This window comes from Oncorhynchus mykiss, chromosome 8 (genome assembly GCF_057628025.1).
Source record: "Oncorhynchus mykiss isolate SJ-2025 chromosome 8, ASM5762802v1, whole genome shotgun sequence".
Lineage (NCBI taxonomy): Eukaryota > Metazoa > Chordata > Actinopteri > Salmoniformes > Salmonidae > Oncorhynchus > Oncorhynchus mykiss.
The window spans coordinates 54,822,751-54,966,929 of NC_143029.1; the positions used below are offsets into that span (position 1 = coordinate 54,822,751).

General features: G+C 42.8%; 3 protein-coding genes across 12 annotated transcripts; 2 read left to right on the top strand and 1 right to left on the bottom strand.

Moving 5' to 3' along the window:
• Nucleotides 1–1,228: 1,228 nt before the first annotated feature.
• On the top strand, nucleotides 1,229–31,650 carry wls (Wnt ligand secretion mediator). Of its 4 annotated transcripts, none has more exons than XM_021612922.3 (12): nucleotides 1,229–1,727; nucleotides 4,737–5,009; nucleotides 10,204–10,328; nucleotides 10,613–10,774; nucleotides 11,004–11,140; nucleotides 15,654–15,822; nucleotides 22,125–22,222; nucleotides 22,347–22,410; nucleotides 23,528–23,671; nucleotides 25,887–25,970; nucleotides 26,190–26,343; nucleotides 27,718–28,938. In XM_021612922.3, exons 1-12 carry the CDS (start codon nucleotides 1,622–1,624, stop codon nucleotides 27,813–27,815), a joined length of 1,614 nt encoding a protein of 537 aa, XP_021468597.1. In that variant the 5' UTR covers nucleotides 1,229–1,621; the 3' UTR covers nucleotides 27,816–28,938. The 4 variants fall into 4 exon arrangements, with proteins under 4 accessions (XP_021468597.1, XP_090038110.1, XP_090038112.1 ...); XM_090181984.1 differs by lacking the exon at nucleotides 27,718–28,938 and adding an exon at nucleotides 31,128–31,650 and having other exon boundaries at nucleotides 1,275–1,727; XM_090181986.1 differs by lacking the exons at nucleotides 1,229–1,727; nucleotides 4,737–5,009 and adding an exon at nucleotides 6,642–7,592.
• Nucleotides 31,651–38,562: 6,912 nt separating this feature from the next.
• Nucleotides 38,563–99,302, top strand: gng12a (G protein subunit gamma 12a). Of its 6 annotated transcripts, none has more exons than XM_021611250.3 (4): nucleotides 38,563–38,887; nucleotides 95,876–95,923; nucleotides 96,001–96,137; nucleotides 96,367–99,302. In XM_021611250.3, the coding sequence occupies exons 3-4, from the start codon at nucleotides 96,045–96,047 to the stop codon at nucleotides 96,490–96,492; spliced, it is 219 nt and encodes a 72-aa protein (XP_021466925.1). In that variant the 5' UTR covers nucleotides 38,563–38,887; nucleotides 95,876–95,923; nucleotides 96,001–96,044; the 3' UTR covers nucleotides 96,493–99,302.
• A 3,351-nt stretch (nucleotides 99,303–102,653) lies between these two features.
• Nucleotides 102,654–106,000, bottom strand: LOC110530106 (growth arrest and DNA damage-inducible protein GADD45 alpha). 2 transcript variants are annotated; one of them, XM_036985654.2, is made up of 4 exons: nucleotides 105,881–106,000; nucleotides 104,264–104,365; nucleotides 103,908–104,121; nucleotides 102,654–103,542 (listed from the first exon to the last, which is right to left on the bottom strand). In XM_036985654.2, the coding sequence occupies exons 2-4, from the start codon at nucleotides 104,362–104,364 to the stop codon at nucleotides 103,429–103,431; spliced, it is 429 nt and encodes a 142-aa protein (XP_036841549.1). In that variant the 5' UTR covers nucleotide 104,365; nucleotides 105,881–106,000; the 3' UTR covers nucleotides 102,654–103,428. The 2 variants fall into 2 exon arrangements, with proteins under 2 accessions (XP_036841549.1, XP_021468598.1); XM_021612923.3 differs by lacking the exon at nucleotides 105,881–106,000 and adding an exon at nucleotides 105,075–105,303.
• Between the last annotated feature and the right edge of the window lie 38,179 nt (nucleotides 106,001–144,179).

A 144,179-nucleotide genomic window follows, 5' to 3' on the forward strand; every position in this document is an offset into this window, starting at 1 on the left:
CTCGCGGGAGCCTGGGCGGACAGCTCTTTCCCGCCACTCTTCGGGAAAGTGAAAATGGTTTGCTGTTTGCCATGGCTCGAAGAAATGACATGAAAGCTTCTTATACATTCGCTTTCACAGCTGTACAGGCCTACGGGGACTTCATGAGAAACTGAGAAAGGTTCATAGAGAAACAAAGAGCTGAAAGCTTTCTGTTTTTCTGCAAGAGAGGAATAAGCCTATAGGGTAGGCCTATATATATATGAGTGAGTGACCCACATGGCAGGCCTGTGTAGGTAAGGCATTCTGGTAAAATAAATATGCTGAGTGCCTTTTAATAGGTTGAAAGCTTGAAAGTATTTGATATTGTAGCTTTTAATCTTCAGTAGGATACATCAAGTTCATTAATTGGGACTTTCCCATTCCAGAACGAGTGTGCAGATGAAGTGGCTAAATTGAGCATAAAAGTGCTAATTTTAAGTAGTCTGGCTCCCGCAGCGGTCTACGGCACTGCATCTCAATGCAAGAGGTGTCGCTACATACCCCGGTTCGATCCTGGGCTGTATCACTATTGGCCCAGCATCGTCCGGGTTAGGGGAGGGTTTGGCCGGGGTAGGCTATCATTGTAAAATCAGAATTGGTTCTTAACTGGCTTGCCTAGTTAAATAAAAATACTGTCTCCTACCACAGATGTAGGCTTCTGTAGCTAGGCCTTGGACTCCTTATTAAAGTTTAGACCTCCCAAAATCCACATGCTAAAGTGAGGTGGGAAAAGCATAGATTATCCTTGCACCCATGTCACTGTGAACATGGCGGTCACTATATATAATAATTTGACCTGTTTCTTAGACTAGGCTTCCTTCTCTTGTCACCAAGGAAAGTGACATTTGTCCTGTAACCGCTTGCGCGCTTGACAAATACGCCCACTCCTTGCAGCTCGCCTCCCTCCAACACTATCTAAAAAAAAAATGATAAGTGGCTTATAGGTAGGTGGTTTTAGCCTCTCAATAATAGGCTATCTTGGGCACCGAAGACAGAGATGTGATCACACAACAAAACAGTAAGCTAAAGTGTGCATAAGCTTTAATATTTGCATAAGGAGTTAATAACTTTCCATTCAATAATTTGTATGAAATCTTTACACATTAATTTCTCTAAATAAAGAAACGTGATATGATACTTTTTTTTGTATAGGCTGATCCATAAATATCACACATATCCAGACTTAGGACATTTATGGACTGATAGAGTTTTTAACATTGGCAATGAGGGGAAAATCACGTCAAGATCAAAACACATCAAGCTTCACTGAAAACGTTCCTTTGCATAGCCCTTGGCTGGCATAATAGAGGCTGTTATTATTCGGACAAAAGCAACCTGGCATTACGAACCACTATTGCTATGCTGCGGCGCTCCACAGATATTCCTGCAGTGTAGTGTTCGAGAAGGGATAGGCAGGCGTGCTATTCCGTCATGTGATTCTCCTTTTTTCTTCCTACAGTCCTCCGAAGTTGATTTTCAAGCGAGCCAGTGCTGGTGCCTCCTCAATCTCGGCATCTGGAGTGCTAACTAGATGCGGTGACTTTCGTCCCGACTCACCTTATTTTTCCTCACCCGGCGTAGTTTTCAACAACTTTTTAAGATGGCCGGGGCAATTATTGAAAACATGAGCACCAAAAAGTTGGTGATCGTGGGAGTGATTCTGCTTTTGTTCCAAGCGTTTTCTTTTATGGTCGGTGGCTTGATTGGTAAGCATGGTTTTCCCAATTGTGTTCTCTTCTGTTGCAACCTTTGGCTTTGTTATTCGACATCGGCGGTTGAATATCCACTATTTGTCGAGCACATTGAATATTCTATGTAGGCCTATCAAATAATGAAAACAATGTCATTATTTAGTCTATCACTGTTGTGATTTGTCATGTGAAAGTGTTGTCTATGTAACTATTAACAATGTAGCCTTTAGCCTTTTAACGAAGATACATTGTATCAAACGTATCAACTTTTGATAAGTTGCAAGAAAAATAACTTACTGGTGGTATTCGTCTGCCTCCAACTCAATATTTCCCTCTGTATTTGCATTTACTAATACAAAGCACCTTTCCTATATTTAATAATACCGTTATTGTAAAGTATTGAGTGAATTCATTTTTAAATTGCATAGTTTTGTTTTCTCTTGAAGAATGACATATTTTACTGTAAAACACCATAGGAATTGGTGTGGATAACTTCACTCCGATCCAGCACAGAACGTTGTCTGCCCCACTTCTCTCCACCTTCCTCTCATTATGTATGTCTGCTCCGTAGCCCCAGGCAGGCACCATCTCTTTATTTCCCCCTTGCATCTCCCTCTCTCCCTAAATCACAAACCCCTCTCAGCATTGCATATTTTTTACTTCTGCTGGTGCCATTTGCATGACTCTGCTCCCCACTGACACACACACACTCACGCACATACATACTCATACAAACTGCCACAAACTCAATGCCTCAGTAGTTGAGTCCTATGAAGCCTGTTGTTACAGATCCCAATCTCTGGTTAGTTTTGGCAAAACACTCCAGTCAGTCAGTCTGTCTCCTCTCTTCCCCAGAGCTGGGTGGCTGCTGATAAATGAGCTTGTTTGGGCTACTCCTGCCCAAGATAGTTTTAATGAAGCCGGATGCCTTTTGTATTTGCCCGGTGGCCGGGGCCAGCCAGGGTAATTGAGTAGAAAGGCGTTCGTCTTCCCCTGTTATTGGACAACTCCAACACAGCGTGAGGTCACTGGGCCGAGAGGCGGCCATTATTGCAGACACACTGGGGTGGAGACTGGAGGAGCTGCGTGCTCCCAGATTCTCAGGGTGCCAGGATAATTGAACTCTGGGGGGTTCCGTGGAGCTGGTTTAATTCAATTTGGCATGTCTGTGCTTGTTCCCGAGTAGGCCCAAGTCCATTGTGAGGCGACATTGGCGCACCTAGCTAAGAAGACACACTCGCAGAGAGAGAGATAGTTGATACTCTTCTCAAGATGGCCTTGGATTACTTCTGAGGGGGGATGGGGGGTGCCAAAGGCCTAGCCTCAAGGGTTATTTTATGCTGTGTTATGTTTTTGTCTGTTACGCTATTGAGAGTAAATGGGCTCAACGTCGGCTAGTAATCGAGACCGGTCACATTTGATTTGGATAGTCCATCTGTAGATGCTCTACAAGGGCAAACTATCTGTTGCTAAGGTTACGCTTAGGGTTAGCATTAGGTTTAGAATAAGGGTTAGGATTGGTAGATGGTAAGTTGAAATGTCACTCAGTCTGTAGAGCAACTAAAAATGGACTATCCAAAGTGTTAAGTAGGGGTGATCAGCACAGACCATGGCATCGTAATCAGATGCGTTTCCTTGTTTTAGCAGGATAAGTTATCAAGAGTGTATGAGATTTTAGAACTGAAGTAACTCCTGTCAGGCGATGCATTGCAGGTGTCTCATATTCCTTCACTTTGAGCAGGTTTTAAAGTGAATTATAGTGGCACTGATGTATACATACTAGAGTTTTGAAGTTATTTTGTTCATGGCTGATGTCTGTATCTGGCCCTGAGGGCATGGTCTGGCTCTTGTTGATACCTATTATCAATACACCCTGGTCCTTTTTATGGACCTACGGTCCCCTTAGTGACCAAGAGAGTCTTAACCACTGCTTAATCACATAACCCCTCCGAAAACCTTTTCTTACCCTGTCGATACCCTTTTCTAGTCCTCAAACCTATTCCGTCTTTCATCCCTCAAGCCTCCTTTCTCTATCTACACGGCACCATATACTCAGCTTTCTAATGCTAATGTTTAGTACCTTTCCCAACGACTAGTGAAATCCTATGAGAGAGTGGCCAACCTCATCTGGCTCATGAATCTCTATACGGATACAGTATTATGACTTGAGTACTGGGGGCTTTCCCGGGAGCCACCTTTTTTTAAAGGGATTGGGCCTTTACTACAGGGTGTTCTGTCAACATGGTTAGAATGAATTGTCACTTTGTTTAACCAGGATTTGGCTCGGTTTGATCTTAAACTCAACTTCTTTGCGTGTGCGTACTTTGTTGAGCTTGGTAGCCGTCTGACACAAGTTAAACTCCGGAAACAACGCTTTGGTTATGAGTTTGGAAATGTATTCATGTTTAAAACCTCACCATTAGCCTAACTGTGGATGAATTATTTGTAGTGCATTCTGTAATTGAAGAATATAATAGGCTTTTACATTTTTTTTTCCCCCCGATGATTGCACATGGTCTTTATATTTCAGCACAATAATAAAAAGTTACACAATACACATACAGCATATATATATTTTTAAACCTTTATTTAACTAGGCAAGTCAGTTAAGAACAAATTCTTATTTACAATGACGGCCATACCCGCTGGGCCAATTGTGCGCTGCCCTATGGGACTTCCAATCACGGCCGGTTGTGATACAGCCTGGAATTGAACCAGGGTCTGTAGTGACGCTTCTAGCACTGAGATACAGTGCCTTAGACTGCTGCCCCACTCGGGAGCCAAGCATTGAAATGAGAACCTCAACAAAATTGCCAGTGTGGGCCGCAAAGAAAAATTCCCCCAAAACGCTTATTCCGTTATTCTATAGCTTATACCATCAAACATAGTATTAGATGAGAATTACAATTTGTATTTCTCCACAAAAGGTCTCATCCTCAGGACGGATGACTAGGACATCTTATGGATCTAGGTCAACTACCATAGTGATCGGGCATTAACTTAGCAACTCCCCTCTCCCTGTAGCTCCCAGCCCCACCACGGCAGTCCACTACCTGGCTACCAAATGTGTGGACGCGGTCAAAGGTCACCAGAGTGGCAGGTGGTTCATGCCCTGGGGCCCTAACCAGTGCGACAAGATCCAGGACTTTGATGAGGCTATGTCCAAGAAGATCGAGGCCAACGACATCGTGTTTGCCGTCCACATCCCCCTGCCCAACAAGGAGATGAGCCCCTGGTTCCAGTTCATGCTGGTCATCTTGCAGTTTGACATCGCCTTCAAAATGTACAACCAGATAGGTAAGGGGAAACTGCAGACTCAATGTGATTTTTGTTGATTTTCTTTCCTTTTTTTGACTGTGTGTTATTTTATTGTCAAGACATTCTTATCTTTGATCGTTGTCTCTTTTTGTGTTATGTTTTGTCTGGGGTGGGGGGGGAATATGTTGTCTGTGTTTTGTGTTTTTTTTTAGGATGTTAATTGACTGTCTCTCTGTCTGGTATGTCTTTGTTGTGTCAGTGATTCATGACGATTCACGCGTACAAGCATCTGTATTACCGCTAAAATATTTGGGTGCTTTGCCCTTACGCTCCTTGTGGATCCAATTTATAAAGTATTCAGATGTGTGTGTGTGTGTGTGTTTGTAGATGCTGTTAATATTAGTGTCCCTCTGTCACCTCAGGGTATTGCCTGCTTTTGTCCTGTTTATTGTGGCGAATGCATGAGCACCCAGAGGAATGTGCCTTTTCTCTCCTCTCAGTAGATTGGATTTCTCTCGCACTGAGAGAAAGGCCTAACAATGATGGATATGCTGCTGGTTCTCCACAGTGATACAAGCCTCAGGGCTCCATGTCAGTGGCTTATAGTCTCTATAGAACAGGTAGCTGGGGGCTGCTCGAACTGTGGTGGGCTGTCTCAAATTGGACACTGATAGCTTTGCAATTTCTTAATATGGAGTGGAATAACACTTTTCTGGGCACATTTTTCACCCCTTCTCTTTGCTTATCCCTACGATGAATTGTAACATGGTATATGGTACATCACTTGGAGTGTTGGGAAGGAGTTTCTCACTTTCCATTGCAGGGTAGTGTATCCTTGAGGTCAGTGTAAAATGAGAAAATAAAAGCCCTTGAAATATTGAGTCATTTTCGGCAGCCGATGTTTGCTCAATTAACTGTCACCTGATCTGATAAAACCTACAACCCCCCCCCCCCCCCCCCCCCCTGTATCTCTTAACATTCCTTTATGTTCAGACCAGGAAGGGTTTGCCATGGTCCTTATCTGAACATGGTACCCTTCAGATCTGTGCCCAATTTCAATCTGAACCCAATGTACTTCCTGTACACCCATTACAATATGGCAATAGACATAGGAAAATGTCACCATCTTTCTTACACCAATTCCAGTCCTTTTCTCCCAGAAGAGCCCAGGTGTAGGGATGAGGGTTTGTTTTGGAAGTGTGCACAGTTATTACATTCAGACATGGCAACCGTCTTCTGATCTAGCATTAAGGGTAATATGGAAGCTTGAGCTTGCTTCTCCCTTCCTTGACTTCCTTGACGGCAAGTGGAATATCTCTGTGTGCGTTGTTGTTAAGGAGAGGCCACAGACAGGGCGGGATCGGAGCTGCGCCAGGTCTGGGGCTGTGAAAGAAGGGATTAGAGGGATAACGGAGGACTAACGAAGGGGGATTGGCGTGCCGGCCTGGGAAAGTGACGGGGGCAGAGATGGGGACCAACTTCTTCTGTTGTTACAGATGTCTTGCTAACCTAGCGCAGGGTGCACGGCATGTACAGTAGGGCACGAGGCACTCTGTAACATCCTCCTCTTACCGAAGATACGTTGCAAAGTATAGTTTAGAGCAGTGATGCGCTGCATTTTTACCACAATGGAAAAGCTAAAAGTAAAGTTTGATCTTGTTTGACTCTGGATTAAACTGTATACTCCAATTTGAACTATAGCTGTGTTTCAGTATGTAACGTTACTCCTCAAGATGTCGAGTCATTAAAAACAAAAAAACCTCCAGTCCCAAGCAGGACGTGGGCTTGTTTACAGCTTGTGCTGCCAGACTAGTCATCGATTCACTACCCCGTCCAAGAATTCCACCCACCCAGATATGGGACGGTTGTCCACCCTACTCTAATCCGCTGGGGCCAGGCAGACTGCCTCTGATCACCTGCCAGAGGTTTTACTGTTTGGGGCCCTGAGGATCACCCTGATGTCAACAGCTGTCTATGACCGAGCCACAGAGGAGAAATGGACAGATTGCCTGTGCTTTTCATTTTTTTTTTTTTTAAGAGTCGCCATGCACAGAAATAGCATGCGGCTGCATATAAAACGATGCATTCAGCTTCAGTGCTGAAACGTGTAGCTGTAATCCAGGTTGTCCTTGCCACTCTAGACCACATTAGCTTGCTGAGCTCTTAGGTCTCATTTTGGTCTCAACAGAGGTCAGATGGTCTCAGGCAGGAATGTTCTTCATTTGTGGCTCGCTCTGCAAACTACCTCTGTAACATTAACAAGGAGCGGAGTTGCAGTTTGTTCAAAGAAGAGAAGTTCCAGCAAGCTATTGACATTGAGCTCTTCATGATTTACTTTCTCACGGCATCCAAATGTCTCTGTCTGAGAGGTAAGCAAATGAAAACCAGAACCCTCCGTGTGACAAAATGGCGTCGGCCTGTCTATAACTCAACCAGAACCACTTTCTTTAGACATTTACCATGCCGAAGGTTGGTCCCTGAGATTAATTGTCCCCTTTTCTTTCTCCCCCACCCCACTCCACCCAGGCAACAGCCACCCCTGGCAGGGGTCCAGCAATAACACAGCTGTTGAGAAGGCTTAGTGGCGATGGGCACTGCACTAGGGTGGAATGTTTGTGTGCGGTAAGCTGACATTCAGGATATTTGGCGGTGTTCACTTGAGGGGTGGGAAAGAGGGGTATATGGAGACAGTAGAGGAGAGAGGACTGCCAATAACTCCCCCTCCCTCCTTTTCCTCTCTTCCCCCTCTCCCGGTCAGGGCACCGGGTTTCTTTCAGGGCTCTCCAACTTATTTCATAATCACATGAGTCTCTTTGGAAGGGTGAAGCACAGATCTAAAGCCTGTGTTGGCATTCTGACGGCCATTTTGTTTCTCTAGGCACTTAAAACCAGGTTCAGCTCAACGTTTTGCACCTTCAAGTCAGTAATATTGTATCATTACCAACTGTATAGGAGACTGAATTGAAGGCCTTACATACATGCACGTAAACTATCTTTAAGCCCCTCAACAGGGAAATGTTTCGGATCATTAATCATCCTTGGACTATTTTGGGATCAACATGGCCACTGCGCCACCCGGGAGGCCTATTGAATGTTCTTATAGGCACTTTAGTATTGCCAGTGTATAGCTTCCGTTCCTCTCCTCGCTCGAACCAGGAATACATTGCCAACAGCCTCCCTCGAAGCAGCGTTACCCATGCAGAGCAAGGGGGACAACTACTCCAAGTCTCAGAGGGAGTGACGTTTGAAACGCTATTAGTGCGCACCCCGCTAACTAGCTAGCCATTACAGCCGTTACACCAGCCTAATCTCGGGAGTTGATAGGCTTGAAGTCATAAACGCACAAACCGCACAAAAGTGCTGTTTGAAATGAATGCTTAAGAGCCTGCTGGTGCCTACCATCGCTCAGTCAGACTGCTCTATCAAATCATAGACTTAATTATAACATAATAACACACAAAAATACAAGCCTTTGGTCATTAAAATGGTCAAATCCGGAAACTATAATTTCTAAATCAAAACGTTTATTCTTTCAGTGAAATACGGAACCGTTCTGTATTTTATCTAATGGATGGCATCCATAAATCTTAATATTCCTGTTACATTGCACAAACTTGAATGTTATGTCATAATTATGTACATTTCTGGCAAATTAATTACGGCCTTTGTTAGGAATAAATGGACTTCACACAGTTCGCAATGAGCCATGCGGCCCAAACTGCTGCATACTGACTGCTTGCACGGAACGCAAGAGAAGTGACAATTTCCCTAGTTATAAGAAATTCATGTTAGCAGGCAATGGTAACTAAATATTCAGGTTTAAAAATCTATACTTGTGCATTGATTTTAAAGAAAGGCGTTGATGTTTATGGTTAGGTACATTGGCGCAACAGTGCTTTTTTCGCAAATGTGCTTGTTAAATCATCACCCGTTTGTTGAAGTAGGCTGTGATTCATTGAGAAATGAACAGGCACCGCATCGATTATATGCAACGCAGGATAAACTAGTAATATCAACAACCATGTGTAGTTAGCTAGTGATTTATGTTAAGACTGATTTGTTTTTTATAAGATAAGTTTAATGCTAGCTAGCAACTTGGCTCATTGCTGTCCTCGCGTAACAGGTAGTCAGCCTGCCACGCAGGCTCATCGTGGAGTGCAATGTAAGGCAGGTGGTTAGTGTTGGACTAGTAACTGAAAGCTTGCAAAAACGAATCCCTGAGCTGACAAGGTAAAAATCTGTCGTTCTGCCCCTGAACAAGGCAGTTAACCCACCGTTCCACGGCCTTCATTGAAAATAAGTATGTGTTCTTCTTAACTGACTTGCCTAGTTAAATAAAGGTGTAAACATTTTTTTTTTTTTTTTAACGGTGTCCAAAATTACAGATTGTTATGAAAACTTGAAATCAGCCCTAATTAATCGGCCATTCCGATTAATCGGTCGACCTCTAATCTGTTCTGTCTTGATAGTATTTTTCATGACATGCATTCTTTCCTGCATACTTTGAAAGTTAAAGGGATAGATCACCCCTTGACAGTTTCTCCAACGTTTTCATATCTCAAACAGTCTCAAACTCCAGATGACACATTTTCAAGATATTAACTGATATCTAACTGACAAACTTTTTGTGGGCCGAACTATCCCTTTTAATAAGCCCTGTACCACATTTTGTAGCCTTTGGAATAGTTTAAAGTTGCACTCGTCGTCTATAGTGGATGCATTGTCTAGGAAATGAATAGCATTTCATGCTAAGTGAAAGCAAATGAAGTGTCTGCTAATTTGACGGCATGAAAATGACCCAGTGTTGCTCTTAGCACAGATCTTATGTGTAGCAGTCCAGATTGTGGATTTACAGCGTTGAATGCATTATTTTCATAGCTCTAGACGTTGCGTCCTCTGTTCTTTTCCCGAAAGGCCGTGACTGTCTGTCTGTCATCCGAGACTTATTTCACCCCAGTCACCGCTGGTTTACACCAAAGTATTGTTGTCATAGCTATAAATTGAGTTACGCAATAGGGAATTGCAGGCGGAGAATTTGATTTCATTGCAAATCCACACTTCAATGCTGACCTGCTTGTTAAGACACGCGTAGAGCAAAAACAGGATATATATGCCATTATAATGAAGTCTCCCCATCTGTTATTTGGCATCTATATACAATTTGGTAGTCGGTAAACCTTTAAAAAAACTTCTGGGATCTAAAGTGTGATGTATTGACATCTTCCTCCTACAGAGGATGGAGCAGTGGCCACCATTGATGTAGGTGTGGCCTACAGGGATGACATGCTCGGTGAATGGACAGAGATGGCCCACTCCATAGAGCGAAGGAAGCTTAGCTGCAACTTCACCACCACCAAGGTAAACACAGGACACTGGAGTGTTCCAACCGTTCCCTTCCCTCTGGGGTTAAACACTTCCAGTCCTAAAGGGTTTTTTGTGCTACTGGTTTTAATCACTTGATTGCTCTGTTTTTTATTATAGTATTGGTTGGTTAGTCCACACATGATCATTCAGGTTTTAAATTAGTCTCCCAAAGTTCTGTGGTTACAGCTGATTTAAATTGAATTTTGTGTTTTAAAGAAATTCCTTATAGTTGGTGTCCCGTCAGACGTGTCTAAGTCATCTCTCGCTGTGCCCTGTAGACGTATGAGAACGAGGGTCGCTACTACGAGTGTGACCTGCTGCCCTTCATGGAACTGGGCAATGTGGCCCACAAGTACTACCTGCTCAACATCCGCCTGCCCGTCAGCGAACGCAATAAGATCAACGTGGGCATTGGGGAGATCAAGGACATCCGTCTGGTGGTTAGTAGTGTGTGTGTGTGGGTGCTGGAAGAGCGACTCAATGAAGTCAAATCTACTCATAAAATATCTGCGATCATTGAATATCCTTTACTTTTGTCTTGGAAACGTGTGGAGATACTTTAAAAAAAAGTTTTTCACATCCTAACTGATTACCAAAATGGCCAAACGAGATGTTGAGGTGAACTGTGTGAAAGACTGGCTGACGTTTTTTCATTTCCTATCCTATCAGGGTATCCATCAGAACGGCGGTTTCACCAAGGTGTGGTTTGCCATGAAGACCTTCCTCACGCCCAGCATCCTCATCATCTTGGTGTGGTACTGGAGACGCATCACCCTCATGACACGACCCCCTGTGCTGTTGGAAAAGTAAAAGGCCGCCATATTTTTTTATTGGACTGTGAACGGGATGGTTCTTTGTTGTGTATTTCGGCGTTCAGTCATCCATTGGCGTTGGTTGCTTCGTGAGCTGGTGCACCGTGTAGGTGTGCATTGAGAATTGATCTCCAATCCAAAATGCATGGATATCCTTGTCCTAGCTTCATACACACAAGTAAGGCCTTCAGCCAGGGTAAAACTCAGTAACCCCCAGTGGATACCAGTTAGGCCTTGGGCTTATGGCAACGTTAGCAAGTACAGGAGGAGACCTGCCGGTCGATTAACTATGGATGGACTGTGCATCTAGGTCAGATGTTCTCAGTGCACTGTCCTGGGCCCCGTATTCATAAAGTGTCTCAGGGCAGGAGTGCTGATCTAGGATCAGGTCCCACTTGTTTGTCATGTAATCTTAATCATAATGATCTAAAAAGACAAAACTGATCCTAGAGCAGCAGTTGGGCAGCTACACTGTTAAATAAAAATGAGAACCAGGTGTAGCTTTTTCAAGACCTGTAGTGGTGACAACTTTATTCCAAACGATAACTAACACCAGATTGAAATGATGTACCAATGTAATGTAGACTGATACCCTGTGCCGAGAGCTATGTGTTCAGTTTGGTTTGTCCCTTGCGGCGCTGGGAGAGTATATCAGTACGTCGCTGCGTTCACCACCACAGGAACGTTCGTCCAAGCGCGACACGCGCTCCACAATCTTGTAGCACTCCACTAACACTTCTACCCCTAACCTCTCCTCCCGCTCTCCGTCTTCCCCGTCGTCTCTACGGCTCAGAGCCCTCGTTCCCAAGTGACCGCGCAGCTCTCAGGAAATGGCACTCGAACTCTGTTTGTGGAAAGTACATGAAGGTCATTTATCAGTAATTGGCCTTGTTAAAGCACTGGAAGAAATGGCAGTAGTCCACACTGAAATAATAAACGAGTCTACACAGAGTACAAAACATTAGGAACACCTTCCTAATATTGAGTTGCACCCCATTTTGGGCGGCGGACCATTCTTGACACACGCACAGGAAACTGTTGAGCATGAAAAACCCAGCAGCGTTGCGCTTCGTGACCGGCAAACCGGTGCGCCTGGCACACACCACCATACCCCGTTCAAAGGCACTTAAATATTTTGTCTTGCCCATTCACCTTCTGAATGGCATACATGTACAGTCCTTGTATAGCTTTCACCTGGTCAGTCTGTCGTGGAAAGAGCAGGCGTTCCTAATGTTTTGTACACGAAGTGTATGTCAAGTCTGTTTCCACCAAAGCTATTCCTTAATATACGGTAGTTAGTGCTCTTATTTCCCCAGGTTGTAGGTTGAGTCCTCTTGCTGCTTATGTCTCTCTTACAAGTTATGGAGCTAGCTCTGCAGCTTGTTTAGTTTAAGTGCTCTTTATACAAACACACACACACCTCTATCTCTCCCATCTGTATATTCGCAGAGCGCAGGACATTCCATTCATACTAGCCCAATGGAACGTATCTCGCTGCCGGCTCTTCTGAAATGTGATTAATGTTTTTAGAGTCAATTGCACCCCCCCCCCCCCAATCCCCTCCCCCATCCACACACCACCATTTCCCCCACCCTCAGCCCGTGTTCCACCCACCTTCCCCCTCCCTGCAATACACCCCCCCCCTTTTCTATCCCTCAACTGCACCCCTCCCTCCTTTTCTCCCCTCTATGCGATTATCCTTTCATCTTGTCCTGGCATGCGGGGACTTGCAGCGGTTGAACAGAGAAGCCTTGTTCTGTGTCTGTAATAGGTTGGTTTGATTTATTTATTTTAGCCAGTGTGATTTATCATAGCAGCGTGGTCCAGTGACTGGAGAGATGGAGTATGGAGTCTCCCGGAGGTCCTACCCCACGGCTCCCTGAGGGGTCTACGGAGAAACGTCCAGGTATAAGTTCTCCTGCTACACACTGGGGTTCTGTGTCCCAAGTATTTCTGATGGCGCCAATGCCCTCTCAGCGGAAGTCGTCTATTACCGAATGAATGGCCGCGCACAACTCCCAACACCATTATTCAGTTAGCTGACGACGGCACGGTGGTAGGCCTGATCACCGACGACAATGAGACCCCGCCTATAGGGAGGAGGTGAGAGAACTGGTAATGTGGTACCAGGACGGCAGCCTCTCCCTCCCAACATCAGCAAAACAAACGAGCTGATCGTGGACTACAGGAAATGGAGGGCCAGGCCAACTTCCATTCACATCGACGGGGCTGTGGTGGAGATTTGGCATGGGCCCTCAGATCCTCAAAAGTTCTACAGCTGCACCATTGAGAGCATCTTGACTTGCTGCATCACCGCTTGGTATGGAAACTGTCCGACCGCAAAGCGCTACACAGAGGGTAGTGTGTACGGCCCAGTACATCACTGGGTTCAAGCTCCCTGCCATCCAGGATCTCTATACCAGGCGGTGTAAGACTCCAGCCATCCGTCATAGACTGTTCTCTCTGCTACCACACGGCAAGCGGTAGCGATGCACCAAGTCTGGAACTAACAGGTCCCTGAAAAGCTTCTACCCCCAAGCCTTAAGACAGATAAATAGTTAGTCCGGGTAGCTATTTGGTTAACAATTTAACTATCTGCGTTGATCCTTTTTGCACAAACCTTTTTCACTCATCACATACGCTGCTGGTACTGTTTCTTTATCCTCTTGCCTAGTCACTTTATTCCTAGTTACAGTGCCTTGCGAAAGTATTCGGCCCCCTTAAGTTAATACTTTGTAGCGCCACCTTTTGCTGCGATTACAGCTGTAAGTCGCTTGGGGTATGTCTCTATCAGTTTTGCACATCGAGAGACTGAATTTTTTTCCCATTCCTCCTTGCAAAACAGCTCGAGCTCAGTGAGTTTGGATGGAGAGCATTTGTGAACAGCAGTTTTCAGTTCTTTCCACAGATTCTCGATTGGATTCAGGTCTGGACTTTGACTTGGCCATTCTAACACCTGGATATGTTTATTTTTGAACCATTCCATTGTAGATTTTGCTTTATGTTTTGGATCATTGTCTTGTTGGAAGACAAATTTCCGTCCCAGTCTCAGGTCTTTTGCAGACTACATCAGGTTTTCTTCCAGAATGGTCCTGTATTTGGCTCCATCCATCTTTCCATCAATTTTAACCATCTTCCCTGTCCCTGCTGAAGAAAAGCAGGCCCAAACAATGATGCTGCCACCACCATGTTTGACAGTGGGGATGGTGTGTTCAGTGTGATGAGCTGTGTTGCTTTTACGCCAAACATAACGTTTTGCATTGTTGACAAAAATTTCAATTTTGGTTTCATCTGACCAGAGCACCTTCTTCCACATGTTTGGTGTGTCTCCCAGGTGGCTTGTGGCAAACTTTAAACAACACTTTTTATGGATATCTTTAAGAAATGGCTTTCTTCTTGCCACTCTTCCATAAAGGCCAGATTTGTGCAATATACGACTGATTGTTGTCCTATGGACAGAGTCTCCCACCTCAGCTGTAGATCTCTGCAGTTCATCCAGAGTGATCATGGGCCTCTTGGCTGCATCTCTGATCAGTCTTCTCCTTGTATGAGCTGAAAGTTTAGAGGGATGGCCAGGTCTTGGTAGATTTGCAGTGGTCTGATACTCCTTCCATTTCAATATTATCGCTTGCACAGTGCTCCTTGGGATGTTTAAAGCTTGGGAAATCTTTTTGTATCCAAATCCGGCTTTAAACTTCTTCACAACAGTATCTCGGACCTGCCTGGTGTGTTCCTTGTTCTTCATGATGCTCTCTGCGCTTTTAACGGACCTCAGACTATCACAGTGCAGGTGCATTTATACGGAGACTTGATTACACACAGGTGGATTGTATTTATCATCATTAGTCATTTAGGTCAACATTGGATCATTCAGAGATCCTCACTGAACTTCTGGAGAGAGTTTGCTGCACTGAAAGTAAAGGGGCTGAATAATTCTGCACGCCCAATTTTTCAGTTTTTGATTTGTTAAAAAAGTTTGAAATATCCAATAAATGTCGTTCCACTTCATGATTGTGTCCCACTTGTTGATTCTTCACAAAAAAATACAGTTTTATATCTTTATGTTTGAAGCCTGAAATGTGGCAAAAGGTCGCAAAGTTCAAGGGGGCCGAATACTTTCGCAAGGCACTGTATGTACAGATCTACCTCCATTACCTGGACTCGGTTCTGCTACCCCGTGTATACAGCCAAGTTATCGTTACTCGTTGTGTATTTATTATTACTTTTCTATCGTCTCTCTTTTCTTTCTCTGCGTTGTTGGGAAGGGCCTGTAAGTAAGCATTTCACTGTAAGCATGTGACAAATAACATTTTGATTCGAATGACAAAGGAGATAGTTTTATATAATGGTCAAAATTGTAAAAAAAACAAACGGACATAATGATGATGATGATATTGATTATGATCATTATGTTAACACAGTGCGTTATGGTGAATACTGGTATTTTAATTTAACCTGTTAATGGCGGTGGTACTGCTGCTGCTTATGATGCTGCTGTGTCCTCCAGGGTGATCTTTGCCCTGGGCTTGTGCATGACGTTCATCAACATCCCGGTGGAGTGGTTCTCTGTGGGGTTCAACTGGACCTGGATGCTGCTGTTCGGGGATATCCGGCAGGGCATCTTCTACGCCATGCTGCTCTCCTTCTGGATCATCTTCTGTGGAGAACACCTCATGGTTTGTCGCCGGTCTTTTCACCTCTCCCAAGTATTCTTCTGATGTCATAGTATCTATCCATTTGAGTTAATAAGGCTCAGTGTGACTTAAGAAGAATATAAATTTAGCCAACTCGGAAGGGTTAAGTACCGTGAATACAAATTTGGAGCATGACGTGAGTGTGTTGGAGGGCGTTGGCTGACATTCTCCCGGAAAATCTGATGAGGTCGTCAGTTTGATACTAGCAAATCAGGAGCCAATCACTACAGAACAGGGGGTGTTCCCAAAGCAATGTCATTGGTCCCACGTGGGGGAACACGGTGCATCTTGATATGGAGTGCAGTTCACAATGGATGTATCTCACCAGTTGGTAACTTTTTTGTTGTTGTATTGTCTTGTGACAGGTAAATTTGCTGCAGCATAGCCTATAGTAATATCATTGCTTTAAATCAGTCCATTCAAATTGCATTTCTGTACCTTGTAAACTGTCAAGAGTAGACTTCTCCAAGTGGTTGCCTAACTTGGCCTAGGCTAGATGCAGTTAATTCGGAATGAAACGTGTATTCAAAACGTAGAGCTTTTGAGTGTTTTTATTTAAAATACATATTCGCTGCAGTTTACAGCTGAGACTAGAGTTTTGTACTCCCTTTCAAACAATAATACAATTCTTCTTTGTTTTTGGAACCTAAGTAGGATAATTTTATTCGAAGAGAGATGCAAGCTTGACGACATACTGTATTAGGTTCTCAGTCAACTTACCTTGTAAAATAAAAATAAATAAGCTTGCTCTTGTTTGCTGAATGTAAAAGACAGCTGCCAAAATAAATGTTGAAAGGAGAGAATGTGTGATAGTCTGAATGGATATAGCAGTTATTTAGCAGTTATTTATTAACTATTCAATCTTTGTCAAGACACAAAAGCCGCTGGATCCTATTCTAGTCCTATATTATTCAAGCATGTCGCTACAATAATAAAGAGAAGGAGGTACAGTGCATTCGGAAAGTATTCAGACCGCTGGACTTTTTCCACATTTTGTGATGTTACAGCCTTATTCTAAAATTGATTAAATTGTTTTTTCCCGCTCAATCTATACAAAATGCCCCATAATGGCAATGAAAACAGATTTTTTAGAAATCTTTGCAAATGTATTAAAAATAGAAGTCGGAAGTTTACATACACCTTTGCCAAATATATTTAAACTCAGTTTTTCACAATTCCTGACATTTAATCCTAGTAAAAAATCCCTGTATTAGGTCAGTTAGGATCACCACTTTATTTTAAGAATATGAAATGTCAGTATAATAGTAGAGAGAATTATTTATTTCAGCTTTTATTTCTTTCATCACATTCCCAGTGGGTCAGAAGTTTACATACTCAATTAGTATTTGGTAGCATTGCCTTTAAATTGTTTAACTTTGGTCAAATGTTTCGGGTAGCCTTCTACAAGCTTCCCACAATAAGTTGGGTGAATTTTGGCCCATTCCTCCTGACAGAGCTGATGTAACTGAGTCAGGTTTGTAGGCCTCCTTGCTCGAACATGCTTTTTCAGTTCTGCCCACACATTTTCTATAGGATTAAGGACAGGGCTTTGTGATGGCCACTCCAATACCTTGACTTTGTTGTCCTTAAGCCATTTTGCCACAACTTTGGAAGAATGCTTGGGGTCATTGTCCATTTGGAAGACCAATTTGCGACCAAGCTTTAACTTCCTGACTGATGTCTTGAGATGTTGCTTCAGTATATCCACATATCCACACATTCGTCCCTCCTGCAGCAAAGCACCCCCACAACATGATGCTGCCACCACCGTGCTTCACGGTTGGGATGGTGTTCTTCGGCTTGCAAGACTCCCCCTTTTTCCTCCAAACATAACAATGGTCATTATGGCCAAACAGTTCTATGTTTTTTCCATCAGACCAGAGGACATTTCTCCAAAAAGTACAATCTTTGTCCCCATATGCAGTTGCAAACCGTAGTCTGGCTTTTTTATGGTGGGTTTGCACTTTTCGCACCAAAGTACGTTCATCTCTAGGAGACAGAACGCGTCTCCTTCCTGAGCGGTATGACGACTGGTGTTTATACTTGCGTAACATTGTTTGTACAGACGAACGTGGTACCTTCAGGCGTTTTGGAAATTGCTCCCAAGGATGAACGACTTGTGGAGGTCTACAATTTTTTTTCTGAGGTCTTGGCTGATTTCTTTTGATTTTCCCATGATGTCAAGCAAAGAGGTACTGAGTTTGAAGGTAGGCCATGAAATATATCCACAGGTACACCTCCAATTGATTCAAATTATGTCAATTAGCCTATCAGAAGCTTCTAAAGCCATGACATTTTCTGGAATTTTCCAAGCTAATCTGTCTATCAATTGTTGGAAAAATTACTTGTCATGCACAAAGTAGATGTCCTAACCGACTTGCCATAACTGTAGTTTGTTAACAAAAAATTTGTGGAGTGGTTGAAAAACAAGTTTTAATGACTCCAACCTAAGTGTATGTAAACTTCCAACTTCAACTGTAAGTATTCAGACCCTTTACTCAGTACTTGTTAAAGCACCATTGGCAGTGAATACAGCCTTGAGTCTTCTTTGGTATGCCACTACGAGCTTGGTACACCTATAGTTGGGGAGTTTCTCCCATTCTTCTCTGAAGATCCTCTCAAGCTCTGTCAGGTTGAATGGGGAGCGTTGCTGTACAGCTATTTTCAGGTCTCTCCAGAGATGTTCGAATGGGTTCATGTCCGGGCTCTGGCTGGGCCACTCAAGGACATTCAGAGACTTGTCCCGAAGCCACTCCTGTGTTTTCTTGGCTGTGTGCTTAGGGTGGTTGTCCTGTTGGAAGGTGAACCTACGCCACAGTCTGAGGTACTGAGCACTCTGGAGCAGGTTTTTGTCAAGGATCTCTCTGTACTTTGCGGCGTTCATCTTGCCCTTGATCCTGACTAGTTTCCAAGTCTCTGCCGCTAAAAGACATCCCCACAGCATGATGCTGCCATGCTTTACTGTAGGGATGGTGCCAGGTTTCCTCCAGACGTGATGCTTGGTATTCAGACCAAAGAGTTCAATCTGGTTTCATCAGACCAGAGAATCTTGTTTCTCAGGGTCTGGGAGTCTTATGTGCCTTTTGGCAAACTCCGAGCGGCTGTCATGTGCCTTTTTCTGACGAGTGGCTTCCGTCTGGCCACTCTACCATAAAGGCCTGATTTGGTGGAGTGCTCCAAAGATGCTTGGTCGTCCTTCTGGAAGGTTCTCCCATCTCCATGAAGGAACTCTGGAGCTCTGTCAGAGTGACCATCGGGTTCTTGGTCACCTCCCTGTCCAAGCCCCCCCCCCCTCTGTGGACAATTCCTTCGACATCATGGCTTGGTTTTTGCTCTGGCATGCACTGTCAACTGTGGGACCTTGTATAGGCAGGTGTGTGTGCTTTTCCAAATCATGTCCAATCAATTGCATTTACTACAGGTGGACTCCAAGTTGTAGAAACATCTCAAGGATGATCCATGGAAACAGGATCAACAGTATGAGCTCCATTTCGACTCTCATTGCAAAGGGTCTGAATAATTAAGGTGTTTCTGTTTTTTATTTTGAATAAATGTGCTAACATACCCATAATGAATTAGGGAAAATATGTTGTGTAGATGGATTTAAAAAATATATATTTTATCCATTTTAGAATAAGGCTGTAACGTAACAATCTGGACAAACTGAAGGGGTCTTAATGCTTTCCTACTGCACTGTACGTGTTAAATAGGCCCTGTGATTATAAACAAATTGACTAACCTATCATTTTAACTTTGTAGGCTGCATGTCCTGCACAAATCAATGAACCATCAGCATTGCATGCTTTATCCCAGCTTCATTATTTGAAAGAGGTGTGTAATTCCAGTACATATAATGCAGTCCACATGCAATGAATAAGATGACTAGATGTTCCCAAGACAGCATACATCTATGGGGTTTTAAGATTTGATGTCTTGTGTAATGTAGCCTATCAAACACTATATATACAAAAGTATGTGGCAACCCCTTCAAATTAGTGGATTCGGCTATTTCAAACTCACCCGTTGCTGACAGGTGTATAACATCGAGCACACAGCCATGCAATCTCCACAGACCAACATGAGCAGTAGAATGGCCTTACTGAAGAGCTGTGACTTTCAACGTGGCACCATCATAGGATGCCACCTTTCCAAAAAGTCAATTCGTAAAATTTCTGCCCTGCTAGAGCTGCCCTGGACAACTGTAAGTGCTGTTATTGTGAAGTGGAAATGTCGAGGAGCAACAGTGGCTCAGCTGCGAAATGGTAGGCCCCACAAGCTCACAGATTGGCACCGCCGAGTGCTGAAGTGGGTAGCGTGTAAGAATTGTCTGTCCTCGGTTGCAACACTCACTACCGAGTTCCAAACTGCCTCTGGAAGCAACGTCAACACAACAACTGTTCCTTGGCCGAGCAGCCGCACAAAAGCTTAAGATCACCATGCACAATGCCATGTGTTGACTGGAGTGGTGTAAAGCTTGCCACCATTGGACTCTGGAGCAATGGAAATACTTTTTCTATAGTGCTGAATCACACTTCACCATCTGGCAGTCCAACAGATGAATCTGGGTTTGGTGGATGCCAGGAGAACTCTATCTGTAGTGTTTGGGGGAGGAATACATTTCTGGGGCTGTTTTTCATAGTTCAGGCCCCTTAGTTCCAGTGAATGGAAATCTTAACTCTACAGTATACAATTGACATTCTAGACGATTCTGTGCTTCCAACTTTTTGGCAACAGTTTGGATAAGGCCCTTTCCTGTTTCAGCATGACAATGCCCTCTTGCACAAAGAGTGGTCCATAAAGAAATGGTTTGTCGAGATCGGTGTGGAAGAACTTGGCTGGCCTGCACAGAGCCTGTAGGGTGTGGGTCCCAAAGACCCTCCCCATTTATTGATTATAGGGAGCTTAAGATACCTATGTTTTTCTGCAGGCCTTATAATAAGATACTGTTGCTATGTGTCTAAAAACTCTGCCACTATACGTTGCACAAGCCCTCTATATTAGTCTTTGTGGTTAAGCTCTGGCTGTTGCGAGAGTGTGCTTGCAGGCTGGGTGTGAGTCAGACTGAAATTAGGTAAAGAGAAGTAACCACGGTCAGGTTTTGATATTTTGATCTTGTGAAAGAGTGGTCAAGTCTAATAAATTCAGAGAAGCTACTGGAATAGGTTGCCTAATAAGGTAACCTCAGCTTATTGATACACACATACATTGACGTAGCTGATCATACCACTAGGGAGTGATCACATGTATAAAATGAGCTGTGCCCTTAGTTGGGGTGCAGAACTTACTCGGAAACATGTGCGCTATGTTCCTGTTGTCAACTTCTGTCTGCAATTGCATTAATTAAGGTTTTTGATTTAATTAAAGATATTGTCTGAATGCTGATTTCACCAATGAGCCAATAATTGACAAGGAACGAACCCCAACAAGCCCTGACCTCCACCCCATCGAATACCTTTGGGATGAATTGGAACGCCGACTGCGAGCCAGGCCTAATCGCTCAACATCAATGCCCGACCTCACTAATGCTCTTGTGGCTGAATGGAAGCAAGTTCTCACATCTAGTGGAAAGCCTTCCCAGAAGAGTGGAGGCTGCAAAGAGGGGACCAACTCCATATTAATGCCCATGATTTTGGAATGAGATGTTTGACAAGCACGTGTCCACATACTTTTGGCCATGTAGTGTATGTATTGGTTAACGGCACAATAATTTTTGCTTTTTCTGGCTTGGACTCAACATGTATTTTTGTAGGGCTCATTGGGTTCAGGTAATATTATGTTTGACGTTTCAGGCCGATCAAGGCTCATATACATATTGTACAGGACTGTCCCCTATACCTTGCTCCTTTTTTGCATGACATCAGGACCACATCAGACTGATCCAGTTTGGTCATTGAGTGGGGCATTCGGATGAGTTGGGTTTGGGGGAGTCTGGACCGAATTTGAATGATTTTAAAACTACCTTGAGTATCCATTGACTTGGTATGACTTTTAGTATCCATCAACTTGGTATGACTATTAGTATCCATTTAATTTGGGCAGCAGGTACCCTAGCGGATAAGCGCGTTGGACAGGTAACCAAAAGGTCGTTGAACCCAGGTGAAAAGTCTGTGTCTTTTGAGCAAGGCACTTAACCCTAATTGCTCTTGTAAGATAATAACGTTGACTAAAATGTAAATGTATCCATGGTAGGTGGATACATTTTTATTTTTAACTGCATTTTATTATTTTATCCCCCTGTCTTACTGTTCTGTCTCACTTTTTAAAAATAATTTCCCCTCCCCCAGGACCAGATGGAGAGGAACCGTTTCTCAATCTACTGGAAGCAGGTGGGACCAATTGTCTTCGGCTCCTTCTGCCTCTTCATCTTCGACATGTGTGAGAGGTGAGGCTGAACAGCGCGCACACACACACTTCACCACACTGTCAGAACAAAGCCCCGAGCTATTTAAAGGTTATCCCCACAGATTTTCAGCGACCATTTCTGACGTATTTGTTTTCCCCACCAGGGGAGTCCAGTTGAAGAACCCTTTCTACAGTATTTGGGCTTCCGACGTGGGGACTGAGTTGGCTGTATCCTTTGATTACGTTGATGACTTCGTGCCTTAAAAGTTGATGGCCCAAAGGAGACTAAATTAGGGATGAATTATCTCTTGTCTGAAAAAGAATGTGTCCATGCAATTGTACTGTATATCCCCGTACAAGTTTCAAGTGTATCCTGGAATTATTTATATTATCCAATTTAGGGCCAGATTGTGTATCAGTATTTGACATCAACATACTAACATTAATCAGAGCACGTCTCCTCTGTTAGTTTCACAGTCACAGGTCCCTCTCTTCACTGTGTTCTGTCCTGAAGTTAGCAATAATTCAGTGGTGCTGGCAGTGCCTACTCCTGCCTTGGGCCATCTCTCCTCCTTATTTACCCTCTCCCAGCCTCCTCACTCTCTGTGTGTGTATTTTATTTAACACTTTAGGGGTAACCCACAGGCCTAGGTGATGCAATATTCACCAGAACAACCCCCATCAGAAACTAGTAGCAGCAAGAAGCTTTTGCTAAATCACTGCTTCACCTCTCTCCCTCTCCCTCACTCTCCAGTCCAGTGGGAGAAAAATATCCCTTTAAAGAAGTTGGTCGTGACAGGGAGACCCATGAGGCGATGCCCAGCATTGTCCGGGTTACGGGAGGGTTTGGCCAGCCGGGGGTTTCCTTGTCCCCGGCTGGCTTCCTGGTTCATGCGGCTGGCTTCCTGGTTAAGCGAGCAGTGTGTCAAGAAGCAGTGCGGCTTGGCGGGGTCGTGTTTCGTAGGACGCATTGGCTCTCGACCTTCGCCTCTCACGAGTCCATCGGGAGTTGCAGCGATGGGACAAGACTAACTACCAATTAGGGATAAAAAGGGGTAAAAGTACGAACTAAAATAAAAACGATGGCCATCTCTATCAAGCATGGTGGTTTCTATTTAGTGTTCCTAGAATTAAGCGGAATGTCTAAAAATGTACTTTTACTGCTACTGTGCATTAAGATGCGTCAGGCTAGAGCAGGGGGTCTATATATGGGGCTTCAGTTATGGTCAGTCCTGTCTAATGGTAAGAGTCTAATCTTTCAATTAGCTTAATAAATCGTTCGATTACGCAATGTTTTATTAGCGTCACCATGCACGTTAGCTCCTTGACTGAGGTTGATTTACAGATGGCGTTCATCATTGTGGCGGGGATCTGTGCCTGTCTCTACTTCCTCTTCCTGTGCTTCATGGTATTCCAAGTGTTCCGCAACATTAGTGGGAAGAGGTCCTCCCTGCCCGCCATGTCCAAGGCCAGACGCTTGCACTATGAGGTTTGTGTGTACATAAATGTGTGTGTGAACAGTACATACAGTGCCTTCAGAAGTTATTCATACCCATTGACTTATTTCACATTTTGTTGTTACAGCCTGAATTCAGTATGGATACCCAAGTGAAAATGTTTTTTTAAATTTGTTGGAAAATAATTGACATAAGTATTCACACCTCTTTGCTATGACACTCCAAATTGAGCTCCGGCGCATCCAATGCCAAGAGTGTGCAAAGCTGTCAAGGCAAAGGGTGGCTATTTGAAGAATCTCAAACATTTTTTTTTCTTTTTAATATATAACACTTTTTTGCTTACTAGATGATGTGTTCCATATGTGTTATTTCATAGTTTTGATGTCTTCACTATTATACTACAATGTAAAAAATAAAGAACAACCCTTGAATGAGTAGGTGTTCTAAAACCTTTGACCGGTGGGTGTATATCTGGAGAAAGGTAATTTCTATAGTGTTGAACTTTTCCAAGAGCACAGTGGTCTCCGTCATTGGGAAATAAAACATATGGAACTACCCAGACTTTGCCTAGAGCTGGCCGTCCGACCAAACTGGGCAAGAAGGGCCTTGGTCAAGGAAGTGAACGAGAACCCAATGACCACTCTGACAGAACAACAGAGTTCCATGGCTGAGATGGGAGAACCTGCCAAGTCTCTACAGCACTACACCACTCTGGGCGTTATGGGAGAGTGGCCAGACGGAAGCCATTCCTGAGAAAAAGGCACATGACCGTACACCTGGAGTTGGCAAAAAGGCACGTGAAAGACTAAGGTAAAAAATAATATAAGGCAAAAGATTCTGTGGTCTGACAAAAGCTGCACTTTGGCCTGAATGCAAAGCAGGCACGGCTCATCACCCATCTAACACCATGCCTACCGTGAAGCATGGTGGAGGCAGCATCATGCTATGGGTATGCTTTTCAAAGGGCAGGGACTAGGAGACTGGTAAGGATAGAGGGAACAATACAGGTAAATCCTTGATGAGAAACTGCTTCAGAGTTCAACAGGACAATGACCCCTAGCGTACAGCCAAAGCAACACTGCAATGGCTTCAGAACAAGAATGTCCTTGAAGTGCAGCCAAAGCCCAGACTTGAATCCCATCTGAAAATCTGTGGAAAGACTTGAAGATTGCTGTTCGCCACCGCTCCCCATCTAATTTATTTTTTTTACCCCCTTTTTTCTCTCCAATTTTGTGGTATTCAATTGTTAGTTACTGTCTCAGGAGAGGTGAAGGTCGAGAGCACGCATCCTCCGAAACACAACCCAACCAAGCCGCACTGTTTCTTAATACAGCGCGCATCCAACCTGGAAGTCAGCCGCACCAATGTGTCGGAGGAAATACCGTACACCTAGCGACCTGGTCAGCGTGCACTGCGCCCGGCCCGCCACAGGAGTCGCTAGTGTGCGATGAGACAAGCCCGGCCAAGCCCTCCCTAACCCGGATGACGCTATGCCAATTGTGGGCCTCCCGGTCGCGGCCGGCTGCGACAGAGCCTGGGCTCGAACCCAGAGTCTCTTGTGGCACAGCTAGCACTGCGGTGCAGTGCCTTAGACCACTGCACCACTCGGGAGGCCGTGCTACCCATCTAAGTTAACAGAGCTTGAGAAAATCTCCAAGGAAGAATGGCAGAAAATGTGCTAAGCTGATATAGACATACCCAAGGCGACTCAAAGCTGTAATCGCCGCAAAAGGTGCTTCTACAAAGTATTGACTTAGGGGTGTGAATGCTTATGTAAATGAGATGTATATATCTCCTTTTCAATGCATTTGCTAACATTTCTAAAAACATGTTTTCACTGTCATTATGGGGTATTGTGTGTAGGGTGAGAAACAATTTAATCCATTTTGAATTCAGACTGTAACAAGATGTGGAATAAGTCAAGGGGTATGAATACTTCCCGAAGGCACTTTAAGTCCCTGTCTAAATGTGTGTACCCTATGTACCTAAATCACAGGAGTATGGTGACTGCTTAATTGGGAAGGACGGGCATGTGGTAATGGCTGGAGTGGAATAAGTGGGATGGTTTCAGACACATGGTTTCTATGCATTTGATGCTATTTAATTAGCTCCGTTACAGCAATTATGAGCCGTCTTCCCTTCAGCAGCCTCCACAGACTTAAACATTTGTATCTTCAATGAATTTGGCGTGTCTGTGTTTAATTTTTTTCATGGATAGTAGTATTAACTCTAATCTTCCTCTCGAAGGGGCTCATCTTCCGGTTCAAGTTCCTCATGTTGGTCACTCTGACCTGCGCTGCCATGACTGTCATCTTCTTCATCATCAGTCAGGTGAGTTCTGCCTGTGTGCCTCCAGGGGTATCCCAGAATCCTCTGGAGAGGGTTAGGTATTGAAGCAGGGTCATGCTAATTAGGGAACTCCATTACAAAATGTTTTGTATCGGAAAACGAAAACAACTGTTATTGGACAAGTTCAGATAGTTTCGTGGTGTTTTCTTAAATGTTGTACCTACTGAACACAACCCATATTGTGTGTGTGTGTGTGTCTAGGTGAACGAGGGCCACTGGCACTGGGGAGACTACACGGTGCAGGTGAACAGTGCCTTCTTCACAGGGATCTACGGAATGTGGAACCTCTACGTGTTTGCCATCATGTTCCTGTATGCTCCCTCACACAAACGCTACGGAGACGAGCAGTCCAGGGGTGAGTCCAGCTAACACCCGCCTCTAAAGGTCAATAGGTCAAAAGTGATGTCAAATGTTATTTAAAGGGCATCTTAAGAGTTCCAATACACTTCACTGTGGTGAGCAAATATTGACTCCTTTTTGAGGTAGTAACATTACTTTCAGATGTATGTTTCTTGTGGACATTTCAGTCTAAGGGAATCTGGTGTGTCTGATGGACAAAGAATCTCAGAAGATCCTAGGAATCCTGTTAAAACCTGTTTTCAAGACTAAAGAAACTCCCAGCTCAGAGTAGCTTATAGGACAGGGGTAGGTAACCCTGGTCCTGGAGTGCCACAGGCACTAAATCCTTTTTGATTCAACCAATCTGGTAGACCAGGTGTGTTGAATTTAGGCCTGAACTAATCAATTACCTCAATTGGTCAGGTGTGGTGCCTAGTTGGAACAAAATCCTGCGGCACTCCAGGAACAGAGTTGCCTACCCTTGTTATAGGAGGACGTTAAGACACTGCCCAGGCAAACTCTGAGCCAGGAGTAAAATCAACTCAAAAAAAACTCTGCCGGTAATCACGACAGTGCGGTACTGCAACATCGACATGGTTATTCCCCATCATTTGCAACAGTCTCTACGAGGCATCGCCAGCTGTGGAATCTAGCGCGCTTCAGACAACCACTGAATGTGACTACATCAAATGTTGCAATGGCAAAATGTTTAACTTTCCTCTGACACATCACTTTGCCTACTCTTAGTTATTGCCTAATATGTTGACATGCACAACCTTCTTTTTTTTTAACCAATTCTCATGGTTGTTGAAAGCGGACATTGGACAATACTACCGTCATAGCAACACACCCGTCACTCCCGTTTTAACAACTCTAAATCACTTTGGCACAGTAGGCATAAGAGAATACCTGTTGGAGTTCAGGAAACGGTTCCCTGAAATGCGTTAGCCTGGAGTGGTATCTTGCCTTCTCTTTCTCCCTCTCTGTCCATTTAATCAGGTCACTGTTTCAAAAGACAAAGTCATAAATGATGTCTGCCGTGAACCAAAGGGCCTGACATAAAGAGCAAATTGACGAAGAAAAGGTTTTAACAAAAGCTGTGTCTTTAAAAAAAACAACAATGCATTGCTGCGTTAAAGCCTGCATCGGGGGACAAAATAAGTCCAGTTTTATACATTGTGACTGAAATGGGAAGCACAACAGCACAAGGTTTGTTCAGAACCATTAGGGCTCTCGGGATAGAGATATTTTCTTAACACTTTTCAACTGAAGACGACAAGCGTTTCTTGTATCGCTCCGTTTTCTACCGTTTGGTGCCTAACGAGCCCGACGCAGATGACCCAGATGTACTGTGTACTGATTTGTCTATTGGTCACTGTGCTCTGTTCAGGAGCCAGTGGGGAGGACATCCAGCTGACCACCACCATCACCCACGTGGACGGACCCACCGAGATCTACAAGATGACGGGCAAAGCGGCCCAAGAGTAGCCCCCCCACCCCTGGACCTCCCACCTTCTAATACCTACCCTACAAAAGTCCCTCCCTCAAACCCTGACTGTGCTTTCTTTAACCAAATCCCAATGTCCCCCTTCCAGTCACTGTCCCAAAAGTTCAAAAGCAACTTTTCTGTAGGCCTACGGTCCATTAATTTCATTGCAGACATGGGGCCGGATTGTATATCCATCTTTGACATTTGACACGGTCTGTTAACTATCAGTGTTTGTAATGTTGTTGCACAACTGTACTCTTTCTTATGAAGTCCAGATTGTGGACTAGCTGCTTTGAAATGGAAACGGAGTAGAAGGACACCGTCTGGTGGTCATAAGAGGGAGTTGTGGAGGAAATCGTGCTCCAGGTAATGTTGCCTTCAGGCACAGTTCTAGTATCAGTTTACCCTCCCCAAATCATAAATGTATCCATTAGGGGGAGGGAGTACAAATCTGACCTTAAATCAGTGGCCAGTGGCAACTGCATTTAACCCCAGGGCATTCTGAAGCGTAACTGGTTGCCTCACTGAAGACATTAATTTGTTATTTAGAGGGAACAAATGTTTGTATGTATGCTGTTTTTGACTGTTCACCTCAGCAGTTTTACATTAAAATAATCAGTAGGATATACAAGAGTGTATATGCCTCATCGTACAACGTCCAACATGGCCACTTTCGGAAGATCTGTCAAAAGAAAGCACATCTCCGCAAGTTGTCAGTAATATCAGTAATAACGGCAAGCTTTATTGTCACTTCTGTCTGCACTCACTCTCACCTGTACACGTCCATGGAAAGTTCTAGACTACTGGATTCACTTGTCTATCACTTACAAGTGGGGGATTGCCTTTTTGGATTGTAGGGAAAATGTACAAACCACAAGGTATTTTTTGTGAAACACCAAGTTCATTGTTACCATCTAGATATATATATTTTTTATAAAGTGCTTATTCTCAACTGTATGGAATATTGACATGCTGTATAACTTACTGTCTGTTGGCAAAAGATAAAGTTTTGAAATTTGAAGATTGTATTACACATGGGAGTGTAGTTTTGTGCTTTTTTGCTAATTTAACTAACTTTATGCCATGTCTTTTAATATTTGCTAAGTAAAGTATATTCACTCACGTTTTTGTATTGAATTTTCTTGGTCAGTTTTTTATTTTTTTGATAATGTTCTTAATGTATCAGACAGTACTTATAATTTAATTAGAGAAAAAAAAAACGATTTGCAAAAAAATTACAAAGGTTTACAGAACATGGGAATTATTCTTGCAGTAGTTTATCCTCTACCTTAGCAACTCAATGAGCCTGGAGGAAAAAAGAAACGTTTTTCACAAATTTGTCATTTCAATATTCTGTGTTGACAGGTAGTGTTGCTACAGTATTAGAGAAATTAAATATGGAGTAAAAGTACAACAGAGCGATTAGTCATGCTTACAGGCTTCTTCTTTCCTCTGTCTCCAGTCAGTGCTCTCCATAGTCCCTGGAAGCAGCCAGTTCCTCCAGTATTTTTCCTCTCACCTGTAGCAGTGGTGGTGGAGGACAGTTCTTTCTCTGCTTCCTTGGTCTCCCCTGCTACATGGCTGCTTTGAAGGAGTGTATGTTCCCACCAGTGGTCAGCACCTCATCACTGTAGGCGGCTGCAGTGAGGCCTCAGCCAGAAGCATGCCATCCTGAGGGGCCACAGAGCTCACTGGCAGGTCTCTGGTTGAAAGGGGGAACCCCAGATGTTTTCTCTGTGTTGGACAGGCTTGCTTACTCTAGAGTACTTTAAATAGCTGCCTTATCAAGGGCCTGGCCAAAGATCTGGTCTGCCAGACAGGAGACATGTGACGTCCTAGATGCTGCAGTGTCTATGCTGCTTATGGAAGTAAAGCTTCCATTAAGTGATAAGGACGGGGAGCTTTCGAAGGCAGTGTAAGCATACTCATGGATTCCCACTTATCAAGATCAAGTTAAAAACCTCAGGTGAAATCTGGTCTGAAAGAAACCATGGCAACACAAACAAAAAGTTGGATAAGAGAAGTTATATTCTCATCCATTACTTTTTCCTTTCAGATATCATCAATGAAAAGTATTGATTCATGAGGTAACAAATCTATAGTATAATTGCTTGGTGTACAACAAGCACAGCCAACATACCTGGATTAAATATATTTTTGTTATCCCATTTCTACTAAAAAATGTTCTATAAATTTGGGCTTTTTAAATTAGATCAAATGAAATGATCTCACCTGACATGAAATTGAGGTTCATATTTGAAAGCTAACTAATCTTTGGCAAACAATTGTCTTTCTAAAAGAAGTTGCTGTTTCTTCGTTGTGATTGTAGAAGGAACTGAGAGTTTGAGAAAGAACTTCCCCATTGGGCACACTGGTTGAATCAATGTTTCAACAAGTTGTGAATACATTGACTTAACCGGACTAACAGGTTGTTACAACAATGTAATTTCAACATAATCATAAGAACTATGTATATGTTGAAATTGCATAAACATGTAGAAACATCAAATATTTTTTATCCTCGATCCAATATAAAAATACACCCGTTTGTTTATTAGGTACACCACCCCGTTCATGAAAATAGATTGCTCCTACAGACGGAGTCACGTGGTCGTGGCTTGCTATATAAAGCTGGCATCTAGGCATTCAGTTACTGTTTGTTTTAACATTACAATGGGCAAAACGAGTGACCTAAGCGACAATGAGCTTGGTATGATTGTCGGTGCCAGACACCCAGGATTCAGTATCTCAGAAACGCCCACCCTCCTGGGCTTTTCACGCACGACAGTGTCTAGGGTTTTACCAAAAATGTATCCGACAAAGCAAAAACATCCAGTCAGCGGCAGTCCTGTGGGCGAAAACAGCTCATTGATGAGAATGGCAAGAATTTTGCAAGTTATTAACAGGTGGGACAAAAACTGACAAATAATGGTGCAGTCAATAGTGGTGTGCAGAACGGCATCTCGGAACACACCACTCTTCGGTCCTTGTCACGGATGGGCTATTTCAGCAGAAGACCACACCGGGTTCCACTCCTATCAGCCAAAAACAAGTATTTTACTGGGTGACTTTCACTTTTACTTGATTGATTTTCTTTTAAGGTGTATTTACTTTTACTCAAGTAGCTGTATCCATGTGGAATAGAGTCGTTGGCACTAAAGGGCAGCAAAGCATTTCATTTATGGATGTTGTTTGTGTCTATCAGAATAAAAGATCAACACCAACCCTGATCCTTTGGTCATATGTACGCCGATCAAAACACAACACAGAGGCAATCTACACCGGTCACAGTTGTTGCCGTTTCCTTTCAGATCTACAAGACCCCTGCTCGCATGATCGCCGGATTGCTCCATCACCACTGGACCCCCTTCCTCTCTCCGCTACTGGACTGTCTGCATTCCTCTGTGTGTGAAAGTCTATGCACCAGTTAACCCATTGTTCCTTGGCCGTCATTGAAAATAAGAATTTGTTCTTAACTGACTTGCCTAGTTAAATAAAGGTAAAATAAAAAAAATCTATGTAAATAGCTGTAGGCTGCTGTCAGACGACCAGAAAGCCATTTTTGTCGGACCATGGAGACTAGAAGGGCATAGTGAGTGTTTTTATGCCCCAGTACTAGTTAGTGGCCAGTTAACATTGAATAGAATGTTGGACTCAGTCTCTATGTCATGCACAATCAGTGAAGAGGCAGTGTCGAGACTGAAAGCTGCTGATGTTCTTCCCTGTTCTCAGCTAGCCCCCAGCAATGTGTTTTTTGTCGGTTGTGGTGGTCTGACTACGAAGCCCAAATGTAAATACTGTATGACCTGGAAATAAAAGTTTTTACTAATCAAAGTTCACTGTGCCCTCTCTGGCCAACGAGATGTTTATCTTCGGGAAAAATCGTGATCAAGTCTGTCCTTCAGAAGATGAAGTCTAATAAGAAGTACTGGGAAGGCATCTCCTCCCCGAGTGTGAGCAGTTCCTCAGACAGGGCAGGCCCCGAGTCGACAAGCAAGATTGGTACGGTAAGGCAAGCTGTTACTCTCCTTCCACAGCAGGAGTACCTCGTATGGGGGAAGTTGCCAAGCGGTGCTCGTGTGTCACCTCGGAGCACTGTCATTGTCGAGCCCACCTCCGCCCACTCAGCCCCAAATAACATTCTGGTATGGAGAGTCATAACACCCATGTGGGGAGGTCGCTGGGTCCCAATGAAAGTCCTGAACGCATCACTGGACCCGGTCATACTGTGCCGCAATGCCAAGCTAGCGGAGGTCTCTCCTTGCCTAGCAGTTGAGGATCTGCCTGTCCCTCAGGGGCTGCAACGCCAGTGTGACACCCCAGGTCTTGCCACTTCTCCACAAGAGTCGGCTGATCCCACACAGCTGCTGAAGCACTGTGGTTTGAGCGGCGGGAATATCGAGGCATTTGTATCTGCTGAGTGGAAAGCTGGCCGAGATCCTCGTGAAGTACCAAGATGTCTTCTCGAAGGACAAGCTGGACTGTGGGGAGGGACGAAGGACTTTGTGCACCGCATTCACCTCTCCGACGACCGTCCTTTCAGGCTTTCCTACTGCCGTATCTCTCCTTCACACTATCACAAGTTGAGAGAAGTGTTGATCAAAATGGATGAGAAACAACTCATCACCAAGTGAGTCAGTGAGTACTCCTCGCCACTGGTCATGGTCTGGAAAAGGAACGGGGATCTGCACTGACTTCTGCTTGCGAGGACCATCAAGGACATTCACCCTTTGCCACCTCACCTGGCTGCCCTTGGTGGAAATGCCTATTTCAGCACCATGGACCTCAGGTCAGGGTTCTACAATGTCCCTCTCCATGAGTCTGACACCCCTGGGCTTGTATGAGTACAATAGGCTTCCACAAGATTTGTGCAACAGTCCGGCGTCCTTCTTGAGGATGATGCTCAGCATTTTTGGTGACCTCAACTTTTCCAGCCTTCTGCGCTACCTGGATGATGTGCTCGTCTTTCCTCCTTCCGAGTAAGAGTCTTTGCGATGCCTTGAAGTTGTGTTCAGTCAATTGAAAGCTATCACAGAAGAAGTGTCACTTTTTGTGCAAGTCTGTGAGGTTTCTGGGCCATACCATCGACAGCACTGGTGTCTGTTGACCAGGAGAAGATCAAGGTAATCTCAGGCTTCAAGAAGGAAGATCTGATCAAAGACGACGCCTGCACACCATCACAGAAGAGAGTGAGATCCTTCCTAGGGATGGTCCTTTACTACCAGCACTTTATCCCCGGATGTTCCTCCATCGCAAAGCCCCTCTTCACCCTGCCTGTGGGACAGAAACGTCACCCCACTTCTAGGTTTGGAAATGTGTAGACTGGAAGTGGATTAAAGACTGATAGTCTATGGTACAACAAATTGTAAACACCAAAGGGCATTGATTGGACAGAGTCCCCTGTTATTGATAAGGGAATCAACTTAGGTGTTGAAAAGTTGTAGTTATTTTCATACTATCCACACTTCCTTCTGCATTCCCCCTCAAACATCACTGTATCCATGTGGAAGAGGTAGGTTACAAAAACATATTCAACCCTATATGTTAATACACAGATATTGAGTTTATATTGTCACTGACATTGTAATATTATGATCTTCTACCAGTATATTGGGATATTTATGCATTCCTTCACTTTTCATCTGTTGATTTGTGAACGCTGTACATGCTAGCTAGCTAGCTAGCTAGCTAGCTAGCTAGCTACTGTACTTTCTACTGTATGCTACATGTTGTCATTGGGCTAGCATGGCTATTCAAGTCCCCTGTTGTTCATTTGTACTTTACAAAGGAGTTGGTTCACAAGGGCAGCACAACATTTCATTTATGGATGTTTGTTTCTTTATCAGGTATGTCAGGTTTTTGTTTATGATATTTTGACAATCTTTTACTGTTAGTTTGTAAGTGCACGTCATGTACTAATTGTACGTAATGCCTGGCTGTCGTTTATGAAAGTTGGCTATCCAAGGCCCATAGGTTATACTGTACATTGCACTATATTGTATCATCTAGGTAGACGATTGTTATTCTTATTTGCGGACCTGTCTACAGTATCTATTGTGGAAGAGAGGAGTTGGTGCATAAGGGCAGCACAACATTTCATTTATGGGTGTTAGTTTTTTTTATCAGAATAAAAGATCAACACCAACCCTGATCTTTTGGTCATACAGTGCATTCGAAAAGTATTCAGACCCCTTGACTTTTTCAACATTTTGTTACGTTTGTCTTATTCTAAAATGGATTTAAATAGTTTTTTTCCCCTCACCAATCTAAACACAATACCCCATAATGCCAAAGCAAAAACAGTGTGGAAATTCTTACACGGGGACATTGAAAGTCAATCTTAAATTAATCATGGTTTATTATCAGTGAGCTGGAGAGGTTCCAACCAACTCAATGCACCATTGTACACATGTCAATCTGGAGCTCTGCCTGGGCAGACCCAGCAGTTGTCTTATATACGGCTATACACAGACAAGTTATATTTGCATGATTTAGCATAATTCAGAATTACCATCTTGTTTCATTCATGTGACTGACCAATACTGTTTCATAACATGTGACAGACCAACACCTCTTGAGGCTTCTTCTCTCTAAGCTGAGACCTTGAAACTGAGATATCGTTCGTTCTCAAAACCAGGTCTGGGCGTACTGCCAAATAGCAGCTACTGATAGTGAGGATTTGTACAGTCAGACGCTTGCATGAACACATACATTGGTTTATATATACATGAATAGAACACAGACATTAGTTTTAAGAAAAGCACAAACATAAAAATTCCATTACAAGATGTTTTTTAGAAATGTTTGCTAATTTATACAAAGTAAAAAATGGAAATACCACATTTACATAAGTACTCAGAACCTTTACTCAGTACCTTGTTGAAGCACCTTTAGCAGCGATTACAGCCTCTAGTCTTCTTGGGTATGAGGCTACAAGCTTGGCACACCTGTATTTGGGGATTTTCTCCCATTCTTCTCTGCAGATCCTCTCATGCTCTGTCAGGTTGGATGGGGAGCGTTGCTGCAGAGCAATTTTCAGGTCTTTCCATAGATGTTTGATCGATCGGGTTCAAGTCCGGGCTCTCGCTGGGCCACTCAAGGACATTCCGAGACATTCCCGAAGCCACTCCTGCATTGTCTTGGCTGTGTGCTTAGGGTCGTTGTCCTGTTGGAAGGTGAACCTTCACCCCAGTCTGAGGTCCTGTGAGCTCTGGAACAGGTTTTCATCAAGGATCTCCTTGGACTTTGCTCCGTTCATCTTGCCCTCGATCTTGACTAGTTTCCCAGTCCCTGCCGCTGAAAAACATCCCCACAACATGATGCTGCCAAACCATGCTTCACCGTAGGGATGATGTTCTTGATCATCTCCCGGGCGGACAGCTCTAGGAAGAGTCTTGGTGTTTCCAAACTTCTTCCATTTAAGAATGATGGAAGCCACTGTGTTCTTGGGGGCCTTCAAGGCTGCAGATATTTTTTGGTACGCTTCCCCAGATCTGTGCCTCAACACAATACTGTCTCGGATTTCTACGGACAATTCCTCATGGCTTGGTTTTTGCTCTGATATTCACTGTCACCTGTGGCACCTTTATAGACAGGTGTGTGCCTTTCCAAATCATGTCCAATCAATTGAATTTACCACAGGTGGACTCCAATTAAGTTGAACAAACATCTCAAGGATGATCAATGGAAGCAGCATGCACCTGAGCTCAATTTCGAGTCTCATAGCAAAGGGTCTGAATACTTATGTAAATAAGGTATTTCTGTTTTCTATTTGTAATAAATTTGTAAAGATTTTGAAAAACCTGTTTTCACTTTGTTATTACGGGGTATTGTGTGTAAATTGATGAGGAAAAACATTAATTTAATCAATTTTAGAATTATGTGACTTTATCCACAAAACAAAATGTGGAAAAAGTCAAGGGGTCTGAATACCTTCGCAGAGGGAACCTACACCGGTCAAACCAACATCACAGCGGAAAGTTTCCAACACGTTGTGGAATGCCCCGAATAATCCAGGTTGTTCTGGAGGCAAAGGCGGTTCTGACCTGATTCTAAATGGGTGTACCTAATAAACTGTCCGTTGAGTTGGGTGTTTTATTTATTTATTTGTTATTTCACCTTCATTTAACCAGGTAGGATAGTTGAGAACAACTGCGACCTGACCAAGATAAAGCAAAGCGGTGTGACACAGACAGTTACACATGGAGTAAACAATAAACAAGCCAATAACACAATAAACAAGTCAATGACACAGTAGAAAAAAAGTGTATATACAGTGTGTGCAAAAGGCAGGAGGAGGTTGGCAATAAATAGGCCATAGGAGCGAATAATTACAATTTAGCAGATTAGCGCTGGAGTGATAAATGAGCAGATGATGATGTGCAAGTAGAGATACTGGTGTGCAAAAGAGCAGAAAAGTAAATAAGATAAAAACAGTATGGGGATGAGGTAGGTAGATTGGGTGGGCTATTTACAGATGGACTATGTACAGCTGCAGCGATCGGTTAGCTGCTCAAATAGCTGATGTTTAAAGTTGGTGAGGGAAATAAACGTCTCCAAATTCAGCAATTTTGCAATTCGTTGAAATGTAGGTATGTTGAATTTCATATTTGATTAGACATGTTATTTGACCTTGTTTTAATGTTGATAGTAAAATGGTGTTTGAATATTCAATGTCATGCTGTCAACCTAAATAGAGGTATATTGAAATAAAATGTAAAGCCACAGTCCAATGATTCCTGCCTGAACAGTGACTCCTGGTACACTGCTCAAAAAAATAAAGAGAACACTAAAATAACACATCCTAGATCTAAATGAATGAAATATTCTATTTTATTTACATAGTTGAATGTGCTGACGACAAAATCACACAAAAATTATCAATGGAAATCAAATGTATCAACCCACGGTGGTCTGGATTTGGAGTGACACTCAAAATTAAAGTGGAAAACCACACTACAGGCTGATCCAACTTTGATCTAATGTCCTTAAAACAAGTCAAAATGAGGCTCAGTAGTGTGTGAGGACTCCACGTGCCTGTATGACCTCCCTACAACGCCTGGGCATGCTCCTGATGAGGTGGCGGATGGTCTCCTGAGAGATCTCCTCCCAGACCTGGACTAAAGCATCCGCCAACTCCTGGACAGTCTGTGGTGCAACAGTCTGTGGTTGGTAGATGGAGCGAGACATGATGTCCCAGATGTGCTCAATTGGATTCAGGTCTGGGGAACGGGCGGGCCAGTCCATAGCATCAATGCCTTCCTCTTGCAGGAACTGCTGACACACTCCAGCCACATGAGGTCTAGCATTGTCTTGCATTAGGAGGAACCCAGGGCCAACCGCACCAGCATATGGTCTCACAAGGGGTCTGAGGATCTCATCTCGGTACCTAATGGCAGTCAGGCTACCTCTGGCGAGCACATGGAGTGATGTGCGGCCCCCCAAAGAAATGCCACCCCACACCATGACTGACCCACCGCCAAACCGGTCATGCTGGAGGATGTTGCAGGCAGCAGAACGTTCTCCACGGCATCTCCAGACTCTGTCACGTGCACAGTGTGAACCTGCTTTCATCTGTGAAGAGCACAGGGCGCCAGTGACGAATTTGCCAATCTTGGTGTTCTCTGGCAAATGCCAAATGTCCTGCACGGTGTTGGGCTGTAAGCACAACCCCCACCTGTGGACGTCGGGCCCTCATACCACCCTCATGGAGTCTGTTTCTGACCGTTTGAGCAGACACATGCACATTTGTGGCATGCTAGAGGTCATTTTGCAGGGCTATGGCAGTGCTCCTCCTTGCACAAAGGCGGAGGTAGCGGTCCTGCTGCTGGGTTGTTGCCCTCCTACGGCCTCCTCCACGTCTCCTGATGTACTGGCCTGTCTCCTGGTAGCGCCTCCATGCTCTGGACACTACGCTGACAGACACAGCAAACCTTCTTGCCACTGCTCGCATTGATGTGCCATCCTGGATGAGCTGCACTGCCTGAGCCATTTGTGTGGGTTGTAGACTCCGTGGTCACCACCTGCAGAACCACTCCTTTATTGGGGGTGTCTTGCTAATTGCCTATAATGTCCACCTGTTGTCTATTCCATTTGCACAACAGCATGTGAATTTTGTCAATCAGTGTTGCTTCCTAAGTGGACAGTTTGATTTCACAGAAGTGTGATTGACTTGGAGTTACATTGTGTTGTTTAAGTGTTCCCTTTATTTTTTTGAGCAGTGTATATGAGGGGTAATGCACTTGAGAACAAGTTGACCATCCAGTAGCCTAACTCTTATGTACCCTGCTTAGCCTTGGAAACAAGTTGTTCAGCTGAGCTATCATGTCAACACATTTAGACATTGATCAGCTTCCATACTCACTTTTTTACACACCTAAATAGCAGTTAATATTTAAAATGAACTCCTATAACTTTTCTTACACAAGCTGTGTGTGAAAGTTAAATCGCCAGGAGTAAGGTTGGGTTTATGTAGGCTACATTGACGTCTGATTTGCCCAAAGGACATCATTTTAACGTGAAGCTAGGTATACTATCCTTTGTCTATGGTTGATTAGCTCTTTGGAAGTTTAGAAGTAGTTGCCATTAGCTTTATAAATAAGATTCCAACCAGCCATTAGTGCTTAAAAAAGACGCTATTGCTCTCTAAAGCCTTAGTAAACACTGTCTGTGTAAGAAACGCTATTGCACAGACAGAGGGCGCCTAGGAGGCGGCAATAAATAAAGGAGCAGAGACCGCAAAACATAACATTCTCAAACATCCGCTATGTTCCTTCCCACTATTCTGTGAATCTCAATTTCTCCACCCCTCACGGTTCGTTTGTTTTCCTCGCGACGCGGAGGAGAGTGTATTCATACGCGCAAGTAGGTGGAGAAAATAAAAAGTGAACGATATTGACTATAAGCGACAGCCAACACAGTGTGAAAGTGGCACCAGTTGGCATTCCCAAAGACCGTCGTTTGATCTGCTTTTCATAGCTGTCCCCATAGAGGGCTGTTACTGAGGGAGGTGTCCTCCTAGTTGGTGACGGTTACAGTAGGCGACACGGAGCCTGTACGTTGTCCTGGCCAGGTAAGTGTGTCGTGTCAGTCTACCTTGGAAGTCATAAGGGTTTATCAATAGGCCTATAACATTCACAGTTTTACGCGCTACAAAACGTTCAGAAAGATAACTGTTGCCATTCAAATGTTAGTCTTCATTTGTACTCCTGCGTCACCCATATTGACAACATAAAATATTGACATTGTTGCCAATTATGCGTGCATTCAGACACATTGTGTCACATTTCTAGCGTGCGTAATATGCGCATAAATTATTGCCGTGAGAATGGCATGCTATGATTTTGGGCGTCGACAGTAATCGCACTTCTGACCAAGAACGAGTTGCAATAGTCTAATTGTGTAATAGTACATTGTGCGGTTCATCTTTCCAATTCGACTTGGCGACTTGTTAACGAACCATTGTTAATCATATGCATACAGTAGATCATCAGATCTCTTGTGAAAAGGCAATACATAGCCAGCCTACTGTACTAAACCAGTTAGCCGAGCAACCATTACATGGCATTAGTCGACTAAATTCAACTCCAAGAGTTACGATGGAGTTGAGCAGCGGCTAGTCTGGGCGGACTGGAGCTCCGACATCACATACCATTTATTTTGATCGATTACTATGGATTTCAGCACCCAAAGAATAGCATGCAATATTGTCCAATTACAATCCGCACACACTAGTTGCAGCTCAACAACATCATTAATCGTGGAGTTGAGGTTAGTCGCTAACATGGCACATGACAGCTCTATGACGAATTCCACATTTTTAACCTATTAAAAAAAAGTGCACGATTGCATGCTCTTGGCTTCCTAAGGTAAGTTTGACAGACCTGTGAGCTCAGTTCTGTCCAATGTGTATCTTATCATCACAACAACAGCACTGACTTTGCAGCCTAGTCTCATAGACTAGGCGGAACATAGTAAAGGTAAATGCGTGCCTCTGAAATTAGTATGATATGTTACATTTGGTATGGTTACATAAGACAGATGGTTATTTATGGCAAAAAGGAAATAGGACGGCTGGTCGGGGTGGATGAGTGGGCGTATAACACAAACATGCAAGTTCAAATCTCATATGGACAACTTTAGCATTTTAGGTAATTAACAACCTTTCAGCTACATTCTAATTTTGAGCTACTTTGCAACTACTTTCATTGTTAGCTAACCCTTCCCGGAACCTTAACCCTTTTAGCTAACCCTAACCGGTTAACCTAACTCCTAAACTCAACCTTAAGCCTAAACCCTAGCCTAGCTAATGTTAGCCACCTAGCTAGAATTCTTAACATACTATATCATAAGTTTTTCAAATTCATAATAAAATATTATACGTTTGCACATTCTAAACATATAATATGAATTGTAATTTGTAAGATATCATACGAAATGGGTGATAGACATCCACAAATTAATACATACCATATGAAACGTAGCATATCATACTAAATGGAGTGTCTCAGATTTACATAGAGAATAATACGAAATGCTCTGAGACCAGTTTGGACTCTGAGATGGATGATGCAGCTGAAATATGGCCAGCACTGGAGCTCCTCTGCCAAGGCGTTTATACACAGAGAATAACCCACTATGTGTTCTCTCGCCCATCAAAGAGTGAACACGGGCACGGCATTGATCAGTGTTTAAGTTGAGGATGTATAGGCCTACATTATATCCTCTCACTCTGTGCCAGAAGACCAATGAGACCAACACATCAGTGTCATCCGTAATCACGCCCGACAGATTATCTCTCTCAAGGACTACATGTGAAGAGTTTAATTCCAAAACGCTATTTATCAATTTTCAGAAATGTTAGTAAATTAGATTTTTTTCTTTCAAGAGTTTATGAAAGAAACTGTTTTTTTTCTTTCTCATCTAATCATGGCATTGGGTTGTTCAATGACATGCATGTACAGTTGGAAGTCGGAAGTTTACATACACCTTAGGCAAATACATTTAAACTCCGTTATTCACAATTCTTGACATTTAATCTGAGTAAAAATTCCCTGTTTTACGTCAGTTAGGATCACCATTTTATTTTAGGAATGTGAAATGTCAGAATAATAGTAGAGAAAATGATTTATTTCAGCTTTTATATCTTTCATCACATTCCCAGTGGGTCAGAAGTTTACATACACTCAATTAGTATTTGGTAGCATTGCCTTTCAATTGTTTAACTTGGGTCAAACGTTTCAGGTAGCCTTCCACAAGCTTCCCACAATATGTTGGGTGAATTTTGGCCCATTCCTCCTGACAGAGCTGGTGTAACTGAGTCAGGTCTGTAGTTCTCCTTGCTCACAAATGCTTTTTCAGTTCTGCCCACAAATTTTCAATAGGATTGAGGTCAGGGCTCTGTGATGGCCACTCCAATACCTTGACTTTGTTGTCCTTAAGCCATTTTGCCACAACTTTGGAAGTATGCTTGGGGTCATTGTCCATTTGGAAGACCCATTTGTGACCAAGCTTTAACTTCCTGACTGATGTCACGAGATGTTGCTTCAATATATCCACATCATTTTAATTCCTCATGGTGCCATCTATTTTCTGAATTGCACCAGTCTCTAGTGCAGCAAAGCACCCCCACAACATGATGCTGCCACCCCTGTGCTTCACGGTTGGGATGGTGTTCTTCTGCTTGCAAGCCTCCCCCTTTTTTCCTCCAAACATAGCAATGGTCATTATGGCCAAACAGTTATATTTTTGTTTCATCAGACCAGAGGACATTTCTCCAAAAAAGTATGATCTTTGTCCCCATGTGCAGTTGCAAACCGTAGTCTGGCTTTTTTTATGGTGGTTTTGGAGCAGTGGCTTCTTCCTTGCTGAGCGGCTTTTCAGGTTATGTCGATATAGGACTCGTTTTACTGTGAATATAGATACTTTTGTACCGGTCTGCTGTTGTTCTGGGATTGATTTGCACTTTTCACACCAAAGTACGTTAATCTCTAGGAGACAGAACGCGTCTCCTTCCTGAGCGAGATGACGGCTGCGTGGTCCCATGGTGTTTATACTTGCGTACTATTGTTTGTACAGACGAACGTGGTACCTTCAGGCATTTGGAAATTGCTCCCAAGGATGAACCAGACTTTTCTGAGGTCTTGGCTGATTTCTTTTGATTTTCCCATGATGTCAAGGATAGAGGCACTGAGTTTGAAGGTAGGCCTTGAAATACATCCACAGGTACACCTCCAATTGACTCAAATTATGTCAATTAGCCTATCAGAAGCTTCTAAAGCCACGACATCGTTTTCTGGAATTTTCCAAGCTGTTTAAAGGCACAGTCAACTTAGTGTATGTAAACTTCTGACCCACTGGAATTGTGATACAGTTCTGTAAACAATTGTTGGAAAAGTTACTTGTTTCATGCACAAAGTAGATGTCCTAACCGACTTGCCTAAACTATAGTTTGTTAACAAGACATTTGTGGAGTGGTTGAAAAATTAGTTTTAATGACTCCAACCCAAGTGTATGTACATTTCAGACTTCAACTGTATATATTTTTTATTTAACCTTTATTTAACTAGGCAAGTTAGTTAAGAACAAATTCTTATTTACAATGACGGCCTAGACCTGCCAAACCCGGACGGCGGTTGGTCAATTGTGGGACTCCCAATCATAGCCAGTTGTGATACAACCTGGATTCAAACCAGGGTGTCTGTAGTGACACTTCAAGCACTGAGATGCAGTGCCTTAGACCGCTGCGTCACTCTGGAGCCCTGAGTAAGCCTTGAGGTGGTACCACCCAGCACATCTAGAAGGGAGTGTATTTCATACCGAACCCCACCCTTGAGATGACATAGAGGCACCTGATTTGAACCGCTAGGGGAAAATGGACAGATTTACTAAAAAATACCAAAAAATACAACTTTTTCAACAAACTCTCAAAATGAAGACTAGAATTTCCGTTTCACTATAATATCTGGTTTTCGATGAAAATCCTTTTTTTTTAATATATATACAGGATAAGAACATTCCATTCCAGGTTAACAATGGATATATAGCATTTTGCATCAAAACACATTCATATTTTACACAGACATAAAGTAACCATAAATATTAATTTCTTGAAAATTGGTGGATATAGTGTTTTTGAAATAAACTCTTCATGTGCTCATCTGTGGCCAGAAAAAGTCCCACAAGATAAGATTATTTTATCTTGACCCTCAATCGGGAACAGACAGGCTGCCACTGTTGGCACTGCCACTGGCATAATTGTTTTTCTATGAATGAGGGCGCTCTTCAGGGAAGGCTGTCTAGTCAAACCATGGCTTGTCTGGTCATAAGGCTCCCCAGCCTGTTCTTGGAATATCGGTCCAGTTACTGATAAAACAATTATTCTAAGAATGCTCCATTGTCATTCTAAGAATTTCCTGTAACTTCCAATTTGAGGTATTTATGACTACATACAGTGGGGAGAACAAGTATTTGATACACTGCCGATTTTGCAGGTTTCCCTACTTACAAAGCATGTAGAGGTCTGTAATTTTTTTATCATAGGTACACTTCAACTGTGAGAGGCAGAATCTAAAACAAAAATCCAGAAAATCACATTGTATGATTTTTAAGTAATACATTTGCATATTATTTGCATGACATAAGTATTTGATACATCAGAAAAGGAGAACTTAATATTTGGTACAGAAACCTTTGTTTGCAATTACAGAGATCATACATTTCCTGTAGTTCTTGACCAGGTTTGCACACACTGCAGCAGGGATTTTGGCCCACTCCTCCATACAGACCTTCTCCAGATCCTTCAGGTTTCGGGGCTGTCGCTGGGTAATACGAACTTTCAGCTCCCTCCAAAGATTTCTATTGGGTTCAGGTCTGGAGACTGGCTAGGCCACTCCAGGACCTTGAGATGCTTCTTACGGAGCAACTCCTTAGTTGCCCTGGCTGTGTGTTTCGGGTCGTTGTCATGCTGGAAGACCCAGCCACGACCCATCTTCAATGCTCTTACGGAGGGAAGGAGGTTGTTGGCCAAGATCTCGCGATACATGGCCCCATCCATCCTCCCCTCAATACGGTGCAGTCGTCCTGTCCCCTTTGCAGAAAAGCATCCCCAAAGAATGATGTTTCCACCTCCATGCTTCACGGTTGGGATGGTGTTCTTGGGGTTGTACTCATCCTTCTTTTCCTCCAAACACGGCGAGTGGAGTTTAGACCAAAACGCTCTATTTTTGTGTCATCAGACCACATGACCTTCTCCCATTCCTCCTCTGGATCATCCAGATGGTCATTGGCAAACTTCAGACAGGTCTGGATTGCGCTGGCTTGAGCAGGGGGACCTTGCGTGCGCTGCAGGATTTTAATTCATTTTCTTTGAGACTGTGGTCCCAGCTCTCTTCAGGTCATTGACCAGGGCCTGTCGTGTAGTTCTGGGCTGATCCCTCACCTTCCTAATGATCATTGATGCCCCACGAGGTGAGATCTTGCATGGAGCCCCAGACCAAGGGAGATTGACCGTCATCTTGAATTTCTTCCATTTTCTAATAATTGCAGCAACAGTTGTTGCCTTATCACCAAGCTGCTTGCCTATTGTCCTGTAGCCCATCCCAGTCTTGTGCAGGTCTACAATTTTTTTATCCCTGATGTCCTTACACAGCTATCTGGTCTTGGCCATTGTTGGAGTCTGAGGTTGGAGTCTGTTTGATTGAGTGTGTGGACAGGTGTCTTTTATACAGGTAAAGAGTTCAAACAGGTGCAGTTAATACAGGTAATGAGTGGAGAACAGGAGGGCTTCTTAAAGAAAAACGAACAGGTCTGTGAGAGCCGGAAGTCTTACTGGTCGGTAGGTGATCAAATACTTATGCCATGCAATAAAATGCTAATTAATTACTTAAAAATCATACAATGTGATTTTCTGAATTTTTGTTTTAGATTCTGTCTCTCACAGTTGAAGTGTACCTATGATAAAAATTACAGACCTCTACATGCTTTGTAAGTAGGGAAACCTGCAAAATCGGCAGTGTATCAAATACTTGTTCTCCCCACTGTACATAAGCTTTCATTGTAGCTTTAATTTTAAAACTACTACTAGTAATTTAATTTTAAAACTAGTATTAGTAGTTATATTTTAAAAATAGTAATTTCATTTTCAAACTAGTGGTAGTAATTTCACTTTGAATCTAGTAGTAGTAATTTCACTTTGAAACTAGTAGTAGTAATTTCACTTTGAAACTTGTAGTAGTAGTTTCACTTTGAAACTAGTAGTAATAATTTCACTTTGAAACTAGTAGTAGTAATTTCATTTTGAAACTAGTAGTAGTAATTTCACTTTGAAACTTGTAGTAGTAGTTTCACTTTGAAACTAGTAGTAGTAATTTCACTTTGAAACTAGTAGTAGTAATTTCACTTTGAAACTAGTAGTAGTAATTTCACTTTGAATCTAGTAGTAGTAATTTCACTTTGAAACTAGTAGTAGTAGTTTCACTTTGAAACTAGTAGTAGTAATTTCTTTAAAACTAGTAGTAGTAATTTCTTTGAAACTAGTAGTAGTAATTTCTTTGAAACTAGTAGTAGTAATTTCTTTGAAACTAGTAGTAGTAATTTCACTTTGAAACTAGTAGTAGTAATTTCACTTTGAAACTAGTAGTAGTAATTTCCCTTTGAAACTTGTAGTAGTAGTTTCACTTTGAAACTAGTAGTAGTAATTTCATTTTGAAACTAGTAGTAGTAATTTCCCTTTGAAACTTGTAGTAGTAGTAAATTCTTTGAAACTAGAAGTAGTAATTTCATTTTGAAACTAGTGGGAGTCATTTCTTTGAAACTAGTAGTAGTAATTTCACTTTGAAACTAGTAGTAGTAATTTCCCTTTGAAACTAGTAGTAGTAATTTCACTTTGAAACTAGTAGTAGTAATTTCCCTTTGAAACTTGTAGTAGTAGTTTCACTTTGAAACTAGTAGTAGTAGTAAATTATTTGAAACTAGTAGTAGTAATTTCTTTGAAACTAGTAGTAGTAATTTCATTTTGAAACTAGTAGTAGTAATTTCCCTTTGAAACTTGTAGTAGTAGTAAATTCTTTGAAACTAGAAGTAGTAATTTCATTTTGAAACTAGTGGGAGTCATTTCTTTGAAACTAGTAGTAGTAATTTCACTTTGAAACTAGTAGTAGTAATTTCCCTTTGAAACTAGTAGTAGTAATTTCACTTTGAAACTAGTAGTAGTAATTTCCCTTTGAAACTTGTAGTAGTAGTTTCACTTTGAAACTAGTAGTAGTAGTAAATTATTTGAAACTAGTAGTAGTAATTTCTTTGAAACTAGTAGTAGTAATTTCATTTTGAAACTATTCTGTCTTCCTTCCTTCCCGTTTTGGGCTGAAACTCTCAGGTTTGTGTACGAGGAAGGCCGAGCTTAGAGAATTAAACATTGTTTAGGGTTAGGCTATGTTTCTTCATACTGCAATGGATGCCATGCGATATTTGCTCGGTTGTTTGTGTGTGTTCTGCTTGCGAGGCCTCAAGTTCTTGTTGATACAGTTTAATACTAACAGTCTTGCCAGTGATCCAAACATGTGTGAACACACTCTCTCCAACTCACTTCCTCTCTTCCAGTCAGTCCACGTTTATGTGGGTGATTGATTAACCTTTAGTATTTAAATCTCTCTACCACGTATCTAGTATTAGTCAGAGGAAATGACTGCTCACTCCACAGCCTAATGCAATCCGTCAACTGTTGTCCCCAAGACAATATCATAATGCTGTGAAACAGTGGAACATCAATAGCACCTTTTCAGTTGAGTTTAAAGTTTAAGTTTAAAAATTATAATTTTAATTCAATAAATCCGACAATAGATTATTCGCCTTTATTAGTGCTTGCAAATCCAGAGTCACATTTCGTCTCACCCAAAACAATAGATTTGCCTAAGGAAATCAGTCAATTCAAATACATTAAGTAGGGCCTTATCTATAGATTTCACATGACTGGGATACAGATATGCATCTGTCGGTCACAGATACAGTATCAATGCCTAAGGAATCAATGCACCAACAGGGTAATATTTTACAGACAAAATTGTGTTATAACAACCTTTGTGCCCTGAGAGTTGTTTCTTTTTAGCCCCCCCTCCCTCAATTTTATAAAGAACTACATATTACTTCACAGGAAATGACATATAATAGATAAACACATCTTCCTCTCTGCAGGATGCAGGAAGTGTGTCTGGACTGATATTTTAATCTGATTTGAATGAAGACCAAACGCGTGCTGCACTAACTGAGGGGTTGTCGTAGCAACTATCTGAGATGGGTAGAAGCCGACTTCATTTTTCCTCCTAATTTGTGTAGTCATCATCTCCGGCGTTTTGTAACATGTTGTGTTTCGTCCTTATAACCCCTGTGTGACACTGTCTAGTCTAATGTATTCTTCTTCCCTTCCTTTCTAACAATTTCTCTCGCTATTTCCATCAGCTACATGGGTAATACTCCGTTTTGGTCATGTATTCTACACTGAACAAAAATATAAAAGCAACATGTAAATTGTTGGTCCCATGTTTCATAAAAATATAAAAGCAACATGTAAATTGTTGGTTCCATGTTTCATGAGCTGAAATAAAATGTCCCAGAAATGTTCCATATGCGCTGGCTAGGCCACTCCAGGACCTTGAGATGCTTCTTACGGAGCAACTCCTTAGTTGCCCTGGCTGTGTGTTTCGGGTCGTTGTCATGCTGGAAGACCCAGCCACGACCCATCTTCAATGCTCTTACGGAGGGAAGGAGGTTGTTGGCCAAGATCTCGCGATACATGGCCCCATCCATCCTCCCCTCAATACGGTGCAGTCGTCCTGTCCCCTTTGCAGAAAAGCATCCCCAAAGAATGATGTTTCCACCTCCATGCTTCACGGTTGGGATGGTGTTCTTGGGGTTGTACTCATCCTTCTTTTCCTCCAAACACGGCGAGTGGAGTTTAGACCAAAACGCTCTATTTTTGTGTCATCAGACCACATGACCTTCTCCCATTCCTCCTCTGGATCATCCAGATGGTCATTGGCAAACTTCAGACAGGTCTGGATTGCGCTGGCTTGAGCAGGGGGACCTTGCGTGCGCTGCAGGATTTTAATTCATTTTCTTTGAGACTGTGGTCCCAGCTCTCTTCAGGTCATTGACCAGGGCCTGTCGTGTAGTTCTGGGCTGATCCCTCACCTTCCTAATGATCATTGATGCCCCACGAGGTGAGATCTTGCATGGAGCCCCAGACCAAGGGAGATTGACCGTCATCTTGAATTTCTTCCATTTTCTAATAATTGCAGCAACAGTTGTTGCCTTATCACCAAGCTGCTTGCCTATTGTCCTGTAGCCCATCCCAGTCTTGTGCAGGTCTACAATTTTTTTATCCCTGATGTCCTTACACAGCTATCTGGTCTTGGCCATTGTTGGAGTCTGAGGTTGGAGTCTGTTTGATTGAGTGTGTGGACAGGTGTCTTTTATACAGGTAAAGAGTTCAAACAGGTGCAGTTAATACAGGTAATAGCCCCCCCTCCCTCAATTTTATAAAGAACTACATATTACTTCACAGGAAATGACATATAATAGATAAACACATCTTCCTCTCTGCAGGATGCAGGAAGTGTGTCTGGACTGATATTTTAATCTGATTTGAATGAAGACCAAACGCGTGCTGCACTAACTGAGGGGTTGTCGTAGCAACTATCTGAGATGGGTAGAAGCCGACTTCATTTTTCCTCCTAATTTGTGGGGGAAAAACAAATTCTGATTGGCTGGTTCAAGTTCTGGCTGAGTTACAGTTCATATAAGAAAATCAGTTAAGCTTTTTATGTAAAATTCTGTAATCTTTTATTTCAGCTCATGAAACATGAGACCAACACTTCACATGTTGCGTTTCTATTTTTGTTCAGTGTAAAATACCCTTCAAAAGTAATTCTAAGATGTCCGTTAGAAGGGGGATGAGAGGATTGATGAGAAGACAACAAAGAACAGCGGGATATGAAAAGGGGTTATTTTTGGATGCATGCAGCATTGTGCCACGTGCCGTCGCCGTGACCACATGAGTGGTTGCCATGTAGGAGCTGTCCCATGCAGAGACCTTTTCAGTGGACGAGCTTTGTCTTCCACCTGGTGCTCTCTCTCCCCCTCTCTTTCACGTACTGTACTTATGGTGAAGGAATGGTTCTCAATGAATTTACACATGCACTAACGCCACACACACACACACACACACACACAGCTGTTATGAAACAATGGCATTTTCATTTAATTTAAGGCAGTCTATGGGAAGCTCAGATCAATCCCTGGGCACTCATAGCCTGGCCTTTTGAATGCATCCGAGTGAGGTGAGCAGCTGTGGATACTGAGGGTAACGCCAATGATAACTGATTGCTTGTCCAAACCCAGGGAGGATGTCTTATTAATCATTATTAACTGGGTGGTTTGAGCCATGAATGCTTATTGGCTGAAAGCCGTGGTATATGGTCTGATATACCACGGCTTTCAGCCATTCAGCATTCAGGGTATGACAAAACATTTATTTATTTAAAATAAAAAATATATACAGTTGAAGTCGGAAGTTTACATACACTTATGTTGGAGTCATTAAAACTTGTTTTCGAACCACTCCACAAATGTCTTGTTAACAAACTATAGTTTTGACAAGTCGGTTAGGAAATCTACTTTGTGCATGACAAGTAATTTTTCCATCAGTTGTTTACAGACAGATTATTTCACTTATAATTCACTGAATCACAATCCCAGTGGGTCAGAAGTTTACATACACTAAGTTGAAAATGATGTCATGGCTTTAGAAGCCTCATAATTTGAGTCGATTGGAGGTGTACCTGTGGGTGTATTTCAAGGCCTACCTTCAAACTCAGTTCCTCTTTGCATGACATCATGGGAAAATCAAAAGAAATCAGCCAAGACCTCAGAAAAATAATTGTAGAATTGTAGTCTGGTTCATCCTTGGGAGCACTTTCCAAATGCCTGAAAGTACCACGTTCATCTGTACAAACAATGGTACACAAGTATAAACACCACGGGACCACGCAGCCATCATACCACTCAGGAAGGAGACGCGGTCTGTCTCCTAGAGATGAACGTACTTTGGTGTGAAAAGTGCAAATCAATCCCAGAACAACAGCAGAGGACCCTGTGAAGATGCTGGAGGAAACAGGTACAAAAGTTTCTATATCCACAGTAAAACGAGTCCTATATTGACATAACCTGAATGGCCGCTCAGAAAGGAAAAAGCCACTGCTCCAAAACCGCAAAAAATTGGGCACATGGGGACAAAGATCGTACTTTTTGGAGAAATGTCTTCTGGTCTGATGAAACAAAAATATAACTGTTTGGCCATAATTACCATTGTTATATTTGGAGGAAAAAGGGGAGGCTTACAAGCTGAAGAACACCATCCCAACCGTGAAGCACGGGGGTGTCAGCATCATGTTGTGGGGGCGCTTTGCTGCAGGAGGGACTGGTGCAATTCACAAAATAGATGGCCATCATGAGAAGGAAAATTACGTGGATATATTGAAGCAACGTCTCAAATGGATCTTCCAAATGGACAATGACCCCAAGCATACTTCCAAAGTTGTGGCAAAATGACTTAAGGACAACAAAGTCAAGGTATTGGAGTGGCCATCACAGAGCCCTGACCTCAATCCTATAGAAAATGTGTGGGCAGAACTGAAAAAGCATGTGCGAGCAAGGAGGCCTACAAACCTGACTCAGTTACACCAGCTCTGTCAGGAGGAATGGGCCAAAATTCACCCAACCTATTGTGGGAAGCTTGTGGAAGGCTACCAGAAACGTTTGACCCAAGTTAAACAATTGAAAGGCAATGCTACCAAATACTAATTGAGTATGTAAACTTCTGACCCACTGGGAATGTGATGAAAGAAATAAAAGCTGAAATAAACCATTCTCTCTACTATTATTCTGACATTTCATACTCTTAAAATAAAGTGGTGATCGTAACTGACCTAATACAGGGAATTTGTACTAAATTAAATGACAGGAATTGTGAAAAACTGAGTTTAAATGTACTTGGCCAAGGTGTATGTAATCTTCCGACTTCAACTGTACGTTGGTAACCAACTTAAATTAGCAATAAGGCACCTCTGGGGTTTGTGGTATATTGAAATATATATATATATATATACCATATGTTGCGTCGTGCTGAAGAACAGCCCTTAGTCATGGTATATTGGCCATATACCATACCCCCTCGGGCCTTATTGCTTAAATATAATACTATACTATTTATCACATAGTTAGCCCATAGGGTGGTTTGAGCCCTAGCTATTTCAGTGGATGATGCACACATTTCTACCAGCAAATGTGTTCAATTATATCCATGGTATGAAAGGGATAATTAACAAGGGGCTATGCATTCCATGCAAAATTTTCCATAGGATGCATAGCCCCTCCTTGATTATCCCTTCTCTGACACCATTTTGTGGGATTGTGAGAAGACTAGTACTAGCTAAGAGAGTGAAGGGTGGCTGTTTGACATAGCCTGCAGTCCATTTCCTTATTGTGCTATCTGGCAGTGTTTGTATAGTGATTTAGAACCACTGAGGTTGATACAGTGGATCCAATCCAAACCAAGGATCTCAGGAAGTGTGATATTCATTCCCTAAAGGCAGATATGTTAAACCAGTCTGAGGGGGATACAATATTGCTTCTTAATTTGTGGCTCCTGTCATAACAGTTGAGTCTCTCGTCCGGTCAGCGGCTCAGGCTAAAGTCAAGCTAACGTCAACATCCGTCTGTGGTTGATATGGAGCTCTGGGCTCAGACCACGACAAGTGTCCTCGTCACTGTTCTAATGCTTCTTCTTCATCATGTTGGAAGACTAGGGCCAGGATTCAATATAAGGCACGTTATAGAGCAACGCATTGCTCTTGACTTTGAAAGGTAATTTACGCTTGAGCTGAAATAAATGCGCAGCGTTTACCATGAATGCGATTTCGGAACCTCCTTGTTGTTCCGGCCTAGAAGTAGTGTTACGCCACAAGTTGCCAGGATAGGGCAGAGCCAATGTAGCCTTGAACTGGGTACAAAGATAAATAAGTATAGCACAGCACATGGTAGATTTCTAGTGAATACACAGCATTCCGGTTAGGTTCAGTGGATACGCAGCAAACTAGCACAGCAAACGTGAGGATGCCACACAAAAGTTCAAGTTAATTGCAATTTATTTAAAGAAATGTATATCTAACTAGGCAAGTCAGTTAAGAATAAATTCTTACTTCCAATGATGGCCTACACCGGCCATACCCGGATGACGCTGGGCTAATTGTGCACCGCCTTATGGGTCTCCCAATCACGGCCAGTTGGGATACAGACTGGATTCAAACCAGGTTATCTGTAGTGTCGCCTCGAGCACTGAGATGCAGTGCCTTAAACTGCTGTACCACTCAGGAGCAATAAGTACAACTACAGTTGTGACCAAACGTTTTGAGAATGACGCAAATATACATTTTCACAAAGTCTGCTGCCTCAGTGTCTTTAGATATTTTTGTTAGATGTTACTATGGAATACTGAAGTATAATTACAAGCATTTCATAAGTGTCAAAGGCTTTTATTGACAATTACATGAAGTTGATGCAAAGAGTCAATATTGCTGGTGTTGACCCTTCTTTTTCAAGACCTCTGCAATCTGCCCTGGCATGCTGTCAATTAACTCTGGGCCACATCCTGACTGATGGCAGCCCATTTTTGCATAATCAATGCTTGGAGTTAGTCAGAATTTGTGGGTTTTTGTTGGTCCACCCGCCTCTTGAGGATTGACCACAAGTTCTCAATGGGATTAAGGTCTGGGGAGTTTCCTGGCCATGGACCCAAAATATCAATGTTTTGTTTCCGGAGCTACTTAGTTATCACTTTTGCCTTATGGCAAGGTGCTCCATCATGCTGGAAAAGGCATTTTTCGTCATCAAACAGTTCCTGGATAGTTGGGAGAAGTTACTCTCGGAGGATGTGTTGGTACCATTCTTTATTCATGGCTGTGTTCTTAGGCAAAATTATGAGTGAGCTCACTTCCTTGGCTGAGAAGCAACCCCACACATGAATGGTCTCAGGATGCTTTACTGTTGGCATGACACAGGACTGATGGTAGCGCTCACCTTGTCTTCTCCGGACAAGCTTTTTTCCGGATGCCCCAAACAATCGGAAAGGGGATTCATCAGAGAAAATGACTTCACCCCAGTCCTCAGCAGTCCAATCCCTGTAGCTTTTGCAGAATATTAGTCTGTCCCTAATGTTTTTCCTGGAGAGAAGTGGCTTCTTTGCTGCCCTTCTTGACACCAAGCCATCCTTCAAAAGTTTTTGACTCACTGTGCATGCAGATGCACTCACACCTGCCTGCTGCCATTCCTAAGCAAGCTCTGTACTGGTGGTGCCCCGATCCCGCAGCTGAATGAACTTTAGGAGACGATCCTGGCACTTGCTGGACTTTTTTGGGTGCCCTGAAGCCTTCTTCACAGCAATTGAGCTGCTCTCCTTGAAGTTCTTGATGATCCAATAAATGGTTGATTTAGGTGCAATATTACTGGCTGCAATATCCTTGCCTGTGAAGCCCTTTTTGTGCAAAGCAATGATAACAGCACCTGTTTACTTGCAGGTAACCATGGATGACAGAGGAAGAACAATGATTCAAAGCACCACCCTCCTTTTGTAGCTTCCAGTCTGTTATTCGAACTCAATCAGCATGACAGAGTGATCTCCAGCCTTGTCCTCGTCAACACTCACACCTGTGTTAACGAGAGAATCACTGACATGATGTCAGCTGGTCCTTTTGTGGCAGGGCTGAAATGAAGTGGAAATGTTTTTTGGGGATTCAGTTCATTTGGATGGCAAAGAGGGACTTTGCAATTAATTACAATTAATCTTATCACTCTTTCTAACATTCTGGAGTATATGCAAATTCCCATCATACAAACTGAGGCAGCAGACTTTGTGAAAATTAATTCTCAACTTTTGGCCTTGACTGTACTAAATATATTATGGCACTAGGCAAATGTAGAATGTTCACAGCATGAAATGCAATAACAATTCTGCGCTTTACCTGGTTGTTCTCCAAGTTGCCAAGCAACAGCCAATATTCTTTACCTTAATTTCACTTTAACAATGAAGCTCAATAAGAACACTAAAAATTGCCCTTGCGGGAGAGCGGCATGGCAGCTTGGATCCCGACCACTGGCTTCGTCTCCCTATCTACCTATCAGCCCCCGAGCACACCATGTGTTCCTCTTTTAAAGGGAGCTCAATTACGGTGCATTCGTAAAGTATTCAGACCCCTTGACTTTTTCCAGATTGTGTTATTTTATAACCTTGTTCTAAAATTGATTAAATAATACATTTCCCTCACAAATCTACACACAAACTCCACAATGACAAAGCGAAAACAGGTATTTAGAAATGTTTGCAAATGTATTACTAATAAAAAACAGAAATACCTTATTTACATAAGTTAAAAAAATGTATTTCACCTTTATTTAACCAGGTAGGATAGTTGAGAACAAGTTCTCATTTACAACTGCGACTTGGCCAAGATAAAGCAAAGCAGTGCGACACAAACAACAACACAGAGTTACACATGGAATAAACAAATGTACAGTCAATAACACAATAGAAAAAAGTCTATATAAAGTGTGTGCAAATGAGGTAAGATTAGGGAGGTAAGGCAATAAATAGGCCGTAGTGGCGAAGTAATTACAATTTAGCAATACACACTGGGGTGATAGTTGTGCAGAAGATGAATGTGCAAGGAGAGATACTGGGGTGCAAAGGACCAAAAATAAATAAATAACAATATGGGGATGAGGTAGTTGGATTGGCTATTTACAGATGGGCTATGTACAGGTGCATTGATCTGTAAGCTGCTCTGACAGCTGATGCTTAAAGTTAGTGAGGGGGATATGAGTCTCCAGCTTCAGTGATTTTTGCAATTCGTTCCAGTCATTGGCAGCAGAGAACTGGAAGGAAAGGCGGCCAAAGGAGAAATTGGCTTTGGGGGTGACCAGTGAAGTATACCTGCTGGAGCGCATGCTACGGGTGGGTGCTGCTATGTTGACCAGTGATGGTGGTGACAGTGTTTCCTAGCCTCAGTGCAGTAGGCAGCTAGCTGGGAGGAGATGCTCTTTTTCTCCATGGACTTAAGTGTCCCAGAACCTTTGAGTTTGTGCCACAGGATGCAAATTTCTGTTTGCTTTCCTAACTGCCTGAGTATATTGGTTCCTAACTTCCCTGAAATGTTGCATATCACGGGGGCTATTCGATGCTAATGCAGTACGCCACAGGATGTTTTTGTGCTGGTCAAGGGCAGTCAGGTCTGGAGTGAACCAATGGCTATATCTGTTCCTGGTTCTACATTGTTTGAATGGAGTATGCTTATTTAAGATGGTTAGAAATAAAGAATAACCAGGCATCCTCTACTGACAGAATGAGGTCAATATACTTCCAGGATACCCGGGCCAGGTCAATTAGAAAGGCCTGCTCGCTGAAGTGATTTAGGGAGTGTTTGACAGTGATGACAGGTGTTTATTTGACCGCAGACCCATTACGGACGCAGGCAATGAGGCAGTGATCGCTGACATCCTGGTTGAAGACAGCAGAGGTGTATTTAGAGGGCAGGTTAGTCAGGATGATATCTAGGAATGTGCCCGTGTTTACGGATTTGGTGTTGTACCTGGTAGGTTCATTGATAATTTGTGTGAGATTGAGGGCATTTAAGCATGTCCCAGTTTAGGTCACCAAACTGTACGAGCTCTGAAAATAGATGGGGGGAAATCAATTCACATATGGTGTCCAGGGCACAGCTGGGGGCAACGGTGATAGACTTGTTTCTGGAAAGTTGAATTTTTTAAAAGTAGAAACTTGAATTATTTGGGCACAGACCTGGATAGTATGACAGAACTCTGCAGGCTATCTCTGTAGTAGATTGCAACTCCACCTCCTTTGGCAGTTATATCTTGTCGGAAAATGTTATAGTTAGGGATGGACATTTCAGGATTTTTGGTAGCCTTCCTAAGCCAGAATTCAGACATGGCTAGGACATCCGGGTTGGCAGAGTGTGCTAAAGCAGTGAATAAAGCAAACTTAGGAAGGAGGCTTCTCATGTTAACATGCATGAAACCAAGCTTTTACGGCTACAGAAGTCAACAAATGAGATCGCCTGGGGAATGGGAGTAGAGCTAGACTCTGCGGAGCCTGGATTGACCTCTACAGGGTAATGCTAAAGGCTATAAGAACTGGTCGTCTGGTGCAATCGAAACCGAGAGTAAAATGAGCAGGTTTCTGGGCGCAGAAGAATAGATTCAAGGCATAATGTACAAACAAGGGTATGGTAGCATGTGAATAGAGTGGAGGTAAACCTAAGCATTGAATGACAATGAGAGAGGTTTTGTCTCTAGAGACACCATTTAAACCAGGTGAGGTCACCACATGTGTGGGAGGTGGAACAAAAGGACTAGCTAAGGCATATTAAGCAGGGCTAGAGGCTCTGCAGTGAAATAAGACAATAATCACTGACCAAAACAGCCATGGACAAGGCATATTGACATTAGGGAGAGGCATGCGTAGCCGAGTGATCATAGGGTCCAGAGAGTAGCTAGGTGAGCCGGAGACACGGCGATTCAGACCGCTAGCAGGCCGGGGCTAGTATTCAGACCTTTTGCTATGAGACTCCAAATTTAGCTCAGGCGCATCCAGTTTCCATTGACCATCATTGAGGTGTTTCTACAACTTGGAGTCCACCTGTGGTAAATTCAATTGATTGGACATGATTTGGAAAGGGCAACTGTCTATATAAGGTCCCACATTTGAAAGTGCATGTCAGAGGAAAAACCAAGCCATGAGGTTGAAGAAATTCCAAGACAGGATTGTGTCGAGGCACAGATCTGTGGAAGGGTACCAAAATATTTGTCTGCAGCATTGAAGGTCCCCAAGAACACAGGGGCCTCCATCATTCTTAACTAGAAGAAGTTTTGAAACCACCAATACTCTTCCTAGAGCTTGCCGCCCGGCCAAACTGAGCAATCGGGGCAGCAGGGCCTTGGTCAGGGAGGTGAACAAGAACTCGATGGTCACTCTGACAGAGCTATAGAGTTTATGTGGAGATGGGAGAACCTTAAGGAAGGACAACCATCACCACAGCACTCCACCAATCAGGACTTTATGGTAGAATGGCCAGACGGGAGCCACTCCTGAGTAAAAGGCACTCAGGACGATGATGGCCCCTGACAGAGGGCTGCCTTGCTTCTAGTCCTTAGGAAATTTTGCAGTATTTCGTTTTTTTTATTGTATTATTTCTTACATTGTTAGCACAGAAAATCTTAAGTGTTATTACATACAGCTGGGAAGAACTATTGGATATCAGAGCGACGTCAGCTTATCAGCACTACGACCAGGAATACGACATTCCTGAAGCGGATCCTTTGTCCGCAGCATCCAGGCCGACCCAAAACTACGTCGCCGGAGAAGAGGAAGACATATTATCTCCCAAGAAAATGATCTTCAGTTATTGTCACAGCCGTGTATATCCCCCCTCAAGCTGATACCACGATGGCCCTCAAGGAACTTCACTCGACTTTATGCAAACTGGAAACCATATATCCTGAGGCTGCATTTATTGTAGCTGGGGACTTTAACAAAGCTAATTTGAGAACAAGGCAACCTAAATTCTATCAGCATATTGATTGTAGCACTCGTGAAGGCAATAAACTGGATCACTGCTACTCTAACTTTTGTGATGCATACAAGGCCCTCCCCCGCCCTCCTTTCTGCAAATCTGACCATGACTCCATTTTGCGCCTCCTTTCCTATAGGCAGAAACTCAAACAGGAAGTACCCGTGCTAAGGACTATTCAACGCTGGTCTGACTAATTGGAATCCACGCTTCAAGATTGTTTTGATCACGTGGACTGGGATATGTTCCGGGTAGACTCAGAGAATAATGTAGACGTATACGCTGATTCGGTGTGTGAGTTTATAAGGAAGTGTATAGGAAATGTTTTACCCACTGTGACTTTTAAAACCTACCCTAACCAGAAACCGAGGATAGATGGCGGCATTCGTGCGAAAACTGAAAGCGTGACCCACCACATTTAACCATGGAAAGGCGACTGGGAATATGGCCAAATACAAACAGTGTAGTTATTCCCTCCGTAAGGCAATCAAACAAGCAAAATGTGAGAATAGAGAGACAAAGTGGAGTCGCAATTCAATGGCTCAGACACAAGACATATGTGGCAGGGTCTACAGATTCTCACGGACTACAAAAGGAAAACCAGCCACGCCATGGACACCGGTGTCTTGCTTCCAGACAAATTAAACACCTTCTTTGCCCGCTTTGAGGATAATACAGTGCCACCGACGCGGCCCGCTACCAAGGACTGTGGGCTCTCCTTTTCTGTGGCCGACGTGACTAAGACATTTTAAACGTGTTAACCCTCGCAAGGCTGCTGGCCCAGACGGCATCCCTATCCGTGTCCTCAGAGCATGCGCAGGCCAGCTGGCTGGTGTGTTTACGGACATATTCAACTCTCACTATCCCAGTCTGTTGTCCCCACATGCTTCAAGATGGTCACCATTGTTCCTATACCCAATAATGCAAAGGTAACTGAACTAAATGACTATCGCCCCGTAGCGCTCACTTCTGTCATCATGAAGTGCTTTGAGAGGCTAGTTAAGGATCATATCACCTCCACCTTACCTGTCACCTTAGACCCACTTCAATTTGCTTACCGCCCCAATAGGTCCATAGACGATGCAGTCACCATCACACTCCACACTGCCCTATCCCATCTGGACAAGAGGAATACATACCTATGTAAGAATGTTGTTCATTGACTACAGCTCAGCATTCAACACCATTGTACCCTCCAAGCTCATCATTAAGCTTGAGGCTCTGGGTCTCAACCCCGCCCTGTGCAATTGGGTCCTGGCCTTCCTGACGGGCCGCCCCCCAGGTCGTGAAGGTAGGAAACAACATCTCCACTTTGCTGTTCCTCAACACTGGGGTGCATGCTCAGCCCCCTCCTGTACTTCCTGTTCACCCATGACTGCGTGGCCCTGCACGCCTCCAACTCGATCATCAAGTTTGCAGACGACACAACAGTAGTAAGCTTGATTACCAACAATGACTAGACAGCCTGCAGGGAGGAGGTGAGGGCTTTCGAAGTGTGGTGTCAGGAAAACAACCTCTCACTCAACGTCAACAAAACAAAGGAGATGATCGTGGACTTCAGGAAACAGCAGAGCGAGCACCCCCCTATCCACATCAACGGGACAGCAGTGGAGGTGGAAAGTTTTAAGTTCCCCGGCGTACGCATCACGGACAAACTGAAATGGTCCACCCACATAGACAGTGTGGTGAAGAAGGCCGGGGCGAAGGTTCACCTTCCAACAGGACACCCACTCTAAGCACACAGTCAAGACAACTCAGGAGTTGCTCCGGGAGAAGTCTCCGAGTGTCCTTGAGTGGCCCAGTCACAGCCCAGACTTGAACCCGATTGAACATCTCTAGAGAGACCTGACGGAGCTTGAGAGGATCTGCAGAGAAGAATAGGAGAAACTCCCCAAATACAGGTGTGCCAAGAAGACTTGAGGTTGTAATCGCTGCCAAAGGTGCTTCAACAGAGTACTGAGTAAAGGGTCTGAAATACTTATGTAAACATAATATTTCCCCACAAAAAAAACGAAACTGTTTTTTGCTCCGTCATTATGGAGTATTTTGTTTTGATTGATGAGGGAGAAAAACATTTTAATACATTTCAGAATAAGGCTGTAACATAACAAAATGTGGAAAAAATCAAGGGGTCTGAATACTTTCTGAATGCACTGTACCTTTAAAACCTGTAAGCAGGAAGACCAACATAGTCAATCACAGAGCATTTTTTTTGTTATATTTTTGTTTTATGTTATAGCGTCTCAGATTATGAAAGGATGTTTGATTGCCATTGTTTTTGTCAGTGACATTTCATCCCTGTATTACAGCCCTCGAAAGGGCCACTTTCTCAAAGTATCACTTCTTTAAAACATTGTCCTAACATTACATGTACTTGAGAGAAACATAGGTAATAATTAAATGAACACTTTGTTTTCTTGAAGGTCCATTGCAGCCATTTATATCTCGATATCAAATCATTTCTGGGTAAAAAATGAAGTACTGTGATTGTGTTGAGGGGAAAGTTTGTGACGTCACCAGGCAGGCCAAAACACCATCCCACCAAAACAGGCAGAGATTTCAGACGGTGTTTTCAAACACAATTCCACTATATTATTCCAACCTCAGTGTGGAATTATATATAAAACATACAACTTCATGTTTTTGACTGCACTGGGCCTTTACAATCAGCCGGAATTAGCATGTTTTAGGTTAGTGTTGGCATGGCTCATATGTGGCAATTCCTCTTTATGGCCACTTAATGGCGCAGTAGACCACATTCCCACCCGTCTCACATTATCTGTGCAATCAGGCAGTATAAAACTTTCCTGCTGCAGTGCATTGTACCTTGCTTATAGTGAGATAATATTTGGATAATACATACATCACTGATGTTGTGCTTATGTGAGGATTTGCTGCCTTAGATAACTGTCTCGTGTGCGTAAATGTGGATTAAAGAATGTAAATACACTAAAGTCACAACCTTAGACTAAATAAATACCAGAGGTAGGACCAGGTCCCTATTATTCGACTCACAAGCAAGTCACAAGATCCGACTATCAATTCGAGTCCCAACTAGAATGGGGTCGAGTCTCAAGTCAAGGACTCGACCTAAACAATTGAATTGCCATGGAAATACAAGGAGGAAAGGGCTGTCCAAAGTCTCCTCATTGCCCTTAGCAAAATTAGCCTACATTTAGGCTATTGTTTATATGTGAATTTCACACTGATGTTGAGGTAAAAATCTGAGTATAACGCTTGTATCGATGTCGACCCCGATACATGTTCAAGTCATCATCACCAATCAACTGCATTACAGTTAAAAACAACTTTGACTTCCACCACTGATTTATGTATGCTAGCTATGCTAACCAGTTTATATGAACATGAGTTAGCATTTAGCAGTCACTTCTAGACCTGAAAAGGGACAACTTCTTCATGTTATGCAGCGAAAACAGCCAAATAAACTCAGCAAAAAAATAAACGTCCCTTTCTCAGGACCCTGTCTTTCAAAGATAATTTGTAAAAATCTAAATAACCTCACAGATCTTCATTGTAAAGGGTTCAAACACTGTGTCCCATGCTTGTTCAATGTACCATAAACAATTAATGAACATGCACCTGTGGAACGGTCGTTAAGACACTAACAACTTACAGACGGTAGGCAATTAAGGTCACAGTTATGAAAACTTCAGGACACTAAAGAGGCCTTTCTACTGACTCTGAAAAACACCAAAAGAAAGATGCCCAGGGTCCCTGCTCATCTGTGTGAACGTGCCTTAGGTATGCTGCAAGGAGGCATGAGGACTGCAGATTTGGCGAGGGCAATAAATTGCAATGTCCGTACTGAGACGCCTAAGACAGCTCTACAGGGAGACAGGACGGACAGCAGATCGTCTTCCACGTGTAACAACACCTGCACAGGATCGGTACATCCGAACACCACACCTGCGGGACAGGTACAGGATGGCAACAACAACAGCCCGAGTTACACCAGAAACGCACAATCCCTGCATCAGTGCTCAGACTGTTACAGGGAAGACATCCTCCTCCCTCAGGTGGTACCCTTCCTGCAGGCTTATCCTGACATGACCCTCCAGCATGACAATGCCACCAGCCACACTGCTCGTTCTGTGCGTGATTAGCTGCAAGACAGAAATGTCAGTGTTCTGGCATGGCTAGCAAAGAGCCTGGATCTCAATCCCATAGAGCACGTCTGGGACCTGTTGGATCGGAGGGTGAGGGCTAGGGCCATTCCCCACAGAAATGTCAGAGAACTTGCAGGTGCCTTGGTGGAAGAGTGGGGTAACATCTCACAGCAAGAACTGCCAAATCAGGTGCAGTCCATGAGGAGGAGATGCACTGCAGTACTTAATGCAGCTGGTGGCCTCACCAGATACTGACTGTTACTTTTGATTTTGAAATATTCACTTTGCTACATCAGATTTGTTGAATGTGAGCCAATATGGTCAATGGAATGTCTGCTTTCCATTGACTCCTTTACCACATCTATAGGACACATGTCCCTTTCAAAACTCTAATCTCTGATTAAGTGCATTCAAAACAACTGGGAACACGTGACAACATGAGTTTTGACTGGGAAAAATTGTTTTGAACGGTCATCCAATGTGGAATTCCAAGTCAGAAACTTGGGCATCTTCCAAAACTAGAGCTTCTACTTCCCGACCTGAAATCACTGATGTCATCATTTGACCTTGTTTTTTCCCCGAGTTCCCAGTTGTCTTGAAAGCGCTAAAAGACACAAACCAGGATTATTCTCCTTAATTTAACTAGGCAAGTCAGTTAAGAACAAATCCTTATTTACAATGACAGCCAAACCCAGACAACACTGGACCAATTGCGCACCGACCTATGGGACTCCTAAACACAGTCGGATGTGATACAGCCTGGATTTGACCCAGGGACACTTCTTGCACTGAGATTTCATTTACCATTTCTTACCCTCAGTAGGCCTTAGACCACTGCGCCAATCTGGAGCAATATGGACAAAAGTTCTACCTCGAGTCTTGAGAATATTTATGTGAACAATAAACATCACGCCCACTGAGGGTAAGACATGGTAAATTAAATTGTATCACATCAAACATGAAACAGAAATGTCTAAGTATTGCGGTAAATGGTACGGGAATGATGAAACGCTAGCAATTATTGTAGGATTAGATGGAATATAGATTTCCCAAATATGCATTTAAACGTGTGAATGCAACAGCAGGCGTTTCAACAAGAGAACAACGGGGTCTCCACAGGGGAGAGTTTTGAGAGCATAAGTGGAGACGCGTTTACGGCAAACTTCATAAGTAAATCATCAATTGCAAGCAATTTTGACATACCAAAAGACCAGTAGGCCAAAGGTAGTAATTATTGGTTGACGCCCCTATGCTGGTGAGTTTTCAAAGTAAACAGTTAATATTCTGGATCACTACATTTTTTTGGAGCTGCATATTTATTTATGGCAATCCTCTCTCCCTACACTTTGACATTTGCGCTGCACCCAATCAGTTAGCTGTACAGCAAATCAGTAATCCGTTTGCTAACTCACCCGACCTGTGTGGATTGACTGGTCCAATCAGATGGCCGAGTGTGCTTTTCACTAGCCAATCTGTTGCACGTTTTTTTTGTTGCAAAGGCACTGCTGCAGCTACTGTCGCTGGCTGCGTGGAGAGTAATCCAGAGAGAATCTGTGCCACAAAATGAGTAACAAAACCTCGCCAGATCATTTGAAATCGTCAAATACGAGTCTTGAAGCGCCATGTCAAGTCTCTCAAGTTATTTTATTTTCTGTCAAGTCAAATTTGTGACTCAAATCCATGTCATTGTAATTCGAGTCCACAACTCTGCTAAATGTCCTATTCTTGAAACTAGGTTGCTTTGTTTGGTAGAGGACAACGTTATGTTAATGTGCGTTAAGTTCAATGCACTTAGTCAGTAGGGTAATAGGGTCCTCATTTGCAGGTGCATAGTTCTGTTAGTTAAGGAAGCAGTCAGAATTGGAAGTTATGCATTGTGGATTTCGTTAACCCCACGTCACGTGTTACTATGGAAACAGGGAGGAGGGGCTTTACTACATGGTCCAGGTGTCCTGACAATCCTTCTCTCCCTCCCTCCTCCTTCTGCCAACTTGGCATTGCCAGGTGGGCTAACTTCAACCTTTACTGAGTATACTCATCTACTGCCCTTTCATACTGTTTTCTCTCCTATCCTCTCTCAAACACACACACACAGTAGAGTTGTGTGTTATACAAACGACAGTTGGGTCACTGAGGTAAAGTTTATGCTGTCTGGATATCCGGGCGGCCTGGCGCCATTGAAGTAGCCTCTAGCAGCCCTGTGGAGTGTGTATGTGTCTCTCGTTTATTGATCCCACTATGCTGTCACCAGCTCTGAGCACACTGTGGGTTGCTGGTGGATCAAACAGTGTTTTGTTTACTCTAAGAAAACATGTGTACACTGTATAGCAAGCCTATTGCTTCGTGGTTTGCTTGATAAAACACTGGCAGGTGTTATTTTCTATTCTAGAACTCAGACTGCCAATGATAACTTTCTCATGAAATGTGTTAGGCTACTGTCATTTTCCCTTTTCTCTTGGTGATTTTAGATGTTTTGCGAGTGTTAAATTTAGCAGACCCAATTGCATTTACCTGCGATTACCACTAGCACATTTCCTGTCAGTTTGCAAATTGCCCTTTTTTTTTATCCATATATTTTGATGGTTTATAGGTCTCCTTTGTGTAGGCTGTGTCAGAGTTGCATAAAAGGCTTCCTGTGAGTGTATCTTTGGGCCAAGAGTTATGTAGACTCCTGTCAGGGTGACACAGGAAGACACACCTTTCATAAAGACATCAACTCTCTCTAACATGCACAAATATTAGTATTGACACTGGCCTGTACACTACAGTATTTCTTAACCCGGTTTTCCTTATATGGGCATTTCCCCTAAGGGGCGGAGCCTTTAGTGGGCCACATCAACTTCCTGCCAGAAAGGTAAATGTCATAGAGTAGATATGTCTTCATCTGGGATGGGCCGATAAGGAGGAAGTGGTATAAATAATGCATTTTTATTGATGACATTCAAATACAGGAAGTTCAAGAGTACATAGGGTGGCAGGTAGCCTAGTAGTTAAGAGTGTTTGGTCAGTAACCAAAAGGTTGCTGGTTTGAATCCCTGATCCCACTAGGTGAAAAATCTGTTTTTGTGTCCTTGAGATAGGCATTTAACCCTACTTGCTCTGGATAAGGGGGTCGACTGAAGTGACTCAAATGCACATGACAGGCAGTCAAGTTGATAAAAGCACGGGCAATGAAAGTGATACAATAATGTGCTGAAATTGAAGTGTTTCTTGTGTTGCCAATCTGCAGCGCCATCTTCTGTAAACTATTCTCTTTGTGGAGCTCAGGCTTCAGAATGCTCAGAATTGATATCAGTTTGATGAATTATTTAATTTCTTCAGCGTCTTTAAGGAAGTTGACTGGCAACCCAAACACGTGGAAGGATTGTGGGTAATTTGTGGGTCCTTGGTCAGGCCTACTCAGTGGCCTTGTGGTTATGGCACCTGCCCTGAGTTTGGAAGGTTATGAGTTCAATCCCTGGCAGAGTCATATTAAAGATGTTAAAAAAATGGGCCCTGAGGAGTCTTTGCTTGACACTGAGCATTAAGGAGACTCCTCAGGGCCCATTTTGTTTTAACATCACAGGCCCTGTGCTAGCATACTGTCCAGAGAGTGTACTTGTACATCAAGCTCCTGGCTTATGAGCTGTTTCAGCTCGTGCAAGGCTGCTTATGTTCAGGCCTGGGATGGTTTTCAGCATTCTGTGTCTAAGGTAAGAACTGAAATGGAGGTTTGTGTGAGAGAAGGGACACTACCCTTTGTGCTCATTGGGCCCCAAAGTTGTCTCTTGTTCTGTGAGGCACAGAGGTGTCAGAGATGCAGACACTGATGTCCATCTCATCCTACACAAGTCAGGCTCTGCATTGACATTCAGCCACATTCAAAGTGCACAAAACTTTATTTGCAACTCATTAACAGCCTAATAGAGTCCACTCTGCTGCCTTTGAGTGTGCTAGTACACCTTATATTGGCCCAGTGTTAGTAAGTAGACACTCACTTTCTGTGAAGGTGACCATCTTTAAACAAAACTTGCTCCATCTTTATGGTAGTGTGAAAGGTGCAGCCTTGACCACAGCCTCATGTAGTGGTGCAGAGAACAGACAAGAGCAAAGGGTTAGGGGATGTAAAGGGCATCATTGTGACAGATATCAGGGTGGTCTCTCCAGGAAGTGACCTCAGTTTGACCCCATGTTGTCCACCCCCACTCCCTTGAATCCCTGGCATCACCACAACAGGAGGGGGGTGGGGGGGGGGGGTGTTAGGAGTTTAGGTAAGGCCTTTAGGTTGGATAGGAAGGATGTGGTGGTCTGGAAGGGCGATACAAAAGGGAAACATTAGGTACACATAAAAAAAAAACGATGCATGAAATCCTAGTAGTGCCAGGTGAATATGGGCTTAACATGAACTATAAACTGAGGAATACCAACATAATTAGAACAAAGGAGCCATAGCGTTTAGCGTTAATAGTAAACTGAGGGCATGGCATGTAGCCAGGTGCACAGTGTTTCCTCCGCCTTGTTAAGAAGCAGTGCGGCTTGGTTGGGTTGTGTTTCGGAGGACGCATGGCTTTCATCTCTCCCGAGCCCGTACGGGAGTTGTAGCGATGAGACAAGATACAAATTTCATTGGATACCATGAAATTGGGGAGAAAAGGGGGTAAAAAAAAACTTGAAACATTGTGTTGCATGACAAAACTGCAGTGGCCTGTCAGTGTCCCCTTTCTCTTTCTTCCCCCTCGCTCATGTCTGAAAAGCAAATCCAAAAGGGTTGTTGAAGCCTTCATCTTCCTTCCTCTGTGTCTCTTGTCCTCCATCTCAATGTCGGAAAAGCTTGTTTTCTATAATTCTGTAATATCTGTGTGATTTTGAGCAGGTGATGATACATTGTTGGAAACGTCATGTGAAATCCACTTGAAAATGTCTTGAAGTCTTGACACATTGGTTGGCATTCCTAGGCCTACATTCTTGTTCTGTTACATTCTTCTCCTTTCACTCTCTGTTTTCCCTTAGTCAGATGTTACTGGGTTGAACTCTCATGACCTGGCCCTGCCCATTCCCGCTCTTAGATTCAAACAGTCCCTGACCTTTCCTTGAACCTGTCATAAAATCATAAAATCAGAAACATGCCTTTAGCGTAGCAGCTGTGTAGTATCATATGAATACAAATGCAATGATGACATGATGTTGCAGCAAATGCAATAGGGCTGCTCTTATATTACATTTCTACCTTTTCTTCATTGTGTTGACTTTGTCAGTGTTTCGCCTAGACGTTTGCATAGAGGCAAAGGCCCCTGAAGCAACTTTCATGGCTGCCATGCCAATAACCCAATTGTATATTTTTTTTAATAGGTGGGGGAAACTGTAATGGTAGGGGAAACACTTCTTGGAGTGACACTGTTTTCATGTTACACTAATAACTGGGGATTTACATTGATTAGGTCACAGTACACGCATGTCCTACAGGAACTCTTGAGTTATGACTGACTCTTTCCTTTCATGGGATCCTCCTTGAACAATCCCTTTGCCAGTTAGAGCATGGCGCTACAATGTATATTGTTACGGGCTCCTGACCAATTTTTTTTTTTTTTTTTTTTTTGCGCTGCTCTTCATGATACACTATGCAGAAATCGCGCCGCCATTTCTTGGCTGCTACAATTCTAATAATTTACCTAATTTCAGTTTGTGTGACAACTAGCAAGTATAGTGTAGAGAATCATTGTACCATTTACACCGTTGTGAAATATCTTTTCCATAACCATGAAATATTGTATTTTCAACTGTTTGAAGCTGGTGTACAAACCCGAATGTATAAGAAAATAGAACTTAAGAACGGGAAGCATAGAAATAGAGCACATAGAACAGATCTACCGCTTCTTAGACTTAAGTCACATTTCTATGTGAATTTGGTTGGGTTTTGCCCAATAAGTTACATATTGCAGCTTAAACTTTTTTTGTACGTAATGTTGCCGCCATCGTTTCCTGTGACTAAAAAACAGCGATCACTTACCTTGATTTGGATGAAGATTTCTACCTCATTGAGTCAGAGGCTCAGGACATACTGCTCAACCTGGATAAGGCCCTAATCCCCGAGACTCGAAAAAGAAAAAGGCGGCATAATAGAGGCCGACGCGCGGGCACCCTGACGAAACTACGTCGGCGCTAACATAAGCCGCCTCTACCCTCCGTTCTATTGACAAAAGTACAATCACTGAAGAACATACTGGACGAGCTCCGTTCGAGACTATCCTCTCGACGGGACCCGAAGAAGTGTAATATCCTATGTTTCTCGGAGTCATCGCTGACCAAGGACATGGATAATAATAATAATAATACAGTACATCTAGCTGGTTTTCTATGCACCAGCAGGACAGAATGGCAGTTTCGGGTAAGCTCAAAGGAGGAGGTGTGTGTCTTTTTGTTAACAACAGCTGCTGCATGATCTTTAATATTAAGGAAAGCTTGAGGTCCTGCTAACTTGAGTTAGAATACCTTATTATAAACTGAAGACCATACTATTTACCAAGAGAGTTTATCTATATTTTTCGTAGCTGTCTATTTACCACCACAAACCCATGCTGGCACTAAGACCACAAAAATATCCAGAAGCGGCATTCCTGGTGGCCGGTGATTTTAATACAGGAAAAACAAAATTAATTTGACCTAATTTCTACCAGCATGTCACCTGTGCAACTAGAGGCAAAATAAACTCTAGAACACACACACACACATACACACATACATACATACATACATACATACATACATACATACACACACAGAAATAAATACAAAACTCTCCCTTGCCCTCTATTTGGGAAATCTGACCATAACTCTATCCTACTGATTCTCGCTTACAAGCAAAAACTCAAACAGGAAGTACCAGTGACGTGCTCAATACGAAAGTGGTCCAATGAAGTGGATGCTAAGCTACAGGACTGTTTTGCTAGAACAGATTGGAATATGTTCCGGGATTCATCCGATTAATCCGCATTAATGAGTTTAATCAGTCACCTGCTTCATTAATAAGTGCATTGACGACGATGTCCCCACAGTGATTGCATGTACATATCCCAACCAGAAGCCATGGATTACAGGTAACATCCGCACTGAGCTAAAGGCAAGAGCTGCCACTTTCAAAGAGCGGGACACTAATCCGGATGCTAATCCGGATTCCGCCACGCTTTTCGACAAACCATCAAACAGACAAAGGGTCAATACAGGACTAAGATCGAATCCTACTGCACCGGCTCTGACGCTCGTCGGGTGTGTTAGAGCCTGCAAACTTTCACAGATTACAAAGGGAAACCCAGCCACGAGCAGCCCAGTGATTGGAATTTACGAGACGAGCTAAATGCCTTCTATGCTCACTTTTCGAGGCAAGCAACACTGAACCATGCATGAGAGCACCAGATTTTCTGGAAGACTGTGTGATCACTCTCTCCGTAGCCAATGTGAGTGAGACCTTAAAAACAGGTTAGCATTCACAAGGCCTCAGGGCCAGACGGATTACCAGGGTGCATACTCAGAGCATGCGCTGACCAGCTGGCAAGCTTCTTCACTGATATTTTCAACCTCTCCCTGACCCAGTCTGTAATACATATGTTTCAAGTAGACCACCATAGTATCTGTGCCCAAGAACGCAAAGGTAACCTGTCTAAATGATGATCACCCGGTAGCACTCACATTTGTAGCCATGAAATGGCTTTAAAAGGCTGGTTTTGGCTCACTTCAACACCATCCTCCTAGACACCTTGGACCCACTCCAATTCGCTTACCGCCCCAACAGATCCACAGAGGACGCAATCTCTATTGCACAAGAGGAACACCTATGTAAGAATGCTGTTCATTGACTCCAACTCAGCGTTTAACACCATAGTGCCCTCCAAGCTCCTTACTAAACTATGGACCCTGGGACTGAACACCTTCTGCAACTGGATCCTGGACTTCCTGATGGGCCGCCCCCCAGTTGATAAGGGTAGGCAATAACACATCTTCCACGCTGACCCTCAACACCGGGGCCCCTCAGGGGTGCGTGCTTCATCCCCTCCTGTACTCCCTGTTCCCGCATGACTGTGTGGCCGACAAGATTTGGCATGGGCCCTCAGATTCTCAGAAGGTTATACAGCTGCACCGTTGAGAGCATCTTGACTGGCTGCATTCCGCATTCTGGTATGGCAAATGCTTGGCATCCTACCACAATGCACTACAGAGGGTAATGCGTACGGCCCAGTACATCACTGGGGCCGAGCTCCCTGCCATCCTGGACTAGACACCAGGCGGTGTCAGAGGAAGGCCCTAAAAATTGTCATGGCAAGTGGTACCAATGCACGAAGTCTGGAACCAACCGTACCCTGAAAAGCTTCTGCCCCCAAGCCATAAGACCGGTAAATAATAAATAGCTACCCAGACTGTCTGCATTGAATGTTTTTGCACCAACTTTTTTGACACATTACATACACTGTTACTACTTTTGATTATTTATTCCTAGTCATATGTAAACTGAACAAAAATATAAACGCAACATGTAAAGTGTTGGCCCCATATTTCATGAGCTGAAATAAAAGGTCGCTAAAAATGTTCCATATGCACAAAAAGCTTATTTCTCTCAAATATTTTGCACAAATGTGTTTACATCCCTGTTTAGTGAGCATTTCTCCTTTGCCAAGATGATCCATCCACCGAAGAGGTATGGCATATCATGAAGCTGATTGAACAGCATGATAATTACACAGGTGCACCATGTACTGGGGACAATATAAGGCCAAATTAAAATACCCAAATAAAAATTCTCTAAAATGTGCAGTTTTGTCACAACATAATGCCACAGATGTCTCAAGTTTTGAGGGAGCATGAAATTAGCACGCTAACTGCAGGAATGTCCACTGGAGCTGTTGCTAGAGAATTGAATGTTAGTTTCTCAACCATAAGTTGCCTCCAACGTAATTTCAGAATTTGGCAGTACATCCAACCGGCCTCACAACTGCAGACCACGTGTAATCACGCCAGCCCAAGACCTCCACATCCGGCTTCTTTACCTGCGGAATCGTCTGAGACTAGCCCCCTGGACAGCTGCACAACCCAATAATTTCTGCACAAACTGTCAGAAACCATCTCAGGGATGCTCATCCGCGTGCTCGTCGCCCTCATTAGGCTCTTGACCTGACTGCAGTTCGGTGTCATAACCAACTTCAGTAGGGTATATGCTAACCTTTGATGGCCACTGGTACGCTGGAGAGGTGTGGTCTTTTACGGGTGAATCCCAGTTTCAACTATACCGAGCAGATGGCAGACAGTGTGTATGGCGTCGTGTTGGCGAGCGGTTTGCTGTGACCAAAGTATTCCCAGTCATGTGAAATCCATAGATGAGGGCCTAATACATTTATTTGAATTGACTGATTTCCTTATATGAACTGTAACTCAATAAAATCTTTAAAGTTGTTGCAAGTTCTGTTTTATATTTTTAGATACAAAAGTATCTGGACACCCCTTCAAATTTGTGGAATTTGTGGAGGTGTATAAAATTGAGCACACAGGCATGCAATCTCCATAGACAAACATTGGCAGTAGAATGGCCTTACTGAAGAGCTCAGTGACTTTCAACATGGCACTGTCATAGGATTTCCAACAAGTCAGTTCGTCAAATTTCTGCCCTGCTAGAGCTTCCCCGGTCAACTGTTTGTGCTGTTATTGTGAAGTGAAAACATCTAGGAGCAACAATGTCCCAGCCACAAAGTGGTGGGCCACACAATCTCACAGATCGGGACTGCCGAGTCCTGGAGCACGTAGCGCATAAATATTGTCTGTCCTCAGTTGCAACACTCACCACCGAGTTCCAAACTGCTTCTGGAAGCAACGTCAGCACAATAACTGTTCGTCGGGAGCTTCATGAAATGGATTTCCATGGCAGAGCAGCCGCACACAAACCTAAGTTCACCATGCGCAATGTCAAGCGTCGGCTGGAGTGGTGTAAATCTTGCCGACATTGGGCTCTGGAGCAATGAAAACACGTTCTCTGGAGTGATGAATCACGTGTCACCATCTGGCAACCCGACGGCCGAATCTGGGTATAGCGGATGTCATGAGAACGCTACCTGTCCGAATGCATAGTGCTAACTGTAAAGTTTGGTGGAGGAATAATAATGGTATGGGGTTGTTTTTTATGGTTTGTGCTAGGCCCCTTAGTTCCAGTGAAGGGAAATCTTAACGCTACAGCATACAATGACATTCTAGATGATTCTGCGCTTCCAACTTTGTGGCGCCAGAGGGCGGCAGAGACGGCCCTAGAGACTATTATTACACTCAGGTGTTTTCTATTTCCTTATTATGATTTCCCCCTTTAAAAGAGGTGTGTTTTCTGTTCTTTCTGCAAAAGCTTGATTTCGGTCGCCCTGTGTGGTCGTCCCCTGAGTGAGTTTCTAGTTCTGGTGTTTGTTGTGTTCTCCTGTGTTACTGTGATCCGTATGTTATCTTTTCTCAGTAAAGTATTACATTTACCCTTAATCATTGATTCCTTGTCTGGTCCATTCTCTGTACCTGGGTTCAACTTCACCATGTCAAGGTTCATACAGAAGTGGTTTGTTGAGATTGTGTGGGTGAACTTGACTGTCGCTAACTTCAACTCCATCGAAACACCTTTGGAATGAATTGGTACGCCGACTGCGAGCCAGGCCTAATCGCCCAACATCAGTGCCCGACCGCACGAGCCAGTCCCCGCAGCAATGTTCCAACATCCAGTAGAAAGCCTTCACAGAAGAGTTAAGCTGTTATAGCAGCAGAGGAGGGACCAACTCCATATTAATGCCCATGATTTTGGAATGAGATGTTTGACTTGCAGGTGTCCACATACCTTTAGTCATGTAGTGCATCTGCCTCAATTACCTTGTACCCCTGCGCATCGACTCGGTACTGGTACCCTGTGCATATAGTCAAGTTATCATTACTCATTGTGTATTTAATATTACTTTTATTACGTGTTTTACTTTTCTATTTCTGTTTTCTTTCTCTCTGCATTGTGAAGGGCCTGTAAGTAAGCATTTCACTGTTAGTCTAAACCTGTTGTTTATAAAGCATGTGATGAATCACATTTGATTTAGAAGATTTGATGTGTGGAGGAAGGCTACCTGACTCAGAAAACTCCTCGCCTCCTATCACTTGTGTAATTCTTTCCAGCGTCCGCATGGAAGTTTTCTTTGTTCAGGCCCGCTTGAAGATGTCGACGCTGACAGATAATGGTGGATGATTCAGTCCTTTTCGATCTTCAGTACTTGAGTACGCACAGAGAGCCGAACCCTGTCTCGCTATTGTCAACGCACTTATTGAAATTGTTGCCTTTCTTCCTGCCTTTTTTGTTGTTGTCATTCCTTGAGTTTGTTGTAAAAGTGTATGAGATACTTTCCTTGTTTTAAAAAGTGTTGAAAGCAGCATCCCCTTTACTCCACACCTTTTAAAGCTAGGACTAGGAGGAAGCTTTACATACAGAACCTAACAGTCTAACGTTCTGTTAGTGTCAGTTCGTTGAGTGTCTCTTCTGCTTTGATCCTTGCCACTTCCAGTGGTTTCAGAACATGACAGTTGGCAGAAAACAGATATCTAGTCTGCCTAAAGAGTTGAACTCTGAGCTGCAGGGGCAAAGGTCAACATACTATTGACACAGATGTAGGATGTGCATGTGCTCAAACGTTCCTTGATTTAACGATGCCATTAACTCGTGGTGGCAGTGCTGTAGTTTGAGGCATGACACACGTGCACTCTCTCACACATGCATACTGCTCAAATGCACACACACATACTTACACAGCACACACGCATTCTGAAAATGTGTAAATAGGTAAATTCATTTGCTTCTTGCAGAGGAAATGGTGCCAACATGGAAATGTGTGCTTTTTGTTTTTGACCACCATTTGCCCTTTCATAGAGTGATGTTTGTTACTTTAGCACTTTTTTTTATCACCAGTGGTGTGCTTAGTGCATGTCTATTGATATTATAATGATTGTTCTTGGCAGAGGCTGCAGCTGATGTTGTCTCATAAAAGGTGATGTGGACAGGCTACACTCTCTCTCTTTCGTGTCCATCTGTAGTGAATGGTTTAATGGTTCCTTTATAAACGTGCTAAAATGATAATGCACAAGAGGCTGTGGCATATCATGAATTTGGCAGGGATTATGTTGTCAGGCAGAATGTTGTCACTAATTGAATGTTCCTGCTTGCTGATTGGCCAGGAGCGAAATATCAAAGACCCATATGGTGTGCTGATGTGCACTGAAGTCCTTTGTTGGCTAGCTCCTACTGTATTCCTGTCTGTCTTCTCCTCCCCTCTCAAACCTGTTCCAACTTTCTACTAAGCCAACTTCCTCTCAACATGGAAAATAAACCCAATTTTTATGACGCTCCCTTTGTTGTCCTCTGCTTGGTATGACGTGCGTATGCCATTATTCCTGTCCCTGCTCTCTCACCCCTAAACCTGCCCCGGATGGAGGGAGGAGGAGGGAGAGGGCGGAATGCAGGGTGCACCGTGGACCTTTAGCCTTGTAAAATGCCACCTACTCTCTTTGGAAACAGTAATGTAGTAATGTACATGAAGCTGGACTAGCTCTGGGAGTGGACAGAAAGAATACTTTGTTTATTGTTCCATACAGTCAGGGCTCTCTTGGGGCGAGAGATGGAGATTGGTGTTGAATTGTGAAGTATCACTCCGCCTGCATCATGAATAGCAGTATTCAGTAGAGGAGAGGCGAGAGCAAGAGGACACAATAGCTTTAAGTTTTATGGTGCTACTGTTGCTGGAGCAGATTTTGGCACAGAGCCTATGGCATCACACATACAGCTGCAGTGTTTGCTTTCCCCATCTGAACTCTATCTCTCTCTCTGCTCACTCTGTTTCAAACTCTCCCTCACTCTTTCTCTGCTTCTCTCTTTCTGTCTTCACACTTATTCTATTTTTCACAGTCTCTACTTTGTTCTCTCTCACCTCCACCTCACACTTTCCTTTCCCTCCCCTCTTTCTATCACTTCATCTCCTCTTCTCTCAAATTCCTCAGGTGTTATTTCTCCAGTCCTCACAACTTTCCCTGTTTTCAGGCATTGCCTTTGCCACTTGGCCACCGTGGCTCCTGCATGTCACCCTCTTGCGTCTGTGGTGACGTCTTAGAGACATTATCTCCCATAAAGCCTCTGTTTGTTTTGGCTGCCTGGGACCTGATAATGGCCCCATTACTGGAGAATTAGGGCCCCTGTGCACTTCGCTGGAAGACCCACTGTCTGGAATCTGGATCCTACCCAGCTGGCAACTCCTCCTGTTCCCTGCTTACTCCACGGTCGCTAGCCAGTGTTCCACTGGCCAGGCTATTTTTAGGACTGCTGCATGAGGTTATTGGTGCTTATGTTGTCATCTCATTGGCTGGGTTCCCTTTCAGTCAGTCAACTTTGGTACAACATACTGTGGGGAAGTCACACTGTCGCGACTTCGGTTGAAGGATCTACAATCAAGCTCGACAAGACCAATGAAAACTACGCCTCGTTGGTAGCCCCACCTTTCACAGGTGATAAGCGTGAGGCTCGGATTCATTCGTTCAGTTATTTCCGCTCTTCACCTCAGTGTGAACAGGAATGATTCACGCTACTAAAACAAACAATTGGAAAACTCGATGGTCTTATATTGCGCCAATTAAACTATCCCATAGTGGTAGAGCGTGCTCACTCCCTGGATGTTGTGTGCTGAAGTTTGTATTTGCTCCCTTATCAATAACAATTAGTTATTCTTCAATTTGCTGGAGGAATGAGTAAGCTGGCTAAGAAAACAACCGAGATGACGATGGCTAAGCCGGGTTCAGTGTCGAGAACATGCCCCCAGTTATGCTGTTATACTAGTTCTCTGAAAGATATCCACGATTCGTGTATAGTTTCTCTTACCTTGGAACACACTTAGGCGGCCCTCACTCTAACCAGACCATGGACGCATTGCCATGTACTGCTTGCAAACTCCCTGAAAAGACTAGCATTGTTGACGAAGCTTGGAGTTACCAATAGTGACTTTCCTTTTTCCGGATGTCTGTGCCTTGGCTGGGACCGAGGTGCAGGAAGCCACGAGGGACTTGGGGCAATGTTCAGAACAGGTGGAACTAGCATCCCAGCAGGGAGATAGTGACCCGGCTAGTTAAATACAGGGCCCGGGTTCGGGAGACGACTTGGTGTCTCTGGACAGCTCCGGGGGTTTCTCGGGTGATGAAGAGCTTAGTTCCGGGGCAGCCTCATCATCACGCTACGGGATATGGAGGGGGCAGGGCTGGTGCACACGCCTCCGGTATATGGCAAGCTATCTGGTTACCTAGCCCTCTACCTAGCCCATAGCAATGCATATTCTATGCTCCCTAACAAGCACTGTCACTTTTCGGCTGCTCAGCTGGATAAGGTGTATCGTGCAGAGGGGGTGGCTGCTCGATCACTGTCATCTGTCACTGTGCTGCAGGTTTACCAGACAGAATTGCTGGAGGAGCTGGGCACGGCTTTGGCCACAGGTAAGCCCCACACAGAGCTCCTGGATGAGATCCATTCTGCGCATGTCCTAGTGCACCGCTCTGGCGCTCGGGAAGAGCATGGGTGCTACTGTGGTGGCACAGCATCATCATTGGCTGACACTTTCGGAGGTGCCATAGAGGGACAGACATATGTAGCACGATTAGCCGATTGCTCCCAGTGGGTTGTTCGGCCCTGGAGGCTATGCAAGTAAAAAATAAGCAGTTAGAGGCGTTGCCCGCTTTTCTCCCTCGGTGGTCCTTTGGATGCCGGGGAGGGGCACCTTCCAGAAGGCCGACAGGCAGAGCTCCGCCGGCCAATCGGGATACATCACTGATGGTCGAAGCCCCTGAATCCAGAGTGGATGAGGCTTCAGGCAAACGTTTGCATCTAAAATGTTTCAACCCAATTGTTTTCGAGTTCAACATGTGAGTTAAATAAAACATTTCCCCAGACACAAGGTTATAGAGAATGGTGCCGATTTTAAAAAAAATATACATTTAAATGATTTCTCACAGTCCACGAGTGGGCATCATGCCCCCTCAGATTTCACTTTATGGGAGACTCACTGCCTGCTCCGACCAATGGCGCGCATGTGTAGTGTCGCCCTGGGTAATGCAAACAATGATGTCGGGTTGGAGGCTACAATTCAGGATGGCTGGTACAGTCTGTATTTCCTGGTTCCCAAAAGGGACGTGGTTTTGCGCCCCATTCTAGATATGCATGCCCTGAACAAGCATCTCAGAGTTTGTAAGTTTAAAATGCGCACAAACCGGAGGCTGTTACGGTCCATGTGTCCTGGCGATTGGTTCACCACCTTCGACCTAAAGGATGCGTACATTCCTGTACCCAAGTCACATAAAGTTCCTGAGGTTCCATTACGAAGTGATAGCTTGTCCCTATCGCCTCGTGTCTTTTCAAAGGTGGTGGAGGAGTCTCTGGCACCTATGAAGGGCCAGGATCTGAGTGTGTCTGGATGATTGGCTGAGAGCAGCAGAGTCAAGGGAACAAGCAGTGTTACACACATCCAGGCTGGTGTTCCATGTTCAGTCTCTAGGTATTATTGTAAACCAGCTGTCTAACCCCATTGCAGCGCTTTCCATTCCTGCGTCTCAAGAAAGACTTATGCGTAAACCACGCTTTTCTATGAACGGACAGTGTGTCCGGTTTCCAGCTCTGCTTTGCACAATTTTGGTTGGGACGCACAGTAAGTTTTTGCAGGTTCCTGCTTCTACTGGGGATGATGGCCTTCCCCTGGGTCTGTTATTGATGTGGCTGTTCCAGTGTTGGGGTGTTAACAACATGCTTGGATGCATCTCACCACCTAAACCGGTTGATTTCAGGTGTCCCCGACATGTCTTCGGTAATGGCCTAGTGGAGGGATCCCTGGCTACTGTCTCAAAGGGTTCTCATTGGCCAGGTGTTGTCCTGCAAGGTGGTCATGACAGATGTGTCCCCCTAAGGCTGAGGTATGCTGTTCGAGGGTTACTCAATTCGGGGAGTATGGACGTACCATCAACAAGCAGGAGGGGACTCGGTCCCTCCCCCTTCTCACCTTGGCTCACTTCCCATTGCTGTTGCTGTGGAGCAGTGTGCATTTCCTCTCAATTCGATCAATGCATGTTCCTGGTTGGCTCTACTTGGGTATGGATCTGCTATCTGCGGGGGGTTGGTATCTTTCTCAGCAGTGGAGGCTACACCCCTGAGTAGATGCCCAGATATGGAGAAGGTTCGGCAGGGCCGACATAGATCTTTACGCATAGCGAGAAGACATGCAGTGTCATCTATTTTCCTCAATGAAGGACCCGAGTGCCCGGTTGGGAAAGTACACTCTGGTTCACCAGTTGCCTCGGACCCTCTACTCATTTCTGCCAATGGTTCTTGTTCAGCCCACATTGTAAAGGGTGCACCGGGAGGGCTTGTCATTGATTCTTGCAGCTTCCTGTTCAGAGATCATTTGCATTTTAGATGGGGACCCGTGGCAACTTCAATTGTGCAGGGACCTGTTGCCCCAGGCGCACTGGCAGGTTTGGCACGCAAGGCCAGAGATTTGGTTCCTATGGGCCCCGAGAGGGCCAGTCTGATGGCTAGAAGTTTACCTCACAATGTTATGCTACCATTCAGTCTGCAAAGGCACCCTCCAGAAGAGGGCTGTCTCCAAATAAGTGGCACGCATTTGAACTCTCGTGACAAGATAAAGGATTTGAACCTTGAGTTCAGTGCTCTGAGAGGGGCATCCTATGTTCCTACAGGAGCTTTTCGAGCAGGGTGGGAATTCTCCACACTAAAAGTGTACATGGCCTCTATCTCATCCTTTCATGTGGGAGTTTACAGAGTCTCACCGGGGGCTCACACCCTGGTTGTGTGATTCCTGAAAGGTGTACAACGTTTCAGACCGGTCTTTAAACCTATTGCGCCCACAAGGGATTTGGCTGGTTTTGGAGGCACTGTGTGCAGGTCCCTTTGAGCCTCTGGAGTTGGTTGCATCTGACGATCCTCCCCTACAAAACCTCCATGCTCATGGCTTTGGCCTCGGCTAAACGTGTTGGGGACATCCACGCGTTGTCCGTACACCCTTCCTGTACTCAGTTCGCCCCGGGCCACTCTAAGGTGATGTTGCGTCCAAATGCGGCCTTTGCACCAAAAGTCATGGCTATGTCCTACACGTCCTTCGTTTTTGAGCTATTTCCCTTTTCACCTCCTCCTTTTTCTTCAGAAGAGCAACAAAGGTTACATGCCTTGTGTCCGGTGCGAGCCTTACGCACGTACGTTGAACAGACACAGGATATCCGGTTGTGTGACCAGCCTTTTGTCTGTTTTGCTAATCCAGCTCGGAGAGGCTGCTCTCTAAGCAGCATCTCCCCCACTGGATTGTGGCCGCTTGCTGCTATCTCCCTGGCATATAGCAGCAAGCGGCAAGTGTTACCTAGTGGTGTACGCACCCACTCCACCAGGGGTCTGGGACACCGCCAGTGATGCGGAGACTCACTTTTTCACTTTAAAATGTATGCCAAGCAAAAACCATTGAATGCAAAGTTTAACAAATCATACACCTATATGCAGAAGTCTACTTTCAACAATTGCAGTTAAGTACAATGAAATGCCTTCCTTGCAAGCTCAAAACCCAAGAACTGCAGTTATAATAACAATATAATGTAAAAAATAACAAGGTAGAACAAAAACACAAGAAATATAAATAAGAAGAACACAAGAAAGTATGTAAGCATACCACAGGGCATTCAAAAGTATTCAGACCCCTTCACTTTTCCAAATGTTACATTACAGCCTTATTCTAAAATGTATTAAATTGTTTTTATTCCTCATCAATCTACACACAATACCCCATAATGACAAAGCAAAAACAGGTTGTTAGAAAGGTTTGCAAAAACTCAAATGGAAATATGACATTTACATAAGTATTCAGACCCTTTACTCAGTACTTTGGTGAAGCACCTTTAGCAGCGATTACAGCCTTGAGTCTTCTTGTGTATGACGCTACAAGCTTGGCACACCTGTGGTGTGGAGTTTCTCTCATTGTTCTCTGCAGATTCTCTCAAGCTCTGTCAGGTTGGATGGGGAGCGTCCCTGCACAGCTATTTTCAGATCTCTCCAGAGATGTTCGATCAGGTTCATGTCCGGAATCTGCCTGGGCCACTCAAGGACATTCAGAGACTTGTCCCAAAGCTACTCCTGCGTTGTCTTGGCTGTGGGCTTAGGGACGTTGTCCTATTGGAAGGTGAACCTTCGCCCCAGTCTGAGGTCCTGATCACTCTGGAGCAGATTTCATCAAGGATCTCTCTCTACTTTGCGACGTTCATCTTATCGATCCTGACTAGTCTGCCAGTCCCTGCAGCTGAAAAATCACCACAGCATGATGCTACCATCACCATGCTTCACTGTAGGGATAGTATTGGCCAGGTGATGAGTGGTGTCAGGTTTCCTCTAGATGTGACGTTTTGCATTCAGGCCAGTTCAATCTTGGTTTCATTAGACCAGATAATCTTGTTTCTCATAGTCTGAGAGTCCTTTAGGTGCCGTTTGGCAAACTCCAAGCGGGCTGTCATGTGCCTTTTACCAAGGAGTGGCTTCCATCTGGCCACTCTACCATAAAGGCCTTATTGGTGTATTGCTACAGAGATGGTCTGGTGGCCACTTCTAGGAAGTGGTGGTTCCAAACTTCTATTTAAGAATGATGGCAGCCATTGTGTTCTTGGGGACCTTCAATGATGCAGAAATGTTTTGGTACCGTTCCCCAGATCTGTGCCTCAACACAATCCTGTCCCGGAGCTCTATGGACAATTGCTTCGACCTCATGACTTGGCTTTTGGTTTTTGCTCTGACATGCACTGTCAACTATGGGGCCTTATATAGACAGGTATGTGCCTTTTCAAATCATTTCTAACCAATTGAATTTACCACATGTGGACTCCAATCAAGTTGTAGAAACATCTCTTGGATGATTAATGGAAACACAGCCAAGGGTCTGTATACTTATGTAAATAAGGTATTTCAGTTTTTTAAATTTGCAAACATTTCTAACAACCTGTTTTTGCTTCGTCATTATGGGGTATTGTGTGTCGATTGATGATTTATTTATTTTTTAAATCAATTTGAGAATAAGGCTGTAATGTAACAAAATGTGGGAAAGGCGAAGGGGTCTGAATACTTTCCAAATGCAGGGTCAGTCAGTTCCAATACCATATTTACAATGTGCAGGGATACTGGAGTAATGGTGGTATAGGGGTAAGGTGAATAGGCATCAGGATATATAATAAACATTCTGTCCTTTCCTCCTTGTGATTATGGTCTTGTGATGTGGGGCAGGTGCCTGCATTCCCCTTCACTGAGGTCATGGAGAAGAAACTGTCAGTTGACACAAGCTATTTATAACTCAATTCCGTGCATGGTTGGGGAAATTCCATTAGGTTTACCATTAGGTTTACCCCCAACACTGAAGCAGAATTCTAGTGCAATGATTCAATGGCCTTAAAGACCCCTTCTCCACACCCTGGGAAAAATGATTCTGCACGTAAATGTAGTTCTTGTGGAAGACCATGACAACAGTGTGTGTATGGTCTCTAGTGCCCTGTTAAAATATTAAACAATGCACTTCCGTTCTTGAAGAAATCACTGGCTGGAATGATGAAAGGTCAGAACTGTTTGCATTTATAAGATGCTTAGGCCTACATCAAGTAAAGGGTGAACAAGGATACATTTTTTTACAAGTGGGTAGTGCTGAGCAATTCAACGTGTATGTCAATTATTTGTTGTTTTTTAGACAACTAATTGAATTCCATTTCGTTACGTTTTTTTTTCTGTGAGCTCAATGTGCACATGAGCTGCAGTTTATCCTGAGATAAATCAGATCATGCCAGTACTGTGCGATGTAGTAGGGAGATGTAGTTTCCAACAGGCCAATGTTCTACTGTGTTTCTTTTACGCCCGCTACATAAGAGACAGAAGATTGCTTGATCAAGATGGGATACATCAAGAGCAGTTGCTTCGCGATGTATTAGTATTCAACAGCCATAAAAGTACATTATAAGTTGGCGATTCCACGATTAAAATATTTTTGGTATCTCAGATTGTTCTGGCAATTCTAACATTAGGAACTTCATTGGGTGGAAGGACATTTAAAATGCTGAAATTGGAAAATGTAGCCCACTTTTAGAACTACAGTTGAAGTTGGAAGTTTACATATACCTTAGCCAAATACATTTAAACTCAGTTTTTCACAATTCCTGACATTTAATCCTAGTAACAATTCCCTGTATTAGGTCAGTTAGGATCACCACTTTATTTTAAGAATGTGAAATGTCAGAATAATAGTAGTGATTTATTTCAGCTTTTATTTCTTTCATCACATTCCCAGTGGGTGAGAAGTTTACATACACTCAATTAGTATTTGGTAGCATTGCCTTTAAATTGTTTAACTTGGGTCAAACGTTTTGGGTAGCCTTCCACAAGCTTCCCATAATAAGTTGGGTGAATTTTGGCCCATTCCTCCTGACAGAGCTGGTGTGACTGAGTCAGGTTTGTAGTTCTCCTTGCTCGCACACGCTTTTTCAGTTCTGCCCACAGATCTTCTATACAGGATTGAGGTCAGGTCTTTGTGATGGCCACTCCAATACCTTGACTTTGTTGTCCTTACGCCATTTTGCCACAACTTTGGAAGTATGCTTGGGGTCATTGTCCATTTGGAAGACCCATTTGCGACAAAGCTTTAACTGATGTCTTGAGATGTTGCTACAATATATCCACATAATTTTCCATCCTCTTGATGCCATCTATTTTGTGAAGTGCACAAGTCCCTCCTGCAGCAAAGCACCCCCACAACATGATGCTGCCACCCCTGTGCTTGACGTTTGGGATGGTGTTCTTCGGCTTGCAAGCCTCCCCCTTGTTCCTCCAAACATAACGATGGTCCTTATGGCCAAAAAGTTATATTTTTGTTTCATCAGACCAGAGGACATTTCTCCAAAAAGTACGATCTTTGTCCCCATGTGCAGTTGCAAACCGTAGTCTGGGTCTTTTTGGCGGTTTTGGAGCAGTGGCTTCCTTGCTGAGCGGCTTATCAGGTTATGTTGATATAGGACTCGTTTTACTGTGGATATAGATAATTTTGTACCTGTTTCCTCCAGCATCTTCACAAGGTCCTTTGCTGTTGTTCTGGGATTGATTTGCACTTTTCGCACCAAAGTACGTTCATCTCTAGGAGGCAGAACGTGTCTCCTTCCTGAGCGGTATGACGGCTGCGTGGTCCCATGGTGTTCATGTTTGCATACGATTGTTTGTACAGATGAACGTGCTACCGTCAGGCGTTTGGAAATTGCACCCAAGGATGAACCAGACTTGTGGAGGTATACAATAATAATTTTTTTTGGAGGTCTTGGCTGATTTCTTTTGATTTTCCCATGATGTCAAGCAAAGAGGCACTGAGTTTGAAGGTAGGCCTTGAAATACATCCACAGGTACACCTCCAATTCACTCAAATGCTGTCAATTAGCCTATCAGAGGCTTCTAAAACCATGACATTTCCTGGAATTTTCCAAGTAGTTTAAAGGCACAGTATGTAAACCTCTGGCCCACTGGAATTGTGATACATTGAATTACAAGTGAAAAATTCTGTCTGTTAACAATTGTTGGAAAAATTGCTTATGTCATGCACAAAGTAGATGCCCTAAAATACTTGCTAAAACTATAGTTTGTTAACAAGAAATTTGTGGAGTGGTTGAAAAACGGGTTTAAATGTCTCCAACCTAAGTGTATGTAAACTTCCGACTTCAACAGTATAATGTGCATGTCTCCTGTAAGACCATGTGATCTGTGAACCGTACATGATGCAGATAACATCTTGGTGTCATTATACTCGTTATAGTTTTCTCTCAATTATGAAGTATGATTCTAGATTCTGAAATAAAAAAACATGTTCATTTATTCAACATGCAAAATATAAATATCTCAAAAGTACTCTTTTTGATTATGCTCATTTTAGACATCTTATTTGTAGAATATACTCTTCTTCAAACACCGCAAATGTCCAGAGTGGGCTCTCAATCATGGGTTGTAGATTTTATAAACAGAGTTCACAAGGATCAGAGCTCTGTGGCCGTTTGCAAACAGTAAATGTGTTTTTTAAAAGTAGTTGCCTTCCTAAAACATAAATACATTCATCATAATTATGTTTTACAGTCAAAATTGCAAATAGATTTGTCAAAAGAACACGACTGCCTGCCAAAAGATTTGTCTGCTTGAGTCCAAGCAGACAAAACAAAAAGTTAAGTCTGGCTTTTAATAATCCCAGTCGATGATACATTTTCTTTGAAATATGAAATAATGAAATATATATTTTTAAAGCACATTGTGTGCAGGATTATTTCCTCAGTATCATAACAGTCCAATGACATGTATTCAATACAAAGGCTGGTTTGCTCATTGTTTTGAAGACTTTCCAATGGTGCACAGAAACACAATCCACAATAGCAATAAGGGAAGGTGAATACAATGGAGAAAAACAACTGATATGAATGTATAGGCTTCAATCTACACCAAAACAAAGCTCTATAATGGCTAGGTTTCCATCCAATTGGTGACATATTTTCGTGCAAATATTCTTAAATCCGCGTAAAGAAAATAAATGATGCACATTTTCTCACCAGTGGTGTGTTTCCACCAAACGGACTTGTTGAAGATAAAAAAATCAGTGCCTGATGACGTAGTGCACACAAAATGTTGTTTTTCGCTTGTTTTCATGTACCGAATAAAGATGTAAAGTCTCAATCATGGGTTGTTGGTATTATTGCATATGGGAACATTATAGAGTTTCTCAAACACATTTTTTTTGGAACAATGTTACAGATTTTCTAAACAGAGTTCACAAGATCCCGCCATGTCGAGTTTCCATCACATTTTCAACTCTACTGTTTTGTCACAAAATTTGTTGTGTTATTAGTAAATGTGCCCACTCTGGTATTTGACACCTGCGCTCTAGCCAACAGCTCACAGATACAGTACGGAAAAGCTGCGCGGGTAGGCTAGTCTACATAATGAGATTATTATGGATAATATGTTTATTTGTCAAATGACAGTCAAGCATCGATCATTATGTCACCAGAATCAGACTCTCAATATTTATTGGAAAGGAGCATCGAGATCAACGTTCACTTTCACCACCCTGTGAAGTTCATCGTCAGTTATTTAATTGTAGCCTAATAAACTGCATGATTTCCTGAGTCGTAGTGGGAGGACCACACACCATATCATCGCGTGACATATCAATTTTTGCGCTGTTTCTTAACACACTGCTCGCTTGACCTTAAAGCCAGCCTGCACCAATGTGTCGGAGGAAACCAAGTTTGACTAACGACCGAAGTCAGCTTGCAGGCGCCCGGCCCGCCACAAGGAGACGCTAGAGCTCCTAGAGCCCCCCCGGCCAAACCCGAACAGAGCTGGGACAATTGTGCTCCGCCCTATGGGTCTCCCAGGCAGAGCCGGCTGAGATCGAACCCCAGGCTGTAGTGGCACCTCAGCGCTGCGATGCAGTGCCGTCGACCACTGCACCCGTGGGAGGTCACATTATATTATATTATTATATTATATATATATATATATATATATATATATATATCACATTTTACCGACATAAAAAGATCCCACCATGTCGAACAAACAAATTATCTGTCAGCATTTGTAAAATTGTACAGAAGCTTCCTGTTTCCGTCATAGCTGTCCTGAATTATTTTTTTAGTCAGAATGACTTAACTGGCATAAAACTGTGGATGAAAACGTGGTTAGTATCGAGGATGATGTCTTATGAGTTACCTAAAGTTACTTAAAAGTACTGATTGCCGGAAACAGGGAACACAATTGCACACATTTCTCTTCTGAGGGAAACAACGTATTCAATTCTGTGAACAAAACACTTAACAGTGAATTTTGTATTCACTGATGACATTTTTATTTAAAGTTTTGCATAAGTTGTTATAAGATATGCAAGTTGGGTAATTAGGCAAGAAAATGATCAGAAGTTCTGTAAATGTATTTAAGCATTTGATCATCGCTGTCCTGCTATAGACATGTTTCCACACAGATCGAAAAATTGCTTGTACGCGACTGAGAAACTGTATTCAGCACGTGAAAAAAGAACATTTGATTTGATTTATTCGCCTACGAGACATTTTCATGCCAAACATTCTACGACAGCGATGTTGAATGCAGAAATAGTCCAGCTAACAGGATAACATTTCTTCCCAGAGGCGGGCATTCTATCTCTAGAGGACACTTTTATGGCTGCTCTGTCAGGAAAGACTCAACATGGGTTGAAGAGTGCATGGGGCAGAAATGAGCCTAAAGCAATTACATGGGAATTTGGGATTTGTCGACTCTTCTGAAATGAGTTCAGTCTAGAGGCAGCTGTCTAGACAGAGCTGTGTTGTGCTGTTGGACCAGAGCTTGCTGAGCATTGGGTGAAACCTCTAAAAGCAACAGGACCGTTCTTTAATAAAGAGCGCCTGTGTGCATGTATGTCTGGAGGTATGTGTGGACAAGGGAATGACTATATGAGTACAGTACTGGACAAGTGTCTTTTGTGTGTGTGAAACAGAAATATATCAAGTAATCTTCCGTAGTCGGTGGAGGTAGTTCACTGGCATAGCTTTATATGACGAGCCACCTGGTCTGAGACCTGAATACTTGTGGTGTGTTATGGTGGCTTCCAGAGATAATATCAGGACTTAAGGTCAGCAGGCTAACACGGTCTTGGGGGTGGCTGTACCAAGAACACAGGCCCTTTACTTAATGATTACTTTTGACTCTCATTTGCCACCAATGCTAATACCAGACTGGGTGGGGTCACCCAAGCTAAGTTATCTCTGGAACCATGCCCTCTTCTTTGGGTGGTGCACTTTTTCCTCATCTTTTACCCCAGAACTGACGTCACCAATGTCTCACCCCTGCAGCTTTTTCTCTGTGAACCTACTAATGGTGCAGCTCAAATAACCACTAGGTTTATGAAGTTACTGAACTCTCACTGCACTACATTCTTCCAAACACTGGAACCTTGTGAGTTGTCTGCATGATCTAATCTTTCTATTTTTAACATCCACCGACTACTGTTCGAGTTGTCCAAGCTATTCAATTGGCCTAGGTGACAAAAGGTATCCAACAGAAAGACTGGACCAGTGCAGTCCCAACCCCAGTGTGTGTGCATGACAACAGTTGCTTGGCAAGCTAAAAGGCTGAACAACTCTGAGCAGTTTTTCTTGTGGGAATGGAATGATGTCATCCTCTCTAGCTCCTCAGTGCCTCGATGTTTCTCACACTTCAACAAACACAAGCTCCTACCATCAGCAGCTTTTCTGTTTCTCTCTCTCATCGACTCGTAAAACTCTCCTACTTTACTCAGCAAAACCAATGGTCTTTTATGGTGTTCGGTAAACTGGGTAACGAAGTGAACACAACGAAGTGTTTACTGTAAACAAGTGATTGCCAGCGGGGCTGCTCTTCTATGAACCACAATGATGGTGTTGTAGGAGAAAACTATTTTGTTTTATTCACAGACTCAGCTGGAAAATGCTCCCACTGGCAAAAGAGCACGGCTCGACTGGTGTGAACAGCAACTTTGAGCTTTTCCCCTGCAGACAAGGGAACTCCTGCAGCAAACATACAGCTGTAGGATCTTAATTTGAGACAAACTTGCTACAGCAGGAAAACAACACTGCAGCAACAGAAAATGTGAATTATTATGTGGATTAGCATTAATTAACCATTTTTTTGTAGGGGTTGATACATTTTTAGTTATGGAAAATCAAGTTTGAAATTTCAAATAGGAAATTATAAACTTCAGAGGCACTTTTAAACCTCAAGTACAGTACCTGTTTTTTAAGTTATCCTGCAACAGGGGGATCAAATTCAGATCTTACATCTGTGGAGTGAAACTGAAGGTGTTTCTCACCCTTTGCCTTGATTACAGCTTTGCACACTCTTGGCATTCTCTCAAGTGTGCCTTGTTAAAAGTGAATTTGTGGAATTTCTTTCCTCAATGTGTTTGAGCCAATCAGTTGTGTTGTGACAAGGTAGGGGTGGTATACAGAAGATAGCCCTATTTGGTAAAAGACCAAGTCCATACTATGGCAAGAACAGCTCAAATAAGCAAAGAGAAATTACAGTCCATCATTACTTTAAGACATGAAGGTCAGTCAATCTGTAAAATTGTGCAGTCAATCTTTAAAAAGTGCAGTTGGACTTTCAAATGCAGTCGCAAAAACCATCAAGAGCTATGATGACACTGGCTCTCATGAGGACCGCCACAGGAAAGGAAGACCCAAAGTTACCTCTGCTGCAGAGCATAAGTTCATTAGAGTTACCAGCCTCAGAAATCAGTAATTAACTGCACCTCAGATTGCACCTCGCAGAGTTCAAGTAACAGACATCTCAAAATCAACTGTTCAGAGGGGACTTTGTGAATCAGGCCTTCATGGTTGAATTTCTGGAAAGAAACCACTACTAAAGGACACCAATAAGAAGAGGAAACTTGCTTGGGCCAAGAAACACGAGCAATGGACATTCGACTGGTGGAAATTTGTCCTTAGGTCTGATGAGTCCAAATTTGCGATTTTTGGTTCCAGCTGCCGTGTCTTTGTGAGACGCAGAGTAGGTGAATAGCTGATCTCCGAATGTATGGTTCCCACCATGAAGCTTGGAGGAGGTGGTGTGATGTGTGGGGGTTCTTTGCTGGTGACACTGTATGTGATTTATTTAGAATTCAAGGCACACTTAACCAGCATGGCTACCACAGCATTCTGCAGCGATAAGCCATCCCATCTGGTTTACGCTTAGTGGGTCTATCGTTTGTTTTTCAACAGGACAATGACCCAAAACACACCTCCAGGCTGTGTAAGGGCTATTTGACCAAGAACGAGAGTGATGGAGTGCTGCATCATATGACCTGGCCTCCACAATCACCTGACCTCAACCAATTGACATGGTTTGGGATGGGTTCGACCGCGGAGTGAAGGAAAAGCAGCCAACAAGTGCTCAGCATATGTGGGAACTCTTTAAAGACAGCATTCCTCATGAAGCTGGTTGAGAGAATACCAAGAGTGTGCAAAGCTGTCATCAAGGCAAATGGTTGCTACTTTGAAGAATCTAAAAACACTTTTTTGGTTACTACATGACTCAATATGTGTTATATCATAGTTTTGATGTCTTCGCTATTATTCTACAGTGTAGGAAATAGTAAAAATAAAGAAAAACCCTTGAATTTATGTGTCTAAACTTTTGACTGGTACTGTATATAATTTTTTATTATGCCAAGACGATTAAATCAAGAGTAGTCTGATGGGTGACAATATTAGCCTATGAATGATACCCAGCTTAAGGCAAGAAACAGTACATGCCTTTTTTTTTTTAGCGATTAAAAAAAAAAATCATAGTCGCACAACTCATGTAGCCTAGCCCATAGGCCTATTTGTATTTGATAAGGTTTGTATCACAACTCATGTAGCCTAGCCCATAGGCCTATTTGTATTTGATAAGGTTTGTATCACAACTCATGTAGCCTAGCCCATAGGCCTATTTGTATTTGATAAGGTTTGTATCACAACTAAAGTGGCCAATTAACTTCGCAAAATGAAGCACATTAATCCGCACCGAGTGAGTTCCAAGTTTGGGGAAGATAATTTTCACCATATAAACACACCTTTTATAATAAAAGCATTACATGCATAATCGCATTTGCGGTCACTTTTGAGAAGGGTGTTGTCCTGCTAATGTAACATTTGCGGTTATACCCACAACTGTCCCAGACTATGCTTGGAATATTTATTTTTTGCACAGAATATAATAGGTCAACCTTTGTATTATGGGGGATAGTAGGTTGACATAGGCTAGTGTTTTTGCTGTTTGTTAGGCCTACTCATCTTGTTGGTTGACAAAAAGTAAATGTGGACAGTTCTTCCAATAGCTTCATGCGCCTTGGAATAGGATAAGGAAGCTTGCAGTTGCATCCCTGATGTGTCTGTCTTCACTTGCAGCCTGTGAGAAAGACCCAATCACATGATGGATAGTCATGTGAGTGAGAGGGGCTTCGTAGCACGCAGCCAGGAGAAGGGAATTCCAATTATTATATTCAGCCCAAGGGCACAACGGCCGCTGGCCGCAAAAGGCATGTATTTATTTAGGGGGCGTTACGGCCACACAAAGGGGATGCTGCTGGGAAATGCGATGCATTATCAAGTGCTTGTCAAATTGTGAATGAGATACTGATGAATCGTGTACAGCCTGCGCAAAATAACAAAGCAGAGATCACGCCGTTCATGCAACTTTTTTCAAATCATCATTAGAGTCGCATCATGCAGCCTTACAATGTATTATTAATTTAAACATATAGCCCAATGTTTGTATCACAACTAAAGTTACATAAATAACTCTAAATTCAGCATGTACCTGTTTCTTTGTTAAATACTCAACACAGAATAGCCACATGTGCACACTCCCTCAAATAATTTGGAGGAAATATAATTTGTATTTTACTCAGCTATGTTCATTTTACTCAGGTACGTTCAATTGTATTCTTCATACTATAAAAAAATATGAAATAATGCCAAATAATGCCAAATGCCAAAAATGTCTGCTAAATGAACTAGTGTAGCCCATAGCCATATGGTATAGCCAGATCAGGATCTAACATAAGGACAACTCAGAGTATGCTATTCTGTTCTTCTGAAATAGACCACATTTTACTGTCAATTAACAGTTATTTGCTTGACAATCACAGGCTGACAACATTTCATGACCGCCACAGCCCTATCTACTGCCAATGTTTGTCTGTCGATTTGCATGACTGTGTGCTCAACGTTATACACCTGTCAGCAACGGGTGTGGCTGAAATAGCCAAATCCACTAATTTGAAGGGGTGTCCACATACGTTTGTCATGTGTAGATAATCCTCTAAGAAAATGAACCTCATGTCTCTATCATAATCTGTTCAAAAGTTATTGGAGTTTTACCCTTGTATGATGGCCAAAATTTGTGTGACTAAATCAATGGAGGCCAGAGAAAAAAAGTGGTAAAAAAATAAGAAATTGCACAGCATCGCATCAGCTAGGCTGGATGCTGTGCGAGAATGAACTTCCTTAACAGGCTCGTATTCCCGTTCAACTCGTCATCCTTCTTCTCAAAGACTTCTCACAAAAACAAGCGTGTCTCTGTGAAATGTCAACGGAGCATTGAGCGTACCGCAAGCTTTTTATCTTCAAAGCTTTTGTAACGGTTCTCTAGTGGTGAAGGAGAGGCGGACCAAAATGCAGCGTGGTTTCTTTGATTAATGTTTAATAACAAAAAGATAAACACGAACACTACAAAACAATGAACGTGGAAAACCAAAAAACAGCCCTATCTGGTGCAAAACACAGAGACAGGAACAATCACCCACAAACACACAGTGAAACCCAGGCTACCTAAATATGGTTCCCAATCAGAGACAATGACTAACACCTGCCTCTGATTGAGAACCATATCAGGCCAGACATAGAAATAGACAAACAAGACATCCAACATAGAATGCCCACTCAGATCACACCCTGACCAACCAAAACATAGAAACATACAAAGCAAACTATGGTCAGGGTGTGACAGCTTTTTAGATTTAATTCAGCTCGTCATGCAAATGTTGCTTTTTGCGACCTGCAGGAATAACTTTGAAGACTCCCCTTACTTGCTCTGACTTTGCTGATATCTACTTAATTGAGAAAATGTGTACTTACTATGAATGTGATATGTGGTTGTCCCACTTAGCTATCTTCAGATGAATACACTAGGTCGCTCTGGATAAGACCGTCGGCTAAATCACAAAAATGTAATGTAAAAAAAAAGTGTTTTATAATGTAAGGAAGTGATATTTCATCACCAACGACAACCTAATATATGTGAATCGTAATAATCAAGCTAGCCAGCTAGTTTAACAGCAAAAAATCACCTAAAACTAATGTTATCAAGCTAGGTGAATAACTGTCAATTCTTCATGGCTAGCTTGCTAGCTAGTTAGCCCTACTGACTTGATCTATGCACAAGCCCATAGTATTTTTATTTATTTTTTTATTTCACCTTTATTTAACCAGGTAGGCTAGTTGAGAACAAGTTCTCATTTGCAACTGCGACCTGGCCAAGATAAGGCATAGCAGTGTGAACAGACAACACAGAGTTACACATGGAGTAAACAATTAACAAGTCAATAACACAGTAGAAAAAAGGGGAGTCTATATATACATTGTGTGCAAAAGGCATGAGAAGGTAGGCAAATAATTACAATTATGCAGATTAACATAGTAAGAGAATTGTAGGCAGGTAAACATGCCAAAATTAACACAGTATATATTTATTAACGTATCAAATATTGTAGTAAGGCAACATATGAGCTGTGAGAGTTTATTTTATTTAGCTTAAGCAAAAATAATGGGTTTTGACTAGATGGGATACAGCTTTTGTCAGATTTGACTTTTTGTAGCAGTTTAGGAGAATTTACACAGCAGGATAGGTGCTCCGTTTCGGATAGTTTGATTTGGACTCATACTCCGACCCCCCTGTGCTCCAAATGTGCGTGTTCGGAGCACGGTAATATGCATATTGAAAAACACCCTGTGTGTGTGAGGGAGAGACCGATTTTGGCTCACAGCCCAGGTCTTTGAACTCAAAAAAAGTTTAAAGAGACAGACTTCTGTCTAGACTCCAAATATCGCGCCATTACACTGTTTCCATGCAAAAGAGGAAACTTTGGCGTCACCACTTGTTTGGCAGAAGCCCATAGCCTCACACGATGTCTATAGACAACTTAAATTAACACATTTCAATAAGCCATAGCCTTCTATAGATATAATCATGATGACGTTAAATAATTTTTTTTAAACTCCTGCAAAAATGTTTGTTTATAAGTGCTGGCGTCAGGCAAAGCTGTACAGCTGCACACATATTGTCAGAGGAGTCAAGTAATATGCTGAATATAATATAAGTAATTTAGCAGATGCTTTTATCCAAAGGGACTTACAGTCATGCATGCATTTTACATATGGGTGTTCCTGGGAATCAAACCCACTATTGTGGCGTTGCAAGTGACATGCTCTATCAACTGAGTTACAGAGCCTATTCAGAGCAAACTCTATTCCTTCTAGTGACTCACAAGGACTCCCAAGCATTGTGCTTGGAATGTAATGTTAATTAATAGCATGTGTGTGGGTGAGTGTGTGTGTGTGTGTGTGTGTGTGTGTGTGTGTGTGTGTGTGTGTGTGTGTGTGTGTGTGTGTGTGTGTGTGTGTGTGTGTGTGTGTGTGTGTGTGTGTGTGTGTGTGTGTGTGTGTGTGTAAGGTACAGTAGAATAGTGGGCCTGCTCTATTCCGTGCTGTTGGTGGTCCTGTTGGGGTTTACATATGAGGGCTGGAGGGTGGTGTTGGGGGGACGATGGGGTGGGCTATGTTATGGGGTGGTCCTCTCTCTGATCCTAGGCGGTAGAACTACTGTATGATGAAGCCTGTGTGGCCCCATGCCTTGGAGTTACTGCAGGGGGATGGGGGTGCCCTCCCAAAGTCAATTAGGATGGTGGTGGTGTTGGTTGGCGTCAGATTAGAGGCTTGCCAACCTGACTCACTTGGGCAGGTCTGAAAACTCCCTTTCACTACAGGCTGGTTGAACTGGTCTTTCGAAGCCACAGAAGAGTTTCTATGGTTCGGGGGCGACAGTTAATTCAGGTACCATCGCTGTACGAGGCTTCAGTATCCAAGACCAGCTTACCTCTGCTACACAGTCATTTGGTAAGCTGGTCCTGTATACCATATTCTGTTCTTTGTAAGCATGCACTGTGAACTTCTACGAATTTCAGGTTGAATTTAAATATTGCCAAGTGACAGCCAACATCAACTGACTGCAGCTCTATCAGAATCAGCAGAACCCTGTTCGACCTAGGTAATGCAAGCACTGTCTTCCTTTAGGGACAACAGAACACAATTAGCTAAACTGCTCTGGCCTACATTTCCTTCTTTCCAAGAACAGGAAATAAATATCTGGTCGCTGTTTACTGCTTCCAGGAGGGGTCTTTACTTTCGCCAGTGATACCCTAACGGTGTTCTTTAACTTGTTGACTGTGAACAGGTTGCTCTTTTCATTGTGGCAGTATTTGCCCTGCTCTGAATATTACACAATGAGTCTCTCATCGTGGTTTCTAAGGAGACCAAGGATGCTGGAGTAGTTGATTTTTTACAAGGAATAGCTAGTCATTTATTACCAGAATATGTCAAAAAATATGGTATCACGCTTTTGTCCGAGGAGGATGCAACATATTTTTCTCCTCTGGTCATTGACTGTTCAACTCTGTTAGCTTGGGTCATTTATGTCAGTTAAACACCAGGAAATGACCCAGCAAAAAACATTAGGTGGGAAAAGGGAGTTTTTACCCCTCAGAACTCTCGGCCAGAAGAGTCTCCGGAAGAGTTAATAAGAAACAAAACTGCATAGTTTTTTTTTTGTTGGTTTCAGATTGATTTATCTTCACTGGCATGCGGGGTTGGCAGAGATTGAACTTGTGGCACTGACTTTTTTTTTGACATTGGTTGTATTGTACACGGAAAGCTACATCAAGAAAGTAATTGAAAGTATCTGACATATTTATTGCAGCAACAAAGCTTTGAAGCTCTATCCTTATTGTCTCCCGCTTTTTCCAATTAGCTTTTTTTGCTCCGGAGCGTCATGCTTTAATCAGTCAGGCCAGGAAACAAGTGTCCTCCCTCCTTCCTGGACACTAAGAGAGATACAGTGGACTCCTGTTGTAGCATCAAAGCCCTCAGAAGGGACCACATCCTGTTGGGCACAGGGGTCAAACAAAACAACCCAATCACTCTAACCAATGGAGGAACAGGAGAGCTTGACTCCCAGCTCTGGCCCTGTGCACACTTTTGTATTTTGATTGTTACGTTGTGTGTATTTGCATTCAAATCCTTTACTTATTCTATGCATTTCTTTACAAACTCTCCTATGACATTCTGAAGACTGCACTGATTGCAGACGTTTAGTTCTTACATTTCAGTCTGCGGTAATTCCTCGACAGTGTGTTTGGAATAGGAACACACTGTAGGACTGTTAACGTTGGATGCTGATTGGCTTAGTTGAGGATTTGAGTAACACCAACGGTCTCAGCTTATAGAGCACTTGGAATGAGGCAGACCTTTTTTAATGGAGGTAGTGCTCCATTTATGTGGGCCTCTTTATTGCACATGTGATGTTTCTGTTTATTACACAATATATTCTGCCGAAAGGTTTCCTGTCTCTGGCAGTAAAAGATAAAGTGTGTGTGGGAGGGAGGGAGGGAGGGAGGGAGGGAGGGAGGGAGGGAGGGAAGGAGGGAGGGAAAAAGACACCGAAACCAGAGATCCCAGGAAGCCGAGTAGAGGATGTGTCCAGGCATGTTCCCATCGTCCCTGTAAATGATTATCAGGAAGTGGAATTATAGCTCCGAGAGAATGTCTCCTCCAAAGCAACTGTGAACTTCACCCCACTGTTCATGACCACTCAGGACTATACTCTCTACTTTAGATCCGCTGCTCTACTTTGGTGCACTTAAACTACCTTATCTTATGTAAAGGGTGCCAAACTGAGCAAAAATATATTTTGCTCAGTTTAGCAGTTTCCACCACATTACTTTGGGGTAGCTGCTCTCGGCTTGGATGTGTGTGTGTGTGTGTGTGCGTGTGCGTGCGTGTGTGTGTGTACTACCGACTCTGGCGTCGTGTGTCTCTGTGCACAATGAGGAAGCCCTTGTGATGTTATTTATGGTAAAAGCCTAAGAAGAGAAAGTGTGTGAGCAGAAGCCGTTAACCCTCATGTTTAGCCTTGTTGCAATCAGCTGCAGTGCCTCTTTAATGTCTCTCCTACCACTGAAACATGGTTATATCATGCAAAGACATAATGGAGAACTGATTGACATCACACTTTGTTGACACAACAGTAACCCTCCTCCACAAAAGCCACCACTGTGCTCTTTCGTTCTATTATTTGTTTACTGTTATGGTCCCTTTGCCGACATATGATTGCTTTGTTATGACATGCTCTACCGTACGGTGATTTTTCAAGTGGCTGGCAAAGTGTCATAACTGCTTCTCATGTGTCAAAGATGTGTTGGAAATTACCTTTACATTCCTATCGCGCAATCTGTCATGCTTCAGCGTTACAGATTGAAAAGAGCCCTTAATCAGTTTTTCTTTTTTTTGCAGTTTTTTTTCCCAAGACTCAATAAGGTTGGATTTCAAGTCTTTGACTAGGTAAGTGTTGTCCAATTTGTCTATATATTTGCTGTACTTGTATTTGTGTTTATTCATTATACGTTCTATTCTACGAGGCACTTTTGTTATACTTAATGCACATAGTGGTGTGGAGGCCAAGATGTCATCGAAGATGCCAAGCTCTAACAACATAGCCCAAGCCAGGAGGACAGTACAACAGCTGAGGATAGAGGCCAGTATTGAGAGGATAAAGGTATGGTATGCTGAAAGTTAGACTGAGTAGAAAGCAGTGTTGAGTAACAATAAAGTACATTTTCTGGTCCTTACCTGAATGTCTCTCTAAATGGACACCAACTTGCAGCTAAGGATGATCTGTTATCAGTGAGTGTCTACGCGTGCTTGTAGGATGGGTGTGTATGTGTGAGACTCCTGTGTCGGCAGAAACCCTCCCAATCACACTCTCATGTCTCTCTGCCCTGTAGGTATCCAAGGCCTCTGCGGACCTCATGCACTACTGTGGCGAACACGCCAAGTACGACCCTCTGCTCATGGGCATACCTGCCTCAGAGAACCCCTTCAAGGACAAAAAGCCTTGCACTATATTGTAGTGAAGCCTTTTTATTTATCTGTTTGCTTCTTAATGTTGCCTGTATTTTATTTTCCGGGGAGAATTGGGATCTAAAACCACTACTCATCCATCAATCTTGCCTTAAAGCCTGTAACATTTCCCTTTAATGAAAATGCTGTATTTTATCACTCAATTTGAACTTGCCATAGTTACATACATAACATACAGTAAACAGTTAGAATATACACTGCCATTCAAAAGTTTGGGGTCACTTAGAAATGGTCCATTAAAATAACATCAAATTGATCTGAAATACAGTGGAGACATTGTTAATGTTGTAAATGACCATTGTAACTGGAAATGGCAGATTTTTTATGGAATATCTACATTAGCGTACAGAGGGCCACTATCAGCAACCATCAGTCCTGTGTTGCAATGGCACGTTGTGTTAGTTAATCCAAGTTGATAATTTTAAAAGGCTAATTGATCATTAGAAAACCCTTTTGCAATTAGGTTAGCACCGCTGAAAACTGTTGTTTTGATTAAAGAAGCAAATAAACTGACATTCTTTAGACTAGTTCAGTATCTGGAGCATCAGCATTTGTGGGTTTGATTCCAGGCTCAAAATGGCCAGAAACAAAGAACTTTCTTCTGAAACTCGTCAGTCTATTCTTGTTCTGATAAATGAAGGCTATTCCATACGAGAAATTGCCAGGAAACTGAAGATCTCGAACAACGCTGTGTACTACTCCCTTCACAGAACAGAACAAACTAGCTCTAGAAAGAGGAGTGGGAGGCCCCGGTGCACAACATGGTGTTTATACTTGCTTACTATTGTTTGTACAGATGAACGTGGTACCTTCAGGCGATTTGGAAATTGCTCCCAAGAATGAACCAGACTTGTGGAGGTCTACAATTTTTTTTCTGAGGTTTTGGCTGATTTCTTTAGGTTTTCCCATGATGTCAAGCAAAGAGGCACTGGGTTTGAAGGTAGGCCTTGAAATACATCCACAGGTACATCTCCAATTGACTCTAGCCTATCAGAAGCTTCTAAAGCCATGACATAATTTTCTGGAATTTTCCAAGCTGTTTAAAGGCACAGTCAACTTAGTGTATGTAAACCTCTGATCCACTGGAATTGTGATACAGTGAATCATAAGTGAAATAATCTGTCTGTAAACAATTGTTGGAAAAACGACTTGTGTCATGCATAAAGTAGATGTCCTAACCGACTTGCCAAACTATAGTTTGTTAACAAGACATTTGTGGAGTGGTTGAAAAACGAGTTGTAACGACTCCAACCTAAGTGTATGTAAACTTCCAACTTCAACTGTAGATAGTCCTTTAAAAATCAGCCGTTTCCAGCCACAGTAATCATTTACAACATTAACAATGTGTACACTGTATTTCTGATCAATTTGATGTTATTGTAATGGACAGAAAAATGCCTTTTCTTTCAAAAACAAGGCAATTTCTAAGTGACCCCAAACTTTTGAACGGCAGTGTACATTGGGACATTGACTGTTAGTTTCTGTCTGATTTAGCTCAGTGGATTTAGCCATGGTATCCATCCATCACTTTAACAAGTCTGTTATTTGTCTTCAATCGTATCTGCTGTCATGTGTGTTACAATGACCGTATATAATGTATTTTAGGCTTTGGAGTCTGGGTTGGGACATTTGACTGTATCTTCTCCCCATTGACTCATGCTGTTTATTAATAACTTCCTGGTTTAGCAGGGAGTCACCTGGGTTGTCAGTGACCAATGGAGGAAGTAGACATCATCAGAGCCTTCTATTAATGTAAAGAGCAGAAGTGTTTGGTTAGTGCAGAGCATATGTCAACTCAATGCCAATTGTCGGATAGGAAACTGCAATGTGTTGCTGAGGCAGGTCATTCACCTAGACAACCTTAGTATACAGCACTCCTCCCAGCCATTCAAACCAGGTGTTACATAACCTAACACTGTGAGCCAAGTCGCCTTACGTATTATTTAAGATAGAGATCATATAATTCATGTATAGTTTGGTATTTTAAAGAGGTACAAGTATTCTGTTGGAAGAGACCATAGAAGATGCATCCGCTGGGCGTGTGGGTTGGAATTAACAATGTAATAAATGATTTTCACTCCAACCATGTGCACTATATCATGTATTCAAGGCTGACCCCAAAGTCCAGAGATAAGTGTCCTGTTGAACAGTAAAGAATAGAATGTGCTGTATGACCCGTCGTTCAGCTGTTGGGAACATGTCCCCCCGTGACAAATCTAGATGAAACTAACCAGCTGTATCTGTGTGGTTAGCACTTACGGGCTGGAAAGTACAATTATCTTTTGGGAACAATGAATCTTTCTGTGCTGAATTGCAGTGATTTCTAACTGAATCGTGCCATCGTTATGTCTTACGCCTTGTCACTAGTAAAAGAGAAACAAAAACATGTCTGGTTGTACTTACCTGGTGCTACTGTTTGTATTGTTGGTGTTAGCCCCCCTCCTCTAAAAGGTACTTCATTAGTCATAAAGGTCTTGAAATCAGAGACAAGGAAACCCAGTAATCCATTTTGAATTCTTCAGCGATGACAATTGTATCTCGACTATGTTTCTCTCTTAACAATGGGTTTTAATTGCCACAAACTTAGTACGCTAAATCAGGCTACCGTTAATTTGTGTGCCATCACCAGATAATTCTGATTCAACCAGCATACCAGAAATGGCCTTAATGTACCCTTTGGGAGACTCTTACGTGACCCTTGTGAATCTGGTGGATTAAAGACATCTGTATGTGGCTTTTGTTCTCTCGCTGCCGTAGTACAGTCGCTCCTACTGTTATTAAACATGCTTTTATCATTGCACCTTGTTTTGTCTGCCTCTTTGTTGCTTTCTCGCGTAACATGCTAGCTTCCCTCAGGGAAGTCTTTTTTTTCATTACGAGTCTGACGATTTGTTGCTTTCTCGCGTAACATGCTAGCTTCCCTCAGGGAAGTCTTTTTTTCATTACGAGTCTGACGATTTGTTGCTTTCTCGCGTAACATGCTAGCTTCCCTCAGGGAAGTCTTTTTTTTCATTACGAGTCTGACGATTTGTTGCTTTCTCGCATAACATGCTAGCTTCCCTCAGGGAAGTCTTTTTTTCATTACGAGTCTGACGATTTGTTGCTTTCTTGCGTAACATGCTAGCTTCCCTCAGGGAAGTCTTTTTTTTCATTACGAGTCTGACGATTTGTTGCTTTCTCGCGTAACATGCTAGCTTCCCTCAGGGAAGTCTTTTTTTCATTACGAGTCTGACAATTTGTTGCTTTCTCGCATAACATGCTAGCTTCCCTCAGGGAAGTCTTTTTTTTCATTACGAGTCTGACGATTTGTTGCTTTCTCGCGTAACATGCTAGCTTCCCTCAGGGAAGTCTTTTTTTTCATTACGAGTCTGACGATTTGTTGCTTTCTCGCGTAACATGCTAGCTTCCCTCAGGGAAGTCTTTTTTTCATTACGAGTCTGACGATTTGTTGCTTTCTCGCATAACATGCTAGCTTCCCTCAGGGAAATCTTTTTTTTCATTACGAGTCTGACGATTTGTACTACCTCATGTGCAGGAGTACATTGTGCCCATTACGTTAAGATAATCTAACGATGAATCTCAGAAAGCGTCATATTTAAATGTAGCATCCAATGTCACTCAGATCAGAAGGGAATAACATTCAAATGAAAAGGGGATGCAGACCAAGCTCATCCATAGGACTCCCACCCACTCAGCAGTTTGGCTCAGCCCCAGTCATGTGGCCTAAAGAGAGCTACTGCAAGTTATCTATGGCCTAGCCTTGCTTCCTCCCATTACGTGGGTTCTAGCGGACATGTATTTATACCTTACTATGGAGAGAATAGAATAGGCCTTGGCCCATGGCCATCTGGGCCCAGTGAACAGGAGAGAGCTAAACATAGAATGTAACGAAACCCTTGTTTCCGCTCTCCGAGAGAGGAGGAGCTATTTTGGGGATTTGTCAGCATAGCCTGAAGCTTGTTGCCCTTGATTTTCTGTCCTTATCTTTGGGCAGCTGGTGGGTAAACATGTTTTTTTCCACTATGAGGAAAATGGTGGATCGTAACCAAAAGAGTCATCTTAACTATGGTTCCCTCTTGCAGCTGGGAAAGCTAGGCACAGTTTTACCATCTCACAGTGGAAGCCTAATGGCACAGTGTTGTGCACAAGCCTGGCTGCACAGTAGCAGTGTATTGATATCAGCTCTAAGCAGACATATCAGCCGTGAAGCACACAGTGTAATCCTGGTGAGCACAATATCATTGTGTTCCAGGGCGACCCTGGTGTGCACATTGCTTAGGCCTGGCAGGCCGACTGACCGCGGGCCTCCCTCTGTGAAAGCTTGGCAGTTACAGTGTCAGTGTGTTGGAATGTGCTGATGTGGGGGATGCGGGGAGGGGTGGGGCAGTGTCGATCCAATCTCTGCACTGTTGGCAGTCCCCCCACCTCGGGTTAGACCGAGCCACTCACTCACCTATTCAGCAGTGCAGTGGACCGTGCCAACCATGGCATCTAATCTACTGGCTACTACCAACCAGTGCACCCTCATGGTATTATAACACTGTTGTTACACAAGTTATTCAACTTTTGTGTTTGGTTTGTTATTTCTCTATAGAGTACTACACTGTTATTATTGTATTAGTAGTGTTCTTTGTTGCGTAAGTGTAACACGTGTCCTGTAGATGTAAAACATTGTCTCAAGACCTCCCCCCCAGATACTTTGAGTGGAAAATATGAGTCTGATTAATATGAAATCTGTCATCACCTGAGTCTTTATTGCCTTATACAACCTTCTAAAATGTGTGTTGATTGTGATAACCTGAATGCACAGGGGTACCCAAGGAGCTTGTTGGGTAGATACTAAAGCCTGGGGATTGTCAAAGCCTGGGGATTGTCAAATCCCTTGCTTGAACTCCTCCAGTACATCAACCCTACCCTAATTATATATAATAAAAAAATAACCTTTCCCCTACACCAACACAATATCACATGACATCAGTGTTATAATTCTCCACCGGTCGGTCACAAATCTAAGCTACATCATGGTAACCTTCAACACAGTGCGGTCGGGAAGGTCTACCCAATCTGGTGTTATTACTATATAATATACAATATTATTAATAAAAATATAATAGAATCCATTTAAAACAACTTCTTTTTAGTTTGTGCTACAAAAATAAAACTATATAAAAAAAAAATACAAAATCATTGAGCTATGGAAATATCTTGAGTTTTTTTATATTTTTTAACAGTATTCCAAAAGGTTCTTAAAGCCAATTACAATGAACACACAACAGCGAAATATCCTTCTCATGTGGAAAGAAACTGGGTTTTGTTCTGCAAAGGTGACAAGCTCTTCTCGTGATCATAATGAAACGGGGGTAAGCCTGCCTTACATGAGCTCTGACATCATCCACACTCGACGCCAGCGTCACATGTGAGCATGTCACTCAATAGCAAGTGGAGGAAGGAGTGGGTGGTTTACACAATCTGCACCCACTGCATTCTCCCTTACAAAGCTTTACAAAGACTTCCAGTCATGTGTCCTCTAACACACCTTCCCTGTGAAAGACAAACCGGCTCAAAAAGCCTTGCTTTTGCATGAGTTTACACTATTACCTACCCCAGCAGAGGTTTTGTAATATGTTGCATTGTATGTAATATGTCCCCACTGGCCATACACTATTAGTTGAAGCCGTGAACTTTGTTCCTTTTTCCATTCTACCTTTATTCACCTGAGCACTCACTATTGTCTAATTCAATAGCTAGTTTTGCATGCAAGTGAAAAATCAAAGCATTTGTACCGAGCAGAAACCCGGATTGTCAAATGTGCTGCAAATGTGCGTGCAGTACTTTTCCTAGTGAGACGGCAGGCAGACGTAATGCATTCAAAGAGGTATGCAGAAAGGGCACTCAGCTCAATCATGGGCTGAACTCAGGACGGGTGAAAACCGTTCGGATGAATGAGCTCGGCCTTGCTGACCCAAGCAGAACAAAGCGTGGAGTGGAGGGGGGCTATTGTCACCCAGGGATGAGGATGTCACAGAGTCCATAGAGGCCAGTGTGACCTCCATGATCCACACGTGATTCCCTATACAACTGTCAGAGGGGTCAAAGCTCAACTAGCTTGGTTACATTTCCAGAAATGATGAAAAAAATGAGGACCATCAAGTTCTGGCTCCAAAAATACTTTTTATTGACAACAATAATATACCTGTGTCTTTACAGACAATTGCAGAGAGATAATGGTATAAAAATTGTAAACATAAATACATTTAAATATCATAAGAAATAACTTAACTGTAAAAAAAGAACTATTCACTTGTGTAAAAAACTGTTGGCAATGGAAACACTGACTGAATGCATAGTATCTTCACTGTTCATTGGATATTTAGCCCTTCCCTTTTTAAATAATTATATAACAATAGTAAAGACAACATCAACATTGTGAATACAAAAATACAACAAGTCCAGTGTTTCTACAAGTGCTCTGTTTCGGCAAAAAGAGAGGCCTTGGTTGTCTTAACAACAGTGGCTACAAAAGAGCTCATCTTTTTGTTTCTCTCAATCTTTTAAGTCCCCACAAGGTGAAGTGCTCTGCCATACATGATTTTATCTTTCTGTACAGTGTGTCCATCTTCCGTTAAAAAGCACAGACGTCGGTTTCGGTCTGGTGACTGAACATAAAAAGTGCCTCGTCATCTCGCCCTGACTGCCATAGCTGATAGTTCAACTCCACCAGACCCGGTGGAAATCCACCCCCTTTTGTATCCCATCTAGATGGCTGGATCTGATCTTCTTTTTTTCTTCTCAAAATGCTTTATTTTGTGGTTGTTTGTCTTCTTTTTCCTACATCAGGAATTTTCCCAGGGTAGTGTGTCCATCAGGGATCACTCTACTCCCGTACAGAGAGAGTCCTTCACATGTCTTGCTGTTGGGGGGACCCTTCATCGCTCAGGGAGGTTAATGATGGGTACCCACTGGTCCATACACCGGCTCTCCCTGCAGAAGCGGTTAACTTTGCTCAGGGCTGGGTCTTTCCAGGAGGAGGAGTGTGGGCTCTGCAAAGACAAGAGAAAAAGAGAGAGAGAGTCAATCGTTGCAAAAATATCCTAATGCCTGATTTTATGGCCTGCAATAAAATAGATAGACACCTGGGAGTTTCAAGACGATGAGCAATTCAAGTTATTTCCCTCAATGAAAATTCCACAGGAGTCATTAATAGCAAGACTGAGTTGTTTGGTTACAGGACACAAGGAGTGAGTAAATTAATGGGTGTGGGAATGTTCTGGCATATCCAGAGCGAGTGTCTCATGTGCCCCAGTAAAATAAAATAACTTTTTAACCATTTTTAGCACCTGTTTGTGTTTGAAAGTTATGATTTTTGAGTGAATATAAGGTGAATAAAGTGGAAATAGATACTTACAGTGACCAGGACACAGTGCAGATCCATGGGCTCTCCCCCCTGTGTCCCTCCGCCGAGGATCTCTGCCAGACGCCTGGTGTTGTTAACTCGCAGGATGCTGATGTCATTCTCACAGCAGAATGCCTGGATCAGGGTGAAGTGGATCTGAAGGGCCACGTCCTTTACATCCTCGTCATCTGTTGCCAGGATGCACAGAACCACATTATCTGGATCTCTAATGATGAAAGTAACAGATATGTGGTTAGTAACACAGTAACAGAACATGAAATGCAGACATTCTAAACAAGCATGCATAGACAAAAACTACATCATTGGAACTTTGAACTCTCACTGGTTTTAAAGTGTAGCCTACTTACACATTCAATGATTTTGCTGCTTCATAGACCCCTACTGTAATGCATCCTTGGGGTAATGCCAATGAGAGAACCTCTTCCAATGCTTTTGCCACTGTATCCATCCTAAAACAGAGAAAATAGTGTATTATTAAAACGGACATCAAACTCACATCAACTTTCACATATGCATGGGCAAAGCTCAACTTATTGAAAAGGAGGGTATGCTAGGGCTTGTCTAGCTGACCTGGCAGACGAACGTTACTGCCAAGCGCAGGAGCTGGCTATCGTGTACGTACTAGGATTAACGTTAGCTAGCTAGCTAGCGTAGGTAGTTCTGTACCTTGACCTAGCTGCGAGGCCAACTGACTGATTTGCAAGTTCAAACTCTGACACCGCGTTTGTTTTTCGGTGCATGTCACTCCATAATTGACAAAACTCCTATTGTATGATGAGTACAAAGATAGTCAATTACACTGAAGTTTTAAGTTCAGGTCAAAAGTGTTTCCCTAAAATTACCTGACACCGGCGTTACAGTGTTAGGCTAACTGCAGATTGGCTGGCCGGAACGCGTCTCGTGAGCTCAACAGAAAAGCTGGCGTTACATATTCGAATACTGCAAATACTTCAACCAAGCCAACTAACCAAGTCATAGCAACGTTGTCAAATGACTTAGACAACATTACAGAAGTTAAATATCTGAATAACAATACACTGACGTTTTCAGCATTATTTTTTAAATGTTAATGCATTGCATTGCTTGCCAAGTTCAAGTGAAAAGAGAGCCATTTGCAAGTTGCACTGGCATTGACGAAAGCGCTTTAAAGTAGTTTACCTTTCTGCAGAATAATCCCCACTTAGTTCCTCAAATGTCATTTTGCACATGAAATCAAAATCGAGACAATAATATTGCTTGCTGATATGTCACTGTTAGTGCTAGTGAAGTTGTGACACAGTAGCTACTCTGTTTATCGCTGTTGGAAATGAGACAACAACCGGTGTCCACAGATAATATCGCAAGAACAATGCAAGTGCATAGGATAACGTCAAATATTTGCATACTTAACATCATTGGCCACATGCTAATTTACCAAGATCCTTTCTGGGTGGGGAATGGCTGTAAATTGAGTGGCAACAGTAATGAGATAATCTGATTGGAAGACGATTTTAGAGAGGCGTGGTTTCTCTCCAGCTGTTGCAGCTACAATATGTGAGGTGCTGTGCCTCGTTAGGAAACCGGTCAAAATGTGTTATTCAAGGTCAATTTAGTTATTCAAGATAAAAAAAAAATATTTCAAAAGTTTGAAAGAAATGCTTTGACTGTATCGCTATCTGTCAGTGCATTTGTACATTTTGTAACAAGCACACAACACACACACATACACAAACGTATCCAAAGGGTCTTAAAGAACGATGACAAGTAAAGAGAGCGGTATCAAGTGGCAAGTGTTCCAAAGTTGCCCTGAACTACTAGGCTACTCTGTATGCTAAACCATCATAGAATGAGATACCATGTCTGTCAAGAAGTCAACTTCATAAACCAGAAAAAAAATACGTTTATCAATTGTATTGTCGAAAATGGAAATGGTCTACATATGACATGATCACCTGTATTTTGCAAGGGAAATTATGCAATCTCACCTGTTATGAGAAAGAGCCGGGTATGGAGACAGAGCAACGAGACGCTACCAGTTTCTGATTGGACAGTCGGCAGAGCGTGCAAAACTGCTGCTCCTGGAGGGGAAAGTACAAACGCATGGCGCGAGAATGGTGACAAAGACTTTGCGAGGTAAGTAGGCTGGCCAATGCATGCACGAAGAAAAACATGAGTCAAGGAATATGAGGCCTACATTTCAGAGGCCCATCTTCAAATAGGAAAGGTGAAAAAGTATATTATTAGGCCTATTTTATCTGTAACTAAGATGAGCTGGGAATTATGGTTGTCAATATTAATATATCGGTAATATTTGGTATGATGACAATATAAATACAATTTACCTATAAGGATAAAATGCAGTGCTTCTTCTCATTGACTACTGTCTCCCTATGGGAGTGTTGGCTTACAGGCCTCTGACAAGAGATGTTATGGCCTCTGACAAGAGGTCCGTCCTTATGGCAGAGGTGACAGTGCACACGTTCCATTACTACATAGTTGCTGGTTCCCTCCTCAATCACTATATAGGTGGCAACAGTCGGATAATGGCCAGTGCTCTCCCAGGCTTTTGTTTCTCAAGACACAGTGGATTAGTATTTCTTCTATGTATGTGGGTGTCCAGTCTAGACATCTGCTTGTAGGTCTGGACTGTTATGTCACAGGTAGTAGAATCCCGCTCTTTTCCTCTTCACAGCATCTTTACACATTTGTATCTACATTTGGCATAACCAGCTTATTTTATGCTTTCAAGACAAATGCATGCCTGGAAAAACTAGTTCCAGTGGTACCAAATGTAATTTCATTGCCCTCTGCTGAGTTTTCAGGGGTATTTCTCTCCTCCAAACTCGGTTCCTCTACCGAGCTGACAAGGTAAAAATCTGTCGTTCTGACCCTGAACAAGGCCCACTGTTCCAAGGCCGTCATTGAAAATAAGAATTTGTTCTTAATTAACTGACTTGCCTAGTTAAATAAAGATCAAATAAAATAAACATGGCGCCAAGGAAGCTCAGAGGGCTGAACAAAACTTGAAGGTGAGTTAAAACGCGATCTTAAAGGGGAATAAAAACGCAATCTTAAAGGGGCAATCTGCAGTTGCTATATACAGTAATTTTGATTTATAAATGAATTACATGTACCCGTTGATTCAATCTGTATCGCTGAATTTACATATTGTGCGATAGAAATGTAAAGGTAATTCAACGGTTACAGTGAATACAGTCTCCACTAACGTGGGAACGTTGCCTCTACATTTCAACCACGCTAGAACGCTGTATTTCTGCAATATGCATTGAATAGAGTCCTTGCAGAATATAACTTAGAAATGTCTCATGAATTTAGTTCAACTTTCGACTCGTACCGCATCAGAGCCCAAAATATAAGCGTGTTTGTAAACAAAATAAATGTAAGCAATTATAGCCTCAAAATATGGTTAAAAATTTAATTTTGATATCATGGATGGATGGTCAGTTTCTCCATCCATCGCTGTCTATGAATTTGAGTGGTTACATTTATAGCCCCATCCCTCAGGTTCTTACCGGAACATGGCAGGGATTACGCTGTGTTATTTTTAAAAAACTGCTTTCATGGTTTTCTGTTGGACTTTAGTATCTTGGTCACTTGGTGTACAAAGCAATATGATAACAGTTTAGATTTTTTGTTTTAGAATTAAATGTATTTTCTTCTAGATCGACAAATGTATGGTCCTTGAAAGTTGGATCCTTTCATGTAATGTCCCTTTTTATACTCCAGGGGGAGATAGAGCTTCATTGATCATAGAGCAGCATGGAGCTCAGTTCTAGAAAACAACTTTGATTTTGGCCTTTTGATGCCATCAGTATGTCTCAGATAATATTCAGCACTACTGCTTCAAGCCTATCTATACTTTAATATCAGGTTGCATTTGGTTACACATTTACACATTACTGTTTTGTCTACTATATCAAGAAAAAAGAAAAAAAGTATTTTACCAAGTCATGTTACCAGTAGACTGTGTAGGTTAATAATATTATACCTATAATAGTATTTTTAATAAATATGAATTATTATCCTTTTTTTCTAATGCCGTCCCACTAGAAATGGTCAAACATTTGATATTTTCCAAAAATTCATACCCTAAGTTGTGTATACAGTCAGTGTTTATTTTGTGACTGCCATTGTGGGATATTGAGCTGCCCTTATTTTACATGTGAAATGCATACAATCAAAATGTGACAGTACATCATATTAATGTAATTACTGAAGGGAGCCCATGCAAGCTATATCAAACTTAAAGCTTTTATGAGTCTAATGAAAAAAATAACCCCAGGGAGTGTTTTGTAATGGGCAAAAGCTCAAAGCTCCTCTCTCTAAGCAGGGAGCAGTAGTAGCTACAGTACCCTTGAGGAGCCAGCGGCCCCATTCTTACTTTATTCTCTCCTCCAGCCCGCAGCCTGGAACAAGGGCAAGGTTAACGCTGTGGCCTGGAGCCTACACCAGTCTACACCGGAGAGAGGGCGCCTAATGTACTTCCATACAGGACCATCAGATGATAAATCACTATTGTACAGCACAACCGCTTCCGCCTCAACTTGTGTTATATTAGTGGTCGGCTTAGACTACTCCTGAAATGGTGTTTTAAGGGCTTCATAAAATTAGAGACAATCATTTAACGAAATCAAGTTAGGGAAACTTTAAAAACGATTAAATCAACTAATTCAGCCGAGAGAAAAAAAAGAAAAGCAACATATTTTTTTTAAAAACTCTAAACAGAACACAAAAAACGATTTCTCCAATTAGAGCTGCTTGTACAAAACAAATGAAAGGTGACATGCTCAAGTGATACTATATAAGCACATTATTAAATATACATACATCAAGAGAAACAAATAAAGATGGGTTTAGGCCTCAATCAAGAAAAATATAAGAAGAAACATTTATCTGTGAATTATGTGTCTAAAAATGACCTCAACATAATTTGATCAACTATGGCTTTAATACAAATCGAATTCAAACATTGTAACTCTATTCAGCAGTAATAAACTTCCTTTTTGTTGCATTAGTAAGATGGTGCCACACAGAGGAAAATGGAGCGCGGCGCGGAAGTTGTAGGGGATAGGTCTGGGTGACACCCATGATAAATGCATCAGGTGCTGACACCACTATCGAAAATAAAAAAATATACCTTTGTCTTGTCACAATAATCCTAATCTGTTTGGTGATAGGGGTACATTAAAACGATAAGCGAGAGGAGGGGGGGAAAACACATAAAAGAATGGGACCGCCAGTCGAGGATGATAAATGTGGTCTCGGCGATAGAGAATCCGTGTACGACATTTCCTTCTAATGGCCTGATTGCTCAATTAATTCCATAGCTGGTTCTTTTGCAGCCCTCTTTAATGTGGAAACAGTCATATTTCCTCCCAGATTAGTATAGATACAGGCTGACAGTCTGCACTGCTCAAGGTATTTGGGAGGCATAATTCATTCATAATGCCACAATACGCCCCATCTATCATCTCAGGTTTTTCCTCCGCCACCTCGCTCCCTCTTCTCATTCCCAGCTCCTGGCTCTTTGGTAAGGAGGGGCCCGGCCTGGGCCCCGTGTGTGTGTGTGTGAGGTTGGAAAGTGGGGTGTGTGAAGTTGGAGTATGTGTGTGTGTGTGTGTGTGTGTGAGGTGGTGGTGTGTGTGAGGTAAGAGTGTGTGGGCGGTGGTGCGTGTGCGTTTTGTAGGGGGGGGGGGGGGGGGGGTAGAGAAGGTTGGGAGGTCGGCAGCTTCTCTCCAACTGATGTATTAGCTGGCATATGCAAGCGATGAATTACCAGGCGAAGGGAGTCAATTATCCACTGTAAAAGAACTAGTGACTGGTCGCCCCGGTGGCCCCAGGGCCCCTTTTCCAATTCAAGGAATGATTTCCCAAAGAGTGGGAGAGGAGAGGAAGGAGCATGTGAGGGGGAGGAAGAGGAGGAAGAAGGAGGGAAAAGAAACGACCCGCGTCCCCTACTCCACTTTCTTCACCCTTCGTTCTCTCCACTCAAATCCAGAACACGGGAAGCTGTGTGAAAATGCTAAATGCTATTATCACCCCTTCGGAGTACATAAACCCTCACTTATGATGGATGTGTATGGGATTTGGAATGGATTTAGTCAAACAGCAGCCATTACCCCCTCTTACCTATTTCTCTCTTCTTCGTTGTATTGAAATTGGGCCCCTAGTTGATCTGGCCTAGCTATTAAAGTAGAATATTTGAGTAGTCACACACACACTGTCCCTCGTCACCTTGCCATGTAATTTTTGGTTGGCCACTGATTTCTCTAACCTCTTTTTAGAGGCGAGAGGAATGGAGGGTAGGGAGCGTTATGGGGTACTCCATCCGGACCCTTTTTGGATGTACGCCAATGCAAGCGTCCCTGCCGCTGACTGACACAGGTGACACTTAGGGAAATGAGGTCATTAGCTGGATTTACAGGGGGTTTTGATAGCTGGGTAATGGGTTTTAATGATAGAATTGAACATACAGAGCCACCTGGGACAGACAGCGTGTACAGGCAGACAGGTCGTTTAATAAAGTGAGAGAGGAACCGAGTGTGGAGGAGAGAGAGGGGAGAGAGATCAGGATGGAGAGAAGAGAAAAGGAGAGAGAGAGAGAGAGAGAGAGAGACTGTTTGTGAGAGTATGCATAAGGAATGTGGAACAATCCTCAGCACTGAGCTCTGTATCAGAAGAAGAGGAATTGTGATCGACTTTCCAAGTCAGATAACCGCCTTCATTTTCAGATCCCCTCATCTGTAAAATAAATTGACTTTGTACAGTATGTGTAATGGTCAAATGTGCACACCATTGGCAGTAGGCATATTCAAACACACAACAAACTGTGTGAAGTTTTATAAGTGGCATGAGTGTCTAAATTACAGTACAGAATATGCATTACTTTACCGTACCGTTGAGGTACTCTTCACCAAAAAGTAAACCACTTGTTGATGAGGATGGGTATGACTTCCTTTATCAATTGTATTATGAACAGTAGGGCATTCAATGAAACTCAACTCATTCAAGAGAAAAGAACACAAGCCCAGAGTCTGCAAACGCAGCCAAGTCCTAGAGTTTTAAGTCTTAAAGTTAAAACATTTCAAATGGAAACAGATAATAACAAAAAGATTCTTAAGTTATAAGAGAGGATGCGGCCATAAGCCTGACCAGAATTGCAAATGAGTTAAACAAACAAGTGGCAGATATAATACTAAAACAAAAGAGACTGGTATCCAGTATTTAAGCTGCATAAAAGCTGCCAGTTGGGGTGGGTATTAGTGCTGTAACACTTTATTTGAACTACATTATGCGTACAAAAGACAGCAGAGTTATATAACACACAACCGTGTAACTATCCATGAAAGTTAAAAACATTTACTTTCAATGCCATGAAGTATGTTTACTATCAAACAGAAAACTTGGGCACAAAGTTGTCCATCATACATTTGCATTAGATTTGGAAAAGAGGTCATGTCATTTTCATTTACATTAGCGTATAAAAGAGACTATTTTATACAGACCGCCGTTGGGATAAAAACAGTAGTGGAAGTGGAGGATCTACGTATACAACCTCTGACCTCTATCCCCTACAGAGGAGAGCCTTCTGATTGGCCAGACTGCCTCTCTCCTCAAAACCCCAGGATTCAAATCAGGGCCGAACAATCCAAATCCCGTCTTGGAGACCGAGAGCCACATTCATGCAGCCCACCGACCGTCGAGCGCCCGCTCTCTTGCCACGAGGCGAGAGGAGAAAGACCCGAGAGGATAGGTGGAGAGAGATGAAGCCAGTTTGCCCTGGGCTGTGGGCTGCTACCAAAAGAGGTTTTCTTTGTAAGAGAAAGAACAAGGACTGACCCTAGTCCACAGTGGATCTTTTCCTAAATTGTATCATACGTATGTGTATCAGCCGTACCACTAATCGCGAGGAAGTAGTCAAAGATTTTTGCAAGTGTTATCTGTTACAAGTCCAATTTAAGCGCTAAGATTCTGTGACAGAATGCTTGTATACCACCTGCTGAATACAATAGGCTATTACCTGGCTTCCCCCTAACTACCGCACCTGTGATATTTCTGTAAAGTAAATACCTGAGCATTACAGATCTGAGCAATCCAGCAACAACAGAAGCTATGCTGGTGGATTATCATATCCCTCTGTGCTCAGGTAGTAGGAGGTGCATTGACAATGGGAGTTATGATTATTACTGAGGATGTGGGAAATAGCTCTGCTACTAAAATAATTATGTTTATCAACATGTGTTCACCATTCACTCAGGGCCACATGGTAAGATGCCCTCTCACAATGCATTTACAGTATGTGTTTTTAAATGGAGCAATTTAGTAACACTTTATGTTGGGTTGATAAAGCAATGTGTTTTTCCCGCCTCTATCTGTACAAGCTTCTATTGGTATGCCGTTGGACTAGCATGCGCACGCGCGCACACACACACACACACACACACACACACACACACACACACACACACATACACAGTGTTTTCCTACCAGACCAGCGGAGGCAGTAATGGCTTGTTGAGCCGCTATTAGGTCAGGCCCGGGGGCCAACAGGAGCCATATCTCAGAGAGTATTGACCAGCTCGGTGGCCCCTCCCCAGCCCTTCCCCCCCCCTGTCCCTGATCCTGTAAAGTAATACTCGTGTCAGGGAGGTAATTATCATTGATCTGCAGCAAAAGGTGACACATTTCACTGTTGCTCCGCTCGGTGATTCATCCTCTGTTGTGGTTCGCTGCCCTGTTGTTACAGTGGATCTAGGGTCTGGGTCTTCTTACTAGTGATTTGTTCAGTCAAAAGAACAAATGTTTCGACTCATTTAGTTCATTTGATTCAGTAATGCCCAGAGCATGCAGACGCAGGACCTCCCTACTTATACTTCAGCGTCCCCCTACCGGCAAACGATGAACTGAAAACTTGAAAGAGTCATGATTCTACGAGCCTCTCGTTCACATGTTGTTCACCATAGGGGGCTTATTGGAGCTGTAATTTGTGACTGAGACTTGTAAACGTGTGCTTTAAACAATGTACATTTGTTGATTGCTAGTTAAACAAATGCGATTATTTCTTAGTACATTTGAAACGAGGCCTAGGTGTGGCCACGGAAGGGACTAGATTGTGAACGACTCTTGGCGGAATGCTTTGCTTGACTGCCATGAAGGTGATAGGTCCAGTCGTTCCCGAACTGCAGCCCCCCCCCCCCCAAACGATTCGTTCTCGAGTTTGAGTTTGTTGAGCAGAGGCTGTGTCCCTCATAACATTCAATTATTAATTAATTGCGGTCATTCTTGCACCATGCGATCAATTATCAGTTCTAACCATGTATTTTTCTTCTCTATGCTCATGTTGTATTTTCCTGCGGCCAGCAGTAGCAGGGCAAATGAACGCGAGTCACTCAGAAAAACGAATCATGACTCTCGAGTTGGTAAAAAGAGTTGTTCAAAAAGAACGAATCGTTTGCGAACTGCACATCACTACTTCTCACATCCTGCCCAGCTTTAACTTGACCTTTAACCCACGGGAGGAGAGGGAGGATTCTGATGGGCTTTTGGACTAGTTAGTCTACTCATACTAGACGAGTTGGTTGTTTAGCAACAAAACAGAGGCGTTGCGCACGCGGGCAAAACAGGGGCAAAACAGTTGGCTGAGATTGTTGAGATGTGGGAGCTATATTTTGTCTCCAATGTTTACTGAAAACATAAATACTTTTGCACATTGAGCACTTGTTGTCTTTCAAATACATTGTTACAGTTGTTGGTTTGCTAGCTAACAAATTTTTGCCATTTTAGCATATACTTGACATCAGTCAAAACACCTCAAAACAAGACATTGTATCAATAACAATATACTACGAGCTGAAAAGAGCCACCTACGATTCCCCACATGGTAGCTTCTTGTCATTGTTGCTAGCTATCTGCCCACCCAGAATCACAACAACACACAGACTTCTGCCCCACTGAAGTGCGTGCATTGTTTTTCTGAAGTTGTCAGCTAATATTCACACCCCTGGATTTATTCTGCTTTTGTTTTGTCACAGCCTGAATTTTAAATGAATTAAATTGAGATTTTGTGTCACTGGCCAACACACACAAATTGTGTTTTTACACATGTTTACAAATTAATAAAAATGAAAAGCGGAAATGTCTTGAGTCAATAAGTATTCCACCCCTTTGTTATGGCAGGCATAATTAAGTTCAGGTGTAAAAAATTGCTTAACAAGTCAAAATAAAAAGTTGCATGGACTCACTCTGTGTGCAATAATAGTGTGCAACATGGTTTTTGAATGACTACCTCATCTCTGTACCCCGCACATACAATGATCTGTGAGGTCCCTCAGTCGAGCAATGAATTTCAAACACAGATTCAACCAGGGAGGTTTTCCAATGCCTCGCAGAGAATTGGTAGATGGGTAAAAATATCACTTTGAGCATGGCGGAGCTATTCATTACAATTTTGGATGGTGTATTAATACATACACCCAGTCACTACAAAGATACAGGCGTCCTTCCTAAATCAGTTGCCAGAGAGGAAGGAAACCGCTTAGGGATTTCACCATGAGGCCAATGGTGACTTAAAAACAGTTACAGAGTTTAAACAACCCTGGGCCAATTCGGCTCCCGAGTTGCGCAGCAGTCTGAGGCACTGCATCTCAGTGCTTGAGACATCACTACAGACACCCTGGTTCAATTCCAGGCTGTATCATAACAGGCTGTGATTAATGGCTGTGATAGGAGTAAACTGAGGATGGATCAACAACATTGTAGTTACTCCACTAACCTAAATGACAGAGTGAAAAGACAGAAGCATGGACATAAAAAAATATTCCAAAACCTGCATCCTATTTGCAATAAGGCACTAAAGTAAAACTGCAAAAATTGTGGCAAATAAATAACCTTTTTGTCCTGAATACAAATGTTTGGGGCAAATCCAATACATCATTGAGTACGTCTTCATATTTTCGAGCATGGTGGTGGCTGCATCATGTTATGGGTATGCTTGTAATCGGCAAGGACTAGCGTCTTTATTTAGGATAAAAATAAATGGAATAGAGCTAAACATAGGCAAAATCCTAGAGGAAAACCTGGTTCAGTCTGCTTTCCAACCAACACTGGGAGACAAATTCACCTTTCAGCAGGACAATAACCTAAAACACAATGCCAAATATACACTGGACATTGAATGTTCCTAAGTGGCCTAGTTACAGTTTTGACATAAATCGGCTTAAAACAATGGCAAGACTTGAAAATGGCAGTCTAGCAATGATCAACAACCAACTTGACAGAGCTTGAAGAATTTTTAAAATAATAATATACAAATAGTGTCCACTCCAGGTGTGCAAAGCTCTTAGAGACTTACCCAGAAAGACTCACAATTGTAATCGCTGCCAAAAAGTGATTCTAACATTTACTGACTCAGGGGTGTGAGTACTTATGTAAATGAGATATTTCTGTATTTCATTTTCAATACATTTGCAAAACTTTCTAAAAACATGTTTTTGATTTGTCATTATGGGGTATTGTGTGTAGATGGGCGACAGAAAACAATCAATGCAATCCATTTTGAATTCAGGCTGTAACACAACAAAATATGGAATAAGTCAAGGGGTATGAATACTTTCTGAATGCATTATATGTCCCTTGGACAAAGGTCTTGGGTTTGCGGTCATGATTATGGCCATATTCAAAGGACAAATGACAGAGAATATTCCCAGTATGCTCCCAATACACGGTCTGTAATTTACATTTAAACCCAAAACTATTGTGGATTTAAAACTGCAATTAAATCCCGTTGAGTATGACGCCTACTAGCCTACTGCAAACCATAAATTGGACACCAGAACTAAACAAATCAAAGCAAGGAAACGTTTTGTCAGCCTCTTGGTCTTTTTGAAGTTCTCATCCCACTCAGCTGCTGGACCCTACTGGCAACAAGTCGACCAAGCCTCCACTGTGTCACATCATAACAAATTAGGCCGACAGTGCAACAGGGTGGGAGATTGCTACATTCATCATGGGAGAAATGGATCATGTCATCAACGTTGTGGAGCCCTCTCTGCTCCTGTGGGTCTATGGATGGGAGCTACAGGAAACTGCAGCAAGGTAAATTGTGTAGCAATATAGGAAACTAGAGAAAGCTGTTTGGCAAGGGAAATTTGGTTGGGTTGTAAAACAAGACATGTTTAATTTTTGATATACCAGAGTTACAGTGACTTCGGAAAGTATTCAGACCCCTTGACTTTTTCCACATTTTTCTACGTTTCAGCCTTATTCTAAAATGGATCAAATAAATAAAAAATGTATCAATCTACATACAATACCCCATAATGACAAAGCGAAAACAGGTTTTTAGAAATGTTTGCAAATGTATTAAAAAAAATAAAAAAAAGATATTTACATAAGTATTCAGACCCTTTGCTATGAGACTCAAAATTGAGCTCAGTTGCATCCTGTTTCCGTTGATCATCCTTGAGATGTTTCTACAACTTGATTGAAGTCCACCTGTGGTAAATTCAATTGTTTGGACAAGATTTGGAAAGGCACATACCTGTCTATATAAGATCCCACAGTTGACAGTGCATGTCAGAGCAAAAACCAGGCCATGAGGTCGAAGGAATTGTCCGTAGAGCTCCGAGACAGGATTGTGTCGAGGCACAGATCTGGGAAAGGATACCAAAAAAATGTCTGCAGCATTGAAGGTCCCCAAGAACACAGGGGCCTCCATCATTCTTAAATGGAAGAAGTTTGGAACCACCAAGACCCTTCCTAGAACTGGCCTGCCTGGCAAAATTGAGCAATCGGGGGAGAAGGGCCTTGGTCAGGGAGGTCACCAATAACCTAAATGGTCACTCTGACAGAGGGAAAGATGAATGGAGCAAATTACAGAGAGATCTTTGATGAAAACCTGCTCAAGAGCGCTCAGGACCTGTCACCCAAGCCTCACTTCAATTTGCTTACCGCCCCAATAGGTCCACAGACGATGCAATCACAATCACACTACACACTGCCCTATCCCATCTGGACAAGAGGAATACCTGTGTAAGAATGCTGTTCATTGACTATAGCTCAACATTCAACACCGTAGTACCCTCCAAGCTCATCATTAAGCTTAAAGCCCTGGGTCTCAACCGTGCCCTGTGCAATTGGGTCCTGGACTTCCTGACGGGCCGCCCCTAGGTGGTGAAGGTAGGAAACAACATCTCCACTTCGCTGATCCTCAACACTGGGGCCCCACAAGGGTGCGTGCTCAGCCCCATCCTGTACTCCCTTTTCACACATAACTTCGTGGCCATGCATGCCTCCAACTCAATCATCGAGTTTTCAGACGACACAACAGTAGTTGGCTTGATTACCAACAACGACAAGACAGCCTACAGGGAGGAGGTGAGCTCTAGGAGTGTGGTGTCAGGAAAATAACCTTTCACTCAACGTCAACAATACAAGGGAGATGATTGTGGACTTCAGGAAACAGCAGAGGAAGCACCCACATCAACAGGACAGCAGTGCAGAAGGTGGAAAGGTTTAAGTTCCTCAACGTACATACAGTGGGGCAAAAAAGTATTTAGTCAGCCACCAATTGTGCAAGTTCTCCCACTTAAAAAGATGAGAGAGGGCTGTAATTTTCATCATAGGTACACTTCAACTTCAAAAAATCCAGAAAATCACATTGTAGGATTTTATATGAATTTATTTGCAAATTATGGTGGAAAATAAGTATTTTAATAAGAACTTGCACAATTGGTGGCTGACTAAATACGTTTTTGCCCCACTGTATCACTGACAAACTGAAATGGTCCAACCACAAAGACAGTGTGGTGAAGAAGACACAACAGCGCCTCTTCAACCTCAGGAAATTTGGCTTGTCACCTAAAACCCTCACAAACTTTTACAGATGCACAATTGAGAGCATCCTGGCGAGCTGTATCACCACCTGGTATGGCAACTGCACCGCCCACAACCGCAGGGCTCTCCAGAGGGTGGTGCGGTCTGCACAACGCATCACTTGGGAGCAAACTACCTGCCTTCCAGGACACCTACAGCACCCGATGTCACAGGAAGGCCCAAAAATATCATAAAGGACAAAAACCACCCGAGCGACTGCCTGTTCACCACGTTACCATCCAGAAGGCGAGGTCAGTACAGGTGCATCAAAGCTGGAACCGATAGAAGCTGTTTTTCCATCTATCTCAATTTCAGACCTCTACATGCTTTGTAAGTAGGAAAACCTGCAAAATCGGCAGTGTATCAAATACTTGTTCTCCCCACTGTATATTAGTAGTAGTAGTAGTAAATCTGTTCACTTTACCGGAACATGTTGTGAGTCTGGTAAAAATAATCTGCCGTATTGTGATTATTAGGCTATAGCAGTGTTTTATTAGTTAGCAAGGGTTTGAAGTAGGTGTATCTAGCTGTCTTATTTGTATTTGTTCATTGCCTACATTTATTTCATGAACTATATTGGATACATGCTGTAGGTTCGAATCAACCCAAGATGATGAACCCTGAAGATGGGACAAATGTGGCCTTGGGGAAGCCAGGTATTTTCAACCCATACATTGCCCCATTCTTTCAAGAGCTGACTGAGTTTGAATGAAGACCTCTAGTGAGGTAAGTACACACACACACATCTCGGTCTCTTAGTCTATTCTTGATTTTTCTATGCTTGTCCTATTTAAGGGTGAGAAGAGCTAGCAAATCAGAACTGAGGAGGAATGTTACGGAGACCCATGAGGAACACCTACAGTAATGCTGCGCTGAGTTCTCTCCCCTGCCCAACCCGGCCCTGTTGTGTTTTTCCCCCTTACCCCGAATAGAGTTGCCCCTGATCATAGATCTAGGATTGTACACAATTTTACCTCCATCTCCCTCTCTTTGCCTCTTTGCCTCTGTCCCCCCCCCCCCCCCCCCATACGCACAATAACGTTAGATTAGTGTTGTAATGAGGCTCTTATTTGGTTACATGTGTGTTAACTGTTGTTACTTCTATTGTCAATGACGTTGTTCATTTGTTGTTAACGTTGCTACCAATTTCAATAACTGTATTTTACATACAGATATATTGTTTTTCTTTTATTTAGATTTCAGGGACAATTGACTGTAAATGTACAGCATTATCCTGGCACCAGAGTCACCAGTTTAATACTGTAATGCTGAGATGCTGTGATATATTTCAATGTACTATTTTCTCTATTGTAAACATTACAGCATCCCTGTACATTTACAGCAGGGATGCTGTAATATGTTTTTTTTTACAGTAAGGAAAATATTACTGTGAAATATGACAACTTTTAACAGGGAAAAGTTTTACAGTGTATAGCTCTACTCAGTAAGAGAGAGAGGGAGAAAGAAAGAAAGAAAGAAAGAAAGAAAGAAAGAAAGAAAGAAAGAAAGAAAGAAAGAAAGAAAGAAAGAAAGAAAAAGAAAGAAAGAAAGAAAGAAAGAATGAAAGAGAGAGGGAAGAGAGGGTGAAAACGAGAGGGAGAGGGACAGGCAATCATTTCTCTCTTTGCGGGCGGCAGAGCGGGGAGGCGTGCAGATGAAACCCCATTTTCCTCTGATTAAGTCCTCCGAAAATATTCCATTTGTCAGTGCCATCGTCGTGGCGACAGGCCCGGCCCGCGCAGCCAGCCGACTGTGTCTGTTGACTATGTAGCGCCGCGATTTACATCGGTCACTGACAACATCATCTCTCCCGCTAATGTCCTCCTTCACTCCTGTCTGCTAGGCTACCCCCCTCACCTCCCCACCTACTCAAACCTCCGCGCACCCGCCCCACCCCCCACTCCCCCCATTTCATCCCGTCCGTGGCGCTCAGTACCCCCCAACAGCCTATTTTTGTGTGATCTGCCCTCATTGCAAGGTTGACTGCTACCAAAGAGAGGAGCGTAAAGGGACCTGTCTCCGTCATAGTCATTTTCAATGTCATAAATTTCAATTTCCAATCTCTCTCCTTTTTCTCTCTCTCTCCCCCTCTCCCTCTCCAACCTTAGCCACTCTCCCCTGCTCTCTCCCCCTACCCCATCAGGGAATTTGTCGTTTCTCCCTCTCTCTCTCTCTGTATCTCTCTCTCACTCCCTCTCTTCTAGGCTACACACCTATTGCCCATTATCCAGTCTCGCTTTCCAAGGCTTTCGCCAAATAGAATGCAATTTCCCCGGGCCGCCTTTCTGATGATACCCAAATGAAATATCATTAATATTTTGTTTAAAAAAATTGAATTGCATCTCCTGATTTTTTAATATTGTTTTTTTCTCCTTTCCTTGCTCGTCGCGAGGTGAAGTGTTCTATCACACCTTCGTGGCATGCGGCGGTCGCATATATGAGGTCCTTCAATAATGACAAGACCTGCCACCCCGCCCGCACCCCCCTAAACAACCAGATTCTAATACAAACAGGTAACTCTCTCCTCATTCAGTCCTTTTAAAAGGTCTTTAAAGTCGAAATGGAGACAGTGGTTGAATGCGTCTCGCTCAATCTGTCTGACTGAAGAAGAGATCGTACGTCCCAACTCCCATAGACACTGTCTCTCATGGCAAACACTCTACTCTGGTTTAGGTAGGCCAATACCACAGATAGGTAGATAGAATGGCTGAGATTCCAACACTTGGTAGCAAAGACTTGTTTTTTTGTTACTAGCCCCTTATCATCAAATGAGAGCCTTTGCCCTTATTGGATTAAATACACAATTTCATTATGCGTGAGGATGTCAGGTGTGCAGACTGTCCATAAGTTCCCATAATGGGATGATTGGAGAAAAAAAAAAACTTCAAAACTCCAATCTCAAACTTGAATCTAAAACAGACTGTTTCAAAAAAATGCTTGCTATTTTGTTATAGAGGATGATTTCCTCCTGCTGAGGAGGATGAGCTGGCCAATCAGCGGTCTACTCACATGAATATTTTTAATGACCGGTATTCACCCACACGATTCTGTTGTGGGGGTACGTACACACCATTCCAACACAGAAATGCTGCTTTTTAACATACTTTGTTACCATTTTCTGGATGGAAAACTATTTCACTCACATTGCAATTAATTATAAGTCATATTTGAAAGAAACCTGAAAACACTGGACAGGTACTTTAAACCTGTTTTCTAGTCTGAGCCAAGGTAAGTGTTAGTTAGTCAGTTCCTCTTATTTCTACTCTGCTCATTAATCCTGTGTCTACAGGAGTCATAAAGACAATAAAGTGCAAGTTAACGAGACACAATAAAACAAAAACAAAGGATGGAAAAGAGAGCGAGAGGACGCGTGTGGAACGGTGAGAAAAGAACAGGAGCGAAGTTGTGAAATGTAATTTGGGAATGAATCAGCATCCATTAGGCTGCGGGGCCTTCTCTCGTCTGTTTCTTTCTCTTTCTCTCTCCATCTTTCTCTTTCTTTCTCTCTGTTGCTAAATGTTCCTTCTCTTAGCATGGCCGCGTGGGTACTCATTGCTCACCCAAGCAGCGCCCGTTCGCCCGCTGTCTCGCCAGCCTGCTCCCTAACCAAACTTTACCCCCTGCCTGCCCCCCTCCCTCCCTCACCCTGCTCATTAGCATTCTATTAGCATGTAATTTGCATGCCTTCAATCTCTGCTCTGATTCTCACATCCTTTTCTGTTCTTTTTCTTAGGAGAACTTCCCTCGTCTGCTTAAATTATGCCCTGGCACTTGAAGGAAAGGAGGGAAGATGTGCTACAGTCCATATGCGTATGAGTGTGTGTGTGTGTTTGTGTGTGTATGTGCGTGTGTGTTTGTGTTAGATATAACATGAGTATCACCATTTTTTGTGTGGTCATTTCCTCCTCGTTATAGTCCAGACACTAAAAAACGGAAATAAAACAAGAGCAAAGTAAGTACAGTAATCTAATCTATAGGATTCTAGACCTCGACAACTAAATTCACAGCAAACCGATTGCCAGTCCTCTACCATAATTCAAAATACTGAAGGAAAGCTCCTGTACAAAGAGAGAATCATAATTTTCTTTTTGGCAGTGTCTGTCCACTCACTATTCATGCCAATAAAGCTCCTGGAATTTGAATGGAAGTGAATTGCGAGCCCTAAAGACAGACTAATTAGCCAGGTGAATGGAGGGGGCGGGGTCACAGCCAGGCAATTAGAACAGTGACAGCCCATCCAGCACAGTGACAGCTAGGCCTGGGAGGCGAGAGAGGAGCAGTCACACTATCGGCTGGGTGACCAACCTCTGGCTGCACAGCATGGGGGAGATACCTAACTGCCCGGTTAATGCAAGTACAACTGGAACATACAGTATCTCTCTTTCTCTTCACCCATTTCGTCATTCTCACTTTCCCTGTCTTTTTCTGTGTGTCCTTGCTCTGACATTAGATTTCAAAAGCATAATTTAATGCTTAGCTTGAGTAAAACAATGGCAAATTACAGTAGTGTAAAGTACTTAAGTGAAAATACTTTGAAGTACTACTTAAGTTGTTTTTGGGAGTATCTGTACTTTACTTTGCTATTTATATTTTTGACAACTTTTACTTCACTACATTCCTAAAGAAGATCATTTACTCTTTACTCCATACATTCTCCCTGACACCCAAAAGTACTCGTTACATTTTGAATGCTTAGCAGGACAAGAAAATTGTCCAATTCACACACTTATCAAGAGAACATCCCTGGTCAACCCCACTGCCTCTGATCTGGCTGACTCACTAAACACGAATGCTTTGTTTGTAAATTATATCTGCCATCTGTAAATTTAACAAACAAGAAAAGATTGTGCCGTCTGGTTTGCTTAATAAAATACATTTAAATGATTTATACTTTTACTTATGATACTTAAGTATATTTTATCAATTACATTTACATTTGAAACTAAAATATATTTAAAACCAAATACTTTTAGACTTTTACTCAAGTTGTATTTTACTAGGTGAATTTCACTTTTACCCGAGTCATTTTCTATTAAGGTATCTTTACTTTTACTCAAGTATGACAAATGGGTACCTTTTCCACCACTGGCAAATTGAACAGAGAGCATGATAGCAAATTGGAATAGTTCCTACTTTTTCCTACTCTACAAATATCTAATTCTTTTAAGTTTAGAAAAAACAGCAATTAAAAAGGTCATTGCTAAACAATGTATGTTTAGTGGTACGGTAAATATGGTTGACTTCTTTCAGTTCAAATCAAATGCTATTTGACACATGCAGCAAATAAAACTGGTGTAGATTGTACTGTGAAATTCTTGTTTGCGAGCCCATCCGAACAATGCAGTTTAAAAATGACAAATATAATAGTAACACAAGAGGAATCAAATAAAATACACAACAATGGAGCTATATACAGGGAGTACCAGTACCAGATCAATGTGCAGAGGTACGGTGTATCTGAGGTAGATATGTACAAGAATGCAGGACAAAAGTTTCTAGAATATCATTAGTCAAAATCACAACATGTTTCATGCTTGCATGCCAAATCCCTTGTGTGTAAGAGAGAGAAAGAGGGAAGGTGAGAAAAGAGGTGAGTGAGAGAGGGAGCAAGACAGAGAGGCTTCAGAAGAGGGGAAGCAATCCATCTCTCTCTGACTGAGGGCTGAGCACCATGAGTGATGACATCGCTGTGTTGATATGATATTTGTGTTCTTTTATCAATTCAAATCACCCCCTCATTCCACATACACACACACATCTTCAGCCTCCACACATACACACGCACCCCATAGAGTCATCTGTGTGACAGACAGACGAGCAGGCACGGGTGGGCCCACTCGATGGCTCGCCTCGATCACCTGTGACAGTTTTGATTTGATGTCACTCCTTGGGCGCCTTTGTGCGGCACCTGTCTGAGCGGTTAAGAGGTAATTGTATGACATTAGGAGAGGGGCGCTCTCGCTTTGTCTCGCCGCCGCCACCAATGCGCCAAACTGGGGGGGGGGGGGTGCAGGACGCAAGCGCCAGGCAGTTATAAATGGCCCCCATTTCCCCAACCTCTCCCTTCCCCATTGTGAAGTGTGTGTCGCCCTAGGGGGGGGGGGGGGGGGGGGGGCAATGAGGGCCGTTAGTCCCAGAGGAGAGCTAGCTATGTGGTGACATGGAGTGAAGACAAGGAGATGCACCTATAGATAGTCTGGTTATCCGTCCTACTCACCGTCAGGGAACCCTGTCCTCCCCCATGTAATACTGTATGTGGGGGGGTTGTCTACGGGGTTAGCGAGTGGTCGTACGACGTCGTTTTCAATGAGCGTGTCACTGTGCTTGTGGAGAACACGGTAGCGTTTATCTTGTACTGAAGTTGACACTTTTTAGTCGAAGAAGTTCAACGGGCACTTCACAAGTCAGTTTGTGTTTCTGTTCATATACCTCGAAATGTGGGGTTGGAACCCACCATTACCTTTCTTCACCACTTATACAGACCAACTCCTCCTCTTCATGTTGTGGCCCCTCCATTAGTGTGCACAGCATATCTACATCTCGTCTCCCCACCACCATAGACCCTTATTCTAAATATTGATGACTGTCAATAGGCTGATGTCTCCTCTCCCCTGAGGGCAGACTGGCTGGTGATCTAGGCCAGTCATTAAGCAAAACACGGCGTGTGAACAAACATCTCTAATCACAGCCTCTTAAAGACTCCTAATGAGTCTGAGCTAATTAGCCTGCCCAGAGTCAATCTTTTCTCTCCCCAATCTGTTTGCCTGCCTAATTTGGCTGGTATAGATTAGTGGATGAAGGGGGAAGCATGGCAGGAGGTGTTTTTGTGAAGGGGGTGTTTGTGTGTGTGTGCGTCACTGGTCATTTGTCTGTCATTGATCCGAAGGGAAAACAAACAGCGCTTTCCTTATGCCACATGCCTTAAACCTGTGGTCTCTCTTTTTCGAACACATTCCAAAATCCTCACCCACCATCTACTGTATTATCGCTCCAACTTTCTCTGGATAATGTTCAGTGCAAAGCTATGCATGTATCTAGCCGCTGCCTCTGTTATCGATAAACGGCATTCCGAGCCACGACGCAATGTGACGAAATATCCCTCTTTCGACCTGTCTAGTTGATTACAGGCCCTACTCAGCCTCTCCTAGCAACCGGCTAAAACCCATTTCAATAATCACTGAATTCCCCCACCGTCTCAAAGTTTACCACTGAGAGAGCTCAGGCTCGGGCTGTAATCCCCAAATCTGTGACTTAAATCTGCTAAGAGTCCCGGCGCTATTGTGAGGAGATTTTCCCCTCGGAAGTCCAGCCATGATCCCACATTTTCCTGAGTCCTTCCACTATATTTCCCGACCGGTGTGGATTGCTGCAATAAACTCCAATCCTCCGTTGTTTTAAAAATTAATTTCAGCCTGCACTTCCTCCCCTGGCTAGCTGGTAGTGCTGCAGCAGTGCGGTGCTGAGGTACTTAGAGGCCAGCAATGAATGCTGCGTGAAAGACGAGTTGATCCATTTGTTTGTTATCTCAATCCGGGATTTGGAGAGATACAAAGCTGATTAGGCAACAAAAGCATATGGGGAAGAGAAAGAACACTTAGGTAATGGGTTTTGACAACCTATTTTGCATGGCAGAAAACGTATCCTCTTTCTCTCCTTTCTCTTCTCCCTGCTCTAAATATGTTTGTTATTCTTTTTCCTCCACCAGACACTTTTTAAGAAGGGAGGGAAGGAAGGGTTAGGACCAGGAGGATGGAAGCATCTTTAGGGAGCGCTGTTCAGAAGTCTAAAAAAAAACTGTAATAAAAAGTGCCACATCTCTGCTTGACGAATGCGTGGTGGTTTTGTGCCTTCATTCAAACTTCTGCATTCCAGGGTGTGGGTATACTGCAGGCAAACAGATTTGGTTTTTTTGTCTTTGTTTTTTAACCTGTATACAATTAATGTATACTAGCAGATAGCCTATTTGTAATTAATGTAATGACAATGCAATTGTCACGTCTTACTCAGGGGGCGTAGTAGTCAGGCGGTTGTGCATCAGCAGTTTCTATCTTGTTATGTCAGTCACTGACAGTCACTCACTCAATTAACCATGTCAGCTAACATTTTTGAGATTGGTAAGTTAGTCTAGCCAGCTATCTAAACTTGTTGTAATCATGGTCGAATTACCGACCGGGGGCCACCATTTATTATGTTAGTCACTATCAGATATCATATTAAAAACTGCACATTTTCCCCTCCGCCCAATGGCAAAATCTGTACAATTGCATGAAATTAGTGATTCAATTTCTAAATCTTCTCTCAGCCCAAGGGAAAATATGTAGAATTGCCGCAAACTTGATATAAAACTGCAATATTTTCTCTCCGCACCATGGCAAAATGTGTAGAATTGCAGAAAATAAGCTGTAAAACTGCTCACTTTTCTCTCCGCCCCATTGTAAAATGAGTAGAATTGCATGAAATGAGTTAGAAAATTGCTCAATCTTCCCCTGCCCACATGGCAAAATGTATGGAATTGCAGCAAACTTTATTTAAAACTAGGGGCCTCCCGGGTGGCACAGTGGTCCAAGGCTGTGCAACCAGAGACCCTGGGTTCGAGCCCAGGCTCTGTCGCGGCCGGCCACAACCGGGAGGTCCATGGGGCGATGCACAATTGGCCTAGCGGGTTAGGGAGGGCTTGGCCAGTAGGGATATCCTTGTCTCATCGTGCAGTAGCAACTCCTGTGGCGGGCCGGGCGCAGTGCACGTTTACCAGGTCGCTAGGTGTGCAGTGTTTCCTCCGACACATTGGTGCAGCTGGCTTCCGGGTTGGATGTGCGCTGTGTTAAGAAGCAGTGCGGCTTGGTTGGGTTGTGTTTCGGAGGACGCATGGCTCTCGACCTTCGTCTCTCGGGAGTTGTAGCGATGAGACAAGACAGTAAATACTAACAATTGGATACCACAAAAAGGGGGGTAAAAAAACAAAAAACAAACTTGATTTTAAACAGCAAAATGTGTAGAGTATACACCCCCAGGAATATATATATATTTTTTACATTTTCTGACAAGCAAGCACTTTAGATATGGTAATGTTCTTGTTTTCTTACTGTACTGTGAACGGCGTAGAGTAAGGCATTTCTGAAAATTCTATTGCAATATAGAGTGGGAAAGTGGCCGTGGATTAGTACACACTGCAGTAAATAAAACCTAATAAAAACATCTGTCTTTTCCAGGACCGGAGTCTACATGGTATTGCCAATCAGAGCCTCTCAGCTTGTAGTTGGCCGTCACTGATAAACGATGGGGAATAGCAGACTGTTCGCCCTTCTGCAGGCTGCCTGCCAATGCATGCTTGTTGCAACCCGTGTTTTGACAACTCAATGGGAACTTGCCTGCCTGCCTGCCTGCCTGCCTGCCTGCCTGCCTGCCTGCCTGCCTGCCTGCCTGCCTGCCTGCCTGCCCGCCAATCTGAATGATTCCAAATACATTTGATTGACAACTAAGAGATATGCTAACTGTGGATAACGGTCATTCAAGTTCAGCATAGCTACCTAGCAAAGTGATTCACATTTCTTGTTAGGTAACCAAATGACACCTGCATCTCCAGCAGTAGAACCGAAAAAAGATATGGAGGTGAAAGGTCGTCCTCTCACCCACTTGTACAATGACTGGACATCCTCCCAGCAGCTAGCTAACATTAGGTGCCGTGTTTAGCTTGCTAAATAAACAACTACATAAATAGATAAGCTAGCCTATTAGCCCCGTTTTAACTGACTTGCGATCATTGCCCTTGCTAGTTTGATTGTATTGATATTCCCAGCCTTCAGTAACATTTGTCAGTTTTTGTCCACAATATTGATTAATTGAAACTGAAACTGCATCCTGAATGGCTGGAGGCAGCAACGTACCAGACCAGCTGTGCTTTACAACCTTATAGCAATATTTGTTAGACTACAAAGAAATGTATTGGTGAATTGTATTAAACTGCATATCCATCTATTCTGCCAACAATGCCTTACTCTAAGTCATGGAATTTTGAATCAAATATAATCTATTTTTAAAACCCTGTAAAAAGTTAGTTTTGTAGCATAATTACTGCAGTTGGCCAAATCTGGGTCACACAGAGTGATTCTTGGTAGTCCTAAACAAATCTACTTAGAAACATAAGTATTGACCTCACACACATAGTAATGGGCTTAAAAAAAGAAGACACCTGTAGATGAAATGTTGAAATGTATTAAATAACACTTTATATACATCACAGAAGACTGAAAAATATTTCTCAAAAATTTGATTAAAAAAATAATATAATGCTTATTCATTATGAAATGAAAAATATTAATAACATTCCACCCATGAGGCCACTAGGTCATTTGACTGAAGGAAAGGGCTACACAGGGGGATTTCATATTTCTGACTGCTATTAAGATTGTCTGTTTGTTTCATATCTGCAAAGTAGTCCGTTCTACAGGGTGTATTGCATGTGGTAACTTCATGCAGGAGAGAGGCAGCCATGATGATATATATTTTTCATAATTTTGTAGAGTGGAGATTGATTGATTTCAGTTTGGCAAAAAACATTTAATTGACATCTAAGAGATATGAAAAAATATATATATATATCTAAGAGATATGCTAACTGGATAACAATCGTTCAGCATAGCTACCTTAAACAGTTTTTAACTGTTTATGTTGGTGATTATTATTACAGTGTAATAACTGTATTATAAGTTGTAAATATTACATTAAGTTTCAAACCATACAGTATCTAGAGCAGCGGTAGTAATAATCAGACATAGGGGAAGTGAGAAAAATACTAGGAAATTAATCATTCAGTATATATTGTAATGTTTACACATTCGAAAGTCTCTCAGCCTATCACACAATGTTATGCAAATTAGTTGCTGTATGTGAGGATATGGGAGGCATGCTGAGAGAGAGTTTTTGGGAAGGCGTTTTGTGCGGCGGGTCAGTGCTGGCGTGCACTGTTCATCCAAATAAAATACAACTTGATTGTTTCATTGGAAATCAATGTCCTAGACTGTTTACGCTAGTCAACAAACAACATGCGAGTTGCAAATTAGTGACAGCGGTGGGATCAGCTCGTCAACTAGCTAACCTTCAACTAGCAACTTGTGAGCTTGGCTAACTTTAGCTGGTTAGCTGTGTGGGGAAAATGGAGAGAAAAAGTCAAACAACCCGGGAACAGCAATCAAAAACCACCAACCGACCAACAGCCAGGTGGTGGATCAGCCGGATGCCATGGACAGGTGGACTGACCGGCCGGTGTTCATGCCAGAATCTTTCAAAGGGACAGAAGGTGAATGGACTGTTTGGATTTAACAATTTTAGTTAGCAGCGCAAGTGAACGGATGGTGCGCGGCAGATCGTTTGAACTTTCTCATGCTGTTGCTGAGTGGAAATGTGCTGAGATTGTGGAGTACTTTACCTCACGATACCACGAGTGATTATAACAGTGTGAAAGTTGTTTTGCAGAGGCCTTCTGAGCCAGTGGAAGCGTGCATTTTTTCAGGAAAGAAAACGTAAAGTGGGTGAGTGCATTTGTGACTCCGGGCATGATTTAAGCAGGCTAGCTTCCAAGGGTTATCCAGATTATAGTGCGAGCACACGTGATTTGCTGGCACGAGGTCACACATTGGGTGCAGTGAACTTCGTATGCACCGGCGCAAGGGGCTACCAAAAATGTTGGAAGAGGCCATTAGCATTGCTACAGAGCTTGATCAGCTAGATTTGCTGGAAAGCAAAGACACTGCACAATACAAAGTGCACGTGTGGGACAGGCGAGGTTACTCTGCCTCCAGTTGGAGGCAATGTCAGAGTTCCAAAAGAGATGTTCGAGTCATTGTGTGTGAGCGTTGCGTAGTTGCGGACTGAGGTGCAGTATCTGGCAGCAAGGTGGCCACATCGGAGGAAGACATACCAAAGCAGCAGAGCGTTTCCAGGGTCTTCTACAGTAGCAACAGCGAACGCTGCGGAAGGATACAGACCGGACCAGGGGAGAGGGAGATCTAGGTTCCCCCGGAGCAACAGAGGACAACCTATGTCGGCCAATAGCAGGGCCTGCTGGCACTGTGGTTGCACATTGCACATGAAAAGAAACTGTCCTTACATGCAAAATGACAGCGCAGCATGGGCATAGCGAGGATTACTTCAAGTGTTGTGGGGAGTGGAGTTTACATGGAGTGCAAATTTGCTGACTACAAGTGTGAGGTCATGGTGGACTCGGGGGCCCAGGTTTCAATGGTACACAAAAAGGTATGGCGAAATGCTACTGGAGGTAAGAGTGGTACACTGCAACCATACCACGGGGGGGGGGGGGGGGGGGGGGCAGATAACCAGAAGTTTGTTCCTGATGCGGTCTGCTTCTCGGTCCTGGAGTAAGCCCACTCCTGGAGTAAGCCCACTCCTCCAGGCTTGCCTGCCACCCGGGCTCCCATTCGGACCCTGGCCTTTGTGCGACAATGCTTTTGGAGGCCTACCATGGTTCCTGACGTCTCTACATTCATCGCAGCTTGAATGGTCTGTGCACAGAACAAGACCAGGTATCGACTTTTGTTACTTCGACACTGTCTCCATCTGGGTCATACCTGAAACCTGATACGTTGCTAGCCTACAGGATTCTAACCAGCCGCCATACTCTCCCACCACAGCAAAGTGGGACATAGAACAGTTAATGCAAGAGCTGGGCATAGATTGTAGCCAGCTAACTGAGGTACAGCTGAGAGCTGTGAAGGAAATGGTGGGAATGTATGTGGGAGTGTTTAGCACTGGTGATTTTGACTTGGGCTGCACAAAACTAGTCCAGCATTTGATTGACATAGGGGACATCAGGCCTATCAAACAAGCGTTGAGGCGGGTGCCTGTTCATCTGCAAGCAGAGTTTGACAAGTATTTGCAGGACATGTTAGAAAGGGGAATAGTTAACCCATCCAGCAGTCCATGCGCAGCACCAGTGGTGTTAGTAAGAAAGAAGGGCTGTTCAATCAGGTTCTGTGTGGATTACAGAAAGTTAAATGAGAACACTGTTAAAGATGCTTATCCACTTCCTAGGATCGACGAGACCTTGGAGTCGCTTGCCGGTGCTCAGTGGTTTCCCACTTTAGACTTAGCCAGTGGGTACTGGCAAGTCGAGATGCACACCAAAGAATCGTTGCAAAACTGCTTTTGTGACAAAGAGAGGGCTTTTCCAGGCCATGGGGTTTAGGTTGACAAAAGCAGCTTCCAGCATCACATGGACCTGGTTTTGGCTGATTTACAGTGGACAACATGTTTGGTGTACTTAGACGACGTCATAGTGTTTGGTCTTACATTCTAAGAGCATGTGAAGTGTTTAGACAAGGTTTTCAGCAGATTGGAGAAGACTATCTGAGTGCCATTTGTTCAGGTCGCAGGTGAGCTACCTGGGACACATCATCTCGGGCTGAGGGAGTGTCCACTGACCCCATGAAAACAGAGGCAGTCAGGTCATGGCCTAGCCCCAAATCACTGACAGAAGCAAGAAGCATTTTAGGCCTGGCGTCATACTATAGGAGGTTCGTACCAGATTTTGCAGCTACAGTGGAGCCATTGTACAGATTGACAGATAATGGGACGCAACGTGTGAAGTGGCCTTTCATGAATTAAAGTCCAAGCTTACGACATCCCCCATAATTGCTTTCCCAGACCCAAATCTAGATTTCATAATGGATACTGACGCATGTGACACAGGCATAGGGGCAGTCCTCTCCTAGAAACACGAGGGTAGAGAGAGAGAAATAGCATATGCCAGTCGGGCACTGTGAAAACAGGAGAGGAAGTATTCAACTACCAAGAAGGAGCTTCTTGCTGTGGTAGTGTTTCTTAAAAAACCTCAGACACTTTTTTGCTGGGGAGGACATTTCTACTGAGAACTGATCACAGCTCACTGAGGTGGCTGAGTAACTTCGAACAACCTGAGGGACAGGTGGATCAGTTTGACTATGATATTGTCCACAGGCCAGGGAGACTGCACAGTAATGCAGATGATGTGTCACGTCGACACACACAGACAGAGAGTGTAGACACAGCCGTCTCACAGGAGGCCACTCAATCTGAGAGCCATCGTAAACAAGCCTCGGGATGCCACTACTGAGCCTGTAGTTAGAGCTCAAACAAGCCAGGCAGTACCCAGAAATGCAGCTTTCCTTTTGGAAGCACAGGATAGAGACCCAGTGGTCTCCCAGTAAAATAATTCGAAAAAAGAGGGTAGAGCTCCCTGTGGAGTTGCAATTGAAGCCAAAGTTTATGCCTTTCAAACAAGTGTGGGGGGCATTACATGTGAAGAATGAGGTGTTATGCCTTGAGAGTCAAAACTATGAGACAGATGACACCATCTGCAGAGGGGTTGTACCAGATGAGCTCATACATGAGATACTTACCTTTATCCACAATGGCAGAACAGGAGGCCATTTCGGAGTTGAAAAACTCACCAGTAAAATCAGAGCAAGATTTTATTGGCCAGGCTGGCAGAGAGCCATAAAGCAGTGGTGTAACGGCTGTGTGCGTTGCATACAAGTTACAGGGTCCAGCCCCCAGAGCACCCATATCCATAGCGACCAGGGGCGAAATTTTGAACCTACCCGTTTTAGAGAGATCTAAAAAGGGTATGGGCGCTCTTTTACAAGTGAACAAAACACAAACCACTCCGTGCAACCCACAATCAAATGGTGTAGTGGAAAGAATAAACAAAACTCTGATCAACATGCTGTCACTTTTTGTTGATGACAATCAAAGAAATTGGGATGAGATACTCCCATATGTGATGATGGCATGCATACAGGAGTAGTGTTCAATCTTCCACGGGTTTCGGTACTGAAATGACTTTACTGGTTGATGTGGTTATGGGAATACAACAAAATGAAAGGAAACAGTATGTCCCTCAGTGTGTACAAAAGGTGCAAGGGTATTTAAGCACTGTAAGGGAAGCTGTAAAGAGAAATCGCCTAAAAGCCACAGGTTAACAAAAGCAATACTATGATCTAAAGGTGACACTCCAGAGGTATGAGGAAAATGAATATATGTGGCTTGGACTACCAGAGGAAAAAGGGGCTGTCACGCAAACTGAGAAAGAAATTCAAAGGTCCTTTCAAAATTGCAAAGAAACTGTCAGAGGTGCTGTATGAAGTACTACAGTGTAATGGACTGTATCATGCTTTGGTACACTAAAACCAGCTCAAATCTTACTTTGGGGTTGTCTCAGAGCATGAGGTCACTGGCACGGGACAAGAGACTGAGTTGAGCCCTGACTCATTTGTGCCTAGTCAGACCTACTACCCCTCAAGGAAACAGGGTGCTCTGGGGAAAAAGCAATCAATGTGTTCAGTTTAAGAAGTGGGTAATGTAACGTTCACACATTCAAAAGTCTCTCAGCCTATCACACAATGTTATGAAAATTAGTTACTGTACGTGAGGATGCGGGAGGCATGCTGAGAGAGAGTTTTTGGGAAGGTGTTTTATGCTGTGGGTCAGTGCTGGGGTGCACTGTCTGTTCATCCAAATAAAATACAACTTGATTATTTCAGGGGATATCAGTGTCCTAGACTGTTTACGCTAGTCAACATATAAATGTGCGACTTTCAGTGGCCTTTCCACATTATCATTCACAGTGGTATTCAGTACAGTAGGAATGGCCATGGCCCTAACACTGATTGGACTGTACCTATGGAACGCCGTTTGGGTCTTAGTGTGTTGAAAAAGATACACGTCAAATAACACTATTTGACAGGTCGAATAAGCTTGTTGACCAATTAGGACCTGAATATTACCGCACATCACATAATAATTTAACACCTTCATACATTTTTTTTACGTAGTTATTACACATTGATAACACTATGACTTGTAATTCATATATCTCAGCGATTCACCGATACGTATGCTAGCTATGATGCTGGTAAAGTTTTGTCATGAGCAGTTGCCGCTGTCGCACAACATAGACACACACACACTTCCCAAAGCTCTGGCACAGTGCTGGTCAGAAAAAAGCTAGCTAGCTGTTGAATGCAAACAATGTTCTCCCCCAAAAACAGCACATTGACATCATCTGTTTCAGCAGCTATAGTTAACTAGCTAACTATCTAGCTAGGCGTCATCATCTAAAATGTCCGGTCAAGCCACACTTAGCCATGCTTATAATGTTAGCTTGGGTAAACTAGGTAGCTGGCTAGCTTGTTTAGTTCATTATTTAGCTAGTTATTTTCATGAACTGAAAGGGAAAGGGGGATACCTAGTCAGTTATACAACTGAATGCCTTCAACTGAAATGTGTCTTCCGCATTTAACAAACTTAGTCACATGGATTCCTAAATCATTGCTAAGAATATTGAAAATGATTTCAGTTTCTGGTCATTGCTTTCAGGCTGGTTGCATTGGTGCAAGTTAGGTACCAAGCTACTCCAGAAGTTGCTTAACACATCTATATCAAATATATTTGTGACTTTTTCATACAAAAAAATGAAGTCTAGGGAGACAGCCTAGCTCCAGTTTCCAAACTGTCATCAATGCTGACAAAATGCTTGATTATTAGTCTGTATTCTGACTAGCTAGGATGAATCAGGTGCAACTGCTTGGGATATGGCTAATGTTAGCTGGCTGACCATGCTTTCTCCGTGGGGTCTGGTCTGGATTCATTCTATAATCTAATTTTGTAATCTGTTCGGTCAAATTCAAATTCAAATTTTACATGCAAAGACCCAAACGGCGTTCCATATATACCAGCCGCCCTTAGCCTTAGCCTTGTAAATGTGCTCATTAGTTAGTTAATATTCGTCTGTATCCTTTTCTCAAACAGAATTAGCATTTAAAACCTGTTTTTCAACAAAAGAAATCTCCGGAACACTGTAGCAAAATGTGTCTCCTACAATGTCAGCTTCACTTCTATGCCCCTGCTCTTACCTCTCCCAAGAAACCATTCAAGTGAAAACAATATTCAACTCCATCCTTGTTCTATGTTCTAAATTCCAAACAAAGAGCAGTAGACACTTCTTGGGTGGCACGTGTCTAAATGAAGAGCTTAGCGGTGACTCCTGCAATAATAAAGATTGATGCACTGTGGCTTGGGATGAGGGCAAAGTGCAGAAAAACATACTTATTTGTCTTCTTATAGCTTTGGCATATCCTCCCCCATCCATCAGATATAACACTTGAGGTGCTTAGGCTACTTAAGCTGTAGAGAAATCTGAACTGACATGGATTATAGAGGGGCAAGGGTGATTAGGACTGCAGCGGGTGTGTGCATGTTTGTTTGAGCGTATGCATATTTTTGCGTGAGAATGTGTATGTGTGTGTACGCTGATATGAGTGTGTGTGTGTGTGTAGACATGAACAATCCTAGGTGTGGTGGATGGTTGGATGCATGGAGGGATGGATGTGGAGAAAGAGAGAGAGAGTATCATTAATCCAGGCTTAGTGTGAGGAGGGAGGCCTTGGCCAGACGGCTCTACCGGGCTAGAGCTTAGGCAAGGCTGGGCCTCAGAGAAAGGCCTAAATGTTCACTTTAGCTCCCCGTCTTACTTCTTTCTCGTAAGCTCTTTTTCTAAAGGATCGCGCAAACAAACGAAGCACCCCCCTCGCCCCCCCTGTCAACAACACATACACAAACTCTGCACATGCAAAAACACTAGCCCTTGTTAGCCTTGCACCCCTCTTTCTCATTCTCTCAATTTATGTCACTTTCTTTCTCTCGCTCTCTCTCTCTTCCTCTGTCTCTCATAAAAACATATATACCTATACTCACACCTCAGAAGGGATTTGGAGATAGAAATTGTATGTTATGATTTAACCATAGAAACAAGAGCAGAGTTTAGAGAGACATTAGTTTAGAGAATACAGACTTCTATTCCATGCTACTGTTGAAGAAAAAGCAAAACTAAATTACATTTCATTAATGGTAACATCAACTCAAGTATTTGTTTACTTTTAGTATGATTGAGTTTAGATCTGAGTTTAAATAATGCTTGGGAAATGATCACAATTAATAGATTTTAGACAGAAGACATTATTTCATCAGGCTGTGGCACACATTTAGGCCTCGTAAATAACAAGTGAAATTACGACACAGCTTCAATAACCCAACTACTCAGAATGATCGCCCCATGCTAGTGGCTGTTTATGAATACAAATTGAATTTCCAAGGCGGCCTTGTAGCAGTCATGGCTCATTTCATTTATTCCTTAATGAATATTTCCCCTTTCAACTCCGAAGATGGGAAAACATTTCCCCACTAAATGAGACCCAGCTTTACAGCCAAATAGTTTTGTCCCAATGTTTGGCACAACAGCATTCTTACGGGCGTGATATTGCATTGTTGTTTCGGATTCAACATAGCTTTCCACTGTTGCAAGGGATTGAAGACAACTTTGCATTCTAAAAGTGTAGAGAGTGTAGAACAAACTGTTCTGTCTCCATCTTAATACTTCGTTAGACTGACCAAATTAAATCGAACAGGTATAACTATGGGTGATGACGTCATCAAAGGGGAAAGGGCACGGTCAAGGCCAAGGCCAATAATAACCATGAACGCATGAATAGTAATCATACTATACTGCAGGTAAGTACATTAACATATTCAATGTAATTATTTATATGGTGTCCACTATAACATTTCTCCCTCCTTAATTTCAATCCCCCCTGTGAGAAGATAACATAAGATTAACAAGTAAACCACATCAGTGTTTTCTTTTCAACACTTTAGTACTGTTGAATGATATAGAATCAGCTTGATCTCCTCTGTCGAAGATGCTTGGACCTTCTTTTTTGATATTTTCAGTGGTATTGGTAACAAACACGCCCCTATAAAGAAAATGAGAATTAGAAACAGTTTCAGCCCCTGGTTCGACTGTGATCTTGCAGAGTTACTCCACCTCAAGAATTGCATTTGGCGAAAGGCTTGGCACACGCATACTCTGGTTCTCGTTCAGACAAATGAGAAATAAGTGCACTCAGGCTATCTGGACAGTCAAAGTTAGTTACTTTAAGGAGCAGTTCTCTCTCTGTGGGTCTAACCCCAAGAAGTTCTAGAAAACGTTTAAAGACCTGGAGAATAAACCCTCCTCCTCACAGCTGCCCATGTCCCTTAAAGTTAATGATGTGGTTGTTACTGACAAGAATCACATGCTGAGCTCTTTAGTCACCACTTCATTAAGTCAGGATTTCTATTTGACTCAGCCATGCCTCCCTGCCTGTCCAACATTTCCTCATCTCCCACCACCTTCTAATGTGACTATCCCCGATGGTTCTCCCTCTTTTTCCCCTGCCCTGCTACAAAGTATCTCCTTGCAGACAGTCACTGAGTTAGAGGTGCTAAAGGAGCTCCTGAAACTCGACCCCCAAAAACCATCTGGGTCAGATGGTTTAGACCCTTTCTTCTTTAAGGTTGCTGCCCCTATCATCGCCACGCCTATCTCCAACCTTTTTAACCCGTCTCTCCTTTCTAGGGAGGTTCCCATTGCTTGGAAGGCAGCCACGGTTCGTCCATTATTTAAAGGGGGAGATCAAGCTGATCCTAACTGTTACAGGCCTACTTCTATTTTGCCCTGTTTATCAAAAGTGTTGGAAAAACTTGTCAATAATCAACTGACTGGCTTTCTTGAAGTCTTATAGTATTCTCTCTGGTATGCAATCTGGTTTACGCTCAGGTTATGGATGTGTCACAACCTTAAAGGTCCTCAATGATGTCACCATTGCCCTTGATTCTAAGCAGTGTTGTGCTGCTATTTTTATTGACTTAGCCAAAGCTTTTGATACGATAGACCATTCCATTCTTGTGGGCCGGCTAAGGACTATTGGTGTCTCTCACGGGTCTTTGGCCTGGTTTTCTAACTATCTCTCTCAAAGAGTGCAGTGTATAAAGTCAGAAAATCTGCTGTCTCAGCCACTGCCTGTCACCAAGGGAGTACACCAAGGCTCAATCCTAGGCCCCATGGGCTTCTCAATTTACATCAACAACATATTTCAGGCAGTAGGAAGCTCTCTCATCCATTTATATGCAGATGATACAGTCTTATACTCAGCTGACCCCTCTCCAGATGTTAAATGCTCTACAACAATGCTTTCTTAGTGTCCAAAAAGCTTTCTCTGCCCTTAACCTTGTTCTGAACACCTCCAAAACAAAGGTCATGTGGTTTGGTGAGAATGCCTCTCTCCCCACAGGTGTGATTACTACCTCTGAGGGTTAAGAGCTTGAGCTAGTCACCTCATACAATTACTTGGGAGTATGGCTAGACAGTACACTGTCCTTCTCTCAGCACATATCAAAGCTGCAGGCTAAAGTTAAATCTAGACTTGGTTTCCTCTATCGTAATCGCTCCTCTTTCCCCCCAGCTGCCAAACTAACCCTGATTTAGATGACCATTCTACCCATTCTAGATTACTGAGACTTAATTTATAGATCGGTAGGTAAGGGTGCTCTCGAGCATCTAGATGTTCTTTACCATTCGGCCATCAGATTTGCCACCAATACTCCTTATAGGACACATCACTGCACTCTATACTCCTCTGTAAACTGGTCATCTCTGTATACCTGTTGCAAGACCCACTGGTTGACGCTTCTTTATAAACCCCTCTTTGGCCTCAGTCCCCCCTGAGATATCTACTGCAGCCCTCATCCTCCACATACAACACCCATTCTGCTCGTCACATTCTGTTAAAGGTCTCCAAAGCACACACATCCCTGGGTTGCTCCTCTTTTCAGTTTGCTGCAGCTAGCGACTGGAACGAGCTGCAACAAACATTCAAACTGGACAGTTTTATCCCAATCTCTTCATTCAAAGACTCAATCTTGGACACTCTTAATTGACAGTTTGCGTGATGTATTGTTGTCTCCACCTTCTTGCCCTTTGTGCTGTTGTCTGTGCCCAATAATGTTTGTAGCATGTTTTGTTCTGCTACCATGTTGTGTTGCTACCATGCTGTGTTGTTATGTGTTGCTGCCTTGCTATGTTGTTGTCTCAGGTCTCTCTTTATGTAGTGTTGTGTTGTCTCTCTTGTCATGATGTGTGTTTTGTCCTATATTTATATATTTGAATTTGTTTTATTTTTAATCCCAGCCTCCGTCCCCGCAGGATGCCTTTTTCCTTTTGGTAGGCCGTCATTGTAAATAAGAATTTGTTCTTAACTGACTTGCCTAGTTAAATATAAATAAAAAATATGAATAAAAAAATGCTAGTGTTACTGTAAATGTAAACAAACAAAAAATTACGGTCCTTATTTCAGATGGTGGAGGTGCTCCTCCTCCGTCTCCCCTGTACCCAGGATGTTGTCCAGGGACACTGCTACATAAGGGATCCCCTGCAGCAGATTGTCCATTGTCCTCTGGAAAATGGCTGGACTGGACGCCACTCCGAAAACCAAGCGGTTGTACCTGAACAAGCCTTTGTGCGTGTTGACTGTGACATACTCTTTTGAGTCCTCGTCCAGGAGGAGCTGTTGGTAGGCGTGACTCATGACAAGCTTTGAGAATGTCTTGCCTCCAGCAAGCGTCGCAAACAGGTCCTCCACCCGCGGCAGCGAGGAAATCCAGCTTAGAGGCCCTGTTGATGGTGAGCTTTTAGTCCCCACATTTAAGCACTTTTCAGAACGGGAACGATTGGAGCTGCCCAGCGGAAGAACTGAATGGGAGTAATAATGTTTGTTTCCTGCAGCCGCTCCAACTCATCCTCAACTTTCTTTTTCATGGCGTATGGCACTGTTCTGGGCTTGAAAAAGGAGGATCCACAAACAGCGTAACTGCAGTGTGCCCGATTCATCTTTTAAAATCTCAGGGTACTTTTGAATGACATCCTCAGACACTCGTGTGTGTTTTATCTCACCACAGTTCAGTTGTATTTTGTTGAGCCAGTCACGCCCTAGTAGACTAGGCCCATTACCGTTTACTACCAAGAGCCGTGCTCTCGCTTAATGGCTGTTGCATGCAATGTCCACCTCCAGAGCTCCAGGCAATGGCATGGTCTCCCCGGTGTACGTCCGCAGTCTGATTTTTACATTACTAACGGCCATCTCCATCCCTTGAGATAGTTTTCAATGCTCTCTTGAAAGTCAGTGTGGCTTCCCCCAGCAAACGGCACTGTATGCTGTCCTCATTAATGCCACAGACTAATCTGTCACAGAGCATGTCCTCTAACATAGCCCCAAACTCACAATGTTCAGAAAGCTCAGGTAATTCAGCAACAAAGTTAGCAACAGACTGACCTGTTTTCCGAAAATGGCAGTTCAATTTGAACCTCTGGACAATCACTGAAGGCTTTGGATTGTGGTGAGTCTGAAGGAGAGCAACTAGATCCACAAAAGGAATTTCTCCCGATCTCCGTGATGTAGCCAAATTCCTCATTAGCTTGTAGGTTTTAGCCCCACACACACTCAAGAGAATAGAGCGCTGTTTAGCCTCATCTGCTAATTCCATTAGCCAAGAAAAAGTGTCCCAACCTTTCCACATATTCCGTCCAGTCCTCGTTGTCTTCCACAAACTGAATGATAGTCCCAAACATTGCCATTCTAACGCCAACTTGTCCTTGATCCTTGTTAGCGATTTCCACGTTCTGCTGGTTGTCACCATCGGTGTTGCCCTCCAGCAGCGGGTGCTCTCCGTCGCTCATTAAGCTAGCTAGCTAACTGACTACATCCACTGTTTCTTAGCTAGCTAGCACATTGCCCTGTACATGCTGATTCACTTTTATCCTTGTCGCCAAAAAGATGCAGTAACTTGACAAGGAATGCCGACACGCAATTCAATATTACTTTCCTTTACTTTCAACCTAATAAATAAAAGGTGTACAGCCATGTACAAATGGTACAAACACAGGTTTAACTCTGGGTGATGACATCATCAAAGGGTCACGGTCAAGGCCAATGCCAATAATAACCATGAACACATGAATAGTAATCATACTATACTGCAGGTAAGTACAATACCATGTTCAATGTAATTTTTTATATGGTGTCCACACAACAACACCCACAATACAATACATACAGTAGTGATGTCATACATTAAGGTTGCCCACAGGTGTCAAACCCAAACCCAGTACATGACATCCCTCCTTTTCTGGGAAATACATTTCCAGTTTACAAACATTTTTGGGACCAAATGTTTATTTGTTTTGTTAGTTTTTTGTTCTGGGGTTACAGGTACATTATCCATTATCCATCAAATTATACATGTATAAAATCTGTACCAATAGGCTGCCTTTCAGAAGTAAACAAAATAGTAAGAAATACATTCTGAGTTAATAATAAATAATACATTCAGTATAAACATGAAGAAAAAAAAACAGCCAATATGTCTCCATGTTTTTTTACTCACATCTGTCTCCCTGTGTTTCTGACCAAGTCGGAAGGTTAATGAAACAATAGCAAACATTATTTACTTTTGGGTGTCAGAGAAAATGTATGGAGTAAAAAGTACATAATTTTCTTTGGGAATGTAGTGTAGTAAAAGTAAAAGTCGTTGTCACGTTCTGACCTTAGTTCCTTTGTTTTCAGTCTGTGTGTGTCTGCACCAGACAGAACTGTTTCGGTTGTTTCTTTGTTGTTTTGTTATTCAGTGTTCAGTTTGGATTATTATTAAAAATCATGAACACCTACCACGCTGCACCTTGGTCCTCACCTTTTCCTTCATACGACGACCGTTACAGTTGTCAAAAATATAAATAGTAAAGTAAAGTACAGATACCCCAAACTACTTAAGTAGTACTTTAAAATATTTTTGCTTAAGTACTTTACACCACTGGGAATGAGTCCAGCTAGCTCAAGTAAACAAGGGAATGAATTCCACTGGTGTTATACAGAATATATAATTGTTGAGGTATGCAGCATTCTAATTTGAAATTAAAATAGGGATTTTTAAATAAAGTTTTGCATGCATGGTTGGTTAAGACGTGACCCACGAGTTCACTTTGATATTCTCTGCAATAACTATTCAAGATACTGGTGATTTATTGGTTCTTTGAGGTACACTACATTTTAAGTTAACAACAAAAGTATTATGATGAAGTTTGATGAAGAAATCTTGACAGCGTCACATCCATAACGGAGAAGGTCACATCCAGAAAGGTACATTTTCCTTTCTAAAGTATATATATGACCATTTTTATATTCTCATCATTGTTGTTTTTGTGGGTGGCCAAACCTTACTTTCAAAATGGCTATTCATATTTTACCCTAAGACTTTGAGATTCACAGACTTTTGCTGTGTCCATTCTCCCAAAATGCATTTCAATTTCAGTCACATCCATAAGTTTTGTTGTTCCATTACTTCAAAGTGATATTACTTAGAATGTTGTAATTTTGTGTCTACACTTCCCCTATAGGGTTCTACAAATATACACATCAACATTTTCATTTTTGCTTGATAAGTCAATTCTGGCTTTTTTTGTTGCTCATTGTGTGTGCAAATGTCACATCCATAACGCTGGAATTCACCATTACTGTCCATGGCATCGGCAAAGGTGCGGATTCCACATTTGGACCATGTCATTTTTTTTGAGTGTTGAAATGCCTGGGCCAGGGGCTCCATAGACAATGAAAATAGCAGCGGTGAGATGGGATCACCTTGCCTACTACTTTTAGTTATTCTGAACAGAACAGAGCAGGTATTGCCTATTATTACCACGGCTGAGTGATTGGCATATAGTATTCTAATCATATTAATGAAATTGGAGCCAAGTCCTATATGTTCCAAAACTGACCGAATATACAGTATGACCATACTAGTCTATCAACAGATTTTTTCTGCATCGAGAGATAGACCTGCCCATGGGGCTTTAGTTTCTGATAAAGCATGTAAGATATGTAATAGACAACGGAGGTTATCTGAGGATAATACTTTTTTAACAGACATACTTTGGTCCAGATGTACCAATTTGAGTAAGTAAGTTTCAGGACGACAGAAGTTTTGAAAATAGTTTAATATCTGTGTTTATCAAAGATAGAGGGTGACAGTGAGAACACTGGGTGGTGTTCTTACGTTGTTTTACTAAAAGCGAAATTAGTGGTGTATTTACATCCCTTCCAAATGAACCTTTGTGAACAGCGGTTTTAATAATTTCAAGTAACAGTGGACCAAATTGGTTCCAAAATTTGAAATAGACCTCAGGAGGAATACCATCCCAAGGTGATTTTCCTTTATTCATGTTATCCAATGGGTTCATGGAGAGAGATGTGGGCTCCCAGCAAGCCAGCTTAAGAGTTATTCTATCTTTTGAAATGACTCAATCTGGCTAGGTCTGGATTTACAATCAGAGGTGTACAATTCTTTAAAAAAACAGATAATCTTTGGTTGATTATTTTTCATTCTGATAATAATTCACCCAATTCAGATTCAATCGTTGCAATATCCGCTAATTGATCATTACTGCGAAGCTTGTTAGCCAGTAAATGACTGGGTCGATTACCATGAAAGTAATGGTTGAGTCTAACTCGATGAATGGTGAATCCTGCTTTCTGTCTTATCAATAGATTTAGTTCCGTCTTGACTTTAAAAAGAGTAGTAGCTACCTGGTCTGAAAAAAATAGTTTGTTGAGAACGCTCTAATGTCATTAACAACTTTTCCAATTCTGATATCTTCTGTAATTGTGATTTATTCAGCCCAGATGCAAATGCAGTTGCATTGTTCTTAATAAAACCCCTAATGGCGTCCCATAAAATCAGAGGATCATCCATTTATTTTTTGTTAATCATTATGAATTCATTCAATTCCGTTTCAAATTGTTCACCGAAAGTAGGATTTTCTAGTAAGGACACATTAAAGCGCCATCTTGTGTCTATTTTAGGAGATTCTGAAATGTGTTTAACACTTTTAAACGTGTGGCCTATTTTCTGAACACTTCTTGTTTTCCACCACATACATAACATTACAGTAACACTCAGTTACAATGTACTTCTTTTACAGACATCTTACAAACCTGTGTTATTTCTTTTCAAGTAAACACAACAGTGTTACAGTTCTCAAAATGTCCACTCACAGTACATTACTTGTACCCTTTTTACTTTATCACAGACATTTTCAGTGGTGCTCTTTTAACCCTGTGAGTTCTGAATGTCTATTGAATGTCTGGTGGCACGGTGATGCCCTGGTCGGGAGCCTGAGTAACAGTGGGTTGTGTTTCAAAGCCTGTACTGTTCTCAGCCCCCAGTGTTCCGTCCTGCTCAGTGAGTGTTTCACTTGTGTCACTGATTCTGTACCTTTTCACGCATGTCATATTCCTTATGTAGCGTGCTCCCGTTAGAGACTCCGCACTCAACCTGTTTCCTGTTTCGCTTACAACTTTGTGGGGTGTAGCTTTGAATGGCAATGTGAACTTATTGACCTTTTCTTGTTGTACGAGTACTGTGTCTGTCACAGCCACTTTGGAGTAGAATGCTCGCCGGCGCTCGTCTGCATAC

Bases quoted from the DNA above. Each gene is read 5' to 3' on its own strand.
- LOC110530106 (XM_021612923.3), bottom strand. From the start codon at position 105,124: ATGTGCAAAATGACATTTGAGGAACTAAGTGGGGATTATTCTGCAGAA. The intron at 104,122-104,263 runs GTAAGTAGGCTA...TTTCATCATTAG, and splicing joins GCAGCAAAATCATTGAATGT to AGATCCAGATAATGTGGTTC. The intron at 103,543-103,907 runs GTAAGTATCTAT...TTGTCTTTGCAG, and splicing joins TGCACTGTGTCCTGGTCACT to AGCCCACACTCCTCCTCCTG.
- wls (XM_090181984.1), top strand. From the start codon at position 1,622: ATGGCCGGGGCAATTATTGAAAACATGAGCACCAAAAAGTTGGTGATC. The intron at 22,223-22,346 runs GTGAGGCTGAAC...TTTCCCCACCAG, and splicing joins ATCTTCGACATGTGTGAGAG to GGGAGTCCAGTTGAAGAACC. The intron at 23,672-25,886 runs GTTTGTGTGTAC...TTCCTCTCGAAG, and splicing joins CCAGACGCTTGCACTATGAG to GGGCTCATCTTCCGGTTCAA.
- gng12a (XM_090242396.1), top strand. From the start codon at position 95,167: ATGACCACTCAGGACTATACTCTCTACTTTAGATCCGCTGCTCTACTT. The intron at 95,217-95,875 runs GTGCACTTAAAC...TTTTTTTTGCAG, and splicing joins AGATCCGCTGCTCTACTTTG to TTTTTTTTCCCAAGACTCAA. The intron at 96,138-96,366 runs GTATGGTATGCT...TCTGCCCTGTAG, and splicing joins CCAGTATTGAGAGGATAAAG to GTATCCAAGGCCTCTGCGGA.